At 53.9% G+C, this 139661-nt stretch overlaps 4 protein-coding genes and 1 long non-coding RNA gene across 5 annotated transcripts; 1 reads left to right on the top strand and 4 right to left on the bottom strand.

The window, feature by feature from the left end:
• Nucleotides 1-26106: 26106 nt before the first annotated feature.
• LOC141751776 (adenylate cyclase type 10-like) lies at nucleotides 26107-37960 on the top strand. Its single transcript, XM_074609141.1, has 15 exons — nucleotides 26107-26272; nucleotides 26712-26805; nucleotides 27112-27200; nucleotides 27770-28008; nucleotides 28752-28828; nucleotides 28919-29108; nucleotides 29472-29524; nucleotides 30995-31148; nucleotides 31855-32047; nucleotides 32583-32669; nucleotides 33103-33386; nucleotides 33999-34135; nucleotides 34816-34941; nucleotides 35979-36233; nucleotides 36879-37960. Exons 2-15 carry the CDS (start codon nucleotides 26721-26723, stop codon nucleotides 37031-37033), a joined length of 2124 nt encoding a protein of 707 aa, XP_074465242.1. The 5' UTR covers nucleotides 26107-26272; nucleotides 26712-26720; the 3' UTR covers nucleotides 37034-37960.
• A 15801-nt stretch (nucleotides 37961-53761) lies between these two features.
• On the bottom strand, nucleotides 53762-73756 carry LOC141751585 (adenylate cyclase type 10-like). The gene is made up of 27 exons (XM_074608657.1): nucleotides 73622-73756; nucleotides 72868-72956; nucleotides 72127-72269; nucleotides 70889-71950; nucleotides 69965-70003; nucleotides 69417-69560; nucleotides 68886-69091; nucleotides 68353-68446; nucleotides 67958-68046; nucleotides 67197-67388; nucleotides 66962-67083; nucleotides 66294-66370; nucleotides 66034-66223; nucleotides 65148-65200; nucleotides 63525-63678; nucleotides 62626-62818; nucleotides 62004-62090; nucleotides 61287-61570; nucleotides 60538-60674; nucleotides 59732-59857; nucleotides 58438-58692; nucleotides 57178-57792; nucleotides 56457-56692; nucleotides 55965-56063; nucleotides 55631-55806; nucleotides 54785-55007; nucleotides 53762-54671 (listed from the first exon to the last, which is right to left on the bottom strand). Exons 7-27 carry the CDS (start codon nucleotides 69072-69074, stop codon nucleotides 54654-54656), a joined length of 3609 nt encoding a protein of 1202 aa, XP_074464758.1. The 5' UTR covers nucleotides 69075-69091; nucleotides 69417-69560; nucleotides 69965-70003; nucleotides 70889-71950; nucleotides 72127-72269; nucleotides 72868-72956; nucleotides 73622-73756; the 3' UTR covers nucleotides 53762-54653.
• A 6654-nt stretch (nucleotides 73757-80410) lies between these two features.
• On the bottom strand, nucleotides 80411-82818 carry LOC141751639 (adenylate cyclase type 10-like). Its single transcript, XM_074608776.1, has 5 exons — nucleotides 82634-82818; nucleotides 82142-82240; nucleotides 81808-81983; nucleotides 80975-81197; nucleotides 80411-80861 (listed from the first exon to the last, which is right to left on the bottom strand). Exons 1-5 carry the CDS (start codon nucleotides 82709-82711, stop codon nucleotides 80844-80846), a joined length of 594 nt encoding a protein of 197 aa, XP_074464877.1. The 5' UTR covers nucleotides 82712-82818; the 3' UTR covers nucleotides 80411-80843.
• A 73-nt stretch (nucleotides 82819-82891) lies between these two features.
• LOC141751638 (adenylate cyclase type 10-like) lies at nucleotides 82892-91388 on the bottom strand. Its single transcript, XM_074608774.1, has 9 exons — nucleotides 91340-91388; nucleotides 89716-89869; nucleotides 88817-89009; nucleotides 88194-88280; nucleotides 87474-87757; nucleotides 86725-86861; nucleotides 85919-86044; nucleotides 84614-84868; nucleotides 82892-83968 (listed from the first exon to the last, which is right to left on the bottom strand). Exons 2-9 carry the CDS (start codon nucleotides 89778-89780, stop codon nucleotides 83334-83336), a joined length of 1782 nt encoding a protein of 593 aa, XP_074464875.1. The 5' UTR covers nucleotides 89781-89869; nucleotides 91340-91388; the 3' UTR covers nucleotides 82892-83333.
• A 3689-nt stretch (nucleotides 91389-95077) lies between these two features.
• Nucleotides 95078-97096, bottom strand: LOC141751640 (uncharacterized). Its single transcript, XR_012590042.1, has 3 exons — nucleotides 96174-97096; nucleotides 95629-95772; nucleotides 95078-95303 (listed from the first exon to the last, which is right to left on the bottom strand). It is a non-coding gene; the product is annotated as an uncharacterized LOC141751640 (long non-coding RNA).
• Nucleotides 97097-139661: the final 42565 nt, after the last annotated feature.

Here is a 139661-nt window from a genome sequence, read left to right as displayed (position 1 = left end):
CTTTTTATTTGTTTTATTTGTAAAGGGTGTCGAGAACGGAGGGGGACCCATTGCCGTTACGGGATACCCCCTCGAGGGGTTTGCCAACCTTGTGGGGACAAAGAGCGTGAGCTCACCAAATTGGCTCTAGACATAAAAATATTTAATGGTGAAATCCAGGAGCAATCTAGTGAATGGCGGGAGATATTTGCACGGGGTATTAAACCCGAGTACTATTGCTATCACCCTAGCGAACCTGCTCCATTTGTAATTGACATTATTAAAGTGTGTTGTCGCAAGACACTTAAAGGGGTTCAGTGCGATTCACCTGAAATGCACAGAAGCAAGCGACTAAAAATTGCATTTATTCTCCTGAAGACTACCCCTGCTGCCGAGAAGATGATACCCCTCGTGGCTCGAAACAACCGAGTCGACGAGCAAGGCAGAGGAGTAAAAAGCTGTGGAGAACAGAACCCAAAGAGTGGGACTGTACAAAGACACTGGGAGGACTGCCTCAGTGTTAACCAAGGGAATCGCACGAAATGCCCCGGGAGGAGTGATAGCACTGAAAAGGACTGGGTAACTGGAGTGAGCGTTCAAACTAAACTTATCAACCCGCCGGGTTTCCACCCTTCTCGCCACACTCTAATTCTAATTTTACTAAATCTTGTAGGTGTACACGGATACTCTCACCAACCATTTAAATGGACATTAAGTAGGTGGGAGGATCATCACGTGATTCAAACTGTCCTGGGGCACCGACATTTAAAACACACTTATGTGAGTTAGCTCCCATAAAACCCTGTTTAAATCTTATGGGGTATTATCTGTGTCCAAGCTCCAATTCCGGGAGAACATATTGCAATGCTCCCAACCAGTATTATTGTGCTTATTGGGGATGTGAGAAATCTATTAGTGCTTTAGAAGCCTCCCTGAGATCCTTATCAGAAGTAGCATTACAAAACCGTCGAGGATTGGACTTATTGTTTGCACAGCAAGGGGGGTTGTGTGTTGCTCTGGATGAGGAATGCTGCGTATATGCAGATCACACTGGAGTAGTTAGAGACACCATGACAAAACTACGAGAAGGAGTAGAAAAAAGAAAGAAAGAAAGAGAAGCACAGCAAAGTTGGTATGAATCTTGGTTCAGTTATTCCCCATGGATGACTACACTATTGTCTACCATCGCGGGACCTATGATACTATTAATTTGGGGATTAACATTTGGCCCTTGTATATTGAACAAAGTAATTGAAACTGTAAAGGGCAGACTGGAAGCTGCCCATTTAATGCTTATCAGGGCTAAATACGAGCCATTAGATAAGGAATCAGCAATAGAAGAAACATTAGCTTTAAGTCACGCTGAACTCCAAAGATTTGATGAACAAAATGGTAAAAGAAAAAGGGGGGATTGTAATAAATAAAATCATGTTTGTTAATCAAATCAGGCTTTCTTAAAGGCTGGTGAAAAATTACAATGTTTTGACCCTTCACATACTTAAATCACAGGCATCCGCTGTGCTATCTGGTGCGCTTTGACACCTCAACACCTAAATCACAGGCATCTGGTGTGCTTTAACACTTCAAAGGGAAGAGCTAAGTTGTGCGATAAGCTGAAAAGAGTCACCCAAAGGACACCGATAAAGATGAGGAGCCTTCAGCCTCACGACCACCAGGAGGCGGACAAGACCGACCCCCTAGCAACACGTCGCTCAGACACAGAATATACCAGGATTGACACATATACGGGAACCAGAAGAGTATAGAATCAGCTACTTTCGGGAAGTGGGTGCGCACCGTTGGCGGAGCAAAGACTCCCCGGCCGCCCAGCGCTGTTTTGCTTGCTGCCGCTTGCTTAATAAACTAATTTGATTAATTGGACTGGTTCCTGTCAATTATTGGGCCACAATCTATAACATGGGGGTTGGGCGAGGGGCTGTGGGGGGAGGGGGCAGGGAGGCTGGTGGGGTGGGGGCTGGGCCAGGGGTTTGCAGGAGGGTTCATGGGGAGGTGGAGGGGGGAGGGGCTGGCAGGGATTTGAGGGTGGGGGAAGGGGTGGATGATGGTACGTGAGGGTTTGCAGGAGGGTTCTCACAAGGCTTCACAGGGGGCTTGAAGGGGTGGGGGAGGGGTTTCACGGGGGATTTGGGGGTGGGGAGGGGGAGAGGTCAGGTGTTGGCACATGAGGGGGCTCGCACAAGGATTTGCAGGAGGGTTCACAGAAGGGTCTGTAGGGGGTCGGGGGGGTTGGAGGTGGGGGAGGGGCTTTGGGGGGATTTGGGGAATGGGGGGGTGGGTGGTGGGTTCAAACAAGGGTTTGGGGGGGTTGAGAGGCTGGGGAGGGGGGACGGGGGTGGTGAGACTTTAGGGCGTTTTGCACAAGGATTCGCATGAGGCTTCAAACAAGGGTTCGTAGAGGAATGAGGGGGTTTTGGGGGTGGGTAGGGGTTTGGGGGGGATTTTAGGGGTGGGGGAGGGGTGTGGAGAGTGTACGAGCAGGTTTTGCATGGGGGTTCGCATGAGGGTTTTTCAGGGGGTGTGGGGGAGAGGTTTGAGGGTGGGTTCGAGGGGAGGAAGAGGGGGGACAGGTGAGTGGTGGCACAGGAGGGGGCTCGCACAAGGATTTGCACGAGGATTCATGGGGGGTGGGGGGATGTGGTAGAGGGGTTAAGGGGGCTCCGGGGGTGGGAATGGGGGTGGACGGCAGGACATGAGGGGACTTCCCCAAGGATTCGCATGAGAATTTGTGCAAGGTCTTGCACGACAACTCGCACAAGAGTTTGTAGGGGGCTGGGGGGGTCGCAGGTTGGAGAGATACAGGATTTCGGGGTGGGGGAGCTGGGGGTTGGGAACAAGGGGGCTCACACGAGGATTTGCACAAGGATTTGCAGGGGGCTGGGGAGGGGTTAGGCGGGATTTAGGGGTTGGGGAGGGAGTGGAGGGTGGTACGCGAGCATTTGCACGAGGGTTTGCACAGGGGCTCGTACAGGTGGGGGAGGTTGGAGGTGTGGGAAAAGGGGGGATTTGGGGGTGGCACATGAAGGGCCTTCACGAGGACTTGCACAGGAGTTCGCACAAGGATTTACAGGAGGGTTTGTAGGAGGGGGTTGGGGTGGTGGGGGAGGGGGTTTAGTGGGGATTTGGGAGAAGGGGAGGGGGGAAGGTGTCCTGTGAGGGCTTTTTTCACAAGGGTTGGAACGAGGATTTCCAGGAGGGCTCGTGGTAGGGGGCTGGGGGGTGGTTGGGGAGGGGTTGAGGGGGGGCTGGACGGGTGGGGAGTGCAGAGGGGGACGGGTGCCGGTGCACGGGGGTGTTGTGCCAAGGGCTCGCACAAAGATTCACTCAAGGATTCGCACGAGACCTTGCACAAGGGCTTGCACAAGGGTTTGTGGGGGGCTGGGAGATTGAAGGGTGGGGGAGGGGTTTGAAGGGGGATTTGGGATTTTGGAGGTGGGGAGGGGGTGGCACATGAGGAGCTTTTGCAGGAGGATTTGCACGAGGGTTCGCAGGGGGTTTGAAAGGGTGGGGGAGGGGTTTCAGGGGGGAATTGCAGAGGATTTGGGGGTGGGGTGGGTGAGGAGACTCACACGAGGATTCACATCAGGGTTCGTGCAAACCCTCGTGCAAAGAGTCAGGGGCTGGGAGTGTTGGGCTGGGGAGGGGGCTCACACGAGTGTTTGCACAAGGGTTCATGGGGGATGGGGGGTTGGGGGAGGGATTTGAGGGGAATTTGGGGGTTGCGGGATGGGGTGGATGATGGTAGGTGTTTGCACGAGGGTTCGTAGTGGGGACAGGGGTGGCTCTGTTATCTTGATTTTACTGTCTCTGCTGACGAAAAGCAGGGCTGTCCTGGCTCCCCAAGACTACCATTTATGTATCCTGTGATAGCTGGACAGGCCTTCACTCCCCTGGGCTGCACAAGAGATAGCAAAGCCAGTCAGTCTTAATTTCTCTTTGAGCACAGAGACTTCACCTCATTATCCAAATTCCACGGTTAACTCACTCCATGCACCACCCCATATCCATTACACCTCTTTCCTTCTTTCACTCTTGAAGAACCGTCTACGAACAAATGAAGACCCCCAGATAGGGGTTCTTCCCTTAAGTCAGGTCGTATCCTAGTCCGGTACTCAATTACATCTATGCATTCGTGTGTAAGTTCTTCATCCTTTGCCTCTTTTTTTTTTCACAAAAAGCTCGCTGGGTTAAGGCAAGGGCTGGTAGTTAAAATCAAATCATCCTTTTCAATTAAAATTCCTTCATACTTCAGTATTCTTGAATCAGTTAGCCATTTTCCCACAGTTTGGGCTAAAATGGTTTTGACTTGGTGGGGGGTGCTAACTTCTATCATTCCCCCAAAGGTAAGCTTCCTGCTTTCTTCTACTAATAAAGCAGTAGCGGCTCCTGCCCGCACACATTCGGGCCATCCTCGAGAAACTGGGTCTAGAAGCTTTGACAAATATGCTACTGGCTGTCGTTTATCCCCCCGTTCTTGAGTTAATATTCCCAGTGCAGCCCCTTTTTCTACAGTCACAAACAACTGAAATGGTTTCTCCAAGGATGGTAAAGCTAAAACTGGAGCAGTTATTAGGCTTTGCTTTAATTCGCATATCAAATTTTTCTCTTCCTCTGTCCATCTTAATATATTTGGTTCATCTACTAATAATTTAGAATACAGTCCTTTAGTCCTTTGTGCATACCCTTCTATCCACAGCCTGCAGTACCCAGTTAATCCTAAAAACTTTCTCAATTCCTTTTTGGTCTCAGGCAAGGGTAATTCCACTATTCCTTTAATCCTTTCAGGATTTATCTTGTGGCTTCCTTCACCAATCAAATGTCCTAAATATTTCACTTCTGATTCTACATACTGTAATTTTGGTTTTGAGACTCTTAACCCCTGCTGACCTAAAAAATCTAATAACTCATTGGTAGCTTCTTTTACTTTGTTTTCTTCTTCTCCCGAGATTAACAAATCATCCACATACTGAAGCAGGGCTATTCCCGATGGATGTTTGAATTGTTCAAGCACTTGTTCTAACACTTGCCCAAACAAATTAGGAGATTCTGTAAATCCCTGTGGTAGCACTGTCCATCCATATTGTTGCTTTCTCCCTGTATCTGGATCTTCCCATTCAAATGCAAATAGATCTCTGCTCCCTTCATCTAGAGGACAAGCCCAAAAAGCATCTTTTAAATCCACTACACTAAACCATTTATGATGATGAGGAATTTTACTCATTAGCGTATAGGGATTCGGGACCACCGGATGTCGTGCCTGCACTATTTCATTAATCTTTCTCAAGTCTTGCGCTAAGCCATATGAACCATCCGTTTTTCGTACTGGCAGGATCGGAGTGTTAAAAGGGGACATACAGGGTTCTATTAACCCATCTTTGGCTAGTGCTTGTATTACTGGTTGCAGCCCTCGCCTGCCCTCAAGGGGAATTGGGTACTGCTTTTGTCGAATCACATTTGAATGCAGAATGAGTTTTACCCTGAGGGGTTCTATTTTTAACCCTCCTCGGTTCCCTTCACTCACCCATACCTCGGGACTTATCTTTTGCTCATCCTGTTCTGTTAGCAACTTCACAGATACCATTATCTGTTCTCTTAAAGTTTCTATCTTTAATTCTAAACCAGTGATAAGATCCCTACCTAGGAGGTTACTCCCAGCTTCCAGTATGTATAGCAGAGTTCCCATCACTTTTTCAGTTTCGCTTCCCACAATCATGGGTTCAAAAACAGGGACTGAGAGACCTTCACCCTTTATTCCTGACACAACTATGCATTGATTAGACAATTTTGCCCCTTGGGGTATAAAATTCAAAGAAGTTCTAGAAGCTCCAGTATCGACTAAGACGACGGCTTCCTCTTCCCGAGGTCCCACCTTTAAATTTATCAAGGGTTCCCGGTGGGACCTCGAGCTGGGGAACCCCTGACTTCCCTATGCTACATAATCAAAATCCATCAACGACAACACTCGTTCCTCCCTTCTCAAGTCAGGGCACTCCTGCCTCAAATGGCCTATTTTCCCACAATGATAACACCCTGCCGGTGAACCCCGAGCTACTGGTAGGAGTGGTTGGGGCAGTCCTCGTCCCCTGTTATTCACCCCTCTTCCTCGCCCCCAAGTAATAGTCTAAGGGGTCCCACTTCGGGGTTTCAATTTCTTTGTCGATTGAAACATCCTCGACAGTCTGGGCTGGGAACATATAAAATGGATTTGGGCGTCCCCGAATCCTGAATCTATTCATCTTGACCCAGCAAAAAGCATATTCACCTTCTTCTAATTCCTTATTATTCCTTATTATTCACATACATGTTTAAAGTCTGACAGACCCAGTCTTCATCAGATCCAAATTTGGGCCAAAATACACTAGGAGATCTTATGGGTTCTTTGGTCCAAACAAATTCAAATGCAAATGCAAACATGTCCCCCCTGGGACACCTCTGGGATCCTCTAAGACAGACACAGGACCCCTAGGACACCCTGAGACCCTTCCCAGGATGTCCACGGCCCCCCCATCCACCCCTGGCCCCTCCAGGATGCGGTCCAAACAGAACAAATCATTTTCTTTTTATCTTTATCCCTTGTGCAAGAAGAATCATTTTGAAACCTCAACATTCTCCCCTAAAGGACTGTCTGGGGGAATGTTCCCGGGGTCTTTCTTAGTATCCCCTTTTTCATCCCTAGGCCTAGAACCCTTATTTCCCATTCTGAACAGAGACTTTTCTTACACCCCTTCCTTTCGCTTCGTCCTTCTCCGGCTGCGCCCCTCGCGGGACTACAGAACCGCGGATCCGGATTCCACACCCGCTTCGTACCGCAGTATGTCTCAGTCACTCACACACAAGTCTCTTAGAATGTCCCGACCACCAAGGCAATACTTTAACAGTCCGATTTTCCTTACCTTGGTCCGTGCACGGAGTTGCCTGGTCATGGTCATACTCTCTGTGCCTACTGCACCTATCCCTTTTCCCCCTGTGCTTCACAGAGTCTGCCGTCCAACTGGGTCTTGAGATCTTAGTCGATTCCTCCCGGAATCCCCGCCGACGATCCCTGAGACCATTGAAATCAACGGGGCGCGTCTTCCCATCCTTCGGCGACAGGGACTCCCAAGAAGATGACTTCTGCTCCCGGATGAGCCCCCAGATTGTGAGAAATAAGTTCCGGTCCGAATGAAATAGGCTCAGGCAGAATCCTCTGTGAAGCACGTTTTTATTCACGTTCTTGCAAGAGCGGGTGACCTAGCAAGTAGGCACACTTTCAGTTCTTGAAACACACCTTTTTATTTCCTAATCCCGGCCGAATTTTTCCCTCCCCTGTTTCCCCTTGGTTGGGTACTGCAGGGTTCACAGTCTGTCCAAGGCGCCTAAAATTCTTCCCGGGTGTCCTGCCTCTGTTTACTTCCCTCTATGCTACACCCAGAGGGATTATCTGACTAGTTTATTTCCTTCCTCTTTGGTAACAAAAAACTTGCTCAGTGTCATTAGCCCTGGTTAAATGTTTGACTGCCCTTCTAGACACTAATGCAGTAGGAATGAGTTTGTCCTTCTGTCTGTGTGATAAGAGATGTTCTACAAGCCTTTGCTGGAGCCTCTTTGTCTTAGTCATTCCCTTATCGTGTCACCTCTGATGGCAACGGCTTTTCTCCTCTGCAAAAGCAATACCTGCCTTTCTTACACCAGGACTTGGCACGAGGATTTGCACCAGGCCTCACACCAGGGTTTGTTCGAGGGCTCTTCAGGGGCTGGGGGGAAATGAGGGGGCGGGGGAGGTGGGTGGAGGGGGATCGGGGCACAGGGTGGGGTGGGCGTTGATGCGTGGTGGGTATTGCACAAAGGTTTGCACGAGGGTGCGTCGGGGGCTGAGGGGGCACTTGATGGGGTGGGGGAGGGGTTTGGGGGGTTGGGAGGGGGCGGGGGGTGGGGGTGAGTAGGGGGGGGAAGTGCGTGAGGGGGGCTCGCACGAGGATTCACACAAGCCCTTGCAGGATTCACACAAGTGTTTGTAGAGGGTGGGGGAGGGGGTTGAGGGGGGACACGTGTGAGGGGGGTGGTGAGTTCACACGAAGGTTCGGGCGGGTTGAGAGGCCGGGGGAGCATTCCCAGGAGCGTTTGCACGAGGGTTTGCACAAGTGTTCGTGGTGGGGGGGGAGGGGGTGAGGGGGGATTTGGGGAGGGTGGCACAGGAGGGGCTTGCACAAGGGTTCGCACGAGGGTTTGCACAAGGTTTTGTGGGGAGCTGGAAGATTGGGGGGTAGGGCAGGGGTCTCACACGAGTGTTTGCACAAGAGTTCATGGGGGCTGGGGGGGTTGAGGGGTGAGGGAGGGATTTGAGGGGGATTTTGAGGGGGTGGGGGAGGGGGTGTCTGATGGTAGATGAGCGTTTGCACGAGGATTTGTACGAGGCTTTGTAAGGCGCTTGAAGGGGTGGGGCAGGGGGTTCACTGTGGATTCGGGGGGTGGGGGCAGAGGTTGGGGGTTGGCACATGAGGGGGTCGCAGGAGGATTTTCACGAGGGTTTGTAGGAGGCTGGGGCAGGTTTTTGGATGGAATTTGGGGGGTGTGGGTGGTGGGTTTGCACAAGGGTTTGGGGGGGTTCAGAGGCTGGGGAGGGGGGATGGGGGATGGTGGCATTTAGGGTATTTTGCACATGGACTCGCACAAGAGTTTGTAGGGTTTGTAGGGCTGGGGGTGTTTCAAGGGTGGGGGAGAGGGTGGAAGGGGAGATTTGGGGTGGGAGGGGTAGGACGTGGGGTACGGGGGGGCTCGCACGAGACCCTGCACTAGGGTTCGTAGCAGGACTGGTGGCGTGGGATTGGGATTCTGCTCGAGGCCTCGCACAAGGACTCACATGGCGGTTCCTAGGGGACTGGGGGGGTTGGGGGAGGGGCTTAGAGGGGATTGGGACGGGGTGGGGTGGCTTTGGGGGTGGGGGAGGGGTGTGGGAGCTGGGGGTGAGGCAGGAGGGGGCTCGCACAAAGATTCGCACGAGGGTTTGTAGGGGCTGGGGAGGGGGTTGAGGGGGGACTTAGGGCGTGGGGGAGGGGGGAGTGGGATGGACGGTGGCCCATGAGGGGATTTTGCAGGAGGATTCGCACGAGGCCTCACACAAGGATTCACACAAGGGTTTGCACAAGGATTTGTGGGGGGATTTGTGGGTGGGGGATGGGTTTGAGGGGGTATTTGGGGGTGGGGAAGGGAATGGATGTTGTGCAAGGCATTTTTGCACGAGGCCTTCAACAAGGACTTCCACGAGGGCTTGTTGTAGGGTGCTGGGGGGGAGCAGTGATTTGGGGGATGAAGGAGGGGGTTGAAGGGGGATTTGGAGGGAGGGGGAGTGCCGGGGGGTGTGCGTGCGGGGGTCCTGAACGAGGATTCACACGAGGATTTCCACAAGGATTCACACAAGGGTCCCTGGGGGTGGTTAGGGTTTTGGGGAGGGGTCGAGGGTTGGGCTTGGGGGTGGGGGAGTGCGGAGGGGACGGGTGGTAGTGCACGAGGGTGTTTGCACGAGGGCTCGCACAGAGACTCACATGAAGATTCACGTGAGGTCTTGCACGAGGGTTTGTGGGGGGCTGGAAGATTGGGGGGGGCGCGGGGGCAGAGGTGGGGTGTACGGCGTGGAGATGGGTGGGGGATGGTGCGTGAGGGACCACAATCCAACTCACCGATCTCCTCGGTCCTCCCAAACCTCCTGAGTCCCCCCTGAACACCTCAGTCCCCCCAACCACCCCTGTCCCCAACCCCCTGCGTCCCCCCAAAACGCGACTCCCCAAACACCCGTGTCCCCCCCAAACCCCCGGGTCATAGAATAGAATCATAGAATCATTTAGGTTGGAAAAGACCCTTGGGATCATTGAATCCAACCATCATCTCCACTCTACAAAGTTCTCCCTTACACCATATCCCTTAACACCACATCTAAACGAGCCTTAAACACATCCAGGGATGGTGACTCCACCACCTCCCTGGGCAGCCTATTCCAGTGTCTGACCACTCTTTCCGTGAAGAATTTTTTCCTTATATCCAGCCTAAACCTACCCTGTTGCAGCTTGAAGCCATTCCCTCTTGTTCTATTGCTAATTACCTGTGAGAAGAGACCAGCACCAACCTCTCTGCAATGGCCTTTCAAGCAGTTGTAGAGAGCGATGAGGTCTCCCCTCAGGCTCCTCTTCCTCAAACTAAACAGTCCCAGCTCCTTCAATCGCCCTCATCAGATTTATTCTCCAGGCCCTTCACCAGCTTCGTTGCCCTCCTCTGCCCTCGCTCCAGCACCTCGATATCTCCCTTGTATTGAGGTGCCCAGAACTGGACACAATACTCAAGGTGCGGCCTCACCAGTGCTGAGTACAGGGGGACAATCACCTCCCTCCTTCTGCTGCTCACACTATTTCTAATACAAGCCAGGATGCCATTGGCCCTCTTGGCCACCTGGGCACACTGCTGGCTCATGTTCAGCCGCTTGTCAATTAGAACCCCCAGGTCCTTTTCTGCCAGGCAGCTCTCCAGCCACACTTCCCCAAGCCTGTAGCGATGCATGGGGTTGTTGTGGCCCAAGTGCAGGACCCGGCACTTGGCCTTGTTGAAGCTCATACCGTTAGCATTGGCCCATCGGTCCAATCTACCCAAGTCTCTCTGTAGAGCCTCCCTATCCTCATGTAGATCAACACTCCCGCTTAGCTTCGTGTCAGCGGCAAACTTGCTGATGATACACTCTATGTCCTTATCAAGGTCATCAATAAAGACGTTGAGCAGAAACGGTCCCAACACTGAGCCCCGAGGGACACCACTTGTGACCGGCCGCCAGCTGGATTTAACTCCATTGACCACCACTCTTTGGGACCGCCCATCCAGCCAGTGCTTGATCCAGCAGATCGTATGCTCATCCAGGCCATGAGCCGCCAGTTTTTCCATGAGATTTCTATGGGGGACAGTGTCAAATGCTTTTCGAAAGTTTAGGTAGACAATGTCCACAGCCTTTTCCTCATCCAATAATCGGGTCATCTTGTCATAGAAGGAGATCAGGTTTGTCAGGCAGGTCCTGCCTTTCCTAAACCCATGCTGACTAGGCCTGATCCCCTGCTTGTCCATTAGATGAGTTGTAATGGCACTCAAGATGATCTGCTCCATGACCTTCCCTGCTACCAAGGTCAGACTGACAGGCCTATAGTTTCCCGGATCCTCCTTTCTGCCTTTTTTGTAGATGGGCGCTACATTTGCCACCCTCCAGTCCATTGGTGTCGACGCGGAAGGCTCGGACAATAACACAACGACCAATATGATCAGGTTAATGCCACTTTATTGCACAGACAGCTCAGTAATTACAGATGTTCTGATTCCGCATCACGCGCCGACAATTTGCTGATTGGTTGCATGAGCTGTACATGCAGTAAGCAACGTATTATAATTGGCTTAAAACATCTGTCCACGCGAACAATCACCCCTCCTATATCCTGGGCGAAGTTCTGCATTTCGCACGCTGAGTTCAGCACACTTTCTCATATCTTGTTTGTCTCAGCATTTCTAACACCGCTACAATGTTTTCACATAACCTTCAAACTTACAAGGCCTACACAGTTGTTAACAATTCTTCGGTGCTTGGAGTGTTCACAGGATGACCCCTTTGTACTAAAAATCCTCCCACAGATCCCCCTTTTTGTTTTTGAACAATCCAAGCACCTGAAAACATTTTTTCTATAGACACTTCTAAAGATCTTTGTCGACAAGAAAACAAACAAGGTAAAATGATCAGCAATATTATTACAACAATCAAAATTACAAGGCCCTGTTTCAAGAAATCTTGTACCCAGCCAGCCAGTCCCCAAGAATTAAACAATTGCTCCAACCACGAATGACCCTGAGTGAGCTTATGCATATTGTGCTCTAACTGGGCTAAGTGGTCATGAATGGAGCGTGAGCGATCAGACAAATTCATACAACACATCCCTTCAAAATCCTCACAACCATGGCCTTGTGCTAACAAAAAATCAATAGCAGCACGATTCTGCAGCACAGCATGTCGTATACTATCAGCATCTGTTAATAAAGCAGAAATCATCTCAGAAGTCAGGTTAAACTGTTTTATACTCCAACAGGCTAGCTTTTCTAGATCCGTTAAAGCCTTGGCTGCAGCCACACCTGGAGCTAAAAAGCCTGCAAAAATTTTTGACGGGCGATGCCAAAACTCGATGCGGTCACTGCACTCAGGGGTAAAATCGGTAATCGTTCGTCGCGATCGCCGTGACTGGTTCCTAAGACTAATAAGACTAATCCTGTCAGGAGCAAACAAGGTAAGTCCGCCTAAATAACACGGTCCTCCTACTGAACGACTAGGGATGCCTCCCCAAGCTCGGTCACCACATATCAGAAAATACCCAGGTGGAAGTAGCTTAGGAAAAGATGCATTATTCCAAATCCCTCCACACGACAGTCCTAGGTCAGCACCTCCGTTTTGACAATAATTACTCTTAATAAATGAAACAGTGGGAGTAACATTTTGCATACCAGTGAGAGCACCTGTCATATTAAACCCATAACCTCTACATAATACTGGATTTTGCCCTCCCAATTCGATACATCCTAAGCTAAAGTTGCCAATATGCCTGCCAGTATTATTTCCAGCATGATGTCCCACTGCTGGAAGTGACCCCAAAAGATCCAATTCCTGCAAAGGGAGAGGAAATGATCGGTTTAAATGATTAATGAGATGACCTTGAAATAGGGGTCCTACTCCTTCTGGACACCAATAGCTGTCTGCAGATCCTCACAACAGGTTACAAGTGACGTTAACCTGCTCTGATTCTAACAGCAAACTATTTGTTAAATTGACTTGGGATACATAGCCTTCAAAATCCTCCAATCGCAGGAATGGAAAACCAATCAAACATGTTCGGAAAGGATCTGATGGAGTGGCCATGGATAAGCAAAAGGCCGAGTTGCCTGTCTGATTTGCCCATGTTACCCATACGTTCTGCCTAGGGGATATGTTTGTAATACCTTCCACTCCCGGTCCCACTAAACCAATAATCATTATCCCAATTATCCAACCCATGTTGCCATTATGGTTTTCCCTTTTGCTTCCAACCAAATCGCCTTGCACACTTTTTCTTCGTTTTCTCCCACTCTTCCGGTTTTACCTTCCAAATGCGGGGTATTAAAACGTCTTTGCTACACTTGACTACTAAAGGATCATAGTTATCCTGATACTTCCAAATTGCTCTCACACAACAATGTGTTTCCCAAGCTAACCGACGATTATGATTCTCGTCGACGTCATGCCCTGTTAAAATGGCTATACGAACAGCCTGTTGTATCCTTGCATACTGAACTTCCAGGCAAGCCGAACACCAAAACCCTGCTAATCCGGCACGTTGATAGAGCTGTTTCTTGCACTCATTACACTCGCAAAGAACCCACGGTTCACACTCTCTACAAGCTGGACATATGACAGTTGCCAAGCCTGCGAGAGCCAGAGTGGTGAGTTCACGTGGTCATATCACCGTCTCGCGTTCCACTCTCTTGCATTTTAGGTTCCCTCCACGGCTTAATCCAACGTGCTGGTACCCATCTTGGACCTTGATCTGTCAAAACACAAGCATATCTGCGACCAATCATTTTTATCTCCACTGGACCCTTCCATTGCCCTGATTGCCAGTCCTTATACTGTACCCGTCCTGGTGTGGTTGCTTGCAAACCAGACCGTAATGACATGTGATGAATCACTATTGGAGGTGAGTCACGTTCTCCAGTTAACCGCAAACAGTTCAATACATCTAAAGCTTTTGCAAGGCGTTCTGCAGAAGAAGAGGTAATTTCTCCCCCTTTTTGTTTTTGCAAAAGCGCCTTCAGCGTAGTGTGTGCACGCTCGACTATGGCCTGTCCCGTGGGAGAATGAGGAATTCCAGTATGTTTACGTATACCCCATAGAGTACAGAATTTAGCAAATCGTTGAGAAACATAGGCAGGTCCGTTATCGGTTTTAATTTCCTGGGGTACCCCCAAAACTGCTATAGCTGCACACATATGCTTAATAACATGTTTGGCCATTTCTCCAGTTTGTGCTGTGGCCCAGATGGCGTGCGAATAGGTGTCAATGCTTACATGGACATATTTGAGCCCTCCAAATTCAGGAACATGGGTAACATCCATTTGCCATAATTGCAAGGAATGCAACCCACGTGGGTTCACGCCTAGGCCAAGCCCCAAACCAGTCCCTTGGCAATCCGGACAGGATTGCACAATACCACATGTCTCAGAAATAGGTAAATTAAACTGCCTTGCTAATACTCTAGCCAATTGATGAAAAAATTCATGAGACACTCGAGCTTGTTCAAATAAGTTGGTTTGACGGTTCTCCCAGGTTGCTGCAACCAAATGGTCAGCACGATTATTACCAATGGCCAGGCCATAATCAGGCTGATGGCTACGTATGTGCACTATAAAATAAGGATACGTTCTCTGATTTAACAAATGTAACAATTGTAACAATAACTGATATAAGACAGAATTTCGAAGAGATCGAAGCATCGATCGTTCCAGTCTCATAACAGTACCGACCACATACATAGACTCTGAAACAACATTAATCGGTTCATTCTGCCAGTTTTGAAAAGCCCACACCACTGCCCGTAGTTCTAAAGTCTGTAAAGAATCTTGTAAAACACCATTTAGTACTTTGGAGTGCCATTGTCCGTTAAGGCACCAGGTAACCACCGCCCTTTTTGATTTCTTTCCGGCATCTGTAAATACCGTGAGTCCAGACACCGGAGAATTCGAACGTCGTGGAGTCTCTTCAAAAGTTTGATTTCGAATTAATGGCAAAAGTTTCATTGGTGGGTAGGCATTAGTTATCTGTCCGGAAAAATCCGTTAATGCATATTGTAAAACCTCTGAGGAAGAGAGAAGCCAATCCAGATAACTCTGGGTAATCGGAACATATATAACCTCTGGCTCATGTCCAGTTAAGTCAACGATACGACGTCTGCCCTTTATAATAAGGTTTGCAAACATTTATATACGAGTGCAGACAGTATTCTTAGGTTGGTAAGATAGAAAACCCCATTCTATTATAGACACCGTACAATTGACCTGTTGTACTAACAAACCTATCAAATGTTCTCTGCCAGACCCAGAATTTATCACAATCAATTGTAGGGGAACTCCTGTTAAGCGTTGCACGCACCCAGTCATGATTTTTTGAACAATGAAATCTAAAGCCTTTTCTTGAGTTGGTGAGAGTTGCCGACAAACTTCAGCCTGTGTAGAGGTGCCTAGCAATGACATCAGAGGAGCCAGGTCATCACTGGTGATACCGGATACGGATCGCCCCCATTGAATATCTCCTATTAATTTCTGTACATCCGTTAAAGTTTTAATTTTGGTCGTTAGCTGAATCTTTTGAGGCTTAACAGTACTTTGAGTAATAATCCAACACAAATAGTGCCATGGTGCATTCTTTTGTACCTTTTCAGGAGCAATTTTCAGACCCTTTTGCTCTATGGTTTCAGTTAACTCCTTCAAGGTTGCTTCAACATCCAAATTTGGGCCTGCCACTAAAATATCGTCCATATAATGATATACAAGCAAAAATGGATTATTTTCCCTAAACAGACGTAAGGCCCAGGCCACAAACATTTGACACAAGGTGGGAGAATTCTTCATTCCTTGTGGCAGAACAACCCAATGATACCGCTTAGCTGGTTCTTTCTTATTTGTTGATGGCACGGAAGAGGCAAATTTTTCTGCATCTTCCGGATGCAACGGTATAGTAAAGAAACAGTCTTTTAAATCTACAATAAACAAGTTCCATTCTTTTGGTATCATCGCAGGTGATAGTAAACCTGGCTGTAATGCCCCCATTTCCTGCATTACCGCATTAATGGCTCGGAGATCGTGTAATAGGCGCCATTTTCCTGATTTTTTTTGGAATAGTAAAAATAGGGGTATTCCAAGGGCTCGTTGAGGGTACAATATGACCTGCCTCCAACTGTTCCTGTACTAACATTTGAACAATATGCAGCCGATCCTCTTTTAGAGGCCACTGGTCCACCCACACAGGACTTGTAGTGGTCCAGGTGAGCTTCAATGTTGGCTGCTCGACCGTGACCGCTCCTAAAAAGGCGATGTCACAAGTCGAGCCCCAAGCTGAGAAAGCACATCTCTACCTATCGAGGTGACAGGTAGCTGCATCACGTATGTCTTGACTGAGACTACGGTTCCATCCATAAATGTAAAAGAAACTAAAGTTTGGCTGATCATTGTCCTTTGTGGACCCCCTACCCCGACTACACTCGTCGCAGCAGGAGCAAGGGGCCACGCTGATGGCCAGCTAGAAATAGGCACAATCGTAACATCAGCACCTGTGTCTATCAACATAGTCAGGGTAATAGACGTTCCTGAAGGATGCGTCACAACCACCTTTTCTTCAGGCTTGCCTCGTGCAATATCAATAGCTAATAAGACATCAGGAGACCCTGTTGAGCCAAAACCTCCGGCACCCCTCTGTTTTGGCAGCGACCTCGGGACCATTAATCGAAATAATATCAATTGTGCAATTTTTGACCCCTGAGGAATGGTAATCGGGGGGGTCAGCGTATATACCATAATCTTTATAATCCCTGTATAATCAGCATCGATAAGGCTTGGTACAATAAAAATGCCCTGACGGGACACGGAGGAGCGCCCAATTAACAGAGCACTCAGTCCATGGCCCAGCGGTCCTCGTTGATCTGAATCAATTAGAGTGACCGCCGTTGTGACTAAAGTGGTATCTACTGCTGTTGCCAGGTCCATTCCCACGCTTCCTGCAGTGGCGGTGGCGCAACGGTCCAGGCACCCTATACCGCCTCCTGTACTTGTGTCATAGTGCGAGGAGGATGCATCGCGCTTGGTACCCGGTTTCCCGATCGCCTACACTCCGCAGAATTATGGGTGGCGCTTCGACAATTCACACACCATCTACCTCCACTCTGACGTGGGGAGCTTACTTGCCCGCTCGCTTGTCCCTTACTTGCGTTTCTGCACTCTTTACGAAAATGACCTGATTTTCCGCAATTATAACATTTCTTATCATTATTATTACATTTTCCTTTTGATTGCTGTTGCACCAACGGACGTACCGCTGCTCCAACAGCAGCAGCCATAACCGTAGCCTGTTCTTGGGAAAGCACCCGTTCTGCTGTTTCCAGCAGCTGAGCAGTGGTACTGCCTCGAGGTAGGGTACCAAGAGCTTTCTTGGTTTTATCGTTCGCATTATCAAAAGCAAGTAAGTCTAAAAACTTAGCTTTCATGGTCTCATCAAGGTCAGGGTGAGCAGAAATAGCTGCATGCAATCTATCAACAAACCCAGAACAAGGCTCCGTAGGTCCTCGGCGAACATTTGTAAAAGCAGGAGGGTTTTTTTCCCCTCTAATCCCCAACAAAGCCCTGTGAGCTAGCTGTTGACTGAGTTGCAAAACCTCCACAGCAAAATTAGCTTGCCAGTCAGTTCGAACGTAAGGTCCCGTCCCCATTAACATCTGTGTCTGTACCCCATACAAAGGATCACCTTGAGGACGCCGGGTGGCAGCAGCCTGATCACATAGGTTCTGCCACACACTGAAAAACTGCAACTGCTGAGAAGGGGTGAGCAACATTTGAGAAATCTGCTTTGAATCATGTGGTGTGAGTAAATTTGCAGTAAATAAATGCTCCACTATAGCCCTAGTATAGGGAGAGCCTAGTCCATATTAACTAACAGCCTGTTTCGCCTCCTTTAACAATTTCCAATCAAACGGTTCCCAATCCTTTCCACCCCCAGCATTAGCAAACACCGGAAACGCCATAGGCTCAAGAAACACGCCCTCAATTGCCGCGTCTCTAATTTCTCCCCTCCATCGGTTTTTCAATCCTTCCTCCCCTCCTACCGCTCCCCCATGCCCCTCAAATCCCGACAATGGCGGCCACGACAAGGCATGATGAGGCAGTGGCAAAGGAGCAGGGTAAGCTGGAGGAGCTCGTGAACTGGATTGATCGTCTAGACGAGCTTCCAACGCTTCCAACTTTTTTAACAACTCCCAGAACTGAAGGTCTGTCAGTCCACCAGGTGGTACTCTAGTGCTGCTGCCAGGTGATGGCGGAGTAGAGGGCGGCAGAGGAGGGTACGGCGTTGGCTGATCCCTGGAATCCTCAGGGCGGTCTCCTTCGGTACTTTCGACAACAGTGTCTTTGGGAGGGGGAGGAGGAAACGTAGTTTCTTCCTCTTTTCCACTTTCATAAACAGGCATCTCAAGAGGGTCTGTAGCGGGAGTAGGCTGGCTCGGGGCAGTAACGGCATGACTCACTACATTCCCCGGTGTTATTCTGCAGCCCCGGGGTTGAGGGACGACAGCTTCTGGCGATCCCCCAAAAGAAAGGCTCGTGGGGGAAACATCCTTAACTCTGGGTGTTAATGCTGCAAAGGCAGAGGCGGCCGCAGCACGTTCTGCCTGCATTGTTTTCAAAGTCTCTGATACTAACCTCCACACGGTGGAGAGTTTCTGTGCCTCCTTGGATCCTTTACTTACTTCATCCCACAACACCGCTCCTATTTTAGCCCACGTATCTTGAGCAAAAGCGGCAGCAACAGTGGGGATAAGTCCTTTATCCCGCGCCCATGCTAAGAGCGCCTTCAAGGTAGGCGTATCATACTTCAGTCCTCTCGTAGAGAGTATATGTTGGAGGAGCTTAACTACCGCCTCTTCTTCTTTGGAGTGCATAGACCACATCTCCTCCCCGGCCGCTCGCTTGGCCAGAGTGAGATTCCCTAACTTGATGCGCTAGCGTCTTCCCGAGTGCCGGGGCAGCACTCACCTATCGACCGGCTTCTTCTGCCCCCTCCGTCCGTTGGTTGCTCATCAGGTATTCGCTGATCCCAACACCGATCTGAGGGTCCCTGTTCGGGCGCCACTTGTCGACGCAGAAGGCTCGGACAGTAACACCACGACCAATATGATCAGGTTAATGCCACTTTATTGCACAGATAGCTCAGTTATTATAGACATTCTGATTCCGCATCACGCGCCGACAATTTGCTGATTGGTTGCATGAGCTGTACATGCAGTAAGCAACATATTATAATTGCCTTAAAACATCTGTCCACGCGAACAATCACCCCTCCTATATCCTGGGCGAAGTTCTGCATTTTGCACGCTGAGTTCAGCACACTTTCTCATATCTTGTTTGTCTCAGCATTTCTAACACTGCTACAATGTTTTCACATAACCTTCAAACTTACAAGGCCTACACAGTTGTTAACAATTCTTCGGTGCTTGGAGTGTTCACAGGATGACCCCTTTGTACTAAAAATCCTCCCACACATTGGGACCTCCCCAGTCAGCCATGACTTCAGGTAGATCACGGAAAGTGGCTTGGCGAGCACGTCTGCCAGCTCTTTCAGCACTCTTGGATGTAACCCATCCGGTCTCATAGACTTGTGCGCATCCAAGCGGCGTAGCAGGTCGTAGATCACTTCCTCTTTCATTGCGATGGCCTCGTGCAGCTTCCCCTCCCTGTCTCCCAGCTCACGAGGCTGGGTGCCCAGGGAACAGTTAGTTCCACTGCTAAAGACTGAGGCAAAGTAGGCATTGAGCACCTCAGCCTTTTCCTCAGCCTTTGTGACTATGTTTCCCTCTGCATCCAGTAAGGGAGGGAGATTTTCCCTAATCCTCCCTTCGTTGTTAATGAATTTATAGAAACATTTTTTGTTATCCTTAACAGCTGTAGCTAGGTTGAGCTCGAGCTGCGCTTTGGCTCTCCTAATTTTCTCCCTGCATAGCTTCGCTATATCTTTACAGTCTTCATGAGAGACCTGCCCCCTCTTCCAGAGGTCATAGACTCTCCTTTTGTTCTTGAGGTCCGGCCAAAGGTCCCTATTTAGCCAGGCCCGTCTCCTTCCCCGCCTACTTGTTTTTCGGCACACAGGGACAGCCTCCTCCTGTGCCTTTAAGACTTCTCTCTTGAAGTACGTCCGGCCTTCCTGGGCTCCTATATCCTTCAGGGCAGCCTCCCCAAGGGACTTTGTCCAGCAGTCTTCTGAACAGGTCAAAATTTGCCCTCCGGAAGTCTAAGGTGGCAGTTTTACTAACCCCTCGCCTTGTTTCCTCAAGAATCAGAAACTCGATCATCTCACGATCACTGTGCCCTAGACGGCCACCAACCTTTACTTCCCCTACAAGTTCTTCCCTCTTCACAAGAAGCAGGTCCAGGAGGGCACCTTCCCTGGTGGGCTCACTTACCAGCTGTGTGAGGAAGTTATCTTCCACACATTCCGGGAGCCTCCTGGATTGTTCCCTCTCAGCTGTGCTGTATTCCCAGCAGATATCCGGGAGGTCAAAGTCCCCCACAAGAACAACGGCAAGTGATCGCGAGATTGCCCCCAGCTGCTTATAGAAAGCTTCGTCCGCCTCACTGCTTTGGTTGGGAGGTCTATAGCAGACTCGCACAGCGATAGCAGCTTTATCGGCCCTTAACCTAATCCAAACGCTCTCCACCCCGTCATCACTATACTCGATTTCTGAGCTCTCGTAGCATTCTCTAATATACAGGGCCACTCCTCCACCTCTCCTTTCCTGTCTGTCCCTCCTGAAGAGCTTGTAGCCATCGATTGTGGCACTCCAGTCATGTGAGGCATCCCACCACGTTTCTGTGATAGCCACCGTGTCATAGTTTCCCTGGTGCATCATGGCTTCAAGCTCCCCCTGTTTGTTGCGCATACTGCGTGCATTGGTATAGATGCACCAGCACCTTTTTGCGACTGTGGGCCCCATTTCCCACCAGACCCCTTTCAGGTGCTTCCATGATTTCTAAGCGTCTATCCCTTCTCTCCAATGAAATGTCAGAGTGAGAGTCCTCGCTAGCCCACCATCCTTCAAGCCCTGGCATGCCTCCCTTGGATTTATTCCTGACAGGCCCAGTTGTCTCCCCTTCCCCCCTCATATCTAGTTTAAAGCCCTGTCAATGAGCCTTGCTAACTCCTGCCCCAAAATTCTTTTCCCCTTCTGGGACAGGTGCGTCCCACCTGCCACCAGCAGGCCAGGTGACTCATATAGCAGCCTGTGATCAAAAAACCCAAAGCCCTGCCAGTAACACCAGTCCCGGAGCCGCGAGTTGACCTGTTGCCTCTTCCTGTTAATTTCCTCATTCATGATTGCCACTGAAGGGATAGAGGAGAATACAACTTGTGTTCCTGACCCCTTAAGCCGTCGCCCCAAGGCTCTAAAATCTCTTTTAATCGATTTTGGGCTCCTCCTACCCACTTCGTCACTACCCACCTGAAATACTAAGAGGGGGTAGTAGTCAGAGGAGTTTACTAGGGCCGGAAGTTTGCCTAACGCATCCCTGACCCGTGCCCCAGGGAGGCAGCAGACTTCCCTGTGAAGTGGGTCTGGACGGCATGTTGGCCCCTCCACCCCCCTCAATAGAGAGTCACCCACCACAATGACCCGTCTGCTTTTCCTTTTGGAGCCAACTGTGATGCTGGGTCCATGGCGACTTGGTCTTTCTGACGTTCCTGGCCTGGGTGTATCATCCTCCTCTCCAACAGCCAGTTCCTCCTGCAGGGCTTCATATCTGTTCTGCAAAGGTAACTGGGAAGGTGGGAGGGGCCGGGAGGGCATTCTCCTGCTTCCCCGCGCAGGGACCGGTTTCCATTCCCCCTCGTCTCTGCGATCCCCTCCTATTGCCTGGTGACGAGAGGGGAGGGGGTCCTCTGACTTGTGTGGGGCCTCACCCTCTTCCCTTTCTCTCCGGGAGCGGGTCCACCAGTCACTCTCCCTCTCGCATTCTCTCATACTCCTCAACCTCTCCACTTCTTCCTTCAGCTCAGCCACCAGAATGAGCAGATCATTTACCTGTTCACGTCTTACACAAGTGTTGTCTCTGCTGCCCTCCATGGCGAGTGCCAGGCTCCGGCACTCTTTGCAGCCAGAGGCCTGGCTGCCCATATGTTTGCGTGGGGCCTCTGTCTGGGTGCCCACAGTTTTTTTAACAGCAGCCTTCGACCGGGTAGCAACCACGGCTGGATCTCTAGACACAAGAGAGACCTTGTGACTCGACGGTCAGTTTGGGGGAGCACTGGTTGCTCGCTCTCTGCAGGGACTAGTCCTTGCTCTGGGCAAGGCATCTCGGTCGTATTTAAAGCACCCGTTGCATGTTTATTTTATTAATTGGTGCTTATTTGCATAAATTAACATGGCATTTGGGAGGGAACATGGAGGGTTTGATTAGCTGAAGGAAGGAAATGGAAAGAAAGGCATCTTGTCTCTCCCAACATTATAAAAAAGGCTGATTTTTTTTGTTTCCGAGTCACCAGATTTTGATGACTTTGTTTAATTTTTGCTGAATATTCATGTCCAGTGGAAAGAAAAATAATCTATATTTTGGTTCTGTTTTTCTCTTGAAAGGACCAATCCTCAGGTCTGGGCCTCGATAAACTCCTGTCCCCAAAGCAGAAGGCGTGTGGGAACATTCTCCTTGGGCTTCTCAAGGCTTGTATTTTTCAAAATAAACCTCAAAGGAACGTTTTTATCTAGCCCTTAACGATTCCAAAGGGAAACCGGCTGCCTTCCGGAAACGAAGACGGGCCTCCCAGTAAGGCTGGAGTCAGCGGCAGCCCTGCCAGCTGGGAGGACTGGGAGTTTTTCAGCAGAAAACCTGGGGGCTGTTTCCTTTTCAACAAAGAAAAAGAAGTGGGATGTTGCAGCGCTGAGTGATTTTTTAAATTCCATAGAAAGGGATGAGTTTTGAGCAGTTTGGCTCTGGAGGCGGGGTGGGAAAGCGAGTGCCGAGAGAATGTGGCCCATGTTCTCCGGCGCCAGGACGGCTCGCCGATGCTCCAGGCCGCTCTGGCCGGCGGCAAAGGCCTGCTGGGGCGAGACGGCGGTGGCCGGGATGGCCAGGTACTGCCGGCTCTGCCACCCCCACCATTCCCCCTCCGCCCACCTCGTCTCTCCCTGTCTCTCCGTCCCCCGGCCCACACGGCGGAGGAGCAGGCGAGGGGGGAAGTGCGGGTTATGCTGAGTTCCCCCCAAAAGAGGTGGGTCACGGCCCCAAAATGTCTGGAAGTTGGGCGGGGGTCGCAGTGTTTAAAAAACGTTCAAACCTGTAACTCTGGGTGTGAGGCACTGAAATAGAGAACAAGCTCTTCTTTTGATAGCTATTGAAAAATAATATTAATTTCTGTATCTAGAAGGAGACGAAAATAAAAAGCTCTCTCTCTAAGGATGAAATTATTTCATGGTATGAAATTATTTCGTGGTATGAACTAATGCTGTGGGCCAGCCTGCGTCAAGTGCCTCAAGTCCTCATCTCTACACCTGGGAAGGCTTAAAAGCACCGAGACCGCTGATCCCACATAGGCTAGCTGGCTATGAAGTACATATTTTCCCAAATTCAGACAAGAGAGTTCTAGAAGTGCAGTTTTCCCCAGCATTACAAGAGAAGTTAGTGCTGTGTCGCTCACAGCAGGACACCGGGTAATGGCGGTGACAGACGGAAGATGTCACTGCGAGCCGATTGTGATGCGTGAGGTGAGTTGCCGGGCAAGCGATGACCTGCAGAGGAGGCCACCGCCTGGTGACTGTGACCACCCCGGGAAGGCGGAGGGCTAGTCGCCCCACACAGAGGCCCCGGGCTCAGTGTGCAGCTTGCACTGTGCAGTGAGGTCCTCGTCCTCCTCCCGGCTGGGCACGGCCGTCTTCTCCTGAGGTACCCCGTGTGCCACAGGGCGCTGACGATGGCTTCTGCCTGGGAGAGGAATCGTCACTACGGGGACCTGCAGAAAGCAGTCGCTTTCCTCCCCTCGCTCCTTGCTGATAGCTCCCTCAGGAGCAACGACACCGCTCAGAGTGTCCACGGAGTGCTGCTCTTTGCGGATATCTCAGGTGGGGGGAGCAGGGAGGAGCAGCCACGGACATGAGCCATGTGGGGACACAGCAGGCCCTTTGGAGCCCCTCAGACAGAGTGGTCATCTTGTCACTGCTGAGGTCTTCTGCTGGGATGCCCACAGAGAGCGGGATGGGTGACCTTGGGCGGTCCATCACGGCTGCCACCAGTGCGGAGCTGGCACGGGAAGGTGTCCCCTACAGGCTCTCGGGCCGGGCATCGCGGAAACTGCTGCCAGGTCTTTTGGCCCACATGGGCATTTCCTGATTTCTGGATGTCCCTGTTCCAGGTTTCACTGCGTTGACCGAGAAATTCGTGCAGAGGAGCGGCGTGGACAGAGGCACTGATGAGCTGGCGCAAACGCTCAATGAGTACCTGTGCAACATTTTGGAGGGTAGGAGCCGTGCTGCAGGACTGTGTGGCATCGGGCCGTGATGGTGGAGGGTGGAGGCAGCCTGGTCCTGCCTCCTTGGAAGGGCTGGGGCTTTCTGTGAGGAACAGCGAGCGCAGCCAGGGTCTGCTGGCGGGTCAGCACCAGCGCGGGTCCTTTCTGCTCCCCGCTGCGGCCGAGGAGGCACCCACTTTCTCAGCAGCCACCTCGGTGCCTCTGGCGTGAACAGCCGTCTCAGTGCTGCGTCAGGGCCCAGAGCAGGCTGAGGGCATCCAGCAAGTGCTCCAGGGTCTGGAGCGTCTGTGCTATGAGGAAAGTCTGAGCGAGCTGGGCCTGGTTTGCCTGGAGAAGAGAAGGCTTGCGGGGGGGACCTTAGAAACGTGCCTACAACCTGAAGAGAGGGTGCAAAGAGGACAGAGCCAGGTTCTCCCCAGTGGTGCCCAGAGTGGAACAGGAGGTTCCCTCTGTGCATCAGGAAACACTTTTCGACTGTGAGGGTGACTGAGCACTGGCAGAGGTTGCCCAGGGAGCTTGTGAAGTCTCCCTCCTTAGAGCTATTCGGAAACCATCAGCCACCGTCCTGGTCAGCTGGCTCTGTGCAGCCGGGCTTGAGCAGCGGGGCTGGACCAGATGGACCCCAGAGGTACCTTCCAGCCTTCACCTTTCTGAGGTCTGGTGGCATCTGGAGGCCCTGCCTCCCTGCCTGCTGTGCGGGGTACAAGGGCTGTGACCACCATGAGCCTGGGAGAGAGGCCGGAGCGGTGCTTTCCTGAGCTGTGCCCCACAGTGCACCCTTGCCCCGGTGCTCCCCCCAGGCAGAGGGCCTTGCTCGGTGGCTTCTGGAAGTCCACATGACTCTGCCTTTTCTTCCCTCTGTCCACAGAGTTCCTGATTTTTGGAGGAGACATCTTGAAGTTTGCTGGTAGGTTCTTGGGGCGATGACCTCGGGCACTGAGCTGTAGCATTTAACTCCTGTGGCGGCCGTTTGCTCTGCGCTCCTTCTCAAGAGGCTCTGTGCAGCGCCTTGAGCCAGCTCTTTGGCCACGCACGCACCCCTCCAGCAGTGCCCTCTCTCCAGTGCTGCAGCTGCAGAGGAGCGCTCGGGACAGGGGGTGTCACCGCTGCCAGCCGTCTGCTGCTGTGGCTGGCCCGGGATAGGAGAGGTGTCCCGGTGCCCAGGACACAGTCCTCCAGGACGATGGCCTCCCACAAGCCCATCTTCCTCCGCACGGCAGCTGGTTTCTGCTGTCTCTGCAGAACCAGACCGTAGGTCGGGGAGAGTCAGGTCTCGGCAGAGCCTTTACCTTCCCTCCCTTTCCCCAGGAGATGCTGTGCTGGTGCTGTGGAGAACACCACCCCAGGAGGTGGCCAGGACCATCAGCCTGGTGCTGCACTGTAGCCAGCAGATCCAGAAGAAGTACGGAAGACGTGACACAGATGTGGGGCAGAAGATCCAACTGAAGATAGGTACGGGCGCTGTGCCAGACGCAGCTGTGTGGCACTCTGCCATGCCACAGGGTGCTTCTGGTCTGCTGGGCTTCTGGGGCAGGCAGCTGGGGATGACGCCTGGCGCACTCAACACATTCTCAATATCAACTCGGTTCGTCTATTTCTAGACGCCTGCTTTAGGGACTAGTGTCAGCGTCTCCCCGAGGAGGAGGGAGGATGCTCTACCCCTCTGTAACGCCCCTCTCCCCGCTGGGCTTCAGAGGAGCTTCTGAGCAGCCGAGATGCTGGGGGCTGTGGAGTTCCAAATGTTCCCTGTGTCAGTTCTGCTTCTCCTTCTCCCCAGGGATCTCTGCAGGGACCATGAGCCTGCCGGTTTTCGGAGATGAGAGCTGGCAACACTTCTGCATTTTTGGCCCGTGCCTGGCTGAAGTTCGTGACGCCGAAGAGGTTGCGGGTGCAGGTGAAGTTGTCCTCTCGGCCACCTGCTGGGAGCTCTGTGAGCAGCACCGGCTGAGGATCAAGCATCTCGCAGGCACAAGAGCTGTGCAGGCAGGTGGATGGGTTGGCCTCGAGAGCCATTCTGAGGGCCTGGGCCTGGCCATGAAGGAGGGAGGTGTTGGAAGGCTGAGGAGATGAATGTGGAGAGAGTTGTAGGTGGGAAAGCGGGCAGGCAGGGGAAGGTCTTGTCCTTCCATCTCAAGGGTAACCGTGGGCTGGGCTTTCTTGCTTTGAGGGGTCAGGAGGCGCTGGGAGGGTTTGAGCCCCAGCAGCAATGTCCTCTGTGGGCCATGGAGCTGTGGTTGCTTGGAGATGGGCATGCTTGGAGAATGGCTGTCCAGCTCCGGTGCTTCTGAGGAAGCACTGCTGTCCCATCCAGCCAGGTGGGCTACTTCTCCCCTTCTCTGGGCAGTGACGGTGGAGGGCAGGCTCTGTCCCCTGGGAGTCCTGGGGAGGCCAGTGGCAGTGCTTTCATTCTGTGTGTCTTCAGGTGACGGGCATGGATCCGATGCCTTGGTCCGAATGCCAAGACGCCTTACGCAAGCTCGTACAAGACCCAGTGAGACACCGCTCAAAAAGGGAAGGTGAGTGCCCACTTCCCCTTGCTCTGTGATTGTCCCGAAAGGTGGGGCTTTGTTGCTTCAGGGGCCAGAGAGGAACCACCTCCTCCCTCTTCCCTCTGTCCGTTAGCACTCAGGCTGTTGGGCCTCCCAGGGCGGTGGCTGCTGCCGCCTCCTCCTTCCAGGGGAGAGCTCTGCCCTCAGCATCTGGAGGTGGCAACATGAGCAAGCGCAGAAGACTCTTTCTCCCCCACTTCCAGGGCCAGGCCCTGCTTTGCAACAGCTCGTAGTCCCGTCCACCCAGCGACCACCTGCCTTTTCTCTCCTCAGGTGCCATGAGGCCTACTCTTCTCTTGCCCAGTGACCTGAACGCCAAGGATGTGCTTAGGAAGTACATACCAGTCGCTGCTCTCGGGAAGGTACGGCAAGGCCACCGCTGCTGGGGGCTGCATTTTTGGAGGGCAGAAGAAGTGGTGCCTTGCAGAGATGGAGCTCTTACGGGAACAGACCAATCAAAGAAAATGTGCCCTGCGATGACAACGCAGGGAAACTGAGCCCAGGGGCACCGGTGCTGCACCATTGTCTGCGTTGTCCTCAGAGAGACATGGGTGGCAGGAGGAGGACTCCTGTCCCTCTGTCTTTTCCGTGGCTATGGTTCTGGGTGTGCCGCGGACACGACGGTGGGATAAAGGGGAGATTCCCCTGAAGTCCCTGGAGCATCCCTGAGGGTCTCCCCTCATGTCCGTACCGGTCCCCAGATGGCGTGTTAGCGGAGCAGCCTTCTCTCCTTTGTCATTTGTGTTATGACTCGGCGTCTGCCTGCCGCAGGCTGGGCGGCCTGCCCGCCCTTTTGCACCGAGAGGAGGATTTATCCCTTCCTCTGCTATTACCCGCTATCGCCAGCACGCCTGCTCTCCCTCGGTACTGGTGTGGGCAGTAAGAGCCCGGGAGAGCAGGCTGGTGAAGCCGTCGTGCTCTTGTCTTCCAGCTCGATGCAGGACTGCCCATGGATCTCCTCTCTGAGCTACGGCCAGTCACCTGCATCTTTGTCCAGCTGCAGCTTGCTGCAGGTACCAGCTCGGTGCATCTCAGCACCGTCCTCAAGGAGGCCAGCAGGGTGATGCTAGAAATCCTCTCTCCTCACAAGGGCCACATCAACAAAGTCCTCCTGTGTGATAAAGTGAGTGGGGGGGAACGGTGGCCTCCCCCAGCGCCAGAGGGTGGGCAGTGAGCGCGAGGGAGAGACTCCCTCTTAGGCGCTGTAGCAACATGTTCCACATCTGTCCTGGGCAGGGCTGCACGTTCCTCTGCATGCTGGGACTCCCTGGAAACAAGCTGCCCTGCGAGAGCCTTCACGCCCTGCAGAGTGCTCTGGAGATCTTCAACTCGTGCTCCACCATGCTCGAGGAAAGAGAGTGAGTGTGTGGCGGGGGTCGGCGGGGTGCATGCTGCCTGGGACGGCGCAAGGGGGCTTCACAGAAAGAGATGTGCCTTCTAGCTTGCTCTCCCTTGTCCCTGGCAGGAAGGAGGCAGTGCCCTGAGAGGTGCAGGCAACTCCAAGCACACTCTGCTGGCCACCGCGCTGGAAAGAGCCCTCGTGAGGGCCAGAGGCCGCTGCGGCCAGAGGCAGGCCCTTCTGGGCCACTGCCCCATGAACGGGGATGGGGCCCAGCCACCTGATCCCAAGTGGCTGTCATCGCCAGGCGGTGACATGGCGGGCACCTTCTTCCCTCTCTCTTTGCTCACAAGAGGGCTGTGGCCCTGCACGTGCTCTGCCCCTGCCCCTTGTCCCTTGCAACCTGCAGATGTTGCACCCTTGAGCTCTCCACGTCCCCGAGACCCACGCTGGCAGGGCAGCACAGCCGGTGGCCCAGGCTGGCACCGAGGGGAGGTGTGGGAAGGGATGAAGCCAGGCGGGCAGGACTGCGCCTGGGGCGCTGCTCAAGCCCTGCTGTTTCTCTGTGTGCCAGGACAATGTCTGTGGCAGTTACCAGAGGGACGATGTTCTGCGGAGTCACTGGCCACCCGCTGAGACACGAATACACAGGTATTGGCCTGGAAGGGTGCCGCGGGGCTGGCGGCACGGGCCACACCGACGCATGCTCTCTCTCTCTAACGCGTGCTCTCTCTCTGGCAGTCCTTGGCCAGAAGGTGAACTTGGCTGCCCGGATGATGGTGCACTACCCTGGGCTGGTGTCCTGTGATGCAGTGACCTACGCCGCCTCCCGGCTGCCCGCTTCCTACTTCAAGGAGCTGCCGGAGAGAGAGATGAAAGGCCTCAGGCAGCCTGGCCCTGTCTATCAATACGTGGGGGTCACCGAGGAGAGGTGAGTGTCCTCTGAGACGGTCGGAAGCCCTGGTGTGGCAGGCTTTTTGCCCCTCTCCCCTGCTGTCTCCAGCTGCTGAGAGAGCGGGAGTCTTCTCCTGTTTCTCTGGGTTTGGCCTCTGGGGATGGACTCTTGATATGTTCTCCTGTCCCACCGTGGCCGCTGGGCTTCTTTACGCTTGAAGCTGTCGTAGCGTGTCAGCTTGAACTTTGGCTGGGAAAGCGTGCAGGGGATAACAGCCTGCTCCAGAGAAAAGCCGGTACCCGAGGAGCACCTCCTTCCCTACCACGCCAGGCTGCTTCTCTAGGTCCCCTGGCTTCTCACCGTCTCATTGACTTGTGTTGTCTTTTCCCCTGCTTCTAGCATCTTTGGCGTGGGTCTTACCAAGAAGAGGTCGGAGTACGTCCCCTTGCTGGGTAGGTGGAGAACGCCTTGCTCTTCTGAAGCCCAGGTTCTTCCCCTTGGTAACTTTTAGTGCCTTGCTGGGAAGGGAGAGGCTTTTACCAGGGATGGTGTTGCCTGCAGCAGCCCTAAGAAAGCGCCGCCTGTCTTGGTCTCTGCTTGCTTGATATCTTTGGGTGGAAAACGAGGTGGGGCGCCTGCTGCTCCCTGCTGTCTTCCAGACCTGGTAGGAAGGTTGCTTTCAACTGTGGAGCTGCTCACAGCCTGGGGGCTAAACTGATCCCTGTCTTTGGGGTCAGGAAAGAGATTTCCTTCTGCCAAATCGATGGAGAGTTTTGACGGTGGGTTCTCCTCCTTGTACTCCTCAGAGCTGCTTTCTTGGCAGCATCTGGGCGAAGACACGGCAGTGTCAGGAGGCAGGGGATGCCTGTATTCACTCGGGGTCTTGCCGAATGTTTTGGGCCCTGTTGTGGGTTAACCCCGCTTGGCAGCTCAGCCCCACAGAGCCACTCGCACCCCACAGTGGGATGGGTTAGAGAATCGGAAGGGTTAAAGTGAGAGCACTGGTGCGCTGAGACACAGACAGCTTAATAGGGAAAGCAAAAGCTGCACACACGCCCAAAGCAAAATCAGGCATTCATTCACTGCTTCCCATGGGCGGGCAGGCGTCTTGCCATTTCGAGGAAAGCAAGGTTTCATCACGTGTGACGGTGACTTGGGAAGACAAATGCCATCACTCCGAACGTCCCCCCTTCCTCCTTTCCGCCGGATTTTCTTGCTGAGCACGGCGTTGTATGGTCTGGAATAGGCCTTTGGGCAGTTGGGGTCAGCTGTGGTGGCTGTGGCGGCTGTGCCGCCTCCCAGCTTCTTGTGCACCCCCAGACTGTTTGCCAGCGGGGCAGCGCGAGCAATGGAAAAGGCCTCGATTGCTGCGCAGGCGCTCTTCAGCCATAACTAAAACCTGGTTGTGTTATCAACAGCGGTGTTTGGTCACAAATACAAAACATAGACCTGTACAGGCTATTGCTGAATAAAATTAACTGTAGCCCGGACCAAACCAGAACGGGACTGACGACGCTGCCTTAGCTACTGGGAGGTGCTGTGCAGCTCACGGCACAGCGAGGAGATGCTTTGAGTCTGTTTGGGACGCAGCTGCCTGAACCGGCTGCAGTCATCCCTTACAGTCTCGTGCTGGATCGCTGCGGGGAGTCGCATGGGGCCGGCAGAATCTCCGTGCCTGTGGGATAGGGGAGAGGGCGAGGGGGCTGCGCTGCGGGGCAGGCAAGCAGGTGGCCCCGTGACTGCTCTGAGGAAGGCAGAGGTGCCCAAGCGTGGACGAGCAGGTGGGAAGGAGGCCTGGGTGCCGGCAGGCTGGCCGATGTGGTAGCGGGGAGGGAAGCTGCGGTGGAGGGTGCCCGCAAAAGGGACGGCTCTTTGCTTTTCAGTACACCCCCAGCAGCTCGTTCTCTGGTTTGTCTTCGCAGGTCGGAAGCAGGAGACTGACCTCTTTGTCAGCTGCTTGAACGCCTATAGGGATTCAGGCCAAAGGAACATCCTGGCGGTTGAGGGCACGATGGGCTGTGGAAAGAGCCACTTACTTGCTGAACTGGCCTCTCTAGGCCAGGATGCTGGCCACAGGTACAGGTTTTCCACCTGTAGCTTTGGGACGCTGCCCCTGCCCATCCCCTGACAGCCGTGGAACGCTCCAGCCCCTCTGCCAGGGTACCTGGCCCTTGGACTGCAGCCTCCCGACAGAGCCTCCTGTAGACACTGCCTGGGAGCACCTGCGTGCTCCGCTCCCGCCTCTGCCTCTTTGGGGAGTTGGAGGTGGCTTCTGGAGCCACGGCCTTTCCTCCTTCACCCCTGGGTCAGGCGCAGATAGAAGGAAAGAGCCCAAGCTCAGTGCTTTTCATCCCACTCCAGACCCCAGAGACAGCAGGGCTGCCTGTCTCAGAAGCCCTGCTCGCCCTCGGCGTGTTTCCCAGGAGGAGCACGGGGGCCTGTGCTCTGGCAGGCAGACCGATAAGGTCTGGAGCCCAAAGGCAAACCCACCACTTGCTCCATTCTTGCCTCTCAGCCCCGTGAGTTCCTCTGCAGGGGGCACGTAGGGAGACCTAGGCCGGCGCTGCAGAGACACAGGCTCTGGACCCGGCTCTCCCGCTGGCTTGGCAGCAACTGCCCCTCTGTGCCCTTTCTCGTACGAGGAGGGAAAAGCTTGGCCTTCTGTGGGAAGCGCTTGGAGATGGGGGGCTGAAGAGCTCCCCCCAAAGGGCACCTCCGCCCCTCTTGTCTTAGAAGGCTGGGGCTGTGGGGAATCTCAGTGCCTTTTGCTTTTGCACCGCAGGGTGGTTGCCCTGGAACTGCTGGAGATCGACACGAGGCAGCCCTTCTCTGCCATCCGCATGCTGATGGCCAGGGCCCTGGGCCTCCAGGACTGTGAATCGCGCGGCGACAGGCAGCGCGTGCTGAAGACAAAGCTGCAAGGGACAATCGAAGAGAGCAGCTACTGCCTCCTCAATGACATTTTCGGTGTCAAGGTGAGAGCCAGAGGCCCCTGTGGATGTTGAGAAGGCCTTCTCCTGAGCTTGTCTGGGTCTGACCTTGAGTGGGCACGCTGCTGGGAGTGCCTTAGCTCCGGGGTGGGCATTGCGGGGGTCACAGTGTGCATTTGCCATGCCTGGGCCCGGGGGGCTCCCTGTCTGTGGGGCTGGTGTCCTGCGCCGCATCCGCAGTGCCCGGTGCCTTGTTCGGCACCCTGGAAGTGGCACTGGAGAGAGGCTGTTCCTGACCTCGTGCCGAGGTCACCGCTGTGCGAGGGGTCTGCCCCAGCCAGCCCACGATTCCCACAGCCAGAGAACCGGCTCAGCCCAAGCCCCAGCTCTGCAGAGACCCTCAGCAGAGGGCCTTTGCTTTAGGCTCTGGGTGGAGTCCCCGCTGCGGCTCCCTGCCCCTGTGCTGGGCAGAGGTGAGGTGCTGAGGCTGTCAGAGACGGTGGCTCTGCGGTCTTGTGTGCTGGGTAGGTGTGCCGAGCCCCGGAGCCGTGTTTCTCCCTGACTCTGCTTTTCTGGCCAGTTCCCCATTTCGGACAATGTTCGCGAGATGGATGAAACTCAAAGAAGACTGGAATTGCACTCGACTCGGGTGAAAGTGCTGGAGAAGGTGAGCATTTCTCCTTCCTTCCCCCTGGGTCAGAGAAGGAAAAACCCTGCCGTCTGCGGGCTCTGTACCACTGAGGTGTGAGCAGGCGGGATGACTGCGCACCTGGGTCATGGCCCGTCAGAGCCCGAGAAAGCCCTCGCCCCCCCACTTCCCCCCGCAGCCCCACAAACACACCCGAGGACTTTCCTCCCGTAAAGTGTGCCCTGGAGGAGGAGCAATGTCTTCTGGGTTCCCTTGCCCGAGCTCCCTCCTGCAGGGCAAGTGATGTTAGGTATGACCCTCCAGTCTCAAAGAGTCAGTAAGCTTCCGAGCGGGAAAGTGGCTGGGGAGAGACTTCAGAGCATCCTCTCAAGAGACGGAGGCTAAATCTCGTCCCCTGCAAGACAGCTGAGAATCCACTGGATTCCCCTCAGAGCAACCTGCTTTTTTTCAGACCCTTACAGGAGATTTTGGCATATTTGTCATCGACAATGCCCATTTCATCGACCCTGACTCCTGGTTCATCATGTCACCCGTGCTCCAGAAGGTCTCCCTCTTCATGGTCATGAGCTTAGCCCCAGGCTACGAGATAACCGAGAGCTTTCGCAAAGCCGCAGCAGACAACGCCACGTCCCAGAAAATCACTTATCTTCATCTGGACAAGCTGAAAGCTTCAGTTGTGATGCAGAAAGTCTGCAAGGACCTCGGAGTGGTCAGCATCCCCAGGGATCTGGTGAGGTAAGTTGGAGGCAGGGGAGCTCTTCCTGAGGGCCTGAACCTCTGCTGACCGTGGTAGGGAATCAGGCCCCCAGGCAAGGGAGCGCAGGGCCGCTAGAAGCATCCCGGACTCTAGCGAGTGCCAGGCGTGGGCGGCTTGTTATGCCTCACCCTGGTGGGTGTGCGCTGAGAGCGGGCAACTCCCGAGACACCCAGCCTGGGAGGTGTCAGCCTTGGCTGCCGCACAGGGAGGAAGGGAGGAAGAGTCCTGAGCCCAGCTGTGTCTGGGTGTGAACAGAAAAGGCCTTGGTCTGGGTGGCTGGGCTGTGGGGGAGATTCCCCGGGGCAGAGGTCCATCCTCTCCAGGCTCCTGAGGAGAAGAAAGGCAGGGCTCGCTGCTCTGCGCTTTGGGCATTGTCCGCAATTCTTTTCCCGTGGACTTCGGCAAAGGCTGGAGGGTTCAGGGGGCACAAAATCCCAAGGCAGTGGGAGGACGATCCCTTTCCAAAGTGAGGCGTAGCTGTGATGAAGATGCTGGCTACCCTGGTATGCCTGAGTGACTGGCCGCCCAGCTGAACTGTGTTTCACCTTACTTTCCTTGTGCTGGTCCCCGACGGGTCTGCTCCTGTGCAGGTTCCTGATCCGAACCAGCTCAGGGATCCCATATTACTGCGAGGAGCTGCTGCGCTGCCTTCGTGCCAACGACATGCTCCAGTTCTGCACCCGGAGGCAGTCTGGAAAAGCAAAGGACAACTGGGAGAGCCTGATCAGTAAGCACCTTGGCTGCGACTAGCGAGTTGCTGTGGTGTGTTCTCCACAGCAGAGTCTTGCCCCGTTGTTCCCCCATGGCTCTGGGCAGAGTCGGATCTTGGTCTGGCGGAGGTGTGGGCTCCTGTGCGCCTTGCTGTTGGGACAGGCAAAGCAGGGGCAGTGAGTTCTGGTGGCTCGGAGGGACCTACATTCTTGGGGCGGGGGTTGTGGGGCTAAAACACAGGGGAAATCCTTCCGAAGCACATGTGCTTGTGGTGTTTCTTAGGCATTCCAATGGGCATGCAGTTTAGCTTGGCCAAAGGCTAGCTCACTTGAGAACAAACCCCAGCTTGAGGTGAGGGACGAGCCCAGGAAACTTGAATGCCAAACCATAAATCCCCACAAGAGTGCCGGTAACGGAAGAAAACGGTGGTAATGCCATCCGAGAGAGCAATGCCAGCCAGAGTGCCGCGGCCTTGGGAAGAGCCAGGACTGAGGCCACGTCTTGCATTAGCACCAGCAGTTTCCCTGGCTGGGAACTGGTGGGAACTGTTTTGCTCTGCTTCATGACCACCACATTCAGGGCAGGCACTGGACCATGTCAGGGGCGACTTGTCCCATCCCAAGTGAATCGTGAAGCGCTCGCGAGCTGCGAGTCGCTTTGCGAACTGCCTTATCGGTGCTCTCTTGCTCCGCCCAGCATCTGCAGCCGAGGCTTCATCCCTCGCGGCAACCTGGAGCTCCGAGGCGCGGAATGACGGGAGGGTCTGCCTCCTCAGGCCAGGCATGACCCTGGAGAACACCGCGCTGCCCATCCCCTTGAAAGGTAAGGAGCCGAGCGCCGCTCTGCCGGCTGTCGGCTGTGCTGGGGCTCCTTCCCGGGGCACGGGCTGGAGGGAGGCCGGGCATCCGTGTGCTGCAGAGTCACCCTCTCAGCGTGGGGGCTCTGCTGGGAAGGCGGCTCCGGTCCCACCAGAAACAGGCCTGGGGCTGCAGGCAGCCGCTTTCCCCTCCTGTGAGCCTGCTGGCTGCTCTCCGTCAGCAGGTAGGAGAGAAAAGGTTATCCGTGCAACACTGAAATGGCTCCCTTTTCTCACCAAAACAAATACTTTGCTGGGAAAAGGCTTTGACTTGCCTCTGTCCCAACTTTGACGCAGCATCTGTGTTGCTGTTCCCTTTTTAAGTTCCCCAGCTAATGCTGGTCTCAAGGCACTTAATCCAAACCAAATCCTTCTCTTTTTTCTTCTTTTTTTTCGTTTTGTTTTGGTTTTTTGTTTTCTGCGGATCTGCATGGAAATCCTCCTGTAGCCAGGGGAGCTGGATGGGGGAGCTTTCAATGAGTGTCCCTCCTCTCTGGCCATAGACATTTGTTATGAATTGTGAAGAGACATCATGCTAAAGTATTCCTGCTGTGAAGTGGCTTTGTCCAAAAAAAAAAAAAAAAAAGAAAACCAAGAGAAAGGAATAGTATTGTCTGGCCAAGTTAAGGCAAGCGTTGTGGGGAGCTCTGTGTCCACCTGTGATGTGGGGAAAGTTCTCTGTGTGCGCTGTTGGGCAAAAGCCTACTCCAGATCTGGTAGGGCACATCATGGGATGCGCATACCTGCTGGGTCCTGCCCTCCCTGCCCTCGGTGGGGGAGCATTTGTTTGAGCATCTGGCTTTTCCCCAGGCCTCATGGCCTGCGATTCCATCAGGAGCGGAGCCAGTTTGAAGATGCCTACCCTGGGTTGCGATTGCCCAGTAGGTGCAGCCGCAAGGAGAGGAGGCCAAAGTCTACCCCATCTCATGGGTTGAAACTTTCCAGCCTCTCCAGCCTCAGCATGGGGAAGAGGCAAGAGAGACGTGTTGTTTCTTCTTGACAGAGATTGCGCTGACTCAGCTGGATCGGATGCAGCCGCTGACGCGGATGGTTGTGAAGTTTGCAGCCATCATCGGGCCGGTGTTTACCACCCAGCTCCTGTTGCACATCCTTCCCACTGGCCTCAGGACCCATATGAATTCCTCGTTGGACGAGCTGGTGAGCGACAACATCCTGAGGTGGCTGAAAAACACAGAGGTGCCAGAAGATGTGCAAGATCCTACCGAGGGGCCAGCCACCTCTTCGCAGGTGGAGAGCAGTAAGTGGTAGCGGGCAGGTGGACAAGGGAGCTCCCAGCTGTGTCCCGGCAGGGCTCCCCAGGGCATGGTGCGCTTCCCCTGCTGTGAGGGGTGGCTGGGGCTCAGGCAGGCACGGCTCTTTGCGATGGGTTGTTCAAAGACCTTACGGGTCAGTCTCAAAGCCCGCTAGCTTTGCGCTGGAGGGAGGTTCCCACCAAGTGCCATCCCGAGTGCTGCTCGTAGCACAGGCACGGGAGGGCGTGTGGAGCCCCTGACATCCTCTCCCAGCCACCTGATCAAAGATGCTCTCCAGGTTGCCCCGGGGCCCTTGACGGGCTTTTATTCAGCTTTGACTCCCCTGTGGCGCAGGAGGAAGCTCAGGAGGCTGGGGACTGCCTTGCCAAGAGCAGGGAGAAAGTGCTGGACGGGGCTTGCTTGGGCTGGTGGTGACATGCCCAGCTCCTGCCTGGAGCGCAGCTGAGCGCTGTGTCCGCGGGGCTGGGCTAGCGTCAGCAAGGCAAGCTGGGCCCTTTTGCCCCGTGCTGCAAGGCTCGGTGTGCAGCAGTGCTGGTTGGCTGGCAAGGGTGCACGCCAAGGCATGACTCTCGTGCCCCGGCTGCGACGGCCCTGAGCTGGGGCTGATGCCGAGGCCCTTTGCCTTGCAGGTGTGCAGAGGCCCTCTCCCAGCACGAGGACCGAGGAGCAGCAGCCTGGCGTCTTGGCCTTCTGCGTCCCGCTGCTGCAGAAGGCTGCGTACGAGCTGTGGCCCGAGAGGCAGCGAGTCGCCTTGCGAGGCAAGTGTGCCGCCTTCCTGGAGTAGCACGCGCACAAATGCAAGAGCTGCGGCCAAGGGGAGTTTGTCGCCTTCCACCACTTCGCCGTCACCAGCAGCCAGGACGGAGGCAGCTGTCGGGACCCTGCCGACGGAGGCGACTCATGCAGCTGGGAGGCCTTGGTGCTGGCTGGAGAAGAGCTGAAGCAGGACAGGACCCACGCCACTGGGGGTACGCTGTGCACCGTGCTCCACAGCCCGGGCCCTCCAGGAGCCCAGGGGTGTATGCTGGGGATCGGCTGGGAGGAGGTCTGCCGGGGACGAGCCCAGGAGCTGAGGACAACCACCGCAGACTTTGCTCAGCGTGTCGGCACCCTCGCAAGGGTCCTTGAAGCCCAGTGGGAGAGCGAGAGCAGCTCTTCCCCTGGGGCAGGCGAGGAGGTGTCTAACCCCCTGTTTTCTTTGCAGATGCCGCAGAGCAGCAGGCTTTCACGGAGGCGGAAACCGGGTGAGCAGACAAGGGTTTGATTCTCTGTAAAGGCAGGGGCCTCAGGGGTCTCCAGAGGAGACCAAGGAAGCGCTGGCATTTGCCTGCCGGTTGTGACTCTAGCTTAAGGAAGAGGCTTTCTGTGAGGTGGGAGCTGGGAAGAGATGGCCACGGAGGTGAGACAGTGCTGGAGGAAGCCCGTGGGCTCCTAGTGATGGTCACACTACGCTGGAGCAGGCCTTGCTTTCCAGTTCCTCGAGAGGAGCGCTACAAAATCTGCAGGCGAAAAGCCACCACAAGGGAGCCAGGTGGTTTGCCTGGGGGAGGTGACAGAAAGCCCAGCTTGTCGTCTTCTCCCTGGCTACAAAGCAGCTGTAGGAGTCATGCCTGCCCGTGGGCTCGCGCTCTCTTTTGAACAAAGGGCTTTTGATGGCCTCTCTGTGGGGTAAAAGACCAGTGTAGGTGATGCCTGTGCATTCTTTGCTCTCTTCTTCCCCTGGGGACAGGTCCTCTGACTAGTGTGGCGGAGCGGCTTCTGCGTGGCGGAGCGGCTTCTGCCAGAGGGCGAACAGACAACTGAGCTGCCCGACGAGACCGACAGGCAGCACAACGGCACACACTGGTGTGAATGCCGAGCCATCGTGGAATCGGTGCTTGTGCCTTTGGCTCGCCACTACGTGGCAATGGGCGATGCCGACCGAGCCTTTTACTACCTTCTGGAGTGTGCTGCTGCCTACCTGCACGTCTCCAACAGCTACATGGTGAGTTGCCTCGCTCGCCAGCGCCCACCGTGCACGGAGTCCTCTCAGTCAGCTGGCTCTGGGCAGGACAACTTCACCGCTGCAATAGGGCATGCCTTGACGGGGCCTTGGAAGGGACATGCTGGGGTCAGAGCCTGACTTCTTCCTCCGGCTTGCCTCTTCTGTGGACGGAGACACAGGCCACCGTGCCCATAGCAGGAGGGGAATTAGCAGGGAGGGGATCTGAAGGAGCACTGGTGCCTGTGCTCTGAGCCGGCGTGACTGTGTTGGGGCGGGCATCAGCAGGGGGAGAAACGGGCCCTCTTAAGACAGATGCCAGAGGCAACAGGGGAGGACGAGGCCGGCCATGGGCTCTGCATCACGCTCGCCTGCTCTCTCTGTGCTTGCGCAAAGGCCCTCATGAAGCTGAACGAAGCGGAGGTCCTGAGGAAGATGAAAGCCACTGCGATAGCCTGCTTTGAAGAGGCCACCTTCTTCAGCCTCAAAGGGGAGGTAAAGAGATGGGGAGGTCTGGAGGGATGTCCTGGGGGATGGAGCTGGATGCTTTCCCCGGCTGCAGGGGCTATCCCTGGCATCACAAGCCACCGGCAGATTCCGGCAGTCTCTTGGCCGACTCGAGCAGATCAGGGTGTTTCCCTTTTCCTCTGCAGGTTTGCTGGTGTATGCAACGCCTTCAGCTGGCAGAGAAAATGATGAGGGAGGCTTTGAGCTTGCTCAGAAGGAACTTCCCCGAGACCTTCCTTGGCGCCTTTGTCAAGGCTCAGGTGGAAAAGTTGCCTTGTGTCGCTTACGTGAGAAGAGCAGCCTGCCTTCTGCAGAAGGGCCGGTAAGGAGCAGAACTGAGAACCCAGGGGAGGAAGAGCCATTTCCTACCTGGTCCCAGACCTGCCTGGGCTTGAGGCCACACGTGACCTGACGCATGGCCCTTACAGGACCGAGGGGTTAAGGAGCGATGTGCGGGTGGAATGGGGAACGACAGAGCCCCACACTCCCTCCCCCCTGTACGCTCCTTCCCCCCTGGGTAAAAAGCAGCTCACAGCCGGGGCTGTGCCTGCCGGCACGCGTCGACGGCGGCAGGGCCTTGGTGGTGGCTGGGGACAGAGAGCTGCAAACAGGGAGTAGAGGCTGACGAGGGGCAGGGCTCAGGAGTCAGGAGACAGGGAAGGAGCAGTGGGTGGGGGTGAGGTGTGAGAGTGAGGAAGCTCAGAGGGCGATAACCCTTTTCTTGCCGGTTCCCAGCTTTGCTTGGGCCCCCGGGCGCTGTAGCGCCAACGCGCCCTCTCGAGCGGTCAGCTTCCCCTGGCGGCACTGCTTTGTTTGCCCCCTTCCTCTCCATCAGCTCCCTTTCCTCCCAGGAGGTGCGACTGGCTTGTCCGCCGCCCTGCTTTCCCCCAGCCCTGTCTGATTTAGCGCTGTACAGCGAGAGCCTCTGGACCCAGCAGTTTCTCTCGTGCAGCAGGATGAAGAGGCTGGCCTGGCTGCTGCAGCAGAGCTGCTGCCTTTCCTTACTGGAGCGCCTCTTCAGCCTGGAGGGCACTTCCAGCGGACGGAGGTTCTCCCGCCTGGCAGCGCGCATGAAGGCCAACACGGACAGGGCGTTGGACTCCTGTTGGACAGCAGAACTCCCGCCACGCACAGACTTAGGACACAGACAGATGCCAGCACAGACGCAGACACAGGTACAATTGGGCACACAGGCACCGTACAGAGACCTTCACAGACGCCGGCACCAATACAGGCAGGGACACCCGTACTGATACCATCAGAGATACCACCGCCCATTCCGTTGCAGGTGCAGATGCCGTTGTAGAGGCCGTGGCAGACACAGATACCGCTGCAGACGCCCTTGCAGAAACCAGGTAGTCTTTCAGATGCAACTGCAGACGGAGATGCCATGGGAGAGACAGATGCCACACCAGATACCCTTTCGTGCGCCACTGCAGATGTAGACAAAACCGGAGTGCAGAGAGCATTGCAGATGCCCTTGCAGACAGAGGGAGCGTTGCTGATGCAGGTACCATTTCAGAGGAAGGCATCTTTGGGGATGCCGGTGCGGATGCAGATAAAATTGAAGATGGAAACGCAGATGGAGACCACGTTGCAGGTGCTGTTAGCGTGGCAGATGGTTTTCTTAAACAGGGACCATTCAGGACAACTTTACCGACTTCTTCTGTCACCAGAGCTGTATATTTGTTTTCCAAATAAAATGGTTCTTATGAAAACTCTGGAGTTCTGTTCTCCGCCATACAACTCTGCAATGACCAAGTCAAGTGGTATCGCCAGAGCGTTTCAATCTACTAGACTTCAGGAGACATTGATTAGCATTTGTAAAGCAACTTGACAGTGTTCTGGAGGGCTACAAAAGTAGAATTTGTAATGGCATGTTGCAGTTCCTTCTTTGTTGGATGGAGGAGTCAATATTAGTACAATTAGCCACTTCCCATCGCAAGCAGTTTTGAAAGAATCCAGCGTGTTTTGAAAGAATCGGGGAAGGAAGGCACTTCCTTGTGTTTCAAGCCTCTTCTGTCAAGGTACATTGGTACTGAAGTTCAAAAATAAGCACACATATTATGTGAGTTATCTCTGAAATAAGTCCGTTCACTGACAGAGAGCCGCCACAGTTTCTATTGTAATTTCACCAAAGACACCAAAGAGTAAGACATTTGCCAATGTCAGGCAGAGTTTGCCTTTGGTGAAGCCGTGTTGGCTGTCACCAATCACCTCCCTATTTCCCATGTGCCTTAGTAGCGTTTCCAGGAGGATCTGCTCCATGACCTTGCCAGGCACAGAGGTGAGACTGACCGGCCTGTAGTTCCCTGGGTCTTCCTTTTTTCCCTTTTTGAAAATGGGCGTTCTGTTTCCCCTTTTCCAATCAGCAGGAACTTCACCAGGCTGCCACGACTTCTCAAATATAATGGAAAGAGGCTTGGCGACTTCATCTGACAGCTCCCTCAGGACCCGTGGATGGATTTCATCTGGTCCCGTGGACTTATGCACCTTCAGGTTCCTCAGATGGTCCTGAACCCGATCTTCTCCTACAGTGGGCGCTTCTTCATTCTCATAGACCCTGCTTTTGCATCCTGCAACTTGGGTGGTGTGGGTGGAGCCCTTGCTGGTGAAGGCCGAGGCGAGAAAGTCATTCAGCATCTCAGCCTTCTCCGTGTCCTGGGTGACCAGGTCTCCTGTGTGCTTCCTGAGAGGGCCCACACCTTCCCTAGTCTTGCCTGTACCCGTGACGTACTCATAGGAGTTTTTCTTGTTATCCTTGATGCCCCTAGCCAGATTTAACCAGGCTGGGAAGTTTTCAAGTGACGTCCCTGACCCCGGCCCCGGGGAGGCAGCATACCTCCCTGTCAAGAGGGTCTGCGCGGCATATTGGGCCTACTACTATAACCCGCCTCTTCTCCCTTGCAGAGGCAGTTTTTAAACTGGGGGTAGGCCTTGCTGGTCCCGGCATCTCTTCTGGTGTAGCCAAACCATCTTCCATGCCATCCATGGGCTGGCCTCCCTCCTCAAGAGCCTCATACCTGTTGTGCAGAGGCACCTGGTTGGGGGATGTGGGCAAGGAGGGAGTTCGCTTCCCTCCCCTCGTAGGGACTAGCCTCCATTCACTGGCCTCCTTTTGGCCACTGCCTTCAGTGGCAGGGCGAAGGGACCAGATCTCCTTCAGCTCGGGGTTTTTTTGGGGGCTCTTCTGGTTTTTGACTCAGGGACCCGGTCAGAGTCTGCTTCCACCAATCCATTCCTTTCTCACTCTCCCTGATGCTCCGCAGCCCTTCTGTTTCCTCTTTCAGCTCTGCTGCCAGGCTGAGCAGATCATCCCCCTGGTGGCACCTCACGCAGCTGTCACCTCTTCTACCACCCACCAGCCCTGGGAGATTAAGGCACTCTCTGCAGCCGGCGACCTGGGGGGCTGCGTGCTTCCAGGGGAGCTCAGTTGGTACGGCCACGTCTGCTCTGGCAGGTGCAGCAGATGCGGGAAGCTGCGTCCTTCAGTTGGAGACCATGGCTGACCTTCCCCCCCGAGCGTCCTGCGCCCTTCCACGCGAACTGACGCGCCATGCCCTGCCTGCCCGCCCTGTTCACCGCACTCCCTTGGGCCGCCTTTGAAGGGGCTGGGGGCTGGCCGCTGCTGCTGCAGGCTCACTTGCCTCAGCCAGTGACCGTTGGTGGCGGTTACGCCTCCTTTAAACCTGCCGCGGCTGCTGCAGGCTCCGCCCCGGCCTCGTCAGACGCTCTCGCATCAGCTGTCAGCTGCGGGCTCCCTGCGGGTCCCTGCCACTGCCCGGTCTTCTCCCGGCCTCAGAAAAACTCGGAAAAAGCCCCTTTTCGCCACCGTTGCCCGGCTCTGCTGCCGACGTGCCAGCACCGGAGCTGTTTGCCTCGGCGAGTGACCTGTGCTTGTAGATTTGCTGGCTTAAACCCTGTTTTTCATTTTACTGAGCCTCCACTGCACCAAGTGAAATTAAATTTCCAGTCTTTCAAGTACTCTTGAGCGTCTCCCTGTGAAGCTGTGAAAGTTACTGCATTGCTCAAAGCAATGATGAGAAGCTCTCTGTGGTTCCAATTTGTAGCTACCACATGCTTGGTGACTTGACATTTCAAAAAATGGGTCTCAGCTGACCCATCCCCACCTGTTTGGCTTCTGAAGGAAAAACACTCATTTTTTAAAAACGCGACATGACGAGGAGAGTATCTTCTCCGTTGTTTTTGGTCCTAGATACAAACATTGGGCTTTTTGTCCTCGAGGTGAGACTGACCCGGAACATCCCACACAGAATCTCAAATACAAGGTTGCCGACTTCACGCCAAAGGCAATTAGCAAGAAAGAAATACAGTCTCCTCTGTTGACATTCGGGGACAGGTAGAGGAGAGTACTTCATTACTTACCAATGAAGTAATGAAGGAAAAAAACCCAAGGAACACAACACGCGTATTTATGCATGTATCATCACATACTCATCCTTCAGCCCTCGGGTTTGGGCTTTCTGATTCTCGGCACAGTGCTGGATGGTTTGTTTGCCGCACACTACGTTCTCCTCCTCCACAGGAATTCGTAGTTAGTACCAACCGTTTCATTACAGAACCAGAGCACAACACAGAGGGCAGTCAATAAGTAGCGGGTTTTGGTTTGTTACTTAGGATCATAGGTAAGGCATTCTTACCCATGGTAAGAATATAATAAGGTATAAAGAAGAGAACGGTATAACTTCCAAGAGAAATTATGATCTACCAAGGTATAGATATATATACATAGAAAAGTATATATATATCTCAATTAATGTGGAAACATTCTTTGTTTTTATGGGACTGTTGAATTGGGTCTCTAAAGAGTCTCTTCTATCCCTACGGGACAGGAGAACAGCATGAAAGGAATAGGTTAGGGAAAACTGTTTGGGTTTTTCCTGCCTCAGGCAAGGGCAAACCCATTCGTGGGACTGTTTTTGCTCAAGGACCTGGAGGTACTTGGTGGGTGATGCTGGAGAATGGGGAAGCTCAATGTGTACCCCAAGGAAATTCGACCCTGGGTGAGAAGACTTAATTCCGAGCTGTATGATATTAACCGTTATATGATGCTAACAGTGTTCTAGAAGTGTTCTTCAGGATAACACAGTAGTGATGAAACCTGAATGTTGTGGTTTGGCCTCAGACGGCAACAAAGAACCATGTGCCGCTCGCTCGGGCCTTCCCAATACAGGACTCTTGGGTTGAGACAAAGGCAGTTTAACAGAACGGCAAAGGGAACAAGCAAACAACAACAATCACACGGACAGAGGAATATACAAACACGATCACGGAACCGCCGCTCCCCGCCGCTCCCCGACCAGACCCGGGACGCCCCAGCCTGCTCCGAACGGTGACTTCCTACCCCTCCCCGGGCAGCTCAGGGTGGGCATGGCTCACATGGCATGGAACACCAGGAAAAATTAACCCTATCCCCGCCGGAACCAGGACATTATCCACCCCTTATTCCATACCATCTATGCCATGCCCGGATCTTACAGGTTCCAATGAATTGCCACCACTTTCCCCTGTCATATATATATATACACACATATATATTCATGCGGATATAATGCCCTTAGTTTATGGGCCATCCCTCCAAAGCGTCCGTTGAGTTCTTTTAATCCATGGCTTTGGGCTCCACCTGTTAGAACAGTCTCTCAGGGCAGGTGAGATGCTGGGTGGTGCTGGTCTGTTGCATGCTGTATTTTCGGAGGTTGTGACTGGTGCACCCGGTGTGGCTCATGCACACAATCCGTGGGCTGAAGATGTAGATCTTGAGGAAGTTGCTGGGCGCCAGCTGCTGAGGTCAGTTCTTATCCCATCACCCCTGTGCCTTACTCATAGTACAACTGATAGCAATTATAGTAATGAGCACATACAGTGAGAGTGTTACTTAGCAATTAACAGCACACAATTTGATTCATTGGCTATTCTCACCCAAAATCAGATCCCCATGAGGTATACGTCGGACTTCCCCATGCTGCCACATCACGCACCAAGTGCACCCAGGTCCTTGGGCAAAAGCAATCCCACGGATGGGTTTGCCTTTGCCCGAGGCAGGACTAACCCAGACTGTCTTCCCTAGCGTATTCTTCATGTGCACTACGGGGACTTCATCCCCTTCTACGGTACGTGGAAGTTTTGATTGGGCAGGGCCAGCCCCATTGGTAGATCCCCTGGTGTTAACTAGCCAGGTAGCTTTTGCTAGATGTGTATCCCAATGTTTTAAAGTCCCACCACCCATTGCTCTCGGTGTAGTTTTTAACGATCCATTGTATCGTTCTAGCTTCCCGGCGGCTGGTGCGTGACAGGGGATGTGATATACCCACTCAATGCCATGCTCTTTGGCCCAGGTGTCTATGAGGCTGTTTCGGAAATGAGTCCCGTTGTCCGACTCGATTCTCTCTGGGGTACCATGTCACCACAGGACTTGCTTTTCAAGGCCCAGGATAGTGTTCCGGGCAGTGGCATGGGGCACAGGGTATGTTTCCAGCCATCCAGTGGTTGCTTCCACCATTGTGAGCACATGGCACTTGCCTTGACGGGTTTGTGGCAGTGTGATATAATCAATCTGCCAGGCCTCCCCATATTTATATTTCAGCCATCGTCCTCTATACCAAAAAGGCTTCAAACGCTCCACTTGCTTGATTGCAGCGCATGTCTCACATTCACGGATGACCTGTGCAATAGTGTCCATGGTCAAGTCCACCCCTTGGTCACGATCCCATCTGTATGTCGCGTCTCTTCCTTGATGGCCTGAGGAGTCATGGGCCCATCGAGCTGTGAATAGTTCACCCTTATGTTGCCAGTCCAGATCCACCTGAGACACTTCAATCCTAGCAGCCCGATCCACCTGCTGGTTGTTCTGATGTTCCTCCGTGGCCCGATTCTTTGGTACGTGGGCATCTACATGGCGTACTTTCACAACCAGATTCTCTATCCGGGCAGAAATATCTTGCCATAGGTCAGCAGCCCAGATGGGTTTGCCTCTGTGCCGCTAGTTGCCTTCCACTGCTGTAACCACCCCCACAGAGCATTTGCCACCATCCATGAGTCAGTGTAGAGATAAAGTACTGGCCATTTTTCTCGCTCGGCAATGTCCAAAGCCAGCTGAATGGCTTTCACCTCTGCAAACTGGCTCGATTCACCCTCTCCTTCACTGGCTTCTGCAACTTTTCGTGTAAGACTCCACACAGCAGCCTTCCACTTTCGATGCTTTCCCACAATCCGGCAGGACCCGTCAGTGAACAGGGCATATTTCTTCTCATTTTCTGGCAGTTTATTATATGGTGGGGACTCTTCTGCACGCGTCACCTCCTCCTCTGGTGACATTCCGAAATCCTTGCCTTCTGGCCAGTCCATGGTCACTTCCAGAATTCCTGGGCGACTGGGGTTTCCCATTCGAGTTCGCTGTGTGACCAGTGCAATCCACTTACTCCATGTAGCATCAGTTGCATGATGTGTGGTGGGGACCCTTTCTTTGAACACCCAGCGCAGCACCGGCAGTCGAGGTGCTGGGAGGAGCTGCGCTTCTGTGCCAACCACTTCCGAAGCAGCTCGAACCCCTTCATATGCTGCCAATATCTCTTTTTCTGTTGGAGTGTAGCAGGCTTTGGATCCTCTGTATCCCCAACTCCAAAACCCCAGGGGCTGACCTCGGGTCTCCCCTGGTGCTTTCTGCCAGAGGCTCCAGGTAGGGCCGTTCTCCCCGGCTGCGGTGTAGAGCACATTTTTAACATCTTGTCCTGCCCGGACTGGCCCCAGGGCCACTGCATGGACTATTTCCTGTTTGATTTGTTCAAAAGCTTGTCATTGCTCAGGACCCCATTTAAAGTCATTCTTCTTCCGGGTTACTTGATACAGAGGGCTCACAATTAGACTGTAATCTGGGATATGCATTCTCCAAAAACCCACAATGCCTAAGAAAGCTTGTGTTTCCTTTTTACTAGTTGGTGGAGACATAGCTGCTATTTTGTTGATCACATCCATTGGGATCTGACGGCGTCCATCTTGCCATTTTATTCCTAAAAACTGGATCTCCTGCGCAGGTCCCTTGACCTTACTTCGTGTTATGGCAAAACCAGCTTTCAGGAGGATTCAGACTATTTTACCCCCTTTCTCAAAAACTTCTTCTGCTGTGTTTCCCCATACAATGATGTCATCAATGTACTGCAGATGTTCTGGAGCTTCACCCTGTTCCAGTGCAGTCTGGATCAGCCCATGGCAAATGGTGGGGCTGTGTTTCCACCCCTGGGGCAGTCGATTCCAGGTGTATGGACGCCCCTCCAAGTGAAAGCAAACTGTGGCCTGCACTCTGCTGCCAAAGGGATTGAGAAGAATGCATTCACTATATCAGTCGTAGCATACCGCTTGGCTGCCTTGGACTCCAGTTTGTACTGGAGTTGTACCATGTCCGGCACGGCAGCACTCAGCGGTGGTGTGACTTCATTCAGACCACGATAGTCTACAGTTAGCCTCCACTCTCCATTAGATTTTCTCACCGGCCACATGGGACTGTTAAAGGGTGAGCGAGTCTTGCTGATCACTCCTTGAACCTCTAGTTGACGAATCAGCTTATGGATGGGAATCAGAGAGTCTCGGTTAATGCGATATTGCCGCCAATGCACCGTTGCGGTAGCAATCGGCACCTGTTGTTCTTTGACCCTCAACAACCCCACAACAGAAGAATCCTCCGAGAGACCAGGCAAGGTAGACAACTGTTTAACTTCCTCCGTCTCCAAGGCAGCTATGCCAAAGGCCCAACGGTACCCTTTTGGGTCCTTAAAATACCCTCTCCTGAGGTAATCTATACCAAGGATGCATGGAGCCTCTGGGCCAGGCACAATGGGATGTTTTTGCCACTCATTCCCAGTTAGGCTCACTTCCGCCTCCAGTACAGTCAACTCTTGGGATCCCCCTGTCACCCCAGAAATACAAATGGGTTCTGCCCCTCTATAGCTTGATGGTATTAAAGTACACTCTGCACCCGTGTCCACTAGAGCCTTATACTCCTGTGGGTCTGATGTGCCAGGCCATCGAATCCACACCGTCCAATAAACCCGGTTGTCCCTTTCCTCCACCTGGCCGGAGGCAGGGCCCCTCTAATACTGGTCATAGTATCCATTACTCACTTCTTGCATAAATGACTTGGAACTTCCTTCAAGAGGATCAGAAGCAACATCAGGCCTTCTGCTCTGTCTGGGGAACGTCCCACTGGAAACTGGGACCGCACTTTTCCTGGAGGGATCCCCTTTTGTGGTTGTCCTTCCTTGCAACTCCTCTACCCATGTCCGCAGGATCGAAGTAGGTTGTCCATCCCACTTCCTCATGTCCTCTCCGTGGTCACGCAGGTAGAACCACAGGGTGCCTCGTGGTGTGTACCCTCTGTACTCTCTCTCTTGAGTGGGGAAATGCCTGCTTCTAATAGCTGAGACACTGGCCTGTACAGGTGGGGAGTAGGAGATATTCTCTTCAAGTTGCTGGACCTTCCGCGACAGTTTCTCCACAGCTGAGACAAGGGGGGAAGAGAGACTTTCTTCATATTGCCGGAGCCGGCCAGCCACCTCATCCACCGTTGGTCGCTCTTCACCTTTCCATTCCATTACTGCCAGTGAGTTGGCATATGATGATGGTGCGCTCCGTACAAACTTCTGCCACATGGGCCTTGTGCATTGCACCTCATCAGGGTCTGTGGGTAAGTCTGCATTGTCCAAGTCATAATAAATCATCTCCCGCACGGCTAATTCTCTCAGTTACTGGATACCTCTTTCCATGGTAGTCCACTTGCTTGGTTGACATACAACATCTTCAGTGAAGGAGTACCTCTCCCTCACACCTGACAGGAGTCGTTTCCAGAGGCTGAGGGCTTGGGTCTTTTTCCCAATTACCTTGTCAATGCTGCCTTCCCTAGACAGGGATCCCAGCTGCCTGGCCTCCCTACTCTCTAATTCCAGGCTACTGGCCCCGTTATCCCAGCACCGGAGCAGCCAGGTGAAAATGTGCTCACCTGAAAGTTGGCTAAAATTTTTTTGCATATCCTGCAGATCACTCAAGGATAGGGATCGAGTAATTATCTCTGGTTCTGCCTCTTCCTCCTGCTCTCGTGATGACCCTGGTTCATCATCATCTCTTACTAAGCGAACTGATTTCTTCGTGTACTTCTTCTGTATGGGGGCAACTGATACTGGCACGGGTTCATTCCCTGGTTCAGTGGCAGTGGCTGCTACGGGGGTTGGAGTAGTCGAAGTGGCTGTCACAGGGGTTGCAGTAGCCGCAGTGTCTGCCGGTCTGGTTTCCATCTCTTCCCCCTGAGGGTGCTGCATAATCGGGGAGATAATCGGGGAAGGAAGGCACTGTTTCAAGCCTCTTCTCTCAAGGTACATTGGTACTGAAGTTTGAAAATAAGCACTGAGGCTGAGTAGATCATCCCCCTGGTGGCATCTCACACAGCTGTCACCTCTTCTACCACCCACCAGCCCCGAGAGGCGAAGGCACACTCTGCAGCCGGCTGACCTTGGTTGTTATAGCAATAAGTATAATCAAGAGTCTCTGTGCACACCATTCTGTGGCACAAACTGTCTTATCACTCTGAACGAACCGTTTCAGACACAACGTGCTGTTAATTTCAGAGAGTTAGAAGAGGCCTAGCTAACAAATAAGCTATGTGCTCACAATGGTGGAAGCAACCACTGGATGGCTGGAAACATACCCTGTGCCCCATGCCACTGCCCGGAACACTATCCTGGGCCTTGAAAAGCAAGTCCTGTGGTGACATGGTACCCCAGAGAGAATCGAGTCGGACAACGGGACTCATTTCCGAAACAGCCTCATAGACACCTGGGCCAAAGAGCATGGCATTGAGTGGGTATATCACATCCCCTGTCACGCACCAGCCGCCGGGAAGCTAGAACGATACAATGGATCGTTAAAAACTACACCGAGAGCAATGGGTGGTGGGACTTTAAAACATTGGGATACACATCTAGCAAAAGCTACCTGGCTAGTTAACACCAGGGGATCTACCAATGGGGCTGGCCCTGCCCAATCAAAACTTCCACGTACCGTAGAAGGGGATGAAGTCCCCGTAGTGCACATGAAGAATACGCTAGGGAAGACAGTCTGGGTTAGTCCTGCCTCGGGCAAAGGCAAACCCATCCGTGGGATTGCTTTTGCCCAAGGACCTGGGTGCACTTGGTGCGTGATGTGGCAGCATGGGGAAGTCCGACGTATACCTCATGGGGATCTGATTTTGGGTGAGAATAGCCAATGAATCAAATTGTGTGCTGTTAATTGCTAAGTAACACTCTCACTGTATGTGCTCATTACTATAATTGCTATCAGTTGTACTATGAGTAAGGCACAGGGGTGATGGGATAAGAACTGACCTCAGCAGCTGGCGCCCAGCAACTTCCTCAAGATCTACATCTTCAGCCCACGGATTGTGTGCATGAGCCACACCGGGTGCACCAGTCACAACCTCCGAAAATACAGCATGCAACAGACCAGCACCACCCAGCATCTCACCTGCCCTGAGAGACTGTTCTAACAGGTGGAGCCCAAAGCCATGGATTAAAAGAACTCAACGGACGCTTTGGAGGGATGGCCCATAAACTAAGGGCATTATATCCGCATGAATATATATGTGTGTATATATATATATGACAGGGGAAAGTGGTGGCAATTCATTGGAACCTGTAAGATCCGGGCATGGCATAGATGGTATGGAATAAGGGGTGGATAATGTCCTGGTTCCGGCGGGGATAGGGTTAATTTTTCCTGGTGTTCCATGCCATGTGAGCCATGCCCACCCTGAGCTGCCCGGGGAGGGGTAGGAAGTCACCGTTCGGAGCAGGCTGGGGCGTCCCGGGTCTGGTCGGGGAGCGGCGGGGAGCGGCGGTTCCGTGATCGTGTTTGTATATTCCTCTGTCCGTGTGATTGTTGTTGTTTGCTTGTTCCCTTTGCCGTTCTGTTAAACTGCCTTTGTCTCAACCCAAGAGTCCTGTATTGGGAAGGCCCGAGCGAGCGGCACATGGTTCTTTGTTGCCGTCTGAGGCCAAACCACAACATTCAGGTTTCATCACTACTGTGTTATCCTGAAGAACACTTCTAGAACACTGTTAGCATCATATAACGGTTAATATCATACAGCTCGGAATTAAGTCTTCTCACCCAGGGTCGAATTTCCTTGGGGTACACATTGAGCTTCCCCATTCTCCAGCATCACCCACCAAGTACCTCCAGGTCCTTGAGCAAAAACAGTCCCACGAATGGGTTTGCCCTTGCCTGAGGCAGGAAAAACCCAAACAGTTTTCCCTAACCTATTCCTTTCATGCTGTTCTCCTGTCCCGTAGGGATAGAAGAGACTCTTTAGAGACCCAATTCAACAGTCCCATAAAAACAAAGAATGTTTCCACATTAATTGAGATATATATATACTTTTCTATGTATATATATCTATACCTTGGTAGATCATAATTTCTCTTGGAAGTTATACCGTTCTCTTCTTTATACCTTATTATATTCTTACCATGGGTAAGAATGCCTTACCTATGATCCTAAGTAACAAACCAAAACCCGCTACTTATTGACTGCCCTCTGTGTTGTGCTCTGGTTCTGTAATGAAACGGTTGGTACTAACTACGAATTCCTGTGGAGGAGGAGAACGTAGTGTGCGGCAAACAAACCATCCAGCACTGTGCCGAGAATCAGAAAGCCCAAACCCGAGGGCTGAAGGATGAGTATGTGATGATACATGCATAAATACGCGTGTTGTGTTCCTTGGGTTTTTTTCCTTCATTACTTCATTGGTAAGTAATGAAGTACTCTCCTCTACCTGTCCCCGAATGTCAACAGAGGAGACTGTATTTCTTTCTTGCTAATTGCCTTTGGCGTGAAGTCGGCAACCTTGTATTTGAGATTCTGTGTGGGATGTTCCGGGTCAGTCTCACCTCGAGGACAAAAAGCCCAATGTTTGTATCTAGGACCAAAAACAACGGAGAAGATACTCTCCTCGTCATGTCGCGTTTTTAAAAAATGAGTGTTTTTCCTTCAGAAGCCAAACAGGTGGGGATGGGTCAGCTGAGACCCATTTTTTGAAATGTCAAGTCACCAAGCATGTGGTAGCTACAAATTGGAACCACAGAGAGCTTCTCATCATTGCTTTGAGCAATGCAGTAACTTTCACAGCTTCACAGGGAGACGCTCAAGAGTACTTGAAAGACTGGAAATTTAATTTCACTTGGTGCAGTGGAGGCTCAGTAAAATGAAAAACAGGGTTTAAGCCAGCAAATCTACAAGCACAGGTCACTCGCCGAGGCAAACAGCTCCGGTGCTGGCACGTCGGCAGCAGAGCCGGGCAACGGTGGCGAAAAGGGGCTTTTTCCGAGTTTTTCTGAGGCCGGGAGAAGACCGGGCAGTGGCAGGGACCCGCAGGGAGCCCGCAGCTGACAGCTGATGCGAGAGCGTCTGACGAGGCCGGGGCGGAGCCTGCAGCAGCCGCGGCAGGTTTAAAGGAGGCGTAACCGCCACCAACGGTCACTGGCTGAGGCAAGTGAGCCTGCAGCAGCAGCGGCCAGCCCCCAGCCCCTTCAAAGGCGGCCCAAGGGAGTGCGGTGAACAGGGCGGGCAGGCAGGGCATGGCGCGTCAGTTCGCGTGGAAGGGCGCAGGACGCTCGGGGGGGAAGGTCAGCCATGGTCTCCAACTGAAGGACGCAGCTTCCCGCATCTGCTGCACCTGCCAGAGCAGACGTGGCCGTACCAACTGAGCTCCCCTGGAAGCACGCAGCCCCCCAGGTCGCCGGCTGCAGAGAGTGCCTTAATCTCCCAGGGCTGGTGGGTGGTAGAAGAGGTGACAGCTGCGTGAGGTGCCACCAGGGGGATGATCTGCTCAGCCTGGCAGCAGAGCTGAAAGAGGAAACAGAAGGGCTGCGGAGCATCAGGGAGAGCGAGAAAGGAATGGATTGGTGGAAGCAGACTCTGACCGGGTCCCTGAGTCAAAAACCAGAAGAGCCCCCAAAAAAACCCCGAGCTGAAGGAGATCTGGTCCCTTCGCCCTGCCACTGAAGGCAGTGGCCAAAAGGAGGCCAGTGAATGGAGGCTAGTCCCTACGAGGGGAGGGAAGCGAACTCCCTCCTTGCCCACATCCCCCAACCAGGTGCCTCTGCACAACAGGTATGAGGCTCTTGAGGAGGGAGGCCAGCCCATGGATGGCATGGAAGATGGTTTGGCTACACCAGAAGAGATGCCGGGACCAGCAAGGCCTACCCCCAGTTTAAAAACTGCCTCTGCAAGGGAGAAGAGGCGGGTTATAGTAGTAGGCCCAATATGCCGCGCAGACCCTCTTGACAGGGAGGTATGCTGCCTCCCCGGGGCCGGGGTCAGGGACGTCACTTGAAAACTTCCCAGCCTGGTTAAATCTGGCTAGGGGCATCAAGGATAACAAGAAAAACTCCTATGAGTACGTCATGGGTACAGGCAAGACTAGGGAAGGTGTGGGCCCTCTCAGGAAGCACACAGGAGACCTGGTCACCCAGGACACGGAGAAGGCTGAGATGCTGAATGACTTTCTCGCCTCGGCCTTCACCAGCAAGGGCTCCACCCACACCACCCAAGTTGCAGGATGCAAAAGCAGGGTCTATGAGAATGAAGAAGCGCCCACTGTAGGAGAAGATCAGGTTCAGGACCATCTGAGGAACCTGAAGGTGCATAAGTCCACGGGACCAGATGAAATCCATCCACGGGTCCTGAGGGAGCTGTCAGATGAAGTCGGCAAGCCTCTTTCCATTATATTTGAGAAGTCGTGGCAGCCTGGTGAAGTTCCTGCTGATTGGAAAAGGGGAAACAGAACGCCCATTTTCAAAAAGGGAAAAAAGGAAGACCCAGGGAACTACAGGCCGGTCAGTCTCACCTCTGTGCCTGGCAAGGTCATGGAGCAGATCCTCCTGGAAACGCTACTAAGGCACATGGGAAATAGGGAGGTGATTGGTGACAGCCAACACGGCTTCACCAAAGGCAAACTCTGCCTGACATTGGCAAATGTCTTACTCTTTGGTGTCTTTGGTGAAATTACAATAGAAACTGTGGTGGCTCTCTGTCAGTGAACGGACTTATTTCAGAGATAACTCACATAATATGTGTGCTTATTTTTGAACTTCAGTACCAATGTACCTTGACAGAAGAGGCTTGAAACACAAGGAAGTGCCTTCCTTCCCCGATTCTTTCAAAACACGCTGGATTCTTTCAAAACTGCTTGCGATGGGAAGTGGCTAATTGTACTAATATTGACTCCTCCATCCAACAAAGAAGGAACTGCAACATGCCATTACAAATTCTACTTTTGTAGCCCTCCAGAACACTGTCAAGTTGCTTTACAAATGCTAATCAATGTCTCCTGAAGTCTAGTAGATTGAAACGCTCTGGCGATACCACTTGACTTGGTCATTGCAGAGTTGTATGGCGGAGAACAGAACTCCAGAGTTTTCATAAGAACCATTTTATTTGGAAAACAAATATACAGCTCTGGTGACAGAAGAAGTCGGTAAAGTTGTCCTGAATGGTCCCTGTTTAAGAAAACCATCTGCCACGCTAACTGCACCTGCAACAGCACCTGCAACGACAGCACCTGCAACGTGGTCTCCATCTGCGTTTCCATCTTCAATTTTATCTGCATCCGCACCGGCATCCCCAAAGATGCCTTCCTCTGAAATGGTACCTGCATCAGCAACGCTCCCTCTGTCTGCAAGGGCATCTGCAATGCTCTCTGCACTCCGGTTTTGTCTACATCTGCAGTGGCGCACGAAAGGGTATCTGGTGTGGCATCTGTCTCTCCCATGGCATCTCCGTCTGCAGTTGCATCTGAAAGACTACCTGGTTTCTGCAAGGGCGTCTGCAGCGGTATCTGTGTCTGCCACGGCCTCTACAACGGCATCTGCACCTGCAACGGAATGGGCGGTGGTATCTCTGATGGTATCAGTACGGGTGTCCCTGCCTGTATTGGTGCCGGCGTCTGTGAAGGTCTCTGTACGGTGCCTGTGTGCCCAATTGTACCTGTGTCTGCGTCTGTGCTGGCATCTGTCTGTGTCCTAAGTCTGTGCGTGGCGGGAGTTCTGCTGTCCAACAGGAGTCCAACGCCCTGTCCGTGTTGGCCTTCATGCGCGCTGCCAGGCGGGAGAACCTCCGTCCGCTGGAAGTGCCCTCCAGGCTGAAGAGGCGCTCCAGTAAGGAAAGGCAGCAGCTCTGCTGCAGCAGCCAGGCCAGCCTCTTCATCCTGCTGCACGAGAGAAACTGCTGGGTCCAGAGGCTCTCGCTGTACAGCGCTAAATCAGACAGGGCTGGGGGAAAGCAGGGCGGCGGACAAGCCAGTCGCACCTCCTGGGAGGAAAGGGAGCTGATGAAGAGGAAGGGGGCAAACAAAGCAGTGCCGCCAGGGGAAGCTGACCGCTCGAGAGGGCGCGTTGGCGCTACAGCGCCCGGGGGCCCAAGCAAAGCTGGGAACCGGCAAGAAAAGGGTTATCGCCCTCTGAGCTTCCTCGCTCTCACACCTCACCCCCACCCACTGCTCCTTCCCCGTCTCCTGAGCCCTGCCCCTCGTCAGCCTCTACTCCCTGTTTGCAGCTCTCTGTCCCCAGCCACCACCAAGGCCCTGCCGCCGTCGACGCGTGCCGGCAGGCACAGCCCCGGCTGTGAGCTGCTTTTTACCCAGGGGGGAAGGAGCGTGCAGGGGGGAGGGAGTGTGGGGCTCTGTCGTTCCCCATTCCACCCGCACATCGCTCCTTAACCCCTCGGTCCTGTAAGGGCCGTGCGTCAGGTCACGTGTGGCCTCAAGCCCAGGCAGGTCTGGGACCAGGTAGGAAATGGCTCTTCCTCCCCTGGGTTCTCAGTTCTGCTCCTTACCGGCCCTTCTGCAGAAGGCAGGCTGCTCTTCTCACGTAAGCGACACAAGGCAACTTTTCCACCTGAGCCTTGACAAAGGCGCCAAGGAAGGTCTCGGGGAAGTTCCTTCTGAGCAAGCTCAAAGCCTCCCTCATCATTTTCTCTGCCAGCTGAAGGCGTTGCATACACCAGCAAACCTGCAGAGGAAAAGGGAAACACCCTGATCTGCTCGAGTCGGCCAAGAGACTGCCGGAGTCTGCCGGTGGCTTGTGATGCCAGGGATAGCCCCTGCAGCCGGGGAAAGCATCCAGCTCCATCCCCCAGGACATCCCTCCAGACCTCCCCATCTCTTTACCTCCCCTTTGAGGCTGAAGAAGGTGGCCTCTTCAAAGCAGGCTATCACAGTGGCTTTCATCTTCCTCAGGACCTCCGCTTCGTTCAGCTTCATGAGGGCCTTTGCGCAAGCACAGAGAGAGCAGGCGAGCGTGATGCAGAGCCCATGGCCGGCCTCGTCCTCCCCTGTTGCCTCTGGCATCTGTCTTAAGAGGGCCCGTTTCTCCCCCTGCTGATGCCCGCCCCAACACAGTCACGCCGGCTCAGAGCACAGGCACCAGTGCTCCTTCAGATCCCCTCCCTGCTAATTCCCCTCCTGCTATGGGCACGGTGGCCTGTGTCTCCGTCCACAGAAGAGGCAAGCCGGAGGAAGAAGTCAGGCTCTGACCCCAGCATGTCCCTTCCAAGGCCCCGTCAAGGCATGCCCTATTGCAGCGGTGAAGTTGTCCTGCCCAGAGCCAGCTGACTGAGAGGACTCCGTGCACGATGGGCGCTGGCGAGCGAGGCAACTCACCATGTAGCTGTTGGAGACGTGCAGGTAGGCAGCAGCACACTCCAGAAGGTAGTAAAAGGCTCGGTCGGCATCGCCCATTGCCACGTAGTGGCGAGCCAAAGGCACAAGCACCGATTCCACGATGGCTCGGCATTCACACCAGTGTGTGCCGTTGTGCTGCCTGTCGGTCTCGTCGGGCAGCTCAGTTGTCTGTTCGCCCTCTGGCAGAAGCCGCTCCGCCACACTAGTCAGAGGACCTGTCCCCAGGGGAAGAAGAGAGCAAAGAATGCACAGGCATCACCTACACTGGTCTTTTGCCCCACAGAGAGGCCATCAAAAGCCCTTTGTTCAAAAGGGAGCGCAAGCCCACGGGCAGGCATGACTCCTACAGCTGCTTTGTAGCCAGGGAGAAGAAGACAAGCTGGGCTTTCTGTCACCTCCCCCAGGCAAACCACCCGGCTCCCTTGTGGTGGCTTTTCGCCTGCAGATTTTGTAGCGCTCCTCTCGAGGAACTGGAAAGCAAGGCCTGCTCCAGCGTAGTGTGACCATCACTAGGAGCCCACGGGCTTCCTCCAGCACTGTCTCACCTCCGTGGCCATCTCTTCCCAGCTCCCACCTCACAGAAAGCCTCTTCCTTAAGCTAGAGTCACAACCGGCAGGCAAATGCCAGCGCTTCCTTGGTCTCCTCTGGAGACCCCTGAGGCCCCTGCCTTTACAGAGAATCAAACCCTTGTCTGCTCACCCGGTTTCCGCCTCCGTGAAAGCCTGCTGCTCTGCGGCATCTGCAAAGAAAACAGGGGGTTAGACACCTCCTCGCCTGCCCCAGGGGAAGAGCTGCTCTCGCTCTCCCACTGGGCTTCAAGGACCCTTGCGAGGGTGCCGACACGCTGAGCAAAGTCTGCGGTGGTTGTCCTCAGCTCCTGGGCTCGTCCCCGGCAGACCTCCTCCCAGCCGATCCCCAGCATACACCCCTGGGCTCCTGGAGGGCCCGGGCTGTGGAGCACGGTGCACAGCGTACCCCCAGTGGCGTGGGTCCTATCCTGCTTCAGCTCTTCTCCAGCCAGCACCAAGGCCTCCCAGCTGCATGAGTCGCCTCCGTCGGCAGGGTCCCGACAGCTGCCTCCGTCCTGGCTGCTGGTGACGGCGAAGTGGTGGAAGGCGACAAACTCCCCTTGGCCGCAGCTCCTGCATTTGTGCGCGTGCTGCTCCAGGAAGGCGGCACACTTGCCGTGCAAGGTGACTCGCTGCCTCCCGGGCCACAGCTCATACGCAGCCTTCTGCAGCAGCGGGACGCAGAAGGCCAAGACGCCAGGCTGCTGCTCCTCGGTCCTCGTGCTGGGAGAGGGCCTCTGCACACCTGCAAGGCAAAGGGCCTCGGCATCAGCCCCAGCTCAGGGCCGTCGCAGCCGGGGCACGAGAGTCATGCCTTGGCGTGCACCCTTGCCAGCCAACCAGCACTGCTGCACACCGAGCCTTGCAGCACGGGGCAAAAGGGCCCAGCTTGCCTTGCTGACGCTAGCCCAGCCCCGCGGACACAGCGCTCAGCTGCGCTCCAGGCAGGAGCTGGGCATGTCACCACCAGCCCAAGCAAGCCCCGTCCAGCACTTTCTCCCTGCTCTTGGCAAGGCAGTCCCCAGCCTCCTGAGCTTCCTCCTGCGCCACAGGGGAGTCAAAGCTGAATAAAAGCCCGTCAAGGGCCCCGGGGCAACCTGGAGAGCATCTTTGATCAGGTGGCTGGGAGAGGATGTCAGGGGCTCCACACGCCCTCCCGTGCCTGCGCTACAAGCAGCACTCGGGATGGCACTTGGTGGGAACCTCCCTCCAGCGCAAAGCTAGCGGGCTTTGAGACTGACCCGTAAGGTCTTTGAACAACCCATCGCAAAGAGCCGTGCCTGCCTGAGCCCCAGCCACCCCTCACAGCAGGGGAAGCGCACCATGCCCTGGGGAGCCCTGCCGGGACACAGCTGGGAGCTCCCTTGTCCACCTGCCCGCTACCACTTACTGCTCTCCACCTGCGAAGAGGTGGCTGGCCCCTCGGTAGGATCTTGCACATCTTCTGGCACCTCTGTGTTTTTCAGCCACCTCAGGATGTTGTCGCTCACCAGCTCGTCCAACGAGGAATTCATATGGGTCCTGAGGCCAGTGGGAAGGATGTGCAACAGGAGCTGGGTGGTAAACACCGGCCCGATGATGGCTGCAAACTTCACAACCATCCGCGTCAGCGGCTGCATCCGATCCAGCTGAGTCAGCGCAATCTCTGTCAAGAAGAAACAACACGTCTCTCTTGCCTCTTCCCCATGCTGAGGCTGGAGAGGCTGGAAAGTTTCAACCCATGAGATGGGGTAGACTTTGGCCTCCTCTCCTTGCGGCTGCACCTACTGGGCAATCGCAACCCAGGGTAGGCATCTTCAAACTGGCTCCGCTCCTGATGGAATCGCAGGCCATGAGGCCTGGGGAAAAGCCAGATGCTCAAACAAATGCTCCCCCACCGAGGGCAGGGAGGGCAGGACCCAGCAGGTATGCGCATCCCATGATGTGCCCTACCAGATCTGGAGTAGGCTTTTGCCCAACAGCGCACACAGAGAACTTTCCCCACATCACAGGTGGACACAGAGCTCCCCACAACGCTTGCCTTAACTTGGCCAGACAATACTATTCCTTTCTCTTGGTTTTCTTTTTTTTTTTTTTTTTTTTGGACAAAGCCACTTCACAGCAGGAATACTTTAGCATGATGTCTCTTCACAATTCATAACAAATGTCTATGGCCAGAGAGGAGGGACACTCATTGAAAGCTCCCCCATCCAGCTCCCCTGGCTACAGGAGGATTTCCATGCTGATCCGCAGAAAACAAAAAACCAAAACAAAATGAAAAAAAAGAAGAAAAAAGAGAAGAATTTGGTTTGGATTAAGTGCCTTGAGACCAGCATTAGCTGGGGAACTTAAAAAGAGAACAGCAATACAGATGCTGCGTCAAAGTTGGGACAGAGGCAAGTCAAAGCCTTTTCCCAGCAAAGTATTTGTTTTGGTGAGAAAAGGGAGCCATTTCAGTGTTGCACGGATAACCTTTTCTCTCCTACCTGCTGACGGAGAGCAGCCAGCAGGCTCACAGGAGGGGAAAGCGGCTGCCTGCAGCCCCAGGCCTGTTTCTGGTGGGACCGGAGCCGCCTTCCCAGCAGAGCCCCCACGCTGAGAGGGTGACTCTGCAGCACACGGATGCCCGGCCTCCCTCCAGCCCCTGCCCCGGGAAGGAGCCCCAGCACAGCCGACAGCCGGCAGAGCGGCGCTCGGCTCCTTACCTTTCAAGGGGATGGGCAGCGCGGTGTTCTCCAGGGTCACGCCTGGCCTGAGGAGGCAGACCCTCCCGTCATTCTGCGCCTCGGAGCTCCAGGTTGCCGCGAGGGATGAAGCCTCGGCTGCAGATGCTGGGCGGAGCAAGAGAGCACCGATAAGGCAGTTCGCAAAGCGACTCGCAGCTCGCGAGCGCTTCACGATTCACTTGGGATGGGACAAGTCGCCCCTGACATGGTCCAGTGCCTGCCCTGAATGTGGTGGTCATGAAGCAGAGCAAAACAGTTCCCACCAGTTCCCAGCCAGGGAAACTGCTGGTGCTAATGCAAGACGTGGCCTCAGTCCTGGCTCTTCCCAAGGCCGCGGCACTCTGGCTGGCATTGCTCTCTCGGATGGCATTACCACCGTTTTCTTCCGTTACCGGCACTCTTGTGGGGATTTATGGTTTGGCATTCAAGTTTCCTGGGCTCGTCCCTCACCTCAAGCTGGGGTTTGTTCTCAAGTGAGCTAGCCTTTGGCCAAGCTAAACTGCATGCCCATTGGAATGCCTAAGAAACACCACAAGCACATGTGCTTCGGAAGGATTTCCCCTGTGTTTTAGCCCCACAACCCCCGCCCCAAGAATGTAGGTCCCTCCGAGCCACCAGAACTCACTGCCCCTGCTTTGCCTGTCCCAACAGCAAGGCGCACAGGAGCCCACACCTCCGCCAGACCAAGATCTGACTCTGCCCAGAGCCATGGGGGAACAACGGGGCAAGACTCTGCTGTGGAGAACACGCCACAGCAACTCGCTAGTCGCAGCCAAGGTGCTTACTGATCAGGCTCTCCCAGTTGTCCTTTGCTTTTCCAGACTGCCTCCGGGTGCAGAACTGGAGCATGTCGTTGGCACGAAGGCAGCGCAGCAGCTCCTCGCAGTAATATGGGATCCCTGAGCTGGTTCGGATCAGGAACCTGCACAGGAGCAGACCCGTCGGGGACCAGCACAAGGAAAGTAAGGTGAAACACAGTTCAGCTGGGCGGCCAGTCACTCAGGCATACCAGGGTAGCCAGCATCTTCATCACAGCTACGCCTCACTTTGGAAAGGGATCGTCCTCCCACTGCCTTGGGATTTTGTGCCCCCTGAACCCTCCAGCCTTTGCCGAAGTCCACGGGAAAAGAATTGCGGACAATGCCCAAAGCGCAGAGCAGCGAGCCCTGCCTTTCTTCTCCTCAGGAGCCTGGAGAGGATGGACTTCTGCCCCGGGGAATCTCCCCCACAGCCCAGCCACCCAGACCAAGGCCTTTTCTGTTCACACCCAGACACAGCTGGGCTCAGGACTCTTCCTCCCTTCCTCCCTGTGCGGCAGCCAAGGCTGACACCTCCCAGGCTGGGTGTCTCGGGAGTTGCCCGCTCTCAGCGCGCACCCACCAGGGTGAGGCATAACAAGCCGCCCACGCCTGGCACTCGCTAGAGTCCGGGATGCTTCTAGCGGCCCTGCGCTCCCTTGCCTGGGGGCCTGATTCCCTACCACGGTCAGCAGAGGTTCAGGCCCTCAGGAAGAGCTCCCCTGCCTCCAACTTACCTCACCAGATCCCTGGGGATGCTGACCACTCCGAGGTCCTTGCAGACTTTCTGCATCACAACTGAAGCTTTCAGCTTGTCCAGATGAAGATAAGTGATTTTCTGGGACGTGGCGTTGTCTGCTGCGGCTTTGCGAAAGCTCTCGGTTATCTCGTAGCCTGGGGCTAAGCTCATGACCATGAAGAGGGAGACCTTCTGGAGCACGGGTGACATGATGAACCAGGAGTCAGGGTCGATGAAATGGGCATTGTCGATGACAAATATGCCAAAATCTCCTGTAAGGGTCTGAAAAAAAGCAGGTTGCTCTGAGGGGAATCCAGTGGATTCTCAGCTGTCTTGCAGGGGACGAGATTTAGCCTCCGTCTCTTGAGAGGATGCTCTGAAGTCTCTCCCCAGCCACTTTCCCGCTCGGAAGCTTACTGACTCTTTGAGACTGGAGGGTCATACCTAACATCACTTGCCCTGCAGGAGGGAGCTCGGGCAAGGGAACCCAGAAGACATTGCTCCTCCTCCAGGGCACACTTTACGGGAGGAAAGTCCTCGGGTGTGTTTGTGGGGCTGCGGGGGGAAGTGGGGGGGCGAGGGCTTTCTCGGGCTCTGACGGGCCATGACCCAGGTGCGCAGTCATCCCGCCTGCTCACACCTCAGTGGTACAGAGCCCGCAGACGGCAGGGTTTTTCCTTCTCTGACCCAGGGGGAAGGAAGGAGAAATGCTCACCTTCTCCAGCACTTTCACACGAGTCGAGTGCAATTCCAGTCTTCTTTGAGTTTCATCCATCTCGCGAACATTGTCCGAAATGGGGAACTGGCCAGAAAAGCAGAGTCAGGGAGAAACACGGCTCCGGGGCTCGGCACACCTACCCAGCACACAAGACCGCAGAGCCACCGTCTCTGACAGCCTCAGCACCTCACCTCTGCCCAGCACAGGGGCAGGGAGCCGCAGCGGGGACTCCACCCAGAGCCTAAAGCAAAGGCCCTCTGCTGAGGGTCTCTGCAGAGCTGGGGCTTGGGCTGAGCCGGTTCTCTGGCTGTGGGAATCGTGGGCTGGCTGGGGCAGACCCCTCGCACAGCGGTGACCTCGGCACGAGGTCAGGAACAGCCTCTCTCCAGTGCCACTTCCAGGGTGCCGAACAAGGCACCGGGCACTGCGGATGCGGCGCAGGACACCAGCCCCACAGACAGGGAGCCCCCCGGGCCCAGGCATGGCAAATGCACACTGTGACCCCCGCAATGCCCACCCCGGAGCTAAGGCACTCCCAGCAGCGTGCCCACTCAAGGTCAGACCCAGACAAGCTCAGGAGAAGGCCTTCTCAACATCCACAGGGGCCTCTGGCTCTCACCTTGACACCGAAAATGTCATTGAGGAGGCAGTAGCTGCTCTCTTCGATTGTCCCTTGCAGCTTTGTCTTCAGCACGCGCTGCCTGTCGCCGCGCGATTCACAGTCCTGGAGGCCCAGGGCCCTGGCCATCAGCATGCGGATGGCAGAGAAGGGCTGCCTCGTGTCGATCTCCAGCAGTTCCAGGGCAACCACCCTGCGGTGCAAAAGCAAAAGGCACTGAGATTCCCCACAGCCCCAGCCTTCTAAGACAAGAGGGGCGGAGGTGCCCTTTGGGGGGAGCTCTTCAGCCCCCCATCTCCAAGCGCTTCCCACAGAAGGCCAAGCTTTTCCCTCCTCGTACGAGAAAGGGCACAGAGGGGCAGTTGCTGCCAAGCCAGCGGGAGAGCCGGGTCCAGAGCCTGTGTCTCTGCAGCGCCGGCCTAGGTCTCCCTACGTGCCCCCTGCAGAGGAACTCACGGGGCTGAGAGGCAAGAATGGAGCAAGTGGTGGGTTTGCCTTTGGGCTCCAGACCTTATCGGTCTGCCTGCCAGAGCACAGGCCCCCGTGCTCCTCCTGGGAAACACGCCGAGGGCGAGCAGGGCTTCTGAGACAGGCAGCCCTGCTGTCTCTGGGGTCTGGAGTGGGATGAAAAGCACTGAGCTTGGGCTCTTTCCTTCTATCTGCGCCTGACCCAGGGGTGAAGGAGGAAAGGCCGTGGCTCCAGAAGCCACCTCCAACTCCCCAAAGAGGCAGAGGCGGGAGCGGAGCACGCAGGTGCTCCCAGGCAGTGTCTACAGGAGGCTCTGTCGGGAGGCTGCAGTCCAAGGGCCAGGTACCCTGGCAGAGGGGCTGGAGCGTTCCACGGCTGTCAGGGGATGGGCAGGGGCAGCGTCCCAAAGCTACAGGTGGAAAACCTGTACCTGTGGCCAGCATCCTGGCCTAGAGAGGCCAGTTCAGCAAGTAAGTGGCTCTTTCCACAGCCCATCGTGCCCTCAACCGCCAGGATGTTCCTTTGGCCTGAATCCCTATAGGCGTTCAAGCAGCTGACAAAGAGGTCAGTCTCCTGCTTCCGACCTGCGAAGACAAACCAGAGAACGAGCTGCTGGGGGCGTGCTGAAAAGCAAAGAGACGTCCCTTTTGCGGGCACCCTCCACCGCAGCTTCCCTCCCCGCTACCACATCGGCCAGCCTGCCGGCACCCAGGCCTCCTTCCCACCTGCTCGTCCATGCTTGGGCACCTCTGCCTTCCTCAGAGCAGTCACGGGGCCACCTGCTTGCCTGCCCCGCAGCGCAGCCCCCTCGCCCTCTCCCCTATCCCACAGGCACGGAGATTCTGCCGGCCCCATGCGACTCCCCGCAGCGATCCAGCACGAGACTGTAAGGGATGACTGCAGCCGGTTCAGGCAGCTGCGTCCCAAACAGACTCAAAGCATCTCCTCGCTGTGCCGTGAGCTGCACAGCACCTCCCAGTAGCTAAGGCAGCGTCGTCAGTCCCGTTCTGGTTTGGTCCGGGCTACAGTTAATTTTATTCAGCAATAGCCTGTACAGGTCTATGTTTTGTATTTGTGACCAAACACCGCTGTTGATAACACAACCAGGTTTTAGTTATGGCTGAAGAGCGCCTGCGCAGCGTCGAGGCCTTTTCCATTGCTCGCGCTGCCCTGCTGGCGAACAGTCTGGGGGTGCACAAGAAGCTGGGAGGTGGCACAGCCGCCACAGCCGCCACAGCTGACCCCAACTGCCCAAAGGCCTATTCCAGACCATACAACACCGTGCTCAGCAAGAAAATCCGGCGGAAAGGAGGAAGGGGGGACGTTCGGAGTGATGGCATTTGTCTTCCCAAGTCACCGTCACACGTGATGAAACCTTGCTTTCCTCGAAATGGCAAGACGCCTGCCCGCCCATGGGAAGCAGTGAATGAATGCCTGATTTTGCTTTGGGCGTGTGTGCAGCTTTTGCTTTCCCTATTAAGCTGTCTGTGTCTCAGCGCACCAGTGCTCTCACTTTAACCCTTCCGATTCTCTAACCCATCCCACTGTGGGGAGCGAGTGGCTCTGTGGGGCTGAGCTGCCAAGCGGGGTTAACCCACAACAGGGCCCAAAACATTCGGCAAGACCCCGAGTGAATACAGGCATCCCCTGCCTCCTGACACTGCCGTGTCTTCGCCCAGATGCTGCCAAGAAAGCAGCTCTGAGGAGTACAAGGAGGAGAACCCACCGTCAAAACTCTCCATCGATTTGGCAGAAGGAAATCTCTTTCCTGACCCCAAAGACAGGGATCAGTTTAGCCCCCAGGCTGTGAGCAGCTCCACAGTTGAAAGCAACCTTCCTACCAGGTCTGGAAGACAGCAGGGAGCAGCAGGCGCCCCACCTCGTTTTCCACCCAAAGATATCAAGCAAGCAGAGACCAAGACAGGCGGCGCTTTCTTAGGGCTGCTGCAGGCAACACCATCCCTGGTAAAAGCCTCTCCCTTCCCAGCAAGGCACTAAAAGTTACCAAGGGGAAGAACCTGGGCTTCAGAAGAGCAAGGCGTTCTCCACCTACCCAGCAAGGGGACGTACTCCGACCTCTTCTTGGTAAGACCCACGCCAAAGATGCTAGAAGCAGGGGAAAAGACAACACAAGTCAATGAGATGGTGAGAAGCCAGGGGACCTAGAGAAGCAGCCTGGCGTGGTAGGGAAGGAGGTGCTCCTCGGGTACCGGCTTTTCTCTGGAGCAGGCTGTTATCCCCTGCACTCTTTCCCAGCCAAAGTTCAAGCTGACACGCTACGACAGCTTCAAGCGTAAAGAAGCCCAGCGGCCACGGTGGGACAGGAGAACATATCAAGAGTCCATCCCCAGAGGCCAAACCCAGAGAAACAGGAGAAGACACGTGAAAGAAGCCAGGGCGTGCTGTTGGCTGGGAGACAGCTTTACCACTTTGGCCAAGAACCCCAAGCGTCTTTGAAAGGGGGACTTGTGTCCCTGAAGGGCTTGGGATGCCAAGCACCTGGCACCTTTGGCTCAAGTCTTCCCGCAGTCTCAAAGAGACGGCAGTGGTAACCATCAAACCGTCCTCTAAAGGGAAGGTGAAATCCTGGCCCAGAAGAGCTGAGATTTCTGCAGGAAGACCTGAGGAAGAGTGTCCCGATGGTCCACGTTTCCCCATGGGGACCAGACTGGCCCAAAGCTTCCTGCTCGGAGCAGCTGGGACAGAAAACTCCTTGGGTCAGCATTCCCAGGGCACGTGGTGGAGCAAGCACAGCAGGGAAAGCACAGCCCAAAGCCCTTTAGACCCAGCCCACAAGGCCAGGTTGTGTCTACCAAGACAGACAAACCTTCCCCATCCCTCTGGTTTCACTCCCGCTCTCTCAGCAGCTGGAGACAGCAGGGGAGAGGGGCAAAAAGCCTGCCATGCCAGGGCTTCCGACCGTCTCAGAGGACACTCACCTCTCCTCGGTGACCCCCACGTATTGATAGACAGGGCCAGGCTGCCTGAGGCCTTTCATCTCTCTCTCCGGCAGCTCCTTGAAGTAGGAAGCGGGCAGCCGGGAGGCGGCGTAGGTCACTGCATCACAGGACACCAGCCCAGGGTAGTGCACCATCATCCGGGCAGCCAAGTTCACCTTCTGGCCAAAGACTGCCAGAGAGAGAGCACGCGTCGGTGTGGCCCGTGCCGCCAGCCCCGCGGCACCCTTCCAGGCCAATACCTGTGTATTCGTGTCTCAGCGGGTGGCCAGTGACTCCGCAGAACATCGTCCCTCTGGTAACTGCCACAGACATTGTCCTGGCACACAGAGAAACAGCAGGGCTTGAGCAGCGCCCCAGGCGCAGTCCTGCCCGCCTGGCTTCATCCCTTCCCACACCTCCCCTCGGTGCCAGCCTGGGCCACCGGCTGTGCTGCCCTGCCAGCGTGGGTCTCGGGGACGTGGAGAGCTCAGGGGTGCAACATCTGCAGGTTGCAAGGGACAAGGGGCAGGGGCAGAGCACGTGCAGGGCCACAGCCCTCTTGTGAGCAAAGAGAGAGGGAAGAAGGCGCCCGCCATGTCACCGCCTGGCGATGACAGCCACTTGGGATCAGGTGGCTGGGCCCCATCCCCGTTCATGGGGCAGTGGCCCAGAAGGGCCTGCCTCTGGCCGCAGCGGCCTCTGGCCCTCACGAGGGCTCTTTCCAGCGCGGTGGCCAGCAGAGTGTGCTTGGAGGGACTCCGTCTGGCTGCCGTGGGCTGAGCCCAGGGGTTGCCTGCACCTCTCAGGGCACTGCCTCCTTCCTGCCAGGGACAAGGGAGAGCAAGCTAGAAGGCACATCTCTTTCTGTGAAGCCCCCTTGCGCCGTCCCAGGCAGCATGCACCCCGCCGACCCCCGCCACACACTCACTCTCTTTCCTCGAGCATGGTGGAGCACGAGTTGAAGATCTCCAGAGCACTCTGCAGGGCGTGAAGGCTCTCGCAGGGCAGCTTGTTTCCAGGGAGTCCCAGCACGCAGAGGAACGTGCAGCCCTGCCCAGGACAGATGTGGAACATGTTGCTACAGCGCCTAAGAGGGAGTCTCTCCCTCGCGCTCACTGCCCACCCTCTGGCGCTGGGGGAGGCCACCGTTCCCCCCCACTCACTTTATCACACAGGAGGACTTTGTTGATGTGGCCCTTGTGAGGAGAGAGGATTTCTAGCATCACCCTGCTGGCCTCCTTGAGGACGGTGCTGAGATGCACCGAGCTGGTACCTGCAGCAAGCTGCAGCTGGACAAAGATGCAGGTGACTGGCCGTAGCTCAGAGAGGAGATCCATGGGCAGTCCTGCATCGAGCTGGAAGACAAGAGCACGACGGCTTCACCAGCCTGCTCTCCCGGGCTCTTACTGCCCACACCAGTACCGAGGGAGCGCAGGCGTGCTGGCGATAGCGGGTAATAGCAGAGGAAGGGATAAATCCTCCTCTCGGTGCAAAAGGGCGGGCAGGCCGCCCAGCCTGCGGCAGGCAGACGCCGAGTCATAACACAAATGACAAAGGAGAGAAGGCTGCTCCGCTAACACGCCATCTGGGGACCGGTACGGACATGAGGGGAGACCCTCAGGGATGCTCCAGGGACTTCAGGGGAATCTCCCCTTTATCCCACCGTCGTGTCCGCGGCACACCCAGAACCATAGCCACGGAAAAGACAGAGGGACAGGAGTCCTCCTCCTGCCACCCATGTCTCTCTGAGGACAACGCAGACAATGGTGCGGCACCGGTGCCCCTGGGCTCAGTTTCCCTGCGTTGTCATCGCAGGGCGCATTTTCTTTGATTGGTCTGTTCCCGTAAGAGCTCCATCTCTGCAAGGCACCACTTCTTCTGCCCTCCGAAAATGCAGCCCCCAGCAGCGGTGGCCTTGCCGTACCTTCCCGAGAGCAGCGACTGGTATGTACTTCCTAAGCACATCCTTGGCGTTCAGGTCACTGGGCAAGAGAAGAGTAGGCCTCATGGCACCTGAGGAGAGAAAAGGCAGGTGGTCGCTGGGTGGATGGGACTACGAGCCGTTGCAAAGCAGGGCCTGGCCCTGGAACCGGGGGAGAAAGAGTCTTCTGCGCTTGCTCATGTTGCCACCTCCAGATGCTGAGGGCAGAGCTCTCCCCTGGAAGGAGGAGGCGGCAGCAGCCACCGCCCTGGGAGGCCCAACAGCCTGAGTGCTAACGGACAGAGGGAAGAGGGAGGAGGTGGTTCCTCTCTGGCCCCTGAAGCAGCAAAGCCCCACCTTTCGGGACAATCACAGAGCAAGGGGAAGTGGGCACTCACCTTCCCTTTTTGAGCGGTGTCTCACTGGGTCTTGTACGAGCTTGCGTAAGGCGTCTTGGCATTCGGACCAAGGCATCGGATCCATGCCCGTCACCTGAAGACACACAGAATGAAAGCACTGCCACTGGCCTCCCCAGGACTCCCAGGGGACAGAGCCTGCCCTCCACCGTCACTGCCCAGAGAAGGGGAGAAGTAGCCCACCTGGCTGGATGGGACAGCAGTGCTTCCTCAGAAGCACCGGAGCTGGACAGCCATTCTCCAAGCATGCCCATCTCCAAGCAACCACAGCTCCATGGCCCACAGAGGACATTGCTGCTGGGGCTCAAACCCTCCCAGCGCCTCCTGACCCCTCAAAGCAAGAAAGCCCAGCCCACGGTTACCCTTGAGATGGAAGGACAAGACCTTCCCCTGCCTGCCCGCTTTCCCACCTACAACTCTCTCCACATTCATCTCCTCAGCCTTCCAACACCTCCCTCCTTCATGGCCAGGCCCAGGCCCTCAGAATGGCTCTCGAGGCCAACCCATCCACCTGCCTGCACAGCTCTTGTGCCTGCGAGATGCTTGATCCTCAGCCGGTGCTGCTCACAGAGCTCCCAGCAGGTGGCCGAGAGGACAACTTCACCTGCACCCGCAACCTCTTTGGCGTCACGAACTTCAGCCAGGCACGGGCCAAAAATGCAGAAGTGTTGCCAGCTCTCATCTCCGAAAACCGGGAGGCTCATGGTCCCTGCAGAGATCCCTGGGGAGAAGGAGAAGCAGAACTGACACAGGGAACATTTGGAACTCCACAGCCCCCAGCATCTCGGCTGCTCAGAAGCTCCTCTGAAGCCCAGCGGGGAGAGGGGCGTTACGGAGGGGTAGAGCATCCTCCCTCCTCCTCGGGGAGACGCTGACACGATTCCCTAAAACAGGCGTCTAGAAATAGACGAACCGAGTTGACATTGAGAATGTGTTGAGTGCGCCAGGCGTCATCCCCAGCTGCCTGCCCCAGAAGCCCAGCAAACCAGAAGCACCCTGTGGCATGGCAGAGTGCCACACAGCTGCGTCTGGCACAGCGCCCGTACCTATCTTCAGTTGGATCTTCTGCCCCACATCTGTGTCACGTCTTCCGTACTTCTTCTGGATCTGCTGGCTACAGTGCAGCACCAGGCTGATGGTCCTGGCCACCTCCTGGGGTGGTGTTCTCCACAGCACCAGCACAGCATCTCCTGGGGAAAGGGAGGGAAGGTAAAGGCTCTGCCGAGACCTGACTCTCCCCGACCTACGGTCTGGTTCTGCAGAGACAGCAGAAACCAGCTGCCGTGCGGAGGAAGATGGGCTTGTGGGAGGCCATCGTCCTGGAGGACCATGTCCTGGGCACCGGGACACCTCTCCTATCCCGGGCCAGCCACAGCAGCAGACGGCTGGCAGCGGTGACACCCCCTGTCCCGAGCGCTCCTCTGCAGCTGCAGCACTGGAGAGAGGGCACTGCTGGAGGGGTGCGTGCGTGGCCAAAGAGCTGGCTCAAGGCGCTGCACAGAGCCTCTTGAGAAGGAGCGCAGAGCAAACGGCCGCCACGGGAGTTAAATGCTACAGCTCAGTGCCCGAGGTCATCGCCCCCCCAAGAACCTACCAGCAAACTTCAAGATGTCTCCTCCAAAAATCAGGAACTCTGTGGACAGAGGGAAGAAAAGGCAGAGTCATGTGGACACCTTCTTCCAGAAGCCACCGAGCAAGGCCCTCTGCCTGGGGGGAGCACCGGGGCAAGGGTGCACTGTGGGGCACAGCTCAGGAAAGCACCGCTCCGGCCTCTCTCCCAGGCTCACGGTGGTCACAGCCCTTGTACCCGCACAGCAGGCAGGGAGGCAGGGCCTCCAGATGCCACCAGACCTCAGAAAGGTGAAGGCTGGAAGGTACCTCTGGGGTCCATCTGGTCCAGCCCCGCTGCTCAAGCCCGGCTGCACAGAGCCAGCTGACCAGGACGGTGGCTGATGGTTTCCGAATAGCTCTAAGGAGGGAGACTTCACAAGCTCCCTGGGCAACCTCTGCCAGTGCTCAGTCACCCTCACAGTCGAAAAGTGTTTCCTGATGCACAGAGGGAACCTCCTGTTCCACTCTGGGCACCACTGGGGAGAACCTGGCTCTGTCCTCTTTGCACCCTCTCTTCAGGTTGTAGGCACGTTTCTAAGGTCCCCCCCGCAAGCCTTCTCTTCTCCAGGCAAACCAGGCCCAGCTCTCTCAGACTTTCCTCATAGCACAGACGCTCCAGACCCTGGAGCACTTGCTGGATGCCCTCAGCCTGCTCTGGGCCCTGACGCAGCACTGAGACGGCTGTTCACGCCAGAGGCACCGAGGTGGCTGCTGAGAAAGTGGGTGCCTCCTCGGCCGCAGCGGGGAGCAGAAAGGACCCGCGCTGGTGCTGACCCGCCAGCAGACCCTGGCTGCGCTCGCTGTTCCTCACAGAAAGCCCCAGCCCTTCCAAGGAGGCAGGACCAGGCTGCCTCCACCCTCCACCATCACGGCCCGATGCCACACAGTCCTGCAGCACGGCTCCTACCCTCCAAAATGTCGCACAGGTACTCATTGAGCGTTTGCGCCAGCTCATCAGTGCCTCTGTCCACGCCGCTCCTCTGCACGAATTTCTCGGTCAACGCAGTGAAACCTGGAACAGGGACATCCAGAAATCAGGAAATGCCCATGTGGGCCAAAAGACCTGGCAGCAGTTTCCACGATGCCCGGCCCGAGAGCCTGTAGGGGACACCTTCCCGTGCCAGCTCCGCACTGGTGGCAGCCGTGATGGACCGCCCAAGGTCACCCATCCCGCTCTCTGTGGGCATCCCAGCAGAAGACCTCAGCAGTGACAAGATGACCACTCTGTCTGAGGGGCTCCAAAGGGCCTGCTGTGTCCCCACATGGCTCATGTCCGTGGCTGCTCCTCCCTGCTCCCCCCACCTGAGATATCCGCAAAGAGCAGCACTCCGTGGACACTCTGAGCGGTGTCGTTGCTCCTGAGGGAGCTATCAGCAAGGAGCGAGGGGAGGAAAGCGACTGCTTTCTGCAGGTCCCCGTAGTGACGATTCCTCTCCCAGGCAGAAGCCATCGTCAGCGCCCTGTGGCACACGGGGTACCTCAGGAGAAGACGGCCGTGCCCAGCCGGGAGGAGGACGAGGACCTCACTGCACAGTGCAAGCTGCACACTGAGCCCGGGGCCTCTGTGCGGGGCGACTAGCCCTCCGCCTTCCCGGGGTGGTCACAGTCACCAGGCGGTGGCCTCCTCTGCAGGTCATCGCTTGCCCGGCAACTCACCTCACGCATCACAATTGGCTCGCAGTGACATCTTCCGTCTGTCACCGCCATTATCCGGTGTCCTGCTGTGAGCGACACAGCACTAACTTCTCTTGTAATGCTGGGGAAAACTGCACTTCTAGAACTCTCTTGTCTGAATTTGGGAAAATATGTACTTCATAGCCAGCTAGCCTATGTGGGATTAGCGGTCTCGGTGCTTTTAAGCCTTCCCAGGTGTAGAGATGAGGACTTGAGGCACTTGAAAACTCCCCTCTCCCGAGGGTGCCGCAGATGAGGTGGGACAGCTCCAAACGCCTGTTTTTCATGGAAGACGCTGCCGAGAGCATCGCCCGTTATTCTTTAGTCACTCTCCCACCAAAACCCAGCCATCTCCTTCCCTCGAACATGAAGGCGGGCAAGAAAAGGAGGGAGAGAATCCCAAAAAGGTGGAATTTTCAACCCATCATATCCCTGGGTGGGGTGAAAGTGGAAGAGAAGCGTTAGAAAAACCTTTCTCCTGCGTCTCCGGGTTGGTTTCGATGTCGCCCCAGGGTTTCCAGACCAGCGACGCTCCCTCTTCCTCCTCTTCCAAACGGGCTGGGTCCTGGAGGTCGGGAAGCTCCGCTTGGAATTGGTTGCCGATGTTGACGTGCCTGAAAGTGTGAGGAAGAGGAAGTGAGGAAGGCGAGTGGGGAACAGCTGCGGCAGGACAGGGGGAACAGCTGCGGCAGGACAGGGGGAACAGCTGCGGCAGGACAGACGCATGCGTACGTGAGGTGCTGTAATAAATACGGCCCGTATTTCCCAGGAAAGCACTAATTGCTCTCCTCTAACAACTTCTCCAGCAGCATCACGTTACCGCCACTTGAAAGGCTCCATCTCACTTCATTAAACATCCCAAGACTTGAGCTCCTGAAATGATTTCTCAGCCTTTGGCACCGGATTAATTAGTTAATGGTTTTCAGAGCGCCCTGGACACGAGCGCTTTTGAAGTGCTGTTATTGGCGAATCTAGAGCTGTCGACGCTAATAAAAAATGCACTCATTCCTCGCGTTACTCTACACTTCTCACTTTAGTATTAATAAAAACACCTGTTTTTATAACGCTTCTCTTGGAGGCCTTTGGTCCTCAAACGACTACATAGCCGCACAAAAACAAGCACAAAACTCCTCATCAGCTTTTCTGCACTGGCAGCAAATTTGCCTTTTCTGCGGCTTTGACGGGGAAGATCTGTAGCGACCCTGAACTCACCAACGTGTCTCGCCCCAGGCATGCGACTACCTGAGCAGTGAGCGGAATCAGCCATGCAGGGTTTTCTTGCCGTGCCGCAGAAGGTGACGCTGGGAAAAGAAGAGAGGAGAAATGAGCCTGTTTGTCACACCCAGCCAAGGGGGATGAGATGGGGGACCCCCACCTCACCTCTGCCCCTCAGGAGCGGGGCTGGGACAGATCCTCCGCGCAGAGAGAAGGGGCCTGGCGCGGATTTCATCTCCAGCCCTCTTCCTCAGCCCAAAGCCACACAACTCCCTCTCTTTCTCAGCCCCAAAACCAGCCACGCCAGCCCCTTTGCCAGCCCCAGCAGCAGGAGTCCCACTCTCCGGGTCAGGCCACAAACCGGCTCCCCCTCTCTGCTTCCCCTCTCTGCTTCGCCCCCCTCTGCAGCCCCCCTGGGCGACGCTGAGGGACAGCAGACACCCCACAGCCCGGCACACCCAGGGCCCCACCGACACTTTGCGGGGAGCGCTGGCAAACTGCGGAGGGCCCGGCCCCGCGTCCCTCCGGGGCGGCACCAGCACGGCCCGAGCATCGCTTTCTTACCACCCTGACGGGCTCCATTTCTCCGCCATCGCCGGCACCGCACCCCAAACCCCCCAGGACCAAGGCACCCTGCGGGGAGCCGGGCCCAGACACCCCCCTCCCACCCGTCAATGCCCCCCCTCAGCCCTCCCAGCCCCACTCAGGGCCCTACCGGCCCCTCCACCACCCCTCGGGGCCGCCCACTCACCTTCACATGCTCCAGCTGCCTCACCACGTGCTCGCAGCGGCCCCGCGGGCCCGGCCCGGCCCGGCCCAACCACCCACCCCCGCCGGGCCCTGCTTTCCGCCCCGACCGCCCCGCTCCCCTTTCCAGCCGGCTGCCATTTTCCCCCGGGCCGGCCCGCCCACGACGGGCGCCCATTGGCCACCGCTGCCCCATCGCCCGCCCCCTCCTTCTTGGGTTGCACCGCTCCATTGGCCCGCTGCCACTGTCAATCTCCACATTCGACCAATGGGAGCACAGCACAGCAGTCCAACCTTTTCCTTCCCTTCCCTCCCCTTTGCTTTCTCATTTTACTTCCCTTTTTCCTTCCCCTTTTGTTTCCCCTTCCCCTTTTCCTTCCCTTCTCCTTCCTTTCCAATGAGTCAAATCATGATGAGCCTGAAATGCCATGGATTTTTCATCTCCAAAACCACTTGCAAGGACACGCAGCACAAGGGTTACAAGTGGGAACAGGATTTTACTCTCTTTTGCTCAAATCGGTTGCAGAGCAGATGCTTACAAGCACCATCGCAAAACAAGAGCTCTCACTCCAGAACAGCTGACGAGAGGTGCAGTCAGATGGGAGAAAACAGCCTTTTATTGTGGACAGACATGAGGTGCGGGAGCCCAGGAATGGCAGGGGTTCGGCTCCTGAAAGGAAATGGGCATCTACAACGAGAGTCGGAAAGCACTGATGAACCCACAAAGGCAGGACTTGGTTGCCCTTTCTTTGGGAAACAGAGTTGACAAGGAGTAGTTTGTAGCCCAGAAGAGAGAGCTCTTGCGGGCATTGCCGAGGGGATGGCTCTGGCACCGTATCCCCCATGGAAATGCCCTTAGAGGCCCCTGCGTGTGCAGAGGTGCTCAGTGCCCCTGTGCCACGCAGCAGGGCTCCATGGGGAGCCCCTGGGGAGCTGCCGTGGAGTTCTTCCCAAACCCTGCGCAGCACCGTCCCTTGCCCTCCCTTGCCAGCCCCTTGGACTGCCTTAGAGCAGTTTCCCCGGCTGGGAAAGATGGGTAGCAGAGCCTGGGACACACCTGGGCTTCTCCCTCCTCTTTTTCCGTCCCCATCTTTTGCACTCTTCCTTCTTTCCTCTTCTTGCCAGCGTTCCCTCTCCTCATCCCAGGCCTCTTCTCTCTTCCTTTTGGGTTTTCAGTTTCCTGGAGGGAGCCTGCAAAGCTTTCCATCCCCCAGTGGGTTTAGATAGGTAAAGGCAGGATCAACTGGATTCATCACGTCTTGATGGAAGCAAAGCTGACTCCTTTAACCATCTTTCCTGGGAAAGGCTCTTTAGTTCTTGTGCGCATCCTGGGGCATCTTCCGTGGTCTCTGGGGCAGTTGGAGGCAAAGCGGCGGGTGCCTAAAGCAGAAATGTTGGCGTTAGCAGGTGGCAAGGGACGCCCTACCTAAATCCAACAGAGCAAAAATATCAGGAAGAGGCAGAGCAGCTCCTTGAACTCATCGGGAACCTCCTCCTAGATGAGACGCCTTGTCCCAGGGTTTGTGGACCTGCCCTACCTTTGCCATTTCCCGTCCTCTCACCGCATCTACCCCTGCTGCTTTCTGGAGGACGAGCAGAGAGGGTGGTGCGTCCAGGAAGGCTTTGGCCTGGTGCTCTACATCACCTTCCCCAGCAGGGCCACGTTGCTCTTCCAAAGGCAAATCTGGAAAGCAAAAACTTGTGTAGCCAAGTGACTTGTGGGAAGTGGACAACACCTAAAGCAAAACCCACCCAAAGCCCTCCACCAGCTTTCTGCTCTGGCTGTGAGAACCCTCAGTCCCTCCTCCTACCTCTGGATGTGTCCCTGGCTGCTGGCGACTCCTCAGCTGAGGGACTGGAAAGGCCAGACATCTTGGCCCCAGTGGTTTTCTAAGAGGAACTCCACCAGCCCCTTCACCTGCACACGAGAGCCTTGCTTTCAGGGCAGGGGGCTGAAAAGTTGTGGAGCAGCCTTTCCCACTCCTCCCCCTTGCCTCCACGCAGAAGGCTGTGGCTGTGGGGCTGCTTTTGCAGGCAGCCAGCCCACCACCTTTTGCTCTTCTAAGCAAGTCCTGTGGTGACATGGTACCCCAGAGAGAATCGAGTCGGACAACGGGACTCATTTCCGAAACAGCCTCATAGACACCTGGGCCAAAGAGCATGGCATTGAGTGGGTATATCACATCCCCTGTCACGCACCAGCCGCCGGGAAGCTAGAATGATACAATGGATCGTTAAAAACTACACCGAGAGCAATAGGTGGTGGGACTTTAAAACATTGGGATACACATCTAGCAAAAGCTACCTGGCTAGTTAACACCAGGGGATCTACCAATGGGGCTGGCCCTGCCCAATCAAAACTTCCACGTACCGTAGAAGGGGATGAAGTCCCCGTAGTGCACATGAAGAATACGCTAGGGAAGACAGTCTGGGTTAGTCCTGCCTCGGGCAAAGGCAAACCCATCCGTGGGATTGCTTTTGCCCAAGGACCTGGGTGCACTTGGTGCGTGATGTGGCAGCATGGGGAAGTCCGACGTATACCTCATGGGGATCTGATTTTGGATGAGAATAGCCAATGAATCAAATTGTGTGCTGTTAATTGCTAAGTAACACTCTCACTGTATGTGCTCATTACTATAATTGCTATCAGTTGTACTACAAGTAAGGCACAGGGGTGATGGGATAAGAACTGACCTCAGCAGCTGGCGCCCAGCAACTTCCTCAAGATCTACGTCTTCAGCCCACGGATTGTGTGCATGAGCCACACCGGGTGCACCAGTCACAACCTCCGAAAATACAGCATGCAACAGACCAGCACCACCCAGCATCTCACCTGCCCTGAGAGACTGTTCTAACAGGTGGAGCCCAAAGCCATGGATTAAAAGAACTCAACGGACGCTTTGGAGGGATGGCCCATAAACTAAGGGCATTATATCCGCATGAATATATATGTGTGTGTATATATATATATGACAGGGGAAAGTGGTGGCAATTCATTGGAACCTGTAAGATCCGGGCATGGCATAGATGGTATGGAATAAGGGGTGGATAATGTCCTGGTTCCGGCGGGGATAGGGTTAATTTTTCCTGGTATTCCATGCCATGTGAGCCATGCCCACCCTGAGCTGCCCGGGGAGGGGGTAGGAAGTCACCGTTCGGAGCAGGCTGGGGCGTCCCGGGTCCGGTCGGGGAGCGGCGGGGAGCGGCGGTTCCGTGATCGTGTTTGTATATTCCTCTGTCCGTGTGATTGTTGTTGTTTGCTTGTTCCCTTTGCCGTTCTGTTAAACTGCCTTTGTCTCAACCCAAGAGTCCTGTATTGGGAAGGCCCGAGCGAGCGGCACATGGTTCTTTGTTGCCGTCTGAGGCCAAACCACAACATTCAGGTTTCATCACTACTGTGTTATCCTGAAGAACACTTCTAGAACACTGTTAGCATCATATAACGGTTAATATCATACAGCTCGGAATTAAGTCTTCTCACCCAGGGTCGAATTTCCTTGGGGTACACATTGAGCTTCCCCATTCTCCAGCATCACCCACCAAGTACCTCCAGGTCCTTGAGCAAAAACAGTCCCACGAATGGGTTTGCCCTTGCCTGAGGCAGGAAAAACCCAAACAGTTTTCCCTAACCTATTCCTTTCATGCTGTTCTCCTGTCCCGTAGGGATAGAAGAGACTCTTTAGAGACCCAATTCAACAGTCCCATAAAAACAAAGAATGTTTCCACATTAATTGAGATATATATATACTTTTCTATGTATATATATCTATACCTTGGTAGATCATAATTTCTCTTGGAAGTTATACCGTTCTCTTCTTTATACCTTATTATATTCTTACCATGGGTAAGAATGCCTTACCTATGATCCTAAGTAACAAACCAAAACCCGCTACTTATTGACTGCCCTCTGTGTTGTGCTCTGGTTCTGTAATGAAACGGTTGGTACTAACTACGAATTCCTGTGGAGGAGGAGAACGTAGTGTGCGGCAAACAAACCATCCAGCACTGTGCCGAGAATCAGAAAGCCCAAACCCGAGGGCTGAAGGATGAGTATGTGATGATACATGCATAAATACGCGTGTTGTGTTCCTTGGGTTTTTTTCCTTCATTACTTCATTGGTAAGTAATGAAGTACTCTCCTCTACCTGTCCCCGAATGTCAACAGAGGAGACTGTATTTCTTTCTTGCTAATTGCCTTTGGCGTGAAGTCGGCAACCTTGTATTTGAGATTCTGTGTGGGATGTTCCGGGTCAGTCTCACCTCGAGGACAAAAAGCCCAATGTTTGTATCTAGGACCAAAAACAACGGAGAAGATACTCTCCTCGTCATGTCGCGTTTTTAAAAAATGAGTGTTTTTCCTTCAGAAGCCAAACAGGTGGGGATGGGTCAGCTGAGACCCATTTTTTGAAATGTCAAGTCACCAAGCATGTGGTAGCTACAAATTGGAACCACAGAGAGCTTCTCATCATTGCTTTGAGCAATGCAGTAACTTTCACAGCTTCACAGGGAGACGCTCAAGAGTACTTGAAAGACTGGAAATTTAATTTCACTTGGTGCAGTGGAGGCTCAGTAAAATGAAAAACAGGGTTTAAGCCAGCAAACCTACAAGCACAGGTCACTCGCCGAGGCAAACAGCTCCGGTGCTGGCACGTTGGCAGCAGAGCCGGGCAACGGTGGCGAAAAGGGGCTTTTTCCGAGTTTTTCTGAGGCCGGGAGAAGACCGGGCAGTGGCAGGGACCCGCAGGGAGCCCGCAGCTGACAGCTGATGCGAGAGCGTCTGACGAGGCCGGGGCGGAGCCTGCAGCAGCCGCGGCAGGTTTAAAGGAGGCGTAACCGCCACCAACGGTCACTGGCTGAGGCAAGTGAGCCTGCAGCAGCAGCGGCCAGCCCCCAGCCCCTTCAAAGGCGGCCCAAGGGAGTGCGGTGAACAGGGCGGGCAGGCAGGGCATGGCGCGTCAGTTCGCGTGGAAGGGCGCAGGACGCTCGGGGGGGAAGGTCAGCCATGGTCTCCAACTGAAGGACGCAGCTTCCCGCATCTGCTGCACCTGCCAGAGCAGACGTGGCCGTACCAACTGAGCTCCCCTGGAAGCACGCAGCCCCCCAGGTCGCCGGCTGCAGAGAGTGCCTTAATCTCCCAGGGCTGGTGGGTGGTAGAAGAGGTGACAGCTGCGTGAGGTGCCACCAGGGGGATGATCTGCTCAGCCTGGCAGCAGAGCTGAAAGAGGAAACAGAAGGGCTGCGGAGCATCAGGGAGAGCGAGAAAGGAATGGATTGGTGGAAGCAGACTCTGACCGGGTCCCTGAGTCAAAAACCAGAAGAGCCCCCAAAAAAACCCCGAGCTGAAGGAGATCTGGTCCCTTCGCCCTGCCACTGAAGGCAGTGGCCAAAAGGAGGCCAGTGAATGGAGGCTAGTCCCTACGAGGGGAGGGAAGCGAACTCCCTCCTTGCCCACATCCCCCAACCAGGTGCCTCTGCACAACAGGTATGAGGCTCTTGAGGAGGGAGGCCAGCCCATGGATGGCATGGAAGATGGTTTGGCTACACCAGAAGAGATGCCGGGACCAGCAAGGCCTACCCCCAGTTTAAAAACTGCCTCTGCAAGGGAGAAGAGGCGGGTTATAGTAGTAGGCCCAATATGCCGCGCAGACCCTCTTGACAGGGAGGTGTGCTGCCTCCCCGGGGCCGGGGTCAGGGACGTCACTTGAAAACTTCCCAGCCTGGTTAAATCTGGCTAGGGGCATCAAGGATAACAAGAAAAACTCCTATGAGTACGTCACGGGTACAGGCAAGACTAGGGAAGGTGTGGGCCCTCTCAGGAAGCACACAGGAGACCTGGTCACCCAGGACACGGAGAAGGCTGAGATGCTGAATGACTTTCTCGCCTCGGCCTTCACCAGCAAGGGCTCCACCCACACCACCCAAGTTGCAGGATGCAAAAGCAGGGTCTATGAGAATGAAGAAGCGCCCACTGTAGGAGAAGATCGGGTTCAGGACCATCTGAGGAACCTGAAGGTGCATAAGTCCACGGGACCAGATGAAATCCATCCACGGGTCCTGAGGGAGCTGTCAGATGAAGTCGCCAAGCCTCTTTCCATTATATTTGAGAAGTCGTGGCAGCCTGGTGAAGTTCCTGCTGATTGGAAAAGGGGAAACAGAACGCCCATTTTCAAAAAGGGAAAAAAGGAAGACCCAGGGAACTACAGGCCGGTCAGTCTCACCTCTGTGCCTGGCAAGGTCATGGAGCAGATCCTCCTGGAAACGCTACTAAGGCACATGGGAAATAGGGAGGTGATTGGTGACAGCCAACACGGCTTCACCAAAGGCAAACTCTGCCTGACATTGACAAATGTCTTACTCTTTGGTGTCTTTGGTGAAATTACAATAGAAACTGTGGCGGCTCTCTGTCAGTGAACGGACTTATTTCAGAGATAACTCACATAATATGTGTGCTTATTTTTGAACTTCAGTACCAATGTACCTTGACAGAAGAGGCTTGAAACACAAGGAAGTGCCTTCCTTCCCCGATTCTTTCAAAACACGCTGGATTCTTTCAAAACTGCTTGCGATGGGAAGTGGCTAATTGTACTAATATTGACTCCTCCATCCAACAAAGAAGGAACTGCAACATGCCATTACAAATTCTACTTTTGTAGCCCTCCAGAACACTGTCAAGTTGCTTTACAAATGCTAATCAATGTCTCCTGAAGTCTAGTAGATTGAAACGCTCTGGCGATACCACTTGACTTGGTCATTGCAGAGTTGTATGGCGGAGAACAGAACTCCTGAGTTTTCATAAGAACCATTTTATTTGGAAAACAAATATACAGCTCTGGTGACAGAAGAAGTCGGTAAAGTTGTCCTGAATGGTCCCTGTTTAAGAAAACCATCTGCCACGCTAACTGCACCTGCAACAGCACCTGCAACGACAGCACCTGCAACGTGGTCTCCATCTGCGTTTCCATCTTCAATTTTATCTGCATCCGCACCGGCATCCCCAAAGATGCCTTCCTCTGAAATGGTACCTGCATCAGCAACGCTCCCTCTGTCTGCAAGGGCATCTGCAATGCTCTCTGCACTCCGGTTTTGTCTACATCTGCAGTGGCGCACGAAAGGGTATCTGGTGTGGCATCTGTCTCTCCCATGGCATCTCCGTCTGCAGTTGCATCTGAAAGACTACCTGGTTTCTGCAAGGGCGTCTGCAGCGGTATCTGTGTCTGCCACGGCCTCTACAACGGCATCTGCACCTGCAACGGAATGGGCGGTGGTATCTCTGATGGTATCAGTACGGGTGTCCCTGCCTGTATTGGTGCCGGCGTCTGTGAAGGTCTCTGTACGGTGCCTGTGTGCCCAATTGTACCTGTGTCTGCGTCTGTGCTGGCATCTGTCTGTGTCCTAAGTCTGTGCGTGGCGGGAGTTCTGCTGTCCAACAGGAGTCCAACGCCCTGTCCGTGTTGGCCTTCATGCGCGCTGCCAGGCGGGAGAACCTCCGTCCGCTGGAAGTGCCCTCCAGGCTGAAGAGGCGCTCCAGTAAGGAAAGGCAGCAGCTCTGCTGCAGCAGCCAGGCCAGCCTCTTCATCCTGCTGCACGAGAGAAACTGCTGGGCCCAGAGGCTCTCGCTGTACAGCGCTAAATCAGACAGGGCTGGGGGAAAGCAGGGCGGCGGACAAACCAGTCGCACCTCCTGGGAGGAAAGGGAGCTGATGGAGAGGAAGGGGGCAAACAAAGCAGTGCCGCCAGGGGAAGCTGACCGCTCGAGAGGGCGCGTTGGCGCTACAGCGCCCGGGGGCCCAAGCAAAGCTGGGAACCGGCAAGAAAAGGGTTATCGCCCTCTGAGCTTCCTCGCTCTCACACCTCACCCCCACCCACTGCTCCTTCCCCTGCCCCTCGTCAGCCTCTACTCCCTGTTTGCAGCTCTCTGTCCCCAGCCACCACCAAGGCCCTGCCGCCGTCGACGCGTGCCGGCAGGCACAGCCCCGGCTGTGAGCTGCTTTTTACCCAGGGGGGAAGGAGCGTGCAGGGGGGAGGGAGTGTGGGGCTCTGTCGTTCCCCATTCCACCCGCACATCGCTCCTTAACCCCTCGGTCCTGTAAGGGCCGTGCGTCAGGTCACGTGTGGCCTCAAGCCCAGGCAGGTCTGGGACCAGGTAGGAAATGGCTCTTCCTCCCCTGGGTTCTCAGTTCTGCTCCTTACCGGCCCTTCTGCAGAAGGCAGGCTGCTCTTCTCACGTAAGCGACACAAGGCAACTTTTCCACCTGAGCCTTGACAAAGGCGCCAAGGAAGGTCTCGGGGAAGTTCCTTCTGAGCAAGCTCAAAGCCTCCCTCATCATTTTCTCTGCCAGCTGAAGGCGTTGCATACACCAGCAAACCTGCAGAGGAAAAGGGAAACACCCTGATCTGCTCGAGTCGGCCAAGAGACTGCCGGAGTCTGCCGGTGGCTTGTGATGCCAGGGATAGCCCCTGCAGCCGGGGAAAGCATCCAGCTCCATCCCCCAGGACATCCCTCCAGACCTCCCCATCTCTTTACCTCCCCTTTGAGGCTGAAGAAGGTGGCCTCTTCAAAGCAGGCTATCGCAGTGGCTTTCATCTTCCTCAGGACCTCCGCTTCGTTCAGCTTCATGAGGGCCTTTGCGCAAGCACAGAGAGAGCAGGCGAGCGTGATGCAGAGCCCATGGCCGGCCTCGTCCTCCCCTGTTGCCTCTGGCATCTGTCTTAAGAGGGCCCGTTTCTCCCCCTGCTGATGCCCGCCCCAACACAGTCACGCCGGCTCAGAGCACAGGCACCAGTGCTCCTTCAGATCCCCTCCCTGCTAATTCCCCTCCTGCTATGGGCACGGTGGCCTGTGTCTCCGTCCACAGAAGAGGCAAGCCGGAGGAAGAAGTCAGGCTCTGACCCCAGCATGTCCCTTCCAAGGCCCCGTCAAGGCATGCCCTATTGCAGCGGTGAAGTTGTCCTGCCCAGAGCCAGCTGACTGAGAGGACTCTGTGCACGGTGGGCACTGGCGAGCGAGGCAACTCACCATGTAGCTGTTGGAGACGTGCAGGTAGGCAGCAGCACACTCCAGAAGGTAGTAAAAGGCTCGGTCGGCATCGCCCATTGCCACGTAGTGGCGAGCCAAAGGCACAAGCACCGATTCCACGATGGCTCGGCATTCACACCAGTGTGTGCCGTTGTGCTGCCTGTCGGTCTCGTCGGGCAGCTCAGTTGTCTGTTTGCCCTCTGGCAGAAGCCGCTCCGCCACACTAGTCAGAGCACCGTTCCCAGGGGAAGAAGAGAGCAAAGAATGCACAGGCATCACCTACACTGGTCTTTTGCCCCACAGAGAGGCCATCAAAAGCCCTTTGTTCAAAAGGGAGCGCGAGCCCACGGGCAGGCATGACTCCTACAGCTGCTTTGTAGCCAGGGAGAAGAAGACAAGCTGGGCTTTCTGTCACCTCCCCCAGGCAAACCACCCGGCTCCCTTGTGGTGGCTTTTCGCCTGCAGATTTTGTAGCGCTCCTCTCGAGGAACTGGAAAGCAAGGCCTGCTCCAGCGTAGTGTGACCATCACTAGGAGCCCACGGGCTTCCTCCAGCACTGTCTCACCTCCGTGGCCATCTCTTCCCAGCTCCCACCTCACAGAAAGCCTCTTCCTTAAGCTAGAGTCACAACCGGCAGGCAAATGCCAGCGCTTCCTTGGTCTCCTCTGGAGACCCCTGAGGCCCCTGCCTTTACAGAGAATCAAACCCTTGTCTGCTCACCCGGTTTCCGCCTCCGTGAAAGCCTGCTGCTCTGCGGCATCTGCAAAGAAAACAGGGGGTTAGACACCTCCTCGCCTGCCCCAGGGGAAGAGCTGCTCTCGCTCTCCCACTGGGCTTCAAGGACCCTTGCGAGGGTGCCGACACGCTGAGCAAAGTCTGCGGTGGTTGTCCTCAGCTCCTGGGCTCGTCCCCGGCAGACCTCCTCCCAGCCGATCCCCAGCATACACCCCTGGGCTCCTGGAGGGCCCGGGCTGTGGAGCACGGTGCACAGCGTACCCCCAGTGGCGTGGGTCCTATCCTGCTTCAGCTCTTCTCCAGCCAGCACCAAGGCCTCCCAGCTGCATGAGTCGCCTCCGTCGGCAGGGTCCCGACAGCTGCCTCCGTCCTGGCTGCTGGTGACGGCGAAGTGGTGGAAGGCGACAAACTCCCCTTGGCCGCAGCTCCTGCATTTGTGCGCGTGCTGCTCCAGGAAGGCGGCACACTTGCCGTGCAAGGCGACTCGCTGCCTCTCGGGCCACAGCTCATACGCAGCCTTCTGCAGCAGCGGGACGCAGAAGGCCAAGACGCCAGGCTGCTGCTCCTCGGTCCTCGTGCTGGGAGAGGGCCTCTGCACACCTGCAAGGCAAAGGGCCTCGGCATCAGCCCCAGCTCAGGGCCGTCGCAGCCGGGGCACGAGAGTCATGCCTTGGCGTGCACCCTTGCCAGCCAACCAGCACTGCTGCACACCGAGCCTTGCAGCACGGGGCAAAAGGGCCCAGCTTGCCTTGCTGACGCTAGCCCAGCCCCGCGGACACAGCGCTCAGCTGCGCTCCAGGCAGGAGCTGGGCATGTCACCACCAGCCCAAGCAAGCCCCGTCCAGCACTTTCTCCCTGCTCTTGGCAAGGCAGTCCCCAGCCTCCTGAGCTTCCTCCTGCGCCACAGGGGAGTCAAAGCTGAATAAAAGCCCGTCAAGGGCCCCGGGGCAACCTGGAGAGCATCTTTGATCAGGTGGCTGGGAGAGGATGTCAGGGGCTCCACACGCCCTCCCGTGCCTGTGCTACGAGCAGCACTCGGGATGGCACTTGGTGGGAACCTCCCTCCAGCGCAAAGCTAGCGGGCTTTGAGACTGACCCGTAAGGTCTTTGAACAACCCATCGCAAAGAGCCGTGCCTGCCTGAGCCCCAGCCACCCCTCACAGCAGGGGAAGCGCACCATGCCCTGGGGAGCCCTGCCGGGACACAGCTGGGAGCTCCCTTGTCCACCTGCCCACTACCACTTACTGCTCTCCACCTGCGAAGAGGTGGCTGGCCCCTCGGTAGGATCTTGCACATCTTCTGGCACCTCTGTGTTTTTCAGCCACCTCAGGATGTTGTCGCTCACCAGCTCGTCCAACAAGGAATTCATATGGGTCCTGAGGCCAGTGGGAAGGATGTGCAACAGGAGCTGGGTGGTAAACACCGGCCCGATGATGGCTGCAAACTTCACAACCATCCGCGTCAGCGGCTGCATCCGATCCAGCTGAGTCAGCGCAATCTCTGTCAAGAAGAAACAACACGTCTCTCTTGCCTCTTCCCCATGCTGAGGCTGGAGAGGCTGGAAAGTTTCAACCCATGAGATGGGGTAGACTTTGGCCTCCTCTCCTTGCGGCTGCACCTACTGGGCAATCGCAACCCAGGGTAGGCATCTTCAAACTGGCTCCGCTCCTGATGGAATCGCAGGCCATGAGGCCTGGGGAAAAGCCAGATGCTCAAACAAATGCTCCCCCACCGAGGGCAGGGAGGGCAGGACCCAGCAGGTATGCGCATCCCATGATGTGCCCTACCAGATCTGGAGTAGGCTTTTGCCCAACAGCACACACAGAGAACTTTCCCCACTTTTCCCCACATCACAGGTGGACACAGAGCTCCCCACAACGCTTGCCTTAACTTGGCCAGACAATACTATTCCTTTCTCTTGGTTTTCTTTTTTTTTTTTTTTTTTTTTGGACAAAGCCACTTCACAGCAGGAATACTTTAGCATGATGTCTCTTCACAGTTCATAACAAATGTCTATGGCCAGAGAGGAGGGACACTCATTGAAAGCTCCCCCATCCAGCTCCCCTGGCTACAGGAGGATTTCCATGCCGATCCGCAGAAAACAAAAAACCAAAACAAAACGAAAAAAAAGAAGAAAAAAGAGAAGGATTTGGTTTGGATTAAGTGCCTTGAGACCAGCATTAGCTGGGGAACTTAAAAAGAGAACAGCAACACAGATGCTGCGTCAAAGTTGGGACAGAGGCAAGTCAAAGCCTTTTCCCAGCAAAGTATTTGTTTTGGTGAGAAAAGGGAGCCATTTCAGTGTTGCACGGATAACCTTTTCTCTCCTACCTGCTGACGGAGAGCAGCCAGCAGGCTCACAGGAGGGGAAAGCGGCTGCCTGCAGCCCCAGGCCTGTTTCTGGTGGGACCGGAGCCGCCTTCCCAGCAGAGCCCCCACGCTGAGAGGGTGACTCTGCAGCACACGGATGCCCGGCCTCCCTCCAGCCCCTGCCCCGGGAAGGAGCCCCAGCACAGCCGACAGCCGGCAGAGCGGCGCTCGGCTCCTTACCTTTCAAGGGGATGGGCAGCGCGGTGTTCTCCAGGGTCACGCCTGGCCTGAGGAGGCAGACCCTCCCGTCATTCCGCGCCTCGGAGCTCCAGGTTGCTGCGAGGGATGAAGCCTCGGCTGCAGATGCTGGGCGGAGCAAGAGAGCACCGATAAGGCAGTTCGCAAAGCGACTCGCAGCTCGCGAGCGCTTCACGATTCACTTGGGATGGGACAAGTCGCCCCTGACATGGTCCAGTGCCTGCCCTGAATGTGGTGGTCATGAAGCAGAGCAAAACAGTTCCCACCAGTTCCCAGCCAGGGAAACTGCTGGTGCTAATGCAAGACGTGGCCTCAGTCCTGGCTCTTCCCAAGGCCGCGGCACTCTGGCTGGCATTGCTCTCTCGGATGGCATTACCACCGTTTTCTTCCGTTACCGGCACTCTTGTGGGGATTTATGGTTTGGCATTCAAGTTTCCTGGGCTCGTCCCTCACCTCAAGCTGGGGTTTGTTCTCAAGTGAGCTAGCCTTTGGCCAAGCTAAACTGCATGCCCATTGGAATGCCTAAGAAACACCACAAGCACATGTGCTTCGGAAGGATTTCCCCTGTGTTTTAGCCCCACAACCCCCGCCCCAAGAATGTAGGTCCCTCCGAGCCACCAGAACTCACTGCCCCTGCTTTGCCTGTCCCAACAGCAAGGCGCACAGGAGCCCACACCTCCGCCAGACCAAGATCTGACTCTGCCCAGAGCCATGGGGGAACAACGGGGCAAGACTCTGCTGTGGAGAACACGCCACAGCAACTCGCTAGTCGCAGTCAAGGTGCTTACTGATCAGGCTCTCCCAGTTGTCCTTTGCTTTTCCAGACTGCCTCCGGGTGCAGAACTGGAGCATGTCGTTGGCACGAAGGCAGCGCAGCAGCTCCTCGCAGTAATATGGGATCCCTGAGCTGGTTCGGATCAGGAACCTGCACAGGAGCAGACCCGTCGGGGACCAGCACAAGGAAAGTAAGGTGAAACACAGTTCAGCTGGGCGGCCAGTCACTCAGGCATACCAGGGTAGCCAGCATCTTCATCACAGCTACGCCTCACTTTGGAAAGGGATCGTCCTCCCACTGCCTTGGGATTTTGTGCCCCCTGAACCCTCCAGCCTTTGCCGAAGTCCACGGGAAAAGAATTGCGGACAATGCCCAAAGCGCAGAGCAGCGAGCCCTGCCTTTCTTCTCCTCAGGAGCCTGGAGAGGATGGACCTCTGCCCCGGGGAATCTCCCCCACAGCCCAGCCACCCAGACCAAGGCCTTTTCTGTTCACACCCAGACACAGCTGGGCTCAGGACTCTTCCTCCCTTCCTCCCTGTGCGGCAGCCAAGGCTGACACCTCCCAGGCTGGGTGTCTCGGGAGTTGCCCGCTCTCAGCGCGCACCCACCAGGGTGAGGCATAACAAGCCGCCCACGCCTGGCACTCGCTAGAGTCCGGGATGCTTCTAGCGGCCCTGCGCTCCCTTGCCTGGGGGCCTGATTCCCTACCACGGTCAGCAGAGGTTCAGGCCCTCAGGAAGAGCTCCCCTGCCTCCAACTTACCTCACCAGATCCCTGGGGATGCTGACCACTCCGAGGTCCTTGCAGACTTTCTGCATCACAACTGAAGCTTTCAGCTTGTCCAGATGAAGATAAGTGATTTTCTGGGACGTGGCGTTGTCTGCTGCGGCTTTGCGAAAGCTCTCGGTTATCTCGTAGCCTGGGGCTAAGCTCATGACCATGAAGAGGGAGACCTTCTGGAGCACGGGTGACATGATGAACCAGGAGTCAGGGTCGATGAAATGGGCATTGTCGATGACAAATATGCCAAAATCTCCTGTAAGGGTCTGAAAAAAAGCAGGTTGCTCTGAGGGGAATCCAGTGGATTCTCAGCTGTCTTGCAGGGGACGAGATTTAGCCTCCGTCTCTTGAGAGGATGCTCTGAAGTCTCTCCCCAGCCACTTTCCCGCTCGGAAGCTTACTGACTCTTTGAGACTGGAGGGTCATACCTAACATCACTTGCCCTGCAGAAGGAGGGAGCTCGGGCAAGGGAACCCAGAAGACATTGCTCCTCCTCCAGGGCACACTTTACGGGAGGAAAGTCCTCGGGTGTGTTTGTGGGGCTGCGGGGGGAAGTGGGGGGGCGAGGGCTTTCTCGGGCTCTGACGGGCCATGACCCAGGTGCGCAGTCATCCTGCCTGCTCACACCTCAGTGGTACAGAGCCCGCAGACGGCAGGGTTTTTCCTTCTCTGACCCAGGGGGAAGGAAGGAGAAATGCTCACCTTCTCCAGCACTTTCACCCGAGTCGAGTGCAATTCCAGTTGTCTTTGAGTTTCATCCATCTCGCGAACATTGTCCGAAATGGGGAACTGGCCAGAAAAGCAGAGTCAGGGAGAAACACGGCTCCGGGGCTCGGCACACCTACCCAGCACGCAAGACCGCAGAGCCCACCGTCTCTGACAGCCTCAGCACCTCACCTCTGCCCAGCACAGGGGCAGGGAGCCGCAGCGGGGACTCCACCCAGAGCCTAAAGCAAAGGCCCTCTGCTGAGGGTCTCTGCAGAGCTGGGGCTTGGGCTGAGCCGGTTCTCTGGCTGTGGGAATCGTGGGCTGGCTGGGGCAGACCCCTCGCACAGCGGTGACCTCGGCACGAGGTCAGGAACAGCCTCTCTCCAGTGCCACTTCCAGGGTGCCGAACAAGGCACCGGGCACTGCGGATGCGGCGCAGGACACCAGCCCCACAGACAGGGAGCCCCCCGGGCCCAGGCATGGCAAATGCACACTGTGACCCCCGCAATGCCCACCCCGGAGCTAAGGCACTCCCAGCAGCGTGCCCACTCAAGGTCAGACCCAGACAAGCTCAGGAGAAGGCCTTCTCAACGTCCACAGGGGCCTCTGGCTCTCACCTTGACACCGAAAATGTCATTGAGGAGGCAGTAGCTGCTCTCTTCGATTGTCCCTTGCAGCTTTGTCTTCAGCACGCGCTGCCTGTCGCCGCGCGATTCACAGTCCTGGAGGCCCAGGGCCCTGGCCATCAGCATGTGGATGGCAGAGAAGGGCTGCCTCGTGTCGATCTCCAGCAGTTCCAGGGCAACCACCCTGCGGTGCAAAAGCAAAAGGCACTGAGATTCCCCACAGCCCCAGCCTTCTAAGACAAGAGGGGTGGAGGTGCCCTTTGGGGGGAGCTCTTCAGCCCCCCATCTCCAAGCGCTTCCCACAGAAGGCCAAGCTTTTCCCTCCTCGTACGAGAAAGGGCACAGAGGGGCAGTTGCTGCCAAGCCAGCGGGAGAGCCGGGTCCAGAGCCTGTGTCTCTGCAGCGCCGGCCTAGGTCTCCCTACGTGCCCCCTGCAGAGGAACTCACGGGGCTGAGAGGCAAGAATGGAGCAAGTGGTGGGTTTGCCTTTGGGCTCCAGACCTTATCGGTCTGCCTGCCAGAGCACAGGCCCCCGTGCTCCTCCTGGGAAACACGCCGAGGGCGAGCAGGGCTTCTGAGACAGGCAGCCCTGCTGTCTCTGGGGTCTGGAGTGGGATGAAAAGCACTGAGCTTGGGCTCTTTCCTTCTATCTGCACCTGACCCAGGGGTGAAGGAGGAAAGGCCGTGGTTCCAGAAGCCACCTCCAACTCCCCAAAGAGGCAGAGGCGGGAGCGGAGCACGCAGGTGCTCCCAGGCAGTGTCTACAGGAGGCTCTGTCGGGAGGCTGCAGTCCAAGGGCCAGGTACCCTGGCAGAGGGGCTGGAGCGTTCCACGGCTGTCAGGGGATGGGCAGGGGCAGCGTCCCAAAGCTACAGGTGGAAAACCTGTACCTGTGGCCAGCATCCTGGCCTAGAGAGGCCAGTTCAGCAAGTAAGTGGCTCTTTCCACAGCCCATCGTGCCCTCAACCGCCAGGATGTTCCTTTGGCCTGAATCCCTATAGGCGTTCAAGCAGCTGACAAAGAGGTCAGTCTCCTGCTTCCGACCTGCGAAGACAAACCAGAGAACGAGCTGCTGGGGGCGTGCTGAAAAGCAAAGAGCCGTCCCTTTTGCGGGCACCCTCCACCGCAGCTTCCCTCCCCGCTACCACATCGGCCAGCCTGCCGGCACCCAGGCCTCCTTCCCACCTGCTCGTCCACGCTTGGGCACCTCTGCCTTCCTCAGAGCAGTCACGGGGCCACCTGCTTGCCTGCCCCGCAGCGCAGCCCCCTCGCCCTCTCCCCTATCCCACAGGCACGGAGATTCTGCCGGCCCCATGCGACTCCCCGCAGCGATCCAGCACGAGACTGTAAGGGATGACTGCAGCCGGTTCAGGCAGCTGCGTCCCAAACAGACTCAAAGCATCTCCTCGCTGTGCCGTGAGCTGCACAGCACCTCCCAGTAGCTAAGGCAGCGTCGTCAGTCCCGTTCTGGTTTGGTCCGGGCTACAGTTAATTTTATTCAGCAATAGCCTGTACAGGTCTATGTTTTGTATTTGTGACCAAACACCGCTGTTGATAACACAACCAGGTTTTAGTTATGGCTGAAGAGCGCCTGCGCAGCAATCGAGGCCTTTTCCATTGCTCGCGCTGCCCCGCTGGCAAACAGTCTGGGGGTGCACAAGAAGCTGGGAGGCGGCACAGCCGCCACAGCCACCACAGCTGACCCCAACTGCCCAAAGGCCTATTCCAGACCATACAACGCCGTGCTCAGCAAGAAAATCCGGCAGAAAGGAGGAAGGGGGGACGTTCGGAGTGATGGCATTTGTCTTCCCAAGTCACCGTCACACGTGATGAAACCTTGCTTTCCTCGAAATGGCAAGACGCCTGCCCGCCCATGGGAAGCAGTGAATGAATGCCTGATTTTGCTTTGGGCGTGTGTGCAGCTTTTGCTTTCCCTATTAAGCTGTCTGTGTCTCAGCGCACCAGTGCTCTCACTTTAACCCTTCCGATTCTCTAACCCATCCCACTGTGGGGAGCGAGTGGCTCTGTGGGGCTGAGCTGCCAAGCGGGGTTAACCCACAACAGGGCCCAAAACATTCGGCAAGACCCCGAGTGAATACAGGCATCCCCTGCCTCCTGACACTGCCGTGTCTTCGCCCAGATGCTGCCAAGAAAGCAGCTCTGAGGAGTACAAGGAGGAGAACCCACCGTCAAAACTCTCCATCGATTTGGCAGAAGGAAATCTCTTTCCTGACCCCAAAGACAGGGATCAGTTTAGCCCCCAGGCTGTGAGCAGCTCCACAGTTGAAAGCAACCTTCCTACCAGGTCTGGAAGACAGCAGGGAGCAGCAGGCGCCCCACCTCGTTTTCCACCCAAAGATATCAAGCAAGCAGAGACCAAGACAGGCGGCGCTTTCTTAGGGCTGCTGCAGGCAACACCATCCCTGGTAAAAGCCTCTCCCTTCCCAGCAAGGCACTAAAAGTTACCAAGGGGAAGAACCTGGGCTTCAGAAGAGCAAGGCGTTCTCCACCTACCCAGCAAGGGGACGTACTCCGACCTCTTCTTGGTAAGACCCACGCCAAAGATGCTAGAAGCAGGGGAAAAGACAACACAAGTCAATGAGACGGTGAGAAGCCAGGGGACCTAGAGAAGCAGCCTGGCGTGGTAGGGAAGGAGGTGCTCCTCGGGTACCGGCTTTTCTCTGGAGCAGGCTGTTATCCCCTGCACGCTTTCCCAGCCAAAGTTCAAGCTGACACGCTACGACAGCTTCAAGCGTAAAGAAGCCCAGCGGCCACGGTGGGACAGGAGAACATATCAAGAGTCCATCCCCAGAGGCCAAACCCAGAGAAACAGGAGAAGACATGTGAAAGAAGCCAGGGCGTGCTGTTGGCTGGGAGACAGCTTTACCACTTTGGCCAAGAACACCAAGCGTCTTTGAAAGGGGGACTTGTGTCCCTGAAGGGCTTGGGATGCCAAGCACCTGGCACCTTTGGCTCAAGTCTTCCCGCAGTCTCAAAGAGACGGCAGTGGTAACCTTCAAACCGTCCTCTAAAGGGAAGGTGAAATCCTGGCCCAGAAGAGCTGAGATTTCTGCAGGAAGACCTGAGGAAGAGTGTCCCGATGGTCCACGTTTCCCCATGGGGACCAGACTGGCCCAAAGCTTCCTGCTCGGAGCAGCTGGGACAGAAAACTCCTTGGGTCAGCATTCCCAGGGCACGTGGTGGAGCAAGCACAGCAGGGAAAGCACAGCCCAAAGCCCTTTAGACCCAGCCCACAAGGCCAGGTTGTGTCTACCAAGACAGACAAACCTTCCCCATCCCTCTGGTTTCACTCCCGCTCTCTCAGCAGCTGGAGACAGCAGGGGAGAGGGGCAAAAAGCCTGCCATGCCAGGGCTTCCGACCGTCTCAGAGGACACTCACCTCTCCTCGGTGACCCCCACGTATTGATAGACAGGGCCAGGCTGCCTGAGGCCTTTCATCTCTCTCTCCGGCAGCTCCTTGAAGTAGGAAGCGGGCAGCCGGGAGGCGGCGTAGGTCACTGCATCACAGGACACCAGCCCAGGGTAGTGCACCATCATCCGGGCAGCCAAGTTCACCTTCTGGCCAAGGACTGCCAGAGAGAGAGCACGCGTTAGAGAGAGAGAGCATGCGTCGGTGTGGCCCGTGCCGCCAGCCCCGCGGCACCCTTCCAGGCCAATACCTGTGTATTTGTGTCTCAGCGGGTGGCCAGTGACTCCGCAGAACATCGTCCCTCTGGTAACTGCCACAGACATTGTCCTGGCACACAGAGAAACAGCAGGGCTTGAGCAGCGCCCCAGGCGCAGTCCTGCCCGCCTGGCTTCATCCCTTCCCACACCTCCCCTCGGTGCCAGCCTGGGCCACCGGCTGTGCTGCCCTGCCAGCGTGGGTCTCGGGGATGTGGAGAGCTCAGGGGTGCAACATCTGCAGGTTGCAAGGGACAAGGGGCAGGGGCAGAGCACGTGCAGGGCCACAGCCCTCTTGTGAGCAAAGAGAGAGGGAAGAAGGCGCCCGCCATGTCACCGCCTGGCGATGACAGCCACTTGGGATCAGGTGGCTGGGCCCCATCCCCGTTCATAGGGCAGTGGCCCAGAAGGGCCTGCCTCTGGCCGCAGCGGCCTCTGGCCCTCACGAGGGCTCTTTCCAGCGCGGTGGCCAGCAGAGTGTGCTTGGAGGGACTCCGTCTGGCTGCCGTGGGCTGAGCCCAGGGGTTGCCTGCACCTCTCAGGGCACTGCCTCCTTCCTGCCAGGGACAAGGGAGAGCAAGCTAGAAGGCACATCTCTTTCTGTGAAGCCCCCTTGCGCCGTCCCAGGCAGCATGCACCCCGCCGACCCCCGCCACACACTCACTCTCTTTCCTCGAGCATGGTGGAGCACGAGTTGAAGATCTCCAGAGCACTCTGCAGGGCGTGAAGGCTCTCGCAGGGCAGCTTGTTTCCAGGGAGTCCCAGCACGCAGAGGAACGTGCAGCCCTGCCCAGGACAGATGTGGAACATGTTGCTACAGCGCCTAAGAGGGAGTCTCTCCCTCGCGCTCACTGCCCACCCTCTGGCGCTGGGGGAGGCCACCGTTCCCCCCCACTCACTTTATCACACAGGAGGACTTTGTTGATGTGGCCCTTGTGAGGAGAGAGGATTTCTAGCATCACCCTGCTGGCCTCCTTGAGGACGGTGCTGAGATGCACCGAGCTGGTACCTGCAGCAAGCTGCAGCTGGACAAAGATGCAGGTGACTGGCCGTAACTCAGAGAGGAGATCCATGGGCAGTCCTGCATCGAGCTGGAAGACAAGAGCACGACGGCTTCACCAGCCTGCTCTCCCGGGCTCTTACTGCCCACACCAGTACCGAGGGAGCGCAGGCGTGCTGGCGATAGCGGGTAATAGCAGAGGAAGGGATAAATCCTCCTCTCGGTGCAAAAGGGCGGGCAGGCCGCCCAGCCTGCGGCAGGCAGACGCCGAGTCATAACACAAATGACAAAGGAGAGAAGGCTGCTCCGCTAACACGCCATCTGGGGACCGGTACGGACATGAGGGGAGACCCTCAGGGATGCTCCAGGGACTTCAGGGGAATCTCCCCTTTATCCCACCGTCGTGTCCGCGGCACACCCAGAACCATAGCCACGGAAAAGACAGAGGGACAGGAGTCCTCCTCCTGCCACCCATGTCTCTCTGAGGACAACGCAGACAATGGTGCAGCACCGGTGCCCCTGGGCTCAGTTTCCCTGCGTTGTCATCGCAGGGCGCATTTTCTTTGATTGGTCTGTTCCCGTAAGAGCTCCACCTCTGCAAGGCACCACTTCTTCTGCCCTCCGAAAATGCAGCCCCCAGCAGCGGTGGCCTTGCCGTACCTTCCCGAGAGCAGCGACTGGTATGTACTTCCTAAGCACATCCTTGGCGTTCAGGTCACTGGGCAAGAGAAGAGTAGGCCTCATGGCACCTGAGGAGAGAAAAGGCAGGTGGTCGCTGGGTGGACGGGACTACGAGCTGTTGCAAAGCAGGGCCTGGCCCTGGAAGTGGGGGAGAAAGAGTCTTCTGCGCTTGCTCATGTTGCCACCTCCAGATGCTGAGGGCAGAGCTCTCCCCTGGAAGGAGGAGGCGGCAGCAGCCACCGCCCTGGGAGGCCCAACAGCCTGAGTGCTAACGGACAGAGGGAAGAGGGAGGAGGTGGTTCCTCTCTGGCCCCTGAAGCAGCAAAGCCCCACCTTTCGGGACAATCACAGAGCAAGGGGAAGTGGGCACTCACCTTCCCTTTTTGAGCGGTGTCTCACTGGGTCTTGTACGAGCTTGCGTAAGGCGTCTTGGCATTCGGACCAAGGCATCGGATCCATGCCCGTCACCTGAAGACACACAGAATGAAAGCACTGCCACTGGCCTCCCCAGGACTCCCAGGGGACAGAGCCTGCCCTCCACCGTCACTGCCCAGAGAAGGGGAGAAGTAGCCCACCTGGCTGGATGGGACAGCAGTGCTTCCTCAGAAGCACCGGAGCTGGACAGCCATTCTCCAAGCATGCCCATCTCCAAGCAACCACAGCTCCATGGCCCACAGAGGACATTGCTGCTGGGGCTCAAACCCTCCCAGCGCCTCCTGACCCCTCAAAGCAAGAAAGCCCAGCCCACGGTTACCCTTGAGATGGAAGGACAAGACCTTCCCCTGCCTGCCTGCTTTCCCACCTACAACTCTCTCCACATTCATCTCCTCAGCCTTCCAACACCTCCCTCCTTCATGGCCAGGCCCAGGCCCTCAGAATGGCTCTCGAGGCCAACCCATCCACCTGCCTGCACAGCTCTTGTGCCTGCGAGATGCTTGATCCTCAGCCGGTGCTGCTCACAGAGCTCCCAGCAGGTGGCCGAGAGGACAACTTCACCTGCACCCGCAACCTCTTCAGCGTCACGAACTTCAGCCAGGCACGGGCCAAAAATGCAGAAGTGTTGCCAGCTCTCATCTCCGAAAACCGGGAGGCTCATGGTCCCTGCAGAGATCCCTGGGGAGAAGGAGAAGCAGAACTGACACAGGGAACATTTGGAACTCCACAGCCCCCAGCATCTCGGCTGCTCAGAAGCTCCTCTGAAGCCCAGCGGGGAGAGGGGCGTTACGGAGGGGTAAAGCATCCTCCCTCCTCCTCGGGGAGACGCTGACACTAGTCCCTAAAACAGGCGTCTAGAAATAGACGAACCGAGTTGACATTGAGAATGTGTTGAGTGCGCCAGGCGTCATCCCCAGCTGCCTGCCCCAGAAGCCCAGCAAACCAGAAGCACCCTGTGGCATGGCAGAGTGCCACACAGCTGCGTCTGGCACAGCGCCCGTACCTATCTTCAGTTGGATCTTCTGCCCCACATCTGTGTCACGTCTTCCGTACTTCTTCTGGATCTGCTGGCTACAGTGCAGCACCAGGCTGATGGTCCTGGCCACCTCCTGGGGTGGTGTTCTCCACAGCACCAGCACAGCATCTCCTGGGGAAAGGGAGGGAAGGTAAAGGCTCTGCCGAGACCTGACTCTCCCCGACCTACGGTCTGGTTCTGCAGAGACAGCAGAAACCAGCTGCCGTGCGGAGGAAGATGGGCTTGTGGGAGGCCATCGTCCTGGAGGACCGTGTCCTGGGCACCGGGACACCTCTCCTATCCCGGGCCAGCCACAGCAGCAGACGGCTGGCAGCGGTGACACCCCCTGTCCCGAGCGCTCCTCTGCAGCTGCAGCACTGGAGAGAGGGCACTGCTGGAGGGGTGCGTGCGTGGCCAAAGAGCTGGCTCAAGGCGCTGCACAGAGCCTCTTGAGAAGGAGCGCAGAGCAAACGGCCGCCACGGGAGTTAAATGCTACAGCTCAGTGCCCGAGGTCATCGCCCCGAGAACCTACCAGCAAACTTCAAGATGTCTCCTCCAAAAATCAGGAACTCTGTGGACAGAGGGAAGAAAAGGCAGAGTCATGTGGACACCTTCTTCCAGAAGCCACCGAGCAAGGCCCTCTGCCTGGGGGGAGCACCGGGGCAAGGGTGCACTGTGGGGCACAGCTCAGGAAAGCACCGCTCCGGCCTCTCTCCCAGGCTCACGGTGGTCACAGCCCTTGTACCCGCACAGCAGGCAGGGAGGCAGGGCCTCCAGATGCCACCAGACCTCAGAAAGGTGAAGGCTGGAAGGTACCTCTGGGGTCCATCTGGTCCAACCCCGCTGCTCAAGCCCGGCTGCACAGAGCCAGCTGACCAGGACGGTGGCTGATGGTTTCCGAATAGCTCTAAGGAGGGAGACTTCACAAGCTCCCTGGGCAACCTCTGCCAGTGCTCAGTCACCCTCACAGTCGAAAAGTGTTTCCTGATGCACAGAGGGAACCTCCTGTTCCACTCTGGGCACCACTGGGGAGAACCTGGCTCTGTCCTCTTTGCACCCTCTCTTCAGGTTGTAGGCACGTTTCTAAGGTCCCCCCCGCAAGCCTTCTCTTCTCCAGGCAAACCAGGCCCAGCTCGCTCAGACTTTCCTCATAGCACAGACGCTCCAGACCCTGGAGCACTTGCTGGATGCCCTCAGCCTGCTCTGGGCCCTGACGCAGCACTGAGACGGCTGTTCACGCCAGAGGCACCGAGGTGGCTGCTGAGAAAGTGGGTGCCTCCTCGGCCGCAGCGGGGAGCAGAAAGGACCCGCGCTGGTGCTGACCCGCCAGCAGACCCTGGCTGCGCTCGCTGTTCCTCACAGAAAGCCCCAGCCCTTCCAAGGAGGCAGGACCAGGCTGCCTCCACCCTCCACCATCACGGCCCGATGCCACACAGTCCTGCAGCACGGCTCCTACCCTCCAAAATGTTGCACAGGTACTCATTGAGCGTTTGCGCCAGCTCATCAGTGCCTCTGTCCACGCCGCTCCTCTGCACGAATTTCTCGGTCAACGCAGTGAAACCTGGAACAGGGACATCCAGAAATCAGGAAATGCCCATGTGGGCCAAAAGACCTGGCAGCAGTTTCCACGATGCCCGGCCCGAGAGCCTGTAGGGGACACCTTCCCGTGCCAGCTCCGCACTGGTGGCAGCCGTGATGGACCGCCCAAGGTCACCCATCCCGCTCTCTGTGGGCATCCCAGCAGAAGACCTCAGCAGTGACAAGATGACCACTCTGTCTGAGGGGCTCCAAAGGGCCTGCTGTGTCCCCACATGGCTCATGTCCGTGGCTGCTCCTCCCTGCTCCCCCCACCTGAGATATCCGCAAAGAGCAGCACTCCGTGGACACTCTGAGCGGTGTCGTTGCTCCTGAGGGAGCTATCAGCAAGGAGCGAGGGGAGGAAAGCGACTGCTTTCTGCAGGTCCCCGTAGTGACGATTCCTCTCCCAGGCAGAAGCCATCGTCAGCGCCCTGTGGCACACGGGGTACCTCAGGAGAAGACGGCCGTGCCCAGCCGGGAGGAGGACGAGGACCTCACTGCACAGTGCAAGCTGCACACTGAGCCCAGGGCCTCTGTGCGGGGCGACTAGCCCTCCGCCTTCCCGGGGTGGTCACAGTCACCAGGCGGTGGCCTCCTCTGCAGGTCATCGCTTGCCCGGCAACTCACCTCACGCATCACAATCGGCTCGCAGTGACATCTTCCGTCTGTCACCGCCATTACCCGGTGTCCTGCTGTGAGCGACACAGCACTAACTTCTCTTGTAATGCTGGGGAAAACTGCACTTCTAGAACTCTCTTGTCTGAATTTGGGAAAATATGTACTTCATAGCCAGCTAGCCTATGTGGGATCAGCGGTCTCGGTGCTTTTAAGCCTTCCCAGGTGTAGAGATGAGGACTTGAGGCACTTGACGCAGGCTGGCCCACAGCATTAGTTCATACCACGAAATAATTTCATACCATGAAATAATTTCATCCTTAGAGAGAGAGCTTTTTATTTTCGTCTCCTTCTAGATACAGAAATTAATATTATTTTTCAATAGCTATCAAAAGAAGAGCTTGTTCTCTATTTCAGTGCCTCACACCCAGAGTTACAGGTTTGAACGTTTTTTAAACACTGCGACCCCCGCCCAACTTCCAGACATTTTGGGGCCGTGACCCACCTCTTTTGGGGGGAACTCAGCATAACCCGCACTTCCCCCCTCGCCTGCTCCTCCGCCGTGTGGGCCGGGGGACGGAGAGACAGGGAGAGACGAGGTGGGCGGAGGGGGAATGGTGGGGGTGGCAGAGCCGGCAGTACCTGGCCATCCCGGCCACCGCCGTCTCGCCCCAGCAGGCCTTTGCCGCCGGCCAGAGCGGCCTGGAGCATCGGCGAGCCGTCCTGGCGCCGGAGAACATGGGCCACATTCTCTCGGCACTCGCTTTCCCACCCCGCCTCCAGAGCCAAACTGCTCAAAACTCATCCCTTTCTATGGAATTTAAAAAATCACTCAGCGCTGCAACATCCCACTTCTTTTTCTTTGTTGAAAAGGAAACAGCCCCCAGGTTTTCTGCTGAAAAACTCCCAGTCCTCCCAGCTGGCAGGGCTGCCGCTGACTCCAGCCTTACTGGGAGGCCCGTCTTCGTTTCCGGAAGGCAGCCGGTTTCCCTTTGGAATCGTTAAGGGCTAGATAAAAACGTTCCTTTGAGGTTTATTTTGAAAAATACAAGCCTTGAGAAGCCCAAGGAGAATGTTCCCACACGCCTCCTGCTTTGGGGACAGGAGTTTATCGAGGCCCAGACCTGAGGATTGGTCCTTTCAAGAGAAAAACAGAACCAAAATATAGATTATTTTTCTTTCCACTGGACATGAATATTCAGCAAAAATTAAACAAAGTCATCAAAATCTGGTGACTCGGAAACAAAAAAAATCAGCCTTTTTTATAATGTTGGGAGAGACAAGATGCCTTTCTTTCCATTTCCTTCCTTCAGCTAATCAAACCCTCCATGTTCCCTCCCAAATGCCATGTTAATTTATGCAAATAAGCACCAATTAATAAAATAAACATGCAACGGGTGCTTTAAATACGACCGAGATGCCTTGCCCAGAGCAAGGACTAGTCCCTGCAGAGAGCGAGCAACCAGTGCTCCCCCAAACTGACCGTCGAGTCACAAGGTCTCTCTTGTGTCTAGAGATCCAGCCGTGGTTGCTACCCGGTCGAAGGCTGCTGTTAAAAAAACTGTGGGCACCCAGACAGAGGCCCCACGCAAACATATGGGCAGCCAGGCCTCTGGCTGCAAAGAGTGCCGGAGCCTGGCACTCGCCATGGAGGGCAGCAGAGACAACACTTGTGTAAGACGTGAACAGGTAAATGATCTGCTCATTCTGGTGGCTGAGCTGAAGGAAGAAGTGGAGAGGTTGAGGAGTATGAGAGAATGCGAGAGGGAGAGTGACTGGTGGACCCGCTCCCGGAGAGAAAGGGAAGAGGGTGAGGCCCCACACAAGTCAGAGGACCCCCTCCCCTCTCGTCACCAGGCAATAGGAGGGGATCGCAGAGACGAGGGGGAATGGAAACCGGTCCCTGCGCGGGGAAGCAGGAGAATGCCCTCCCGGCCCCTCCCACCTTCCCAGTTACCTTTGCAGAACAGATATGAAGCCCTGCAGGAGGAACTGGCTGTTGGAGAGGAGGATGATACACCCAGGCCAGGAACGTCAGAAAGACCAAGTCGCCATGGACCCAGCATCACAGTTGGCTCCAAAAGGAAAAGCAGACGGGTCATTGTGGTGGGTGACTCTCTATTGAGGGGGGTGGAGGGGCCAACATGCCGTCCAGACCCACTTCACAGGGAAGTCTGCTGCCTCCCTGGGGCACGGGTCAGGGATGCGTTAGGCAAACTTCCGGCCCTAGTAAACTCCTCTGACTACTACCCCCTCTTAGTATTTCAGGTGGGTAGTGACGAAGTGGGTAGGAGGAGCCCAAAATCGATTAAAAGAGATTTTAGAGCCTTGGGGCGACGGCTTAAGGGGTCAGGAACACAAGTTGTATTCTCCTCTATCCCTTCAGTGGCAATCATGAATGAGGAAATTAACAGGAAGAGGCAACAGGTCAACTCGCGGCTCCGGGACTGGTGTTACTGGCAGGGCTTTGGGTTTTTTGATCACAGGCTGCTATATGAGTCACCTGGCCGGCTGGTGGCAGGTGGGACGCACCTGTCCCAGAAGGGGAAAAGAATTTTGGGGCAGGAGTTAGCAAGGCTCATTGACAGGGCTTTAAACTAGATATGAGGGGGGAAGGGGAGACAACTGGGCCTGTCAGGAATAAATCCAAGGGAGGCATGCCAGGGCTTGAAGGATGGTGGGCTAGCGAGGACTCTCACTCTGACATTTCATTGGAGAGAAGGGATAGACGCTTAGAAATCATGGAAGCACCTGAAAGGGGTCTGGTGGGAAATGGGGCCCACACTCGCAAAAAGGTGCTGGAGTCATTAGCACATCTGAAGTGCATCTATACCAATGCACGCAGTATGCACAACAAACAGGGGGAGCTTGAAGCCATGATGCACCAGGGAAACTATGACACGGTGGCTATCACAGAAACGTGGTGGGATGCCTCACATGACTGGAGTGCCACAATCGATGGCTACAAGCTCTTCAGGAGGGACAGACAGGAAAGGAGAGGTGGAGGAGTGGCCCTGTATATTAGAGAATGCTACGAGAGCTCAGAAATCGAGTATAGTGATGACGGGGTGGAGAGCGTTTGGATTAGGTTAAGGGCCGATAAAGCTGCTATCGCTGTGCGAGTCTGCTATAGACCTCCCAACCAAAGCAGTGAGGCGGACGAAGCTTTCTATAAGCAGCTGGGGGCAATCTCGCGATCACTTGCCGTTGTTCTTGTGGGGGACTTTGACCTCCCGGATATCTGCTGGGAATACAGCACAGCTGAGAGGGAACAATCCAGGAGGCTCCCGGAATGTGTGGAAGATAACTTCCTCACACAGCTGGTAAGTGAGCCCACCAGGGAAGGTGCCCTCCTGGACCTGCTTCTTGTGAAGAGGGAAGAACTTGTAGGGGAAGTAAAGGTTGGTGGCCGTCTAGGGCACAGTGATCGTGAGATGATCGAGTTTCTGATTCTTGAGGAAACAAGGCGAGGGGTTAGTAAAACTGCCACCTTAGACTTCCGGAGGGCAAATTTTGACCTGTTCAGAAGACTGCTGGACAAAGTCCCTTGGGGAGGCTGCCCTGAAGGATATAGGAGCCCAGGAAGGCCGGACGTACTTCAAGAGAGAAGTCTTAAAGGCACAGGAGGAGGCTGTCCCTGTGTGCCGAAAAACAAGTAGGCGGGGAAGGAGACGGGCCTGGCTAAATAGGGACCTTTGGCCGGACCTCAAGAACAAAAGGAGAGTCTATGACCTCTGGAAGAGGGGGCAGGTCTCTCATGAAGACTGTAAAGATATAGCGAAGCTATGCAGGGAGAAAATTAGGAGAGCCAAAGCGCAGCTCGAGCTCAACCTAGCTACAGCTGTTAAGGATAACAAAAAATGTTTCTATAAATTCATTAACAACGAAGGGAGGATTAGGGAAAATCTCCCTCCCTTACTGGATGCAGAGGGAAACATAGTCACAAAGGCTGAGGAAAAGGCTGAGGTGCTCAATGCCTACTTTGCCTCAGTCTTTAGCAGTGGAACTAACTGTTCCCTGGGCACCCAGCCTCGTGAGCTGGGAGACAGGGAGGGGAAGCTGCACGAGGCCATCGCAATGAAAGAGGAAGTGATCTACGACCTGCTACGCCGCTTGGATGCGCACAAGTCTATGAGACCGGATGGGTTACATCCAAGAGTGCTGAAAGAGCTGGCAGACGTGCTCGCCAAGCCACTTTCCGTGATCTACCTGAAGTCATGGCTGACTGGGGAGGTCCCAATGTGTGGGAGGATTTTTAGTACAAAGGGGTCATCCTGTGAACACTCCAAGCACCGAAGAATTGTTAACAACTGTGTAGGCCTTGTAAGTTTGAAGGTTATGTGAAAACATTGTAGCGGTGTTAGAAATGCTGAGACAAACAAGATATGAGAAAGTGTGCTGAACTCAGCGTGCGAAATGCAGAACTTCGCCCAGGATATAGGAGGGGTGATTGTTCGCGTGGACAGATGTTTTAAGGCAATTATAATATGTTGCTTACTGCATGTACAGCTCATGCAACCAATCAGCAAATTGTCGGCGCGTGATGCGGAATCAGAATGTCTATAATAACTGAGCTATCTGTGCAATAAAGTGGCATTAACCTGATCATATTGGTCGTGGTGTTACTGTCCGAGCCTTCTGCGTCGACAAGTGGCGCCCGAACAGGGACCCTCAGATCGGTGTTGGGATCAGCGAATACCCGATGAGCAACCAACGGACGGAGGGGGCAGAAGAAGCCGGTCGATAGGTGAGTGCTGCCCCGGCACTCGGGAAGACGCTAGCGCATCAAGTTAGGGAATCTCACTCTGGCCAAGCGAGCGGCCGGGGAGGAGATGTGGTCTATGCACTCCAAAGAAGAAGAGGCGGTAGTTAAGCTCCTCCAACATATACTCTCTACGAGAGGACTGAAGTATGATACGCCTACCTTGAAGGCGCTCTTAGCATGGGCGCGGGATAAAGGACTTATCCCCACTGTTGCTGCCGCTTTTGCTCAAGATACGTGGGCTAAAATAGGAGCGGTGTTGTGGGATGAAGTAAGTAAAGGATCCAAGGAGGCACAGAAACTCTCCACCGTGTGGAGGTTAGTATCAGAGACTTTGAAAACAATGCAGGCAGAACGTGCTGCGGCCGCCTCTGCCTTTGCAGCATTAACACCCAGAGTTAAGGATGTTTCCCCCACGAGCCTTTCTTTTGGGGGATCGCCAGAAGCTGTCGTCCCTCAACCCCGGGGCTGCAGAATAACACCGGGGAATGTAGTGAGTCATGCCGTTACTGCCCCGAGCCAGCCTACTCCCGCTACAGACCCTCTTGAGATGCCTGTTTATGAAAGTGGAAAAGAGGAAGAAACTACGTTTCCTCCTCCCCCTCCCAAAGACACTGTTGTCGAAAGTACCGAAGGAGACCGCCCTGAGGATTCCAGGGATCAGCCAACGCCGTACCCTCCTCTGCCGCCCTCTACTCCGCCATCACCTGGCAGCAGCACTAGAGTACCACCTGGTGGACTGACAGACCTTCAGTTCTGGGAGTTGTTAAAAAAGTTGGAAGCGTTGGAAGCTCGTCTAGACGATCAATCCAGTTCACGAGCTCCTCCAGCTTACCCTGCTCCTTTGCCACTGCCTCATCATGCCTTGTCGTGGCCGCCATTGTCGGGATTTGAGGGGCATGGGGGAGCGGTAGGAGGGGAGGAAGGATTGAAAAACCGATGGAGGGGAGAAATTAGAGACGCGGCAATTGAGGGCGTGTTTCTTGAGCCTATGGCGTTTCCGGTGTTTGCTAATGCTGGGGGTGGAAAGGATTGGGAACCGTTTGATTGGAAATTGTTAAAGGAGGCGAAACAGGCTGTTAGTTAATATGGACTAGGCTCTCCCTATACTAGGGCTATAGTGGAGCGTTTATTTACTGCAAATTTACTCACACCACATGATTCAAAGCAGATTTCTCAAATGTTGCTCACCCCTTCTCAGCAGTTGCAGTTTTTCAGTGTGTGGCAGAACCTATGTGATCAGGCTGCTGCCACCCGGCGTCCTCAAGGTGATCCTTTGTATGGGGTACAGACACAGATGTTAATGGGGACGGGACCTTACGTTCGAACTGACTGGCAAGCTAATTTTGCTGTGGAGGTTTTGCAACTCAGTCAACAGCTAGCTCACAGGGCTTTGTTGGGGATTAGAGGGGAAAAAAACCCTCCTGCTTTTACAAATGTTCGCCGAGGACCTACGGAGCCTTGTTCTGGGTTTGTTGATAGATTGCATGCAGCTATTTCTGCTCACCCTGACCTTGATGAGACCATGAAAGCTAAGTTTTTAGACTTACTTGCTTTTGATAATGCGAACGATAAAACCAAGAAAGCTCTTGGTACCCTACCTCGAGGCAGTACCACTGCTCAGCTGCTGGAAACAGCAGAACGGGTGCTTTCCCAAGAACAGGCTACGGTTATGGCTGCTGCTGTTGGAGCAGCGGTACGTCCGTTGGTGCAACAGCAATCAAAAGGAAAATGTAATAATAATGATAAGAAATGTTATAATTGCGGAAAATCAGGTCATTTTCGTAAAGAGTGCAGAAACGCAAGTAAGGGACAAGCGAGCGGGCAAGTAAGCTCCCCACGTCAGAGTGGAGGTAGATGGTGTGTGAATTGTCGAAGCGCCACCCATAATTCTGCGGAGTGTAGGCGATCGGGAAACCGGGTACCAAGCGCGATGCATCCTCCTCGCACTATGACACAAGTACAGGAGGCGGTATAGGGTGCCTGGACCGTTGCGCCACCGCCACTGCAGGAAGCGTGGGAATGGACCTGGCAACAGCAGTAGATACCACTTTAGTCACAACGGCGGTCACTCTAATTGATTCAGATCAACGAGGACCGCTGGGCCATGGACTGAGTGCTCTGTTAATTGGGCGCTCCTCCGTGTCCCGTCAGGGCATTTTTATTGTACCGAGCCTTATCGATGCTGATTATACAGGGATTATAAAGATTATGGTATATACGCTGACCCCCCCGATTACCATTCCTCAGGGGTCAAAAATTGCACAATTGATATTATTTCGATTAATGGTCCCGAGGTCGCTGCCAAAACAGAGGGGTGCCGGAGGTTTTGGCTCAACAGGGTCTCCTGATGTCTTATTAGCTATTGATATTGCACGAGGCAAGCCTGAAGAAAAGGTGGTTGTGACGCATCCTTCAGGAACGTCTATTACCCTGACTATGTTGATAGACACAGGTGCTGATGTTACGATTGTGCCTATTTCTAGCTGGCCATCAGCGTGGCCCCTTGCTCCTGCTGCGACGAGTGTAGTCGGGGTAGGGGGTCCACAAAGGACAATGATCAGCCAAACTTTAGTTTCTTTTACATTTATGGATGGAACCGTAGTCTCAGTCAAGACATACGTGATGCAGCTACCTGTCACCTCGATAGGTAGAGATGTGCTTTCTCAGCTTGGGGCTCGACTTGTGACATCGCCTTTTTAGGAGCGGTCACGGTCGAGCAGCCAACATTGAAGCTCACCTGGACCACTACAAGTCCTGTGTGGGTGGACCAGTGGCCTCTAAAAGAGGATCGGCTGCATATTGTTCAAATGTTAGTACAGGAACAGTTGGAGGCAGGTCATATTGTACCCTCAACGAGCCCTTGGAATACCCCTATTTTTACTATTCCAAAAAAAATCAGGAAAATGGCGCCTATTACACGATCTCCGAGCCATTAATGCGGTAATGCAGGAAATGGGGGCATTACAGCCAGGTTTACTATCACCTGCGATGATACCAAAAGAATGGAACTTGTTTATTGTAGATTTAAAAGACTGTTTCTTTACTATACCGTTGCATCCGGAAGATGCAGAAAAATTTGCCTCTTCCGTGCCATCAACAAATAAGAAAGAACCAGCTAAGCGGTATCATTGGGTTGTTCTGCCACAAGGAATGAAGAATTCTCCCACCTTGTGTCAAATGTTTGTGGCCTGGGCCTTACGTCCGTTTAGGGAAAATAATCCATTTTTGCTTGTATATCATTATATGGACGATATTTTAGTGGCAGGCCCAAATTTGGATGTTGAAGCAACCTTGAAGGAGTTAACTGAAACCATAGAGCAAAAGGGTCTGAAAATTGCTCCTGAAAAGGTACAAAAGAATGCACCATGGCACTATTTGTGTTGGATTATTACTCAAAGTACTGTTAAGCCTCAAAAGATTCAGCTAACGACCAAAATTAAAACTTTAACGGATGTACAGAAATTAATAGGAGATATTCAATGGGGGCGATCCGTATCCGGTATCACCAGTGATGACCTGGCTCCTCTGATGTCATTGCTAGGCACCTCTACACAGGCTGAAGTTTGTCGGCAACTCTCACCAACTCAAGAAAAGGCTTTAGATTTCATTGTTCAAAAAATCATGACTGGGTGCGTGCAACGCTTAACAGGAGTTCCCCTACAATTGATTGTGATAAATTCTGGGTCTGGCAGAGAACATTTGATAGGTTTGTTAGTACAACAGGTCAATTGTACGGTGTCTATAATAGAATGGGGTTTTCTATCTTACCAACCTAAGAATACTGTCTGCACTCGTATATAAATGTTTGCAAACCTTATTATAAAGGGCAGACGTCGTATCGTTGACTTAACTGGACATGAGCCAGAGGTTATATATGTTCCGATTACCCAGAGTTATCTGGATTGGCTTCTCTCTTCCTCAGAGGTTTTACAATATGCATTAACGGATTTTTCCGGACAGATAACTAATGCCTACCCACCAATGAAACTTTTGCCATTATTTCGAAATCAAACTTTTGAAGAGACTCCACGACGTTCGAATTCTCCGGTGTCTGGACTCACGGTATTTACAGATGCCGGAAAGAAATCAAAAAGGGCGGTGGTTACCTGGTGCCTTAATGGACAATGGCACTCCAAAGTACTAAATGGTGTTTTACAAGATTCTTTACAGACTTTAGAACTACGGGCAGTGGTGTGGGCTTTTCAAAACTGGCAGAATGAACCGATTAATGTTGTTTCAGAGTCTATGTATGTGGTCGGTACTGTTATGAGACTGGAACGATCGATGCTTCGATCTCTTCGAAATTCTGTCTTGTATCAGTTATTGTTACAATTGTTACATTTGTTAAATCAGAGAACGTATCCTTATTTTATAGTGCACATACGTAGCCATCAGCCTGATTATGGCCTGGCCATTGGTAATAATCGTGCTGACCATTTGGTTGCAGCAACCTGGGAGAACCGTCAAACCAACTTATTTGAACAAGCTCGAGTGTCTCATGAATTTTTTCATCAATTGGCTAGAGTATTAGCAAGGCAGTTTAATTTACCTATTTCTGAGACATGTGGTATTGTGCAATCCTGTCCGGATTGCCAAGGGACTGGTTTTGGGCTTGGCCTAGGCGTGAACCCACGTGGGTTGCATTCCTTGCAATTATGGCAAATGGATGTTACCCATGTTCCTGAATTTGGAGGGCTCAAATATGTCCATGTAAGCATTGACACCTATTCGCACGCCATCTGGGCCACAGCACAAACTGGAGAAATGGCCAAACATGTTATTAAGCATATGTGTGCAGCTATAGCAGTTTTGGGGGTACCCCAGGAAATTAAAACCGATAACGGACCTGCCTATGTTTCTCAACGATTTGCTAAATTCTGTACTCTATGGGGTATACGTAAACATACTGGAATTCCTCATTCTCCCACGGGACAGGCCATAGTCGAGCGTGCACACACTACGCTGAAGGCGCTTTTGCAAAAACAAAAAGGGGGAGAAATTACCTCTTCTTCTGCAGAACGCCTTGCAAAAGCTTTAGATGTATTGAACTGTTTGCGGTTAACTGGAGAACGTGACTCACCTCCAATAGTGATTCATCACATGTCATTACGGTCTGGTTTGCAAGCAACCACACCAGGACGGGTACAGTATAAGGACTGGCAATCAGGGCAATGGAAGGGTCCAGTGGAGATAAAAATGATTGGTCGCAGATATGCTTGTGTTTTGACAGATCAAGGTCCAAGATGGGTACCAGCACGTTGGATTAAGCCGTGGAGGGAACCTAAAATGCAAGAGAGTGGAACGCGAGACGGTGATATGACCACGTGAACTCACCACTCTGGCTCTCGCAGGCTTGGCAACTGTCATATGTCCAGCTTGTAGAGAGTGTGAACCGTGGGTTCTTTGCGAGTGTAATGAGTGCAAGAAACAGCTCTATCAACGTGCCGGATTAGCAGGGTTTTGGTGTTCGGCTTGCCTGGAAGTTCAGTATGCAAGGATACAACAGGCTGTTCGTATAGCCATTTTAACAGGGCATGACGTCGACGAGAATCATAATCGTCGGTTAGCTTGGGAAACACATTGTTGTGTGAGAGCAATTTGGAAGTATCAGGATAACTATGATCCTTTAGTAGTCAAGTGTAGCAAAGACGTTTTAATACCCCGCATTTGGAAGGTAAAACCGGAAGAGTGGGAGAAAACGAAGAAAAAGTGTGCAAGGCGATTTGGTTGGAAGCAAAAGGGAAAACCATAACGGCAACATGGGTTGGATAATTGGGATAATGATTATTGGTTTAGTGGGACCGGGAGTGGAAGGTATTACAAACATATCCCCTAGGCAGAACGTATGGGTAACATGGGCAAATCAGACAGGCAACTCGGCCTTTTGCTTATCCATGGCCACTCCATCAGATCCTTTCCGAACATGTTTGATTGGTTTTCCATTCCTGCGATTGGAGGATTTTGAAGGCTATGTATCCCAAGTCAATTTAACAAATAGTTTGCTGTTAGAATCAGAGCAGGTTAACGTCACTTGTAACCTGTTGTGAGGATCTGCAGACAGCTATTGGTGTCCAGAAGGAGTAGGACCCCTATTTCAAGGTCATCTCATTAATCATTTAAACCGATCATTTCCTCTCCCTTTGCAGGAATTGGATCTTTTGGGGTCACTTCCAGCAGTGGGACATCATGCTGGAAATAATACTGGCAGGCATATTGGCAACTTTAGCTTAGGATGTATCGAATTGGGAGGGCAAAATCCAGTATTATGTAGAGGTTATGGGTTTAATATGACAGGTGCTCTCACTGGTATGCAAAATGTTACTCCCACTGTTTCATTTATTAAGAGTAATTATTGTCAAAACGGAGGTGCTGACCTAGGACTGTCGTGTGGAGGGATTTGGAATAATGCATCTTTTCCTAAGCTACTTCCACCTGGGTATTTTTTGATATGTGGTGACCGAGCTTGGGGAGGCATCCCTAGTCGTTCAGTAGGAGGACCGTGTTATTTAGGCGGACTTACCTTGTTTGCTCCTGACAGGATTAGTCTTATTAGTCTTAGGAACCAGTCACGGCGATCGCGACGAACGATTACCGATTTTACCCCTGAGTGCAGTGACCGCATCGAGTTTTGGCATCGCCCGTCAAAAATTTTTGCAGGCTTTTTAGCTCCAGGTGTGGCTGCAGCCAAGGCTTTAACGGATCTAGAAAAGCTAGCCTGTTGGAGTATAAAACAGTTTAACCTGACTTCTGAGATGATTTCTGCTTTATTAACAGATGCTGATAGTATACGACATGCTGTGCTGCAGAATCGTGCTGCTATTGATTTTTTGTTAGCACAAGGCCATGGTTGTGAGGATTTTGAAGGGATGTGTTGTATGAATTTGTCTGATCGCTCACGCTCCATTCATGACCACTTAGCCCAGTTAGAGCACAATATGCATAAGCTCACTCAGGGTCATTCGTGGTTGGAGCAATTGTTTAATTCTTGGGGACTGGCTGGCTGGGTACAAGATTTCTTGAAACAGGGCCTTGTAATTTTGATTGTTGTAATAATATTGCTGATCATTTTACCTTGTTTGTTTTCTTGTCGACAAAGATCTTTAGAAGTGTCTATAGAAAAAATGTTTTCAGGTGCTTGGATTGTTCAAAAACAAAAAGGGGGATCTGTGGGAGGATTTTTAGTACAAAGGGGTCATCCTGTGAACACTCCAAGCACCGAAGAATTGTTAACAACTGTGTAGGCCTTGTAAGTTTGAAGGTTATGTGAAAACATTGTAGCAGTGTTAGAAATGCTGAGACAAACAAGATATGAGAAAGTGTGCTGAACTCAGCGTGCGAAATGCAGAACTTCGCCCAGGATATAGGAGGGGTGATTGTTCGCGTGGACAGATGTTTTAAGCCAATTATAATACGTTGCTTACTGCATGTACAGCTCATGCAACCAATCAGCAAATTGTCGGCGCGTGATGCGGAATCAGAACATCTGTAATTACTGAGCTATCTGTGCAATAAAGTGGCATTAACCTGATCATATTGGTCGTTGTGTTATTGTCCGAGCCTTCCGCGTCGACACCAATGGACTGGAGGGTGGCAAATGTAGCGCCCATCTACAAAAAAGGCAGAAAGGAGGATCCGGGAAACTATAGGCCTGTCAGTCTGACCTTGGTAGCAGGGAAGGTCATGGAGCAGATCATCTTGAGTGCCATTACAACTCATCTAATGGACAAGCAGGGGATCAGGCCTAGTCAGCATGGGTTTAGGAAAGGCAGGACCTGCCTGACAAACCTGATCTCCTTCTATGACAAGATGACCCGATTATTGGATGAGGAAAAGGCTGTGGACATTGTCTACCTAAACTTTCGAAAAGCATTTGACACTGTCCCCCATAGAAATCTCATGGAAAAACTGGCGGCTCATGGCCTGGATGAGCATACGATCTGCTGGATCAAGCACTGGCTGGATGGGCGGTCCCAAAGAGTGGTGGTCAATGGAGTTAAATCCAGCTGGCGGCCGGTCACAAGTGGTGTCCCTCGGGGCTCAGTGTTGGGACCGTTTCTGCTCAACGTCTTTATTGATGACCTTGATAAGGACATAGAGTGTATCATCAGCAAGTTTGCCGCTGACACGAAGCTAAGCGGGAGTGTTGATCTACATGAGGATAGGGAGGCTCTACAGAGAGACTTGGGTAGATTGGACCGATGGGCCAATGCTAACGGTATGAGCTTCAACAAGGCCAAGTGCCGGGTCCTGCACTTGGGCCACAACAACCCCATGCATCGCTACAGGCTTGGGGAAGTGTGGCTGGAGAGCTGCCTGGCAGAAAAGGACCTGGGGGTTCTAATTGACAAGCGGCTGAACATGAGCCAGCAGTGTGCCCAGGTGGCCAAGAGGGCCAATGGCATCCTGGCTTGTATTAGAAATAGTGTGAGCAGCAGAAGGAGGGAGGTGATTGTCCCCCTGTACTCAGCACTGGTGAGGCCGCACCTTGAGTATTGTGTCCAGTTCTGGGCACCTCAATACAAGGGAGATATCGAGGTGCTGGAGCGAGGGCAGAGGAGGGCAACGAAGCTGGTGAAGGGCCTGGAGAATAAATCTGATGAGGGCGATTGAAGGAGCTGGGACTGTTTAGTTTGAGGAAGAGGAGCCTGAGGGGAGACCTCATCGCTCTCTACAACTGCTTGAAAGGCCATTGCAGAGAGGTTGGTGCTGGTCTCTTCTCACAGGTAATTAGCAATAGAACAAGAGGGAATGGCTTCAAGCTGCAACAGGGTAGGTTTAGGCTGGACATAAGGAAAAAATTCTTCACGGAAAGAGTGGTCAGACACTGGAATAGGCTGCCCAGGGAGGTGGTGGAGTCACCATCCCTGGATGTGTTTAAGGCTCGTTTAGATGTGGTGTTAAGGGATATGGTGTAAGGGAGAACTTTGTAGAGTGGAGATGATGGTTGGATTCAATGATCCCAAGGGTCTTTTCCAACCTAAATGATTCTATGATTCTATTCTATGACCCGGGGGTTTGGGGGGGACACGGGTGTTTGGGGAGTCGCGTTTTGGGGGGACGCAGGGGGTTGGGGACAGGGGTGGTTGGGGGGACTGAGGTGTTCAGGGGGGACTCAGGAGGTTTGGGAGGACCGAGGAGATCGGTGAGTTGGATTGTGGTCCCTCACGCACCATCCCCCACCCATCTCCACGCCGTACACCCCACCTCTGCCCCCGCGCCCCCCCCAATCTTCCAGCCCCCCACAAACCCTCGTGCAAGACCTCACGTGAATCTTCATGTGAGTCTCTGTGCGAGCCCTCGTGCAAACACCCTCGTGCACTACCACCCGTCCCCTCCGCACTCCCCCACCCCCAAGCCCAACCCTCGACCCCTCCCCAAAACCCTAACCACCCCCAGGGACCCTTGTGTGAATCCTTGTGGAAATCCTCGTGTGAATCCTCGTTCAGGACCCCCGCACGCACACCCCCCGGCACTCCCCCTCCCTCCAAATCCCCCTTCAACCCCCTCCTTCATCCCCCAAATCACTGCTCCCCCCCAGCACCCTACAACAAGCCCTCGTGGAAGTCCTTGTTGAAGGCCTCGTGCAAAAATGCCTTGCACAACATCCATTCCCTTCCCCACCCCCAAATACCCCCTCAAACCCATCCCCCACCCACAAATCCCCCCACAAATCCTTGTGCAAACCCTTGTGTGAATCCTTGTGTGAGGCCTCGTGCGAATCCTCCTGCAAAATCCCCTCATGGGCCACCGTCCATCCCACTCCCCCCTCCCCCACGCCCTAAGTCCCCCCTCAACCCCCTCCCCAGCCCCTACAAACCCTCGTGCGAATCTTTGTGCGAGCCCCCTCCTGCCTCACCCCCAGCTCCCACACCCCTCCCCCACCCCCAAAGCCACCCCACCCCGTCCCAATCCCCTCTAAGCCCCTCCCCCAACCCCCCCAGTCCCCTAGGAACCGCCATGTGAGTCCTTGTGCGAGGCCTCGAGCAGAATCCCAATCCCACGCCACCAGTCCTGCTACGAACCCTAGTGCAGGGTCTCGTGCGAGCCCCCCCGTACCCCATGTCCTACCCCTCCCACCCCAAATCTCCCCTTCCACCCTCTCCCCCACCCTTGAAACACCCCCAGCCCTACAAACCCTACAAACTCTTGTGCGAGTCCATGTGCAAAATACCCTAAATGCCACCATCCCCCATCCCCCCTCCCCAGCCTCTGAACCCCCCCAAACCCTTGTGCAAACCCACCACCCACACCCCCCAAATTCCATCCAAAAACCTGCCCCAGCCTCCTACAAACCCTCGTGAAAATCCTCCTGCGACCCCCTCATGTGCCAACCCCCAACCTCTGCCCCCACCCCCCGAATCCACAGTGAACCCCCTGCCCCACCCCTTCAAGCGCCTTACAAAGCCTCGTACAAATCCTCGTGCAAACGCTCATCTACCATCAGACACCCCCTCCCCCACCCCCTCAAAATCCCCCTCAAATCCCTCCCTCACCCCTCAACCCCCCCAGCCCCCATGAACTCTTGTGCAAACACTCGTGTGAGACCCCTGCCCTACCCCCCAATCTTCCAGCTCCCCACAAAACCTTGTGCAAACCCTCGTGCGAACCCTTGTGCAAGCCCCTCCTGTGCCACCCTCCCCAAATCCCCCCTCACCCCCTCCCCCCCCACCACGAACACTTGTGCAAACCCTCGTGCAAACGCTCCTGGGAATGCTCCCCCGGCCTCTCAACCCGCCCGAACCTTCGTGTGAACTCACCACCCCCCTCACACGTGTCCCCCCTCAACCCCCTCCCCCACCCTCTACAAACACTTGTGTGAATCCTGCAAGGGCTTGTGTGAATCCTCGTGCGAGCCCCCCTCACGCACTTCCCCCCCCTACTCACCCCCACCCCCCGCCCCCTCCCAACCCCCCAAACCCCTCCCCCACCCCATCAAGTGCCCCCTCAGCCCCCGACGCACCCTCGTGCAAACCTTTGTGCAATACCCACCACGCATCAACGCCCACCCCACCCTGTGCCCCGATCCCCCTCCACCCACCTCCCCCGCCCCCTCATTTCCCCCCAGCCCCTGAAGAGCCCTCGAACAAACCCTGGTGTGAGGCCTGGTGCAAATCCTCGTGCCAAGTCCTGGTGTAAGAAAGGCAGGTATTGCTTTTGCAGAGGAGAAAAGCCGTTGCCATCAGAGGTGACACGATAAGGGAATGACTAAGACAAAGAGGCTCCAGCAAAGGCTTGTAGAACATCTCTTATCACACAGACAGAAGGACAAACTCATTCCTACTGCATTAGTGTCTAGAAGGGCAGTCAAACATTTAACCAGGGCTAATGACACTGAGCAAGTTTTTTGTTACCAAAGAGGAAGGAAATAAACTAGTCAGATAATCCCTCTGGGTGTAGCATAGAGGGAAGTAAACAGAGGCAGGACACCCGGGAAGAATTTTAGGCGCCTTGGACAGACTGTGAACCCTGCAGTACCCAACCAAGGGGAAACAGGGGAGGGAAAAATTCGGCCGGGATTAGGAAATAAAAAGGTGTGTTTCAAGAACTGAAAGTGTGCCTACTTGCTAGGTCACCCGCTCTTGCAAGAACGTGAATAAAAACGTGCTTCACAGAGGATTCTGCCTGAGCCTATTTCATTCGGACCGGAACTTATTTCTCACAATCTGGGGGCTCATCCGGGAGCAGAAGTCATCTTCTTGGGAGTCCCTGTCGCCGAAGGATGGGAAGACGCGCCCCGTTGATTTCAATGGTCTCAGGGATCGTCGGCGGGGATTCCGGGAGGAATCGACTAAGATCTCAAGACCCAGTTGGACGGCAGACTCTGTGAAGCACAGGGGGAAAAGGGATAGGTGCAGTAGGCACAGAGAGTATGACCATGACCAGGCAACTCCGTGCACGGACCAAGGTAAGGAAAATCGGACTGTTAAAGTATTGCCTTGGTGGTCGGGACATTCTAAGAGACTTGTGTGTGAGTGACTGAGACATACTGCGGTACGAAGCGGGTGTGGAATCCGGATCCGCGGTTCTGTAGTCCCGCGAGGGGCGCAGCCGGAGAAGGACGAAGCGAAAGGAAGGGGTGTAAGAAAAGTCTCTGTTCAGAACGGGAAATAAGGGTTCTAGGCCTAGGGATGAAAAAGGGGATACTAAGAAAGACCCCGGGAACATTCCCCCAGACAGTCCTTTAGGGGAGAATGTTGAGGTTTCAAAATGATTCTTCTTGCACAAGGGATAAAGATAAAAAGAAAATGATTTGTTCTGTTTGGACCGCATCCTGGAGGGGCCAGGGGTGGATGGGGGGGCCGTGGACATCCTGGGAAGGGTCTCAGGGTGTCCTAGGGGTCCTGTGTCTGTCTTAGAGGATCCCAGAGGTGTCCCAGGGGGGACATGTTTGCATTTGCATTTGAATTTGTTTGGACCAAAGAACCCATAAGATCTCCTAGTGTATTTTGGCCCAAATTTGGATCTGATGAAGACTGGGTCTGTCAGACTTTAAACATGTATGTGAATAATAAGGAATAATAAGGAATTAGAAGAAGGTGAATATGCTTTTTGCTGGGTCAAGATGAATAGATTCAGGATTCGGGGACGCCCAAATCCATTTTATATGTTCCCAGCCCAGACTGTCGAGGATGTTTCAATCGACAAAGAAATTGAATCCCCGAAGTGGGACCCCTTAGACTATTACTTGGGGGCGAGGAAGAGGGGTGAATAACAGGGGACGAGGACTGCCCCAACCACTCCTACCAGCAGCTCGGGGTTCACCGGCAGGGTGTTATCATTGTGGGAAAATAGGCCATTTGAGGCAGGAGTGCCCTGACTTGAGAAGGGAGGAACGAGTGTTGTCGTTGATGGATTTTGATTATGTAGCATAGGGAAGTCAGGGGTTCCCCAGCTCGAGGTCCCACCGGGAACCCTTGATAAATTTAAAGGTGGGACCTCGGGAAGAGGAAGCCGTCGTCTTAGTCGATACTGGAGCTTCTAGAACTTCTTTGAATTTTATACCCCAAGGGGCAAAATTGTCTAATCAATGCATAGTTGTGTCAGGAATAAAGGGTGAAGGTCTCTCAGTGTAGGTAGTTAGGGTCTGGCGGCCGGAAGATATCGCGCTGTACGGAAAGATAAAGCCCCTCCCCCAATGGCGGTTAGTTGATGATGTAAGCAGACGGAAGTGACGTTGTAAACTCGAGCTATATAAGGCTGTGCCACGTGCTAATAAACGCCATTTGCCGTCCACCACATTGGTGTCTGCGAGTCGATGGACCGAGCGGCCTGTGATTGGTCGCCGTACCGTTCCTGAACCAGGTCGCCACGCCTACCCCAGGCAACAAGTGGTGCCGAAACCCGGGAATCGTCACCTGGATTCGGGTGAACGGCGGCCGGAGCGGCTGGACCAGCCCGGCGGGGGAGGTCAGGGGAGGACGCTCCCAGACCAGGACCAACAAGGAGGATGGAAGCCCTTGTGAAGGTCGTATCCCAAGTATATAAACAGTGGGGGATTGATTGTAAGCCCAAAGATTTTACCCTTGCAGTTGCGAGGCTTTTACAGATTGGGGTCATTGACCAGCCGGTGGATATTCTCCACCCAGAAGTGTGGGATAAATGTACTAAAGCGTTAGCTGAGGAGACGATGTCTTCGGGTTGTGGGAAAAATCTTAAGTCATGGGGAAAAGTCGTACAGGCTTTGCAGAAGGCCATACAGGAGCAGGATACCTGGAGGGCGGCAAGGGACTGTTTGATGGTTACCCCGAAATTGGGAGTCGGGGCAGCCACACAGACTCCGCGCCCCCCGGACGACGGTAATCCTGCTGAGCCCACGGACTCGCGGGAGGGCGGTACGCCCCCCCAATCCCCGAACCCCGTCCCGCTCGCGGAGGGACAAAATCAAACGAAGCCCTTCTGGGGCGAATTAGCCGAGGAGGCCAGGGGTGCCGCAGGGAAATCAGAGTCTGAGGACCCCTGGGCGAGACCACCCCCCTATGCGCCCCAAGACGGCCCCGGCCGAAGAAGGGAAAGGCGGGGCGAAGATGCCCCCGGCGGGAACAGGGAGGAAGCGTTAAAACCTACAGGTGCTCACGGACAAAGGAAGGGGGAGAATGAGAAAGAGGCAAGCGGCGGGGGCGATCGGGGGGAGGAGGGGAGCGCGAGCGGGGGGCGGAAAGCCAATCAGAGTGGTCATCTGCACAAATGCCCTCACAGAGCAAACACCCCCCCGGGCAGAAGGCGAGGTGAGCTAAGGGGGAGGGAATGGTCCGCCCGCAAGGTAAATGGGCGGGGCCAGAGCCCAACTAAAAAGCACTGGAACCCGGAAGTGAGCAGTCAGTCGAGCTCCGACTCCGGGTCAGACACTACCTGGAACGAGTGGCGCGCAATCGATTCAGGTTCAGAGGAGGAGGAAATAGGGGTAGACAGAGTCAAAAGCCACAATATCCCAATTCACAATGAAGAGAAAACGCGAAGGGGAAAAATTCCCCTCACGGATTGGAGAAAAATAAAGATCGCATGCGCCGATTGGGCCCCATCGGCCACGCTAGCGTTCCCGGTCCGGGTGGCGGACGGGGGACAAAGGGTCCACTCGCCAATAAATCCTAAGGATATACAAGCGATTGTTAAAGCAATTGCAGACAAAGGGTTTAATTCTGCCATGGTTTCCACCCTCATAGACGGAGTTTTCGGGGGGGACGACATGCTCCCGTTCGATATAAAACAAGCTTGTAGATTGATCTTTGACGGAGCAGGGATGATTGTTTTTAAACAAGAATGGGAGGACAACTGTACGAAGCAACTAGCCCAAATAACCGGAGCAGACCACCCACTACACGGCTCCAGCCTGCAGCGGCTAATGGGTACAGACCCTACAATGGTTACCCCCCAGGCGCAAGCTCAAGGCATGCGGGCCCATGAAGTTATGGCAACCACTCGTGCAGCCAGAGAAGCTATTCATGTAGCCTCTAGAATTGTCGCCAAGCCATCGCCATGGTCCACAATAAAACAAAATGAAAGTGAGAGCTTTACGCAATTCGTAGACCGCCTTCAGGCAGCAGTCGACTCCTCGACCCTGCCCGTGGAAGCGAAAGGCCCGGTCGTTGCAGACTGCTTACGTCAGCAGTGTAATTCGAAAACCAAAGACATTTTACGATCTCTACCACCGGGGTCAACTATCGCAGACATGATTAGGCATGTCGTGAATGAAGAGCATTTAGCCCCGATTCAAGTGGCTGTTCGCACCGCAATAACTGATCTGATGGCATGTTTTAAATGTGGCCAAGCGGGCCACGTTGTGGCAAACTGCCCTCGGTTGGGGGACCCGCCAACAGCGCTCCCCCCACACCAGAATCGATCTAGAGGGCCATGTTGGTCTTGTGGAAAGAAAGGACATTTCGCTAAGGAATGTAGAACTAAAATTCAGGGAAACGGGATGGGGAGAGGGCATCTGGGCCGCACACAGCCTTCTCCCACACAGCTCTCGCGGCCCAGTCATACCAAGCTTGGGTGGGGCGAGGCGCTTTCGAACCCGTTGCCCCCTCGAGAAGTGACCAGCTTTATGGCCCAACCGATAGTCCAACTGAGTCAGCCCTTATCTCAGGGACAGCAAGGACCACCCCTTGGGGGCGAGACCTTGGGGTGGCCCTGGCAATAAAGTGTGACAACCCACCGGTGGTGTGGGGGATCTGTTCTCTCTATAATATCCCCAGTGGCACCACCATTAAGGTCCCCTTTTTGATTGACACCGGAGCAGATGTTACAGTTCTTCCCGAGTCGAGCTGGCCCCCAGGTTGGAAATTGGAAGACGCCCCCATGGTGGGCGGAGTTGGGGGATTAACCCAAGCTCGGAAGAGCGCCCAATTAATAGCAATTACGCTTCACACTGAAAAGGGACCGGAGAAAACCATCAACCTTTTCCCATATGTCATGCCAGGAGTCCCACCACTATTGGGAAGGGACGCTCTAGCCCTATTAAATGCCAGGGTGACAAATTTACCTTAAGGGCCACTGCCGTACACCCATTTCCACCAATCAGACTGACGTGGAAATCGTCCGATCCAGTGTGGGTCGAGCAGTGGCCCCTGTCGAAGCCTCGAATGGATGCTCTTCTCGAGCTAGTTGATCGAGAGCTACAACGAGGTCACATAGAGCCTTCTACTAGCCCATGGAACACCCCAGTTTTTGTAATACCCAAGCGGAACGGTGAGGGGTTTCGCCTCCTCCATGACCTACGTGAAGTAAACAAAAGAATCCAACCAATGGGTCCTGTCCAAACGCTGTTGCCCATGAACTCTATGATACCGGAAGGGCAACCTTGCGCTGTCCTCGATATTAAAGACTGTTTCTTTTCAATACCTCTGCATGAGGAGGATAAGGAACGGTTTGCCTTTTCCGTCGTGTTTCCAAATAGCCAACGCCCCAACCTACGCTTCCAGTGGAAAGTGCTGCCACAAGGAATGATTAACTCACCTACTATCTGTCAAATCACGGTGGATCAGGCGTTGGCACCGGTCCGACGCAGTGACCCGACTGCGACTATCATTCAATATATGGATGATATTTTGATCGCCGCGCCATCAGGGAGCCAGGTGGACCAGCTGGTGCTAACGGTTTCAGAGACTCTCAAAACAAGCGGGTTTGAGATCGCGAGCGCAAAAATTAAAAAAGGACCATGTGTTAGCTTTTTGGGAGTGGGGATCACAAGCTCCTACGTGACCCCCCCCCAAATGAAAATCCGTCGAAACATCAAAACGCTTCATGACATACAACAGCTAGTAGGGTCCTTGCAATGGCTCCGCAATATTGTCCTGATCCCTCCAGAAACCATGGCCCCCCTATACGATCTTTTAAAAGGACAGCACCCGTGGGAACCAAAAACTCTAACGCCGGAAGCACTGACTTCTCTTGACTTTATCGAGCGTCAGGTATCGTCAAGCTCACTCGCCAGATGGAACCCGGCTGTACCACTCGATCTGTACGTGCATTTCACAAAAGGGGGGGGAGTAGGGGCACTGGCCCAGGGCCCCCCTGAAAAAGCTCAACCGATACAATGGGTAGTCCTGGGAAAACCGTCACGTGCATTCTCCCCGGGAGTCAAGTGCCTTGGTAACCTCATCATGAAAGGCAGAAAACTCGCCCTAAGACATCTAGGCATTGAACCTGCCAGAATATACCTACCCTTCCGCAAACGGCTCCCAACGCAATCAGTGGCAATGTCAGAATATCTAGCTATAGCCCTCATCGGATTTGGTGGGGAAGTCCAGTATGCCACAAGGCCCCCTTGGACTCAATTGCTGGCGATTGTCGATATCGACCTTCCACAGAAGATCATGGACCGGCCCCAGTCGGGACCAACGGTCTTCACAGACGCATCCTCAGCGACCTCAACCGCGGCAGCAGTATGGCAATCGGGAGGAGAATGGCACTGCATTAAAATGACCGATTGTGCGCTTTCAGTCCAACAGCTGGAAGCGGCGGCCGTAGTACTAGCGTGCGGACTGTTTCCAACGGAACATCTCAATATAGTAACTGATTCAATGTTCGTGGCCAAACTTTGCTTAGCCATGTCAGGGCCCGGTGTGTCAACATCTACAGTAGCTCTAATGCTAGAAGAGGCGCGTTTTTCCCGAAAAGGTACCATATCGGTCATCCACATCAACAGCCACACCCCAGTTAAAGGGTTTTTCCAAACCGGTAACGACAAAGCCGATGCCGCTGCTAAAGGATTATGGACACTAAGAGATGCCCGCCAACTACACGAATCTCTCCACATTGGAGCTAAAGCGCTAGCAAAGAGATGTGGGATTTCAGCCACTGACGCGAAACACATAGTAGCTACGTGTCCCCACTGCCAAAAAGTACCACTGTGGTCCAGTGGAGTTAACCCCAGAGGTCTCAAAGCCTCCGAGGTGTGGCAGACGGATTTTACGCTCTGTCAGTTGCTGAAACCTCGAGCGTGGCTAGCGGTAACCGTAGACACATATAGCGGGGTGATCGTAGCTACCCAACACCTTAAGACCGACTCCAAAGCAACTATCCAACATTGGCTGACAGCCATGGCGTGGCTCGGCGTCCCTAATCAAATCAAAACAGACAATGGTCCGAACTTTGTATCTAAGTCAGTCCAAGCGTTCGCTCTGAAATGGGGTATTACTTTATTACGTGGCATCCCGTATAATAGCACAGGACAAGCCATAGTAGAACGAGCGAACCAAACTCTGAAATCTAAATTGGAGGTACTAGCAAAAACAGAAGGTTTTACCAACACTGTTCCCTCAGGAGACCAGGCGCGCTTGCTAGCGACTGCGTTATTGGCACTAAACCAGTTTCCCAGAGGAGAGGAGATGAACAGTCCCGCCCAAAAACATTGGGCCACTCGAGCATTAGAAGAAGGCCCGTTGGTCATAGTTAGAAATGAGCTGGGAGACTGGGAACAAGGGTGGAAATTAGTCCTGACAGGCCGAGGGTATGCTGCAGTCAGAAAAGACGGCAGAATTAAATGGTGTCCGCTTAAGTCTATTAAACCGGACCTTCAGAATAAGACTAACGTAATTAATGAAAACTGTGAGTTTCTGTTTACAGGACCGGATCATCGGACACCCCCGTAACCCGTATACCCCAGTGGCAAAAGAAGTTGACAAGCCAGCAGGCGCCCTATCTAAGCCTGGGAGCCCCGCATTGGCAGAAACCAAGCGACGACTGCGATGCCTTTGTGTGATTTTGATTTTAGACCTTGTCACCATAGGACAGGTAAAATCAGGTCACCTTCACCACCAGCCATTTAAATGGTCCTTCCTTCGACTAGAGGACCACCAAGTTATCGCAACCCAAATAACATCAGGTGCGCCCAGTTTTAATGCCTCTCTGTGCCAGCTTGTCCCGAGAGACCGATGTTGGGAATACCTAGGATTCTATATGTGTCCTAGCTCGAATCCTGGGAAGGGGTATTGTAACTACCCTAATCAATACTATTGTAGCCATTGGGGATGTGAGACCATAGCCCCTGCTTGGATACCGGGTAGCGGTAGAGACAGATACCTAAAAGTCCAGTGGGGTCCATATGGGTGCATTCCACCACAGGCATGGCAAGGACGTGGAAATTGCCGATACCTCTTCTTAAATGTTACTGAGCCCCAAGGGGATAGTTGGTTACTTGGGAGAATTTGGGGAATAAGGTACGCAGAACCAGGAACAGACGAGGGTGGCTTAATCCTCATAAAAAAGGAGGTTGTCCCGAACGATCCACTGCCGGTAGGCCCCAGCCAAGCGTTTGTTAATGAAGTAGTTCTGACCACCCCCAGTCAAGATTACATGACTAAAAAGACCAACAACCAGGAAACATCAACAGGAAAATATACTACCACACCGGTAGTGCCCCTCTGGAAAATGATGCAAGCTAGCTACCGAGTATTGAACAAAACTAACCCTAACCTTACGGAACATTGCTGGTTGTGTTACGGACTAAAGCCACCTTTTTATGAGGCTGTAGGGGTAAGGGACATACCTATACAGGTAAATGGTACAAATCCGGCCCAGTGCATATGGGACACAGAAAAGCAAGGCATTACATTGACACAGGTGGTGGGAAGTGGCGTGTGTGTAGGCAAAGTCCCAAAGCACAAAGAACACCTATGTATTAATAAGACACAACTTAAGACCCCAGCAAAGTGGTTAATACCGGCCCAAAATGCCAAGTGGGTTTGTTCTACTATTGGAGTTACACCTTGTCTGTCGCTGGAAAAGTTTAACGAATCTTCAGAGTATTGTGTCCAGGTATCTATAGTCCCTAAGATCTTTTACCATTCCGACGACTTTGTCTACGACTCGCACATCACCCCAGAACATCATCTGTCAAAACGGGAGCCCTTTACAGCAATAACGGTAGCTACTCTAATGCTCATAGGAGGTGTGGGACTAGGTACAGGAGCAGCATCCTTGGTGCAACAGAGTAAAGAATTTAATGCCTTGAGGGTGGCAGTAGACGAGGACTTGGCTAGAATTGAACAATCAATAACTGCATTAGAACAATCAATTAGATCATTATCTGAAGTTGTGTTACAAAATCGAAGAGGATTAGACCTGATGTTTTTACAACAAGGGGGGGGGTGCGCTGCACTGAAAGAAGAGTGCTGTGTGTATGCGGACCACACCGGAATAGCGAGAGACACTATGGCCAAACTGCGAGAAGGATTAGAAAAACGGAAAAAGGAACGAGAGGCACAACAAAACTGGTTCGAATCATGGTTTAACCATTCACCATGGTTAACCACCCTGATATCTACCTTGATAGGGCCGATCGCAATGATCATAATAGCACTGATCTTCGGACCCTGTATACTAAATAGGCTCGTGTCGTTTGTCAAAAGCCGGCTAGAGAAGGTTAACATTCTGTTAGTAGAACGCCGACAACTGCTTTAAGAATGTGTTTACATTGTGTTACTGCCAATTATCCCCCGTTACCTCAAGTTACGCCCTGTTATTACCAGTTACCCCCTAAGTTCCACCTGTTCACTGTGCCTTATGTTTTTTATTCGAGTTTTCTATTTTTCTATTTTAGCTAGTTTGGTTATCCATAGGGAGGGGGGAAATGTAGGTAGTTAGGGTCTGGCGGCCGGAAGATATCGCGCTGTACGGAAAGATAAAGCCCCTCCCCCAATGGCGGTTAGTTGATGATGTAAGCAGACGGAAGTGACGTTGTAAACTCGAGCTATATAAGGCTGTGCCACGTGCTAATAAACGCCATTTGCCGTCCACCACATTGGTGTCTGCGAGTCGATGGACCGAGCGGCCTGTGATTGGTCGCCGTACCGTTCCTGAACCAGGTCGCCACGCCTACCCCAGGCAACATCTCAGTCCCTGTTTTTGAACCCATGATTGTGGGAAGCGAAACTGAAAAAGTGATGGGAACTCTGCTATACATACTGGAAGCTGGGAGTAACCTCCTAGGTAGGGATCTTATCACTGGTTTAGAATTAAAGATAGAAACTTTAAGAGAACAGATAATGGTATCTGTGAAGTTGCTAACAGAACAGGATGAGCAAAAGATAAGTCCCGAGGTATGGGTGAGTGAAGGGAACCGAGGAGGGTTAAAAATAGAACCCCTCAGGGTAAAACTCATTCTGCATTCAAATGTGATTCGACAAAAGCAGTACCCAATTCCCCTTGAGGGCAGGCGAGGGCTGCAACCAGTAATACAAGCACTAGCCAAAGATGGGTTAATAGAACCCTGTATGTCCCCTTTTAACACTCCGATCCTGCCAGTACGAAAAACGGATGGTTCATATGGCTTAGCGCAAGACTTGAGAAAGATTAATGAAATAGTGCAGGCACGACATCCGGTGGTCCCGAATCCCTATACGCTAATGAGTAAAATTCCTCCTCATCATAAATGGTTTAGTGTAGTGGATTTAAAAGATGCTTTTTGGGCTTGTCCTCTAGATGAAGGGAGCAGAGATCTATTTGCATTTGAATGGGAAGATCCAGATACAGGGAGAAAGCAACAATATGGATGGACAGTGCTACCACAGGGATTTACAGAATCTCCTAATTTGTTTGGGCAAGTGTTAGAACAAGTGCTTGAACAATTCAAACATCCATCGGGAATAGCCCTGCTTCAGTATGTGGATGATTTGTTAATCTCGGGAGAAGAAGAAAACAAAGTAAAAGAAGCTACCAATGAGTTATTAGATTTTTTAGGTCAGCAGGGGTTAAGAGTCTCAAAACCAAAATTACAGTATGTAGAATCAGAAGTGAAATATTTAGGACATTTGATTGGTGAAGGAAGCCACAAGATAAATCCTGAAAGGATTAAAGGAATAGTGGAATTACCCTTGCCTGAGACCAAAAAGGAATTGAGAAAGTTTTTAGGATTAACTGGGTACTGCAGGCTGTGGATAGAAGGGTATGCACAAAGGACTAAAGGACTGTATTCTAAATTATTAGTAGATGAACCAAATATATTAAGATGGACAGAGGAAGAGAAAAATTTGATATGCGAATTAAAGCAAAGCCTAATAACTGCTCCAGTTTTAGCTTTACCATCCTTGGAGAAACCATTTCAGTTGTTTGTGACTGTAGAAAAAGGGGCTGCACTGGGAATATTAACTCAAGAACGGGGGGATAAACGACAGCCAGTAGCATATTTGTCAAAGCTTCTAGACCCAGTTTCTCGAGGATGGCCCGAATGTGTGCGGGCAGGAGCCGCTACTGCTTTATTAGTAGAAGAAAGCAGGAAGCTTACCTTTGGGGGAATGATAGAAGTTAGCACCCCCCACCAAGTCAAAACCATTTTAGCCCAAACTGTGGGAAAATGGCTAACTGATTCAAGAATACTGAAGTATGAAGGAATTTTAATTGAAAAGGATGATTTGATTTTAACTACCAGCCCTTGCCTTAACCCAGCGAGCTTTTTGTGAAAAAAAAAGAGGCAAAGGATGAAGAACTTACACACGAATGCATAGATGTAATTGAGTACCGGACTAGGATACGACCTGACTTAAGGGAAGAACCCCTATCTGGGGGTCTTCATTTGTTCGTAGACGGTTCTTCAAGAGTGAAAGAAGGAAAGAGGTGTAATGGATATGGGGTGGTGCATGGAGTGAGTTAACCGTGGAATTTGGATAATGAGGTGAAGTCTCTGTGCTCAAAGAGAAATTAAGACTGACTGGCTTTGCTATCTCTTGTGCAGCCCAGGGGAGTGAAGGCCTGTCCAGCTATCACAGGATACATAAATGGTAGTCTTGGGGAGCCAGGACAGCCCTGCTTTTCGTCAGCAGAGACAGTAAAATCAAGATAACAGAGCCACCCCTGTCCCCACTACGAACCCTCGTGCAAACACCTACCATCATCCACCCCATCCCGCAACCCCCAAATTCCCCTCAAATCCCTCCCCCAACCCCCCATCCCCCATGAACCCTTGTGCAAACACTCGTGTGAGCCCCCTCCCCAGCCCAACACTCCCAGCCCCTGACTCTTTGCACGAGGGTTTGCACGAACCCTGATGTGAATCCTCGTGTGAGTCTCCTCACCCACCCCACCCCCAAATCCTCTGCAATTCCCCCCTGAAACCCCTCCCCCACCCTTTCAAACCCCCTGCGAACCCTCGTGCAAATCCTCCTGCAAAAGCTCCTCATGTGCCACCCCCTCCCCACCTCCAAAATCCCAAATCCCCCTTCAAACCCCTCCCCCACCCTTCAATCTCCCAGCCCCCCACAAACCCTTGTGCAAGCCCTTGTGCAAGGTCTCGTGCGAATCCTTGAGTGAATCTTTGTGCGAGCCCTTGGCACAACACCCCCGCGCACCGGCACCCGTCCCCCTCTGCACTCCCCACCCGTCCAGCCCCCCCTCAACCCCTCCCCAACCACCCCCCAGCCCCCTACCACGAGCCCTCCTGGAAATCCTCGTTCCAACCCTTGTGAAAAAAGCCCTCACAGGACACCTTCCCCCCTCCCCTTCTCCCAAATCCCCACTAAACCCCCTCCCCCACCACCCCAACCCCCTCCTACAAACCCTCCTGTAAATCCTTGTGCGAACTCCTGTGCAAGTCCTCGTGAAGGCCCTTCATGTGCCACCCCCAAATCCCCCCTTTTCCCACACCTCCAACCTCCCCCACCTGTACGAGCCCCTGTGCAAACCCTCGTGCAAATGCTCGCGTACCACCCTCCACTCCCTCCCCAACCCCTAAATCCCGCCTAACCCCTCCCCAGCCCCCTGCAAATCCTTGTGCAAATCCTCGTGTGAGCCCCCTTGTTCCCAACCCCCAGCTCCCCCACCCCGAAATCCTGTATCTCTCCAACCTGCGACCCCCCCAGCCCCCTACAAACTCTTGTGCGAGTTGTCGTGCAAGACCTTGCACAAATTCTCATGCGAATCCTTGGGGAAGTCCCCTCATGTCCTGCCGTCCACCCCCATTCCCACCCCCAGAGCCCCCTTAACCCCTCTACCACATCCCCCCACCCCCCATGAATCCTCGTGCAAATCCTTGTGCGAGCCCCCTCCTGTGCCACCACTCACCCTGTCCCCCCTCTTCCTCCCCTCGAACCCACCCTCAAACCTCTCCCCCACACCCCCTGAAAAACCCTCATGCGAACCCCCATGCAAAACCTGCTCGTACGCTCTCCACACCCCTCCCCCACCCCTAAAATCCCCCCCAAACCCCTACCCAACCCCAAAACCCCCTCATTCCTCTACGAACCCTTGTTTGAAGCCTCATGCGAATCCTTGTGCAAAACGCCCTAAAGTCTCACCACCCCCGTCCCCCCTCCCCAGCCTCTCAACCCCCCCAAACCCTTGTTTGAACCCACCACCCACCCCCCCATTCCCCAAATCCCCCCAAAGCCCCTCCCCCACCTCCAACCCCCCCGACCCCCTACAGACCCTTCTGTGAACCCTCCTGCAAATCCTTGTGCGAGCCCCCTCATGTGCCAACACCTGACCTCTCCCCCTCCCCACCCCCAAATCCCCCGTGAAACCCCTCCCCCACCCCTTCAAGCCCCCTGTGAAGCCTTGTGCGAACCCTCCTGCAAACCCTCACGTACCATCATCCACCCCTTCCCCCACCCTCAAATCCCTGCCAGCCCCTCCCCCCCTCCACCTCCCCATGAACCCTCCTGCAAACCCCTGGCCCAGCCCCCAGCCCCCAGCCCACCAGCCTCCCTGCCCCCTCCCCCCACAGCCCCTCGCCCAACCCCCATCAACCCTCGTGCAAACCATGGTGGAAGGCCTTGTGTGAACCCCCGCACACCATCATCCGCAGCCCTGCCCCTTCCCCCCACCCTCCAAATCGCCCTCAAACCCCTCCCCCAGCCCCCTGCAAGGCCTCGTGCGAATCCTCGTGTGAATCTTTGTGCAAATCCTCATGTGTAAATCGTAGTGCACCACAGCCTGTCCTCCTCTAAGGTCACGCCCCCCAAAACCCCCCCAACTCCTCCCCAAACCCCCCTGTCACCACGCACAACCCCCCACCCCACTCCCCAAATCCCCCCTCAACCCCCTCTCCCACCACCCCCACATGCCCACTCCCGTCCCCCCAGCCCCCTGCAACAAGTCATCGTGGAGATCCTCGTGTAAACCCTCGTGCAAAACCCCCTCGTATGACCCCCCTGTAATAAATAAAATCATGTTTGTTAATCAAATCAGGCTTTCTTAAAGGCTGGTGAAAAATTACAATGTTTTGACCCTTCACATACTTAAATCACAGGCATCCGCTGTGCTATCTGGTGCGCTTTGACACCTCAACACCTAAATCACAGGCATCTGGTGTGCTTTAACACTTCAAAGGGAAGAGCTAAGTTGTGCGATAAGCTGAAAAGAGTCACCCAAAGGACACCGATAAAGATGAGGAGCCTTCAGCCTCACGACCACCAGGAGGCGGACAAGACCGACCCCCTAGCAACACGTCGCTCAGACACAGAATATACCAGGATTGACACATATACGGGAACCAGAAGAGTATAGAATCAGCTACTTTCGGGAAGTGGGTGCGCACCGTTGGCGGAGCAAAGACTCCCCGGCCGCCCAGCGCTGTTTTGCTTGCTGCCGCTTGCTTAATAAACTAATTTGATTAATTGGACTGGTTCCTGTCAATTATTGGGCCACAATCTATAACAAATTTGGTGCCGTGACTCGGATAGAGGCAATTTGGCTGTAAACCTCACGGGGGGGGCGCCCCGCTGAGTAAGCGGCCCCTGTTGGGAGTTTTTACACCCAAAACCTCTACTGACGAACTCGAAATTCGGCAGCAAGCAAATAAAAGCCGGCAACCCCGTAAACTTTGTGCACAAAGACCCGAACGAAGACTCAGGAGTGAGTAAGTATAGGCCGGTGATCCGTTCAGTTGGGGTTGGGTATCCCGGAGTGTGCCTGTGTGAGACGTCCACTTGAGGATGAAGCAAGTGCGGACCCCTTAGTAGTGTGGTTCCCATCTCCCGCGAGGGACTGGGCCACGAACAGGGGGAAAAGATTGTGTGTGTGTGTGAAGGCACTCCGGAAGATGGGACAGAAGAAAAGCAAGCCTTCTGATCCCATGGGTGGGTCGGTGCCTAAGGTTAGGTTACCCCAGATACCGCCAGACAGTCCGTTAGGATTAATGATTAAATATTGGGATGATTACCCTTCTAGGCAGGGTAAGGATAAAGCAAAAATGATACATTATTGTATGGAAGTTTGGGGTGGGAAACAAATTAGAAGTGACCACCTGTATTGGCCCGTTTTTGGGTCCTTTGAAGACTGGATATGCCAGGCTTCGCATATTAATGTTAATTCTAAGGAACCCTTTAGCCTGGAGGAGAGTGAATATGTACACTTGTGGATAAGGTCAGAGACTAGAGTAAATCTATATCACTTGAGAGAGAAGAAACAGGGGGGTAGGAAAAAACCCCGGGATGAGGATGAAATCCCTACCTCACCCCCCCCTTATGTACCACCAGCACCACCGCCACAGCCTTCACCGCCCCCAACAGCGCCAGACTTTTTCAATACAGATTCTCCCTCTGGTTCTTCTGAAACTAGACGAGTAACTCGAAGTCAAACTAGGATGGGGGAGGATAAAAGTAACTTATATCCGCTTAGAGAAGTTGCACTGGGGGGAGCGCAACCTGGCATGGGATATGTTTCTGTCCCTCTGAACTCCGGGGACGTTAGGGAATTTAAGAAAGAAATGGGAAACTTGTTAGAGGATCCCCTAGGAGTTTCAGAACGGGTAGACCAGTGCCTAGGACCCAACATTTACACCTGGGATGAACTGCAGGCCATATTGGGCATATTGTTCACTGCAGAAGAAAGGGAAATGATCAGGAGAGCTGGGATGAGGATTTGGGACCAACAACACCAGCAGGGTCCTGCGGCAGATATCAAATGGCCTCTTCAGAGACCTAACTGGAATAACCAAAACGAAATAGACAGAGGCCATATGCAAGATCTGAGGACCATAATTGTCCAGGGGATAAGGGAATCTGTCCCTAGGGGACAGAATACAAACAACGCCTTTAGTGAACATCAAAAGAAAGATGAAACCCCTACAGAATGGTTAGAGAGATTGAGAAAGAACCTCCAATTGTATTCAGGGCTGGACCCTAGTACACCGGTAGGGCAAGCCTTGTTAAAAATCCAATTTGTAGCTAAATCATGGACGGACATTAGAAAGAAGCTGGAGAAAATGGAGGATTGGCAGGATAGGGGTTTGGATGAATTGCTAAGGGAAGCCCGGAAAGTGTATGTCCGCAGGGAGGAGGAAATACATAAGAAACAAGCCAGAATGTTGGTAGCTGCAGTCAGAGAAGGGCAAAGGACGTCAACCCCTGGAAAAGGGTTTGAAGCTCGCCAGATAAGACAGGAGACCCGAAAACCTTTAAGAGGGAGAGAATGGGGAACTGTGGTTTGTTTTTATTGTGGAGGAAAAGGGCATGTTAAAAAGGACTGCAGAAAGAGAATGATGGATGAGAAAATGTTCAAAGAAGACTAGGGGTGTCAGGGGCTCTATTTGCTGGGAACCCGAGAAAAAACAGAGCCCTTGATAAAACTAAAAGTGGGTCCCCAGCGACAAGAAATTGAGTTCCTAGTGGACTTGGGAGCAGAAAGATCTACCGTTCAAAAATTGCCCCAAGGATGTAAAATATCCTCGGCGACTATACAGGTTATTGGAGCAAAAGGAGAACCTTTTGGAGTACCCGTAATAAAGGATGTTGTTATAGTTGAATTTAAAATAAATCAAGTCCGAAATAGATTCAATAAATATTTATTGAGGTAGGAAGGCAAAAGCAGCGCTGGGCGGCCGGGGAGTCGCAGCTCCCCCAAAGGCTCGCAAATTCAAGCAAGCTGAGCAGCTCTTTTTATCTTCACGGAGGTCGGTTTCGGTTTCGACATCTTCGGTACGCCCCTCTGTAGCTTCTTGCTTGAGGTAGTTTAGATAAAATGTTGGTCACAGAATCAGCTTAAAACAATACATTCTGATAACATTGTGGTTAAGCTTTTTGTCAAACAGGAGTTCCCATGTTGGTGTAGCAAGATAACATTGTGGACATGTCTCTTCTGGTTAAACAGGGAGTTCTCAAGACTGCCACAATGGGTTCGTTCCTCTTGCTTAACTTGTTCGATCAGCAAATCACCTTTAGTTACTTATTACAATGTGTTTTTTGAAACCCATTCTAAGGTAGGGATGGGGTCCCTGCTACTCATGCCTGAAGCAGACTATAATTTATTGGGCCGAGATTTGATGATTGAATTAGGAATTGGCTTAGAAGTGAAAAATGAAACACTAAAAATTAAACTGTGTCCCTTACGAGTAATAGATGAAGAGAAAATAAATCCTGAAGTCTGGTACACCCCGGAAACAGTAGGTAAGTTAGATATTGAACCCTTTTCAGTAACCAATAAGGAACCCAGAAATACCAGTCAGGATAAAACAATACCCGCTTCCTAGAGAAGGGAGGCTAGGTTTGAAACCTGAGATCCAAAGATTACTTGAAAAGGGGTTGCTAGAACCCTGTATGTCTCCTTTTAATACTCCCATCCTGCCTGTAAAAAAAAAAAAGCCGGATGGAAAATATAGGTTAGTACATGACTTACGAGAAATTAACCAGAGAACAATAGCTAGATTCCCGGTGCTGGCGAATCCACACACCCTCCTGAGTCAAATAGGGCCCGATAATCAATGGTATAGTGTAATAGATCTGAAGGATGCATTCTGGGCATGCCCTCTCAAAGAAGATTGCCGAGATTACTTTGCTTGTGAATGGGAAGACCCAGATAACCATCGGAAACAACCATTACGGTGGACGGTATTGCCCCAAGGGTTTACCGAATCTCCGAACTTGTTCGGACAAGCCTTAGAACAAATCCTGAAGGGGTATGAGTTAAGTGAAGGAGTCACACTGGTCCAATATGTGGATGATTTGCTCCTAGCTGGTGATAGCGAAGAAAAAGTGAGGCAGGAGAGTATTAAGTTACTAAATTTTTTGAGTTTACAAGGATTGAAGGTATCAAAATCAAAACTACAATTTGTTGAGAAAGAAGTAAAATATCTGGGACACAGATTAAGCAAGGGAACTAAGAAATTAGACCCCGAAAGGGTGAATGGCATATTGTCATTCCCGGCCCCTAGAACTAAAAGACAGGTTAGGCAATTATTAGGTCTCTTTGGCTATTGCAGGCAATGGATTGAGAACTATAGCAAAAAGGTGAAGTTCCTCTATACCAAATTAACTAAGGATGGATTATTGAAATGGTCGGAGGATGATGATAAACAATTAGAAACACTAAAAACTGATTTAGTAAATGCCCCAGTTTTGAGCCTGCCAGATGTAAAGAAACCATTTTATCTATTTATCAATGTTGATGAAGGGACGGCATTTGGGGTATTAGCACAAGAATGGGCAGGAAGAAAGAAACCTGTGGGATACTTATCTAAACTCCTGGACCCCGTAAGTAGGGGTTGGCCTACCTGCCTTCAAGCGATAGTAGCCGCAGCCCTTTTGGTAGAGGAAGCCCATAAAATTACCTTTGGAGGAGAATTGAGGGTATTATCACCTCACAACATCAGGGGAATTTTGCAACAAAAAGCTGACAAATGGATAACAGACGCCCGGCTCCTAAAATATGAAGGCGTCCTAATCTCCTCTCCCAAACTAGAAGTCGAGGTAACAAGCGTGCAGAATCCAGCACAGTTTTTGTATGGGGAGCCGAGTGACAAAATAAATCATGATTGTCTTTACAACATTGAGGAGCAAACGAAAATCAGACCAGATTTAGATGAGGAAGAACTTGGAGAAGGAGAAAAGCTATTTGTAGATGGATCATCCCGGGTAGTTGAAGGAAAGAGAAAAATCAGGATTTGCAATCATTGATGGAAAAACATTTAGTGTAATAGAATCAGGACCTCTGAGTCCTAGTTGGTCTGCACAGGCTTGTGAACTATATGCTGTATGAAGAGCCTTGCAACTTTTAAAAGGTAAAATTGGAACCATATACACGGATTCAAAATATGCCTTTGGCGTAGTGCATATTTTTGGAAAAATTTGGGAAGAAAGGGGTTTAATAAATTCTCAAGGAAAAGGCTTAATACACCAGGAATTAATAATCCAGGTCTTACAAGCATTACGAGGACCAGCGGGAATAGCCATAGTACATTTAAAAGGACACCAAAAAGGATTAAGCCCATTAGTCAGAGGAAACAATCTTGCTGATCAAGGAGCAAAAAGAGCGGCGTTAATGGTGATCCAGACTAAAAGAACTCGGGAGGACTGTATAACTTGTGGAAAGGAATCAGATGAATTCCCATGTTATGAGTGTTGGAAGGATTTTGGAATCGATGCAGTCCCTTGCAGATGTCTAATTTATGATGAATGTGACAACCCCAAGTATAGCCATTGCCATCTACACGGAAAAATTCACTCAATCCTGAGTTTTACAGTGCAGGAAAAAGATAAGCTGACTCAGATGGGAATCAGGGAGACAGAAAAAGGAAAGCGGAAACTCCCGGATGGCCGGGAAGTTCTCCCAAAACCTCTGGCTTTGAAAATCATGCAAAAATTTCATGAGAACACCCATTGGGGAACTCAGGCGTTAGTGGATCAATTTGCCACAAAGTATATGTGCATTGGTGTATACAATATAGCAAAGAGAATAGTTAGCGAATGTATGACATGCAAAAGGTCAATAAACATCAGTTACGGGAAAAGGCTCTGGGGCGAAGAGAACTGGCTCTCAGACCATTTGCTAAAATCCAGCTAGACTTCACTGAACTTCCAAAGGTGGGACGATATAAATACTTATTAGTAATCATAGACCACCTAACCCATTTTGTGGAAGCATTCCCGACAGCTAGAGCCACCGCTCAAACCGTAGTGAAGACTTTGCTGGAAAATATAATCCCTAGGTATGGATCCATTGAGGTAATAGACTCTGATAGGGGCTCCCATTTTGTTTCAAAAATAGCAAGGGAAGCTCTCTCCTCTTTGGGGACAAAATGGGAATATCATACTCCCTGGCATCCACAAAGCTCGGGAAAGGTAGAAAGAGTAAATGGGGAAATAAAGAAAGAGCTCACAAAATTGATGTTAGAAACTAAGATGTCATGGATAAAGTGCCTCCCCTTAGCACTATTGAATATAAGAACACAGCCCCGAACTGATGTAGGAATTTCCCCCTTTGAAATGTTATATGGGATGCCATACAATTTAGAAATTCCGCAGGACCACCCCCAACTTGAAAATTCACAAATTAGACCCTATATAATTCAACTCATGGCTAGGAGAGTAAAGCTGCGGAATAAGGGCTTAGTAGTACAGAGACCCCCCTTGGATGTAGCCATGCATAACATAAAGCCAGGAGACAAAGTGCTAATCAAATCATGGAAAGAGTCCTCATTAACCCCCCCCCCCCCCCCCCCCCCCCCGTTGGGAAGGGCCCTATCTCGTTTTACTCACCACAGAAACAGCCATCCGGACAGCAGAGAGAGGCTGGACCCATGCGAGCCGCGTAAAAGGACCATTAAAAGACTATTCTTGGGAAGTGACAAGCCCGCCTGGAGATCTGAAGATTGCCTTCAGGAGGTTGTAAATGGACACACATATAACTGTGGTACAAGTGAGCGACTACAGCATATCGGTGGGGTACGGTTACGGTGATACAGGGGACATAAGAATCAAGTGTGACATTCTGAGCTGTAACTGTTATCCTTTTTATTTGTTTTATTTGTAAAGGGTGTCGAGAACGGAGGGGGACCCATTGCCGTTACGGGATACCCCCTCGAGGGGTTTGCCAACCTTGTGGGGACAAAGAGCGTGAGCTCACCAAATTGGCTCTAGACATAAAAATATTTAATGGTGAAATCCAGGAGCAATCTAGTGAATGGCGGGAGATATTTGCACGGGGTATTAAACCCGAGTACTATTGCTATCACCCTAGCGAACCTGCTCCATTTGTAATTGACATTATTAAAGTGTGTTGTCGCAAGACACTTAAAGGGGTTCAGTGCGATTCACCTGAAATGCACAGAAGCAAGCGACTAAAAATTGCATTTATTCTCCTGAAGACTACCCCTGCTGCCGAGAAGATGATACCCCTCGTGGCTCGAAACAACCGAGTCGACGAGCAAGGCAGAGGAGTAAAAAGCTGTGGAGAACAGAACCCAAAGAGTGGGACTGTACAAAGACACTGGGAGGACTGCCTCAGTGTTAACCAAGGGAATCGCACGAAATGCCCCGGGAGGAGTGATAGCACTGAAAAGGACTGGGTAACTGGAGTGAGTGTTCAAACTAAACTTATCAACCCGCCGGGTTTCCACCCTTCTCGCCACACTCTAATTCTAATTTTACTAAATCTTGTAGGTGTACACGGATACTCTCACCAACCATTTAAATGGACATTAAGTAGGTGGGAGGATCATCACGTGATTCAAACTGTCCTGGGGCACCGACATTTAAAACACACTTATGTGAGTTAGCTCCCATAAAACCCTGTTTAAATCTTATGGGGTATTATCTGTGTCCAAGCTCCAATTCCGGGAGAACATATTGCAATGCTCCCAACCAGTATTATTGTGCTTATTGGGGATGTGAGAAATCTATTAGTGCTTTAGAAGCCTCCCTGAGATCCTTATCAGAAGTAGCATTACAAAACCGTCGAGGATTGGACTTATTGTTTGCACAGCAAGGGGGGTTGTGTGTTGCTCTGGATGAGGAATGCTGCGTATATGCAGATCACACTGGAGTAGTTAGAGACACCATGACAAAACTACGAGAAGGAGTAGAAAAAAGAAAGAAAGAAAGAGAAGCACAGCAAAGTTGGTATGAATCTTGGTTCAGTTATTCCCCATGGATGACTACACTATTGTCTACCATCGCGGGACCTATGATACTATTAATTTGGGGATTAACATTTGGCCCTTGTATATTGAACAAAGTAATTGAAACTGTAAAGGGCAGACTGGAAGCTGCCCATTTAATGCTTATCAGGGCTAAATACGAGCCATTAGATAAGGAATCAGCAATAGAAGAAACATTAGCTTTAAGTCACGCTGAACTCCAAAGATTTGATGAACAAAATGGTAAAAGAAAAAGGGGGGATTGTAATAAATAAAATCATGTTTGTTAATCAAACCAGGCTTTCTTAAAGGCTGGTGAAAAATTACAATGTTTTGACCCTTCACATACTTAAATCACAGGCATCCGCTGTGCTATCTGGTGCGCTTTGACACCTCAACACCTAAATCACAGGCATCTGGTGTGCTTTAACACTTCAAAGGGAAGAGCTAAGTTGTGCGATAAGCTGAAAAGAGTCACCCAAAGGACACCGATAAAGATGAGGAGCCTTCAGCCTCACGACCACCAGGAGGCGGACAAGACCGACCCCCTAGCAACACGTCGCTCAGACACAGAATATACCAGGATTGACACATATACGGGAACCAGAAGAGTATAGAATCAGCTACTTTCGGGAAGTGGGTGCGCACCGTTGGCGGAGCAAAGACTCCCCGGCCGCCCAGCGCTGTTTTGCTTGCTGCCGCTTGCTTAATAAACTAATTTGATTAATTGGACTGGTTCCTGTCAATTATTGGGCCACAATCTATAACATGGGGGTTGGGCGAGGGGCTGTGGGGGGAGGGGGCAGGGAGGCTGGTGGGGTGGGGGCTGGGGGCTGGGCCAGGGGTTTGCAGGAGGGTTCATGGGGAGGTGGAGGGGGGAGGGGCTGGCAGGGATTTGAGGGTGGGGGAAGGGGTGGATGATGGTACGTGAGGGTTTGCAGGAGGGTTCGCACAAGGCTTCACAGGGGGCTTGAAGGGGTGGGGGAGGGGTTTCACGGGGGATTTGGGGGTGGGGAGGGGGAGAGGTCAGGTGTTGGCACATGAGGGGGCTCGCACAAGGATTTGCAGGAGGGTTCACAGAAGGGTCTGTAGGGGGTCGGGGGGGTTGGAGGTGGGGGAGGGGCTTTGGGGGGATTTGGGGAATGGGGGGGTGGGTGGTGGGTTCAAACAAGGGTTTGGGGGGGTTGAGAGGCTGGGGAGGGGGGACGGGGGTGGTGAGACTTTAGGGCGTTTTGCACAAGGATTCGCATGAGGCTTCAAACAAGGGTTCGTAGAGGAATGAGGGGGTTTTGGGGGTGGGTAGGGGTTTGGGGGGGATTTTAGGGGTGGGGGAGGGGTGTGGAGAGTGTACGAGCAGGTTTTGCATGGGGGTTCGCATGAGGGTTTTTCAGGGGGTGTGGGGGAGAGGTTTGAGGGTGGGTTCGAGGGGAGGAAGAGGGGGGACAGGGTGAGTGGTGGCACAGGAGGGGGCTCGCACAAGGATTTGCACGAGGATTCATGGGGGGTGGGGGGATGTGGTAGAGGGGTTAAGGGGGCTCTGGGGGTGGGAATGGGGGTGGACGGCAGGACATGAGGGGACTTCCCCAAGGATTCGCATGAGAATTTGTGCAAGGTCTTGCACGACAACTCGCACAAGAGTTTGTAGGGGGCTGGGGGGGTCGCAGGTTGGAGAGATACAGGATTTCGGGGTGGGGGAGCTGGGGGTTGGGAACAAGGGGGCTCACACGAGGATTTGCACAAGGATTTGCAGGGGGCTGGGGAGGGGTTAGGCGGGATTTAGGGGTTGGGGAGGGAGTGGAGGGTGGTACGCGAGCATTTGCACGAGGGTTTGCACAGGGGCTCGTACAGGTGGGGGAGGTTGGAGGTGTGGGAAAAGGGGGGATTTGGGGGTGGCACATGAAGGGCCTTCACGAGGACTTGCACAGGAGTTCGCACAAGGATTTACAGGAGGGTTTGTAGGAGGGGGTTGGGGTGGTGGGGGAGGGGGTTTAGTGGGGATTTGGGAGAAGGGGAGGGGGGAAGGTGTCCTGTGAGGGCTTTTTTCACAAGGGTTGGAACGAGGATTTCCAGGAGGGCTCGTGGTAGGGGGCTGGGGGGTGGTTGGGGAGGGGTTGAGGGGGGGCTGGACGGGTGGGGAGTGCAGAGGGGGACGGGTGCCGGTGCACGGGGGTGTTGTGCCAAGGGCTCGCACAAAGATTCACTCAAGGATTCGCACGAGACCTTGCACAAGGGCTTGCACAAGGGTTTGTGGGGGGCTGGGAGATTGAAGGGTGGGGGAGGGGTTTGAAGGGGGATTTGGGATTTTGGAGGTGGGGAGGGGGTGGCACATGAGGAGCTTTTGCAGGAGGATTTGCAGGAGGGTTCGCAGGGGGTTTGAAAGGGTGGGGGAGGGGTTTCAGGGGGGAATTGCAGAGGATTTGGGGGTGGGGTGGGTGAGGAGACTCACACGAGGATTCACATCAGGGTTCGTGCAAACCCTCGTGCAAAGAGTCAGGGGCTGGGAGTGTTGGGCTGGGGAGGGGGCTCACACGAGTGTTTGCACAAGGGTTCATGGGGGATGGGGGGTTGGGGGAGGGATTTGAGGGGAATTTGGGGGTTGCGGGATGGGGTGGATGATGGTAGGTGTTTGCACGAGGGTTCGTAGTGGGGCCAGGGGTGGCTCTGTTATCTTGATTTTACTGTCTCTGCTGACGAAAAGCAGGGCTGTCCTGGCTCCCCAAGACTACCATTTATGTATCCTGTGATAGCTGGACAGGCCTTCACTCCCCTGGGCTGCACAAGAGATAGCAAAGCCAGTCAGTCTTAATTTCTCTTTGAGCACAGAGACTTCACCTCATTATCCAAATTCCACGGTTAACTCACTCCATGCACCACCCCATATCCATTACACCTCTTTCCTTCTTTCACTCTTGAAGAACCGTCTACGAACAAATGAAGACCCCCAGATAGGGGTTCTTCCCTTAAGTCAGGTCGTATCCTAGTCCGGTACTCAATTACATCTATGCATTCGTGTGTAAGTTCTTCATCCTTTGCCTCTTTTTTTTTTCACAAAAAGCTCGCTGGGTTAAGGCAAGGGCTGGTAGTTAAAATCAAATCATCCTTTTCAATTAAAATTCCTTCATACTTCAGTATTCTTGAATCAGTTAGCCATTTTCCCACAGTTTGGGCTAAAATGGTTTTGACTTGGTGGGGGGTGCTAACTTCTATCATTCCCCCAAAGGTAAGCTTCCTGCTTTCTTCTACTAATAAAGCAGTAGCGGCTCCTGCCCGCACACATTCGGGCCATCCTCGAGAAACTGGGTCTAGAAGCTTTGACAAATATGCTACTGGCTGTCGTTTATCCCCCCGTTCTTGAGTTAATATTCCCAGTGCAGCCCCTTTTTCTACAGTCACAAACAACTGAAATGGTTTCTCCAAGGATGGTAAAGCTAAAACTGGAGCAGTTATTAGGCTTTGCTTTAATTCGCATATCAAATTTTTCTCTTCCTCTGTCCATCTTAATATATTTGGTTCATCTACTAATAATTTAGAATACAGTCCTTTAGTCCTTTGTGCATACCCTTCTATCCACAGCCTGCAGTACCCAGTTAATCCTAAAAACTTTCTCAATTCCTTTTTGGTCTCAGGCAAGGGTAATTCCACTATTCCTTTAATCCTTTCAGGATTTATCTTGTGGCTTCCTTCACCAATCAAATGTCCTAAATATTTCACTTCTGATTCTACATACTGTAATTTTGGTTTTGAGACTCTTAACCCCTGCTGACCTAAAAAATCTAATAACTCATTGGTAGCTTCTTTTACTTTGTTTTCTTCTTCTCCCGAGATTAACAAATCATCCACATACTGAAGCAGGGCTATTCCCGATGGATGTTTGAATTGTTCAAGCACTTGTTCTAACACTTGCCCAAACAAATTAGGAGATTCTGTAAATCCCTGTGGTAGCACTGTCCATCCATATTGTTGCTTTCTCCCTGTATCTGGATCTTCCCATTCAAATGCAAATAGATCTCTGCTCCCTTCATCTAGAGGACAAGCCCAAAAAGCATCTTTTAAATCCACTACACTAAACCATTTATGATGAGGAGGAATTTTACTCATTAGCGTATAGGGATTCGGGACCACCGGATGTCGTGCCTGCACTATTTCATTAATCTTTCTCAAGTCTTGCGCTAAGCCATATGAACCATCCGTTTTTCGTACTGGCAGGATCGGAGTGTTAAAAGGGGACATACAGGGTTCTATTAACCCATCTTTGGCTAGTGCTTGTATTACTGGTTGCA

Source organism: Larus michahellis, chromosome 15, assembly GCF_964199755.1.
Source record: "Larus michahellis chromosome 15, bLarMic1.1, whole genome shotgun sequence".
NCBI lineage: Eukaryota > Metazoa > Chordata > Aves > Charadriiformes > Laridae > Larus > Larus michahellis.
The sequence above is the reverse complement of the archived record's forward strand: the minus strand, read 5'-3'. Positions and strand labels throughout refer to the sequence as shown.

Coding starts and splice junctions, on each gene's coding strand:
- LOC141751776 (XM_074609141.1), top strand. CDS start 26,721: ATGGATCCGATGCCTTGGTCCGAATGCCAAGACGCCTTACGCAAGCTC. Junction 29,525..30,994: donor GGAGTACGTCCCCTTGCTGG/GTAGGTGGAGAA, acceptor TTGTCTTCGCAG/GTCGGAAGCAGGAGACTGAC. Junction 32,048..32,582: donor ATGACATTTTCGGTGTCAAG/GTGAGAGCCAGA, acceptor TTTTCTGGCCAG/TTCCCCATTTCGGACAATGT.
- LOC141751585 (XM_074608657.1), bottom strand. CDS start 69,074: ATGAGCCTCCCGGTTTTCGGAGATGAGAGCTGGCAACACTTCTGCATT. Junction 66,224..66,293: donor GCTGAGACACGAATACACAG/GTATTGGCCTGG, acceptor TCTCTCTGGCAG/TCTTTGGCCAGAAGGTGAAC. Junction 62,819..63,524: donor GGCCAGGATGCTGGCCACAG/GTACAGGTTTTC, acceptor TTTGCACCGCAG/GGTGGTTGCCCTGGAACTGC.
- LOC141751639 (XM_074608776.1), bottom strand. CDS start 82,711: ATGGGCGATGCCGACCGAGCCTTTTACTACCTTCTGGAGTGTGCTGCT. Junction 82,241..82,633: donor ACGTCTCCAACAGCTACATG/GTGAGTTGCCTC, acceptor GCTTGCGCAAAG/GCCCTCATGAAGCTGAACGA. Junction 81,984..82,141: donor TCTTCAGCCTCAAAGGGGAG/GTAAAGAGATGG, acceptor TTTCCTCTGCAG/GTTTGCTGGTGTATGCAACG.
- LOC141751638 (XM_074608774.1), bottom strand. CDS start 89,780: ATGGGCTGTGGAAAGAGCCACTTACTTGCTGAACTGGCCTCTCTAGGC. Junction 87,758..88,193: donor GGGTGAAAGTGCTGGAGAAG/GTGAGCATTTCT, acceptor GCTTTTTTTCAG/ACCCTTACAGGAGATTTTGG. Junction 84,869..85,918: donor GCTGCCCATCCCCTTGAAAG/GTAAGGAGCCGA, acceptor TCTTCTTGACAG/AGATTGCGCTGACTCAGCTG.